Genomic DNA, 144,179 nt, shown 5'->3' on the forward strand with positions numbered 1-144,179 from the left:
TATTGCTATGGTTTTTATTAAATTTTTGGAATATACACAAAATTTCAATATAATTTTATTTAGGGCATCGTATACCTAAACTCCACCATTTTTTAATTATTTCACATTTTAGAAATTTTTGGATACATGCAGTCCTCCACTAAAAAAATTATATTTCTAACTTTAAGTGAGTCAGCTCTAATATGTTTGGGATTTGGACAAATAACACTTACAGCTTTCAAAATCTGTGAAATCCTTGAAAAAAATTTATATAGGGTGTTCAGAAAATTGTGCCGTACCGGAAATTTCAGAAAACTGAAAATATTTTAGCTGAAACGAGCATTTCGCAAAAACCTATGCAAGCAAATTTTCAGAACTTCACTCGCAGAACTTTCCCACATACATATCGATTCAGCTCGTCGTGAAGGACCCTGTATTATGAGTGGCAAATGAGATTTTGTTTTCGTTGAAGAATTTAGAGAGTAGACTAAACAAACAATTGATTTTGGTTTACAAATATTCAATTACAAAATTAAATACCACAATAATGAAAATAAGTCCCTATAAAGTATTTTCAGATATACTTACATGCAAATTTCTTTGTAGTATTTCTTTGAATATAGTTTGTTTGACTTAACAATAAGAAAGTCTGATTTCCAAAAAATTTTATTGCGGGTCAATGAGAACTCATACTAATGTAAGAAATATGCAGAGCATCGACATAAAAAATAATCGTCGAAGAGAGATTTCAAACAATCATCAACGCCATTAAAGTAAAAGCAAAATCTGCTTGCATTTATTGCTTATTCACTTTGTACTGTACCTCGTTTAGAAATTACAATTTATATATTCTGTAATATATTTACATTTTCGTTGTTTGTGAGTTTCTCGACATAATTTTGGGTAGAATTTTGAGGCGATTTGACATCTTTTCAAACTACTACACCATATTAATGTTTTATTTATACATACATGGGTGATTCCGTTCTAACTGTGATATTCAATGTCCTGTATTGTTTTTTTGTACTAGTCATTAATTAATAATCAATTAATAAAAATTTTGTGTTAATTGAATAATTCTTAAGATATTTAAACATTATTTTTATACAATATAACTTGCCACTTAAAGAAAACTTATACTACATCACTTGAATGTCAGTACCGTGTCATGTCCATTCCTAGAATTTACCGATAAATTATTAATTTTTTTTGTCGTAACAAATGATTTAAACTAATTACCTTATAAATTCTAATGTTTATGATCAAACTGAGGAAAATTGATGCACTTGTTGTTTAATATCTTAAGTTACCATGTCAGTACCGTGTCATGTCCATTCCTAGAATTTACCGATAAATTATTAATTTTTTTTGTCGTAACAAATGATTTAAACTAATTACCTTATAAATTCTAATGTTTATGATCAAACTGAGGAAAATTGATGCACTTGTTGTTTAATATCTTAAGTTACCATGTCAGTACCGTGGATAAATGAGTCAGTACCGTGGAACTCAAAATCCGACATTTGTGTCTTGCTCGTGATACTTTGAAGTTGTAGTAAATTCCTCTTAGAGTTTTATTTTTACAGTAAAATAGATGAATAATATGCATAAAAAAGTTAGAAAAGTTAAATTTTAAAATCTTGAAATTTTGAATACAAAAAATCACAGTTAGAACGGAATCACCCACATACTTTTGAGGCTTCTTATTAAGCCTTTCACATTTGCCAAACCATATTTTGTACATATTAAATACAAAATCATCAATAATTTTTCCAACAATGTGAAGCCGAATTTAATTATTTATTCACCTGACGTTTATCATGATGTACAAACGAATTAAGAATCAAATCTAATTTTTATAGTCTACGTCTTCTGTCGCTAGCGGCAAAAAAATGTCAAACAATTTAAATTTTCCACGGTTATGGATCGTATCGACCCAATTTGTATTCATTTATCTTAACAAACAATTTAGAAACAACTGGGTGAATGCACTCACAGAACCGCTACGATCGGTAATTGATAATGAAAACAAAAAGGTGGATAACGTTCCTAAAGTAAAGTTTCGACTCGAAGTAATACATAGTGAATTAGGATGTTACGTGAAAAAACGTTGATTAAAGTAACGTTTATATAAATAGATAAAAACACAAATGAAAAATCTATTTTAAACGTTCTTGCTATTCACTGTTCATCGCGAATCATTGGTTGGTGGAGAACCAAAAGAAGATAAATCCAACTCAATTTCTACCTTTTTTTTTAAATAACCTCATTCATATCCTCTCTCTATCCCAATCTAATTGTCCATTTTTTTCTTTGTGTTAGTGTCAAATTCCAAATTGGGTACAATAAACGATCTTCTTTGATTCATTAACAATGTCCACCACTAGCTTAATAATTCATCTGTAATCGGAAGCTGTATCTTGTTGAAATCTCACCCCACATCTTTAATATTCCATATATGTTACTTTTAGTATTTCTATTTACGAGGTTTGATCAAAAAGTGAAAGTAAAAATTAGTTACCTCATAATCTAAAGTTGAATTTATGACTTGGAGTTCTCAAAAACGGGAATGGTATCAAAACGCCTCACTTTTAATACTTTTTTGATATATGAAAAAGTAAAGAGGTGGATTATAGTGAAGAAGAGAAAGCCGTTAGCCCAATTTGAAAGTCTGTTTCTTCGCAAACATTCCTATACCCCGATCAACTATTTGAATAAACGGTTTGGTTCATTATCTGCACATTTTCAATTACTTTTGAGGTTAAAGAACATTCCGACCTTTTCTTATCCTTCATAGACTCATTTTCACTTTTAAATTACTCGTACCAAGTTACTACATTATGTTTATACATCGATTTCGATATGTAAAAAATGCAAAATATAAATTTCAATTCATAAATTATTTGCTGTTTTTATGTCTTATCTAAATGTGTTGAATATTATCACCTGTACTAGGAAACCAGGCTGTGAATGGGACCCATTTATTTATTTATTCGATAAGACAAACGGAAGTGGAACCTTTCTATTTACAGTCGAATAACTTTACACATCCGGTAGAAGTATGTACTGGCTGTTTAAATGGAATAAACAAACTGTAAAGTTACTACTTTCTGGTGTTATTTTGGAACGGTATTTACCACAACACAAGCTGCATTATTTCTATTAACAAATAGAACAACAGAATTAGCTTACGCAAATGAGTATGACAGTTCTATAACATGGAAAAAGAAGAAGACAGAAGAAGCAACCGGAAGGTAAATTGAAAACGGAAAAACTTGAGAAGAAGACAAAACAACACCAGCAATGATAAAATAGATGGATAAAATTGGAAAGGAAAACAATCAAGTTGAGAAAATAACAGATATGATTCAAACTTTAGATAGAGGTTATACCGGAGTCTCATAAAGTAGATTTTGAGAAAATGTGTGGAGAAGGCTAGGAGAAAAACGAGCTAATCCACCGGAAGATTGGTAGAAGGAAAATCCTAGAAGGAGAAGATAAATAGATACGACGACCGCTTTTGACTTTGATGAAGAGGAAATATAGTAATGCTTAGAAGAAATCGAAATACCAACATAACTAGTGGAAGTAGTACATAAGAAATAGTAGGATGCAAGATACAGTTAGGAAAAAGAAGATTAGATATATTTCTTATGAAAAAATAAAGAGGTAGTTCAAACCCAATGGTTATTTGTTTCAATCATGGGTAAAATAGTAAAAATATTTAAAAGGAAAGGAATAGAAATAGTGGCTATGAATATTCAGAGGCTATATAAGTGAAGTAATTTGTTAAATGTGGATGATGTAGTACGGATCGCAAAAAATAAAATGCAGAAATTGATAAATTTATGGAAATTAGAAGTTGAAATAACAAAAAAGAAATGAAGAAACAGTTTAGAAAGAATATGATCAATTAATGGACAAGAGTGGACTAATACAGTAATAAAAGAAAACTAGTTATTTTGTAATTAAATTTAAAAGGGATAATTTTGATGCTAGACATTTATGTGGACATGGGTGGGTTGGAGAAAAGGTCGAAGAAAGAGAAAGTCGAAAATAGAAGAAAACGAAAGAAACAAAGAGAAGAAAATACAGAAGTTCAATGATTTAAACTAGAAAATAACAGGAACTGCAAGAAAAGAATGAGACAGTAGTGATAAACTTCTTCATTTCAGTAATATTTGGAGAAGTAAATAATAGTCAAAATTACAAATATTATAATGATAAAATCAGTAAGAAGGCGTTCTCAAAGATAAAATGCTATAAAAAAACTCAACTGGGTGAGTCAACCAAGCAATTAAAATGACCAAAAGTAGATTATAAGGAAAGGGAAGGCCTAAAAAAATTGGAGCACTGAAAAGTGGGGAGAAACTAAAGGGAATTGAATAAAAATTATGGAACTGAAAAGAAAAATTTAGAAGAAAGAACTCCATAATTGTATAATTAGATTACTTCCCATACTCACTTTAATTATTCCACGAGTAGAATAGAACTCTCAACGCTGGAAAGTTTGTTAGTGTTTTGTGCCCAAATAAATAGATTTTTGTTGGGAGCTGGGTTACGATCAAATAAATATGGAAATAGAATAATAAATAATATAAAAGTGTACAATATAGAAATGGGTAGGTAATCCAGAGAATCCATGAAACTGAAATTGACTCAACTGAAATGAAATCTTCGATAAAAATATTAAGAAGAATCAAATGAGACAGAATCAGAAGTGTACGCATAAAGGAAAACGCGGAGCAAACATCAATAATCATTAAAATAAAAACAGTACAACAGTATACCAACAAAATATATATACAAAAATGTGAAAGGCAAATATGAAGAACAAAAAAAGAAATCGATTAACTAGATAGAGGAAACAGTTCGAAATGAAGGGAAAACTCAAATGAAAATAAAAGTACTAAAGACAGAAAGTATTGAAAAAATGGGTGTAATAGAACGTGGAATTCCAATCAGACGCCTAAAAAGGCATAAGGATAAGAAACAAACTATATATAATGTACTATCCTACAAAAATATATGCAACAAAGAATTGGGTACTACAGAAACTTATATTGAAGCCATTTAAATCGAGTATTCGAGAAACATATTGGGAAAAACATAATCAGAAATATACTCATAAAGTAAATCACGAAGGAAACATCAATTATCAATAACATAAATACATTAAAAATGGAGTGGTATAAACATAATAAGGATAAGCAGATAATGGCTGGAAACAGGCAAAAAGGAAGACCTAAAACGAATTAGATTGGCCAGATGAAGGAAAGAGAACGAATCGAAAAAAGAAAATCAAAGTACTAGAGACAGAAAGTATAGAAATAATAGGTGGAATTGAATATGGAGTTCCAATTCGACGCCTGATAAGGCATAAGGATAAGATAGAAAGAAAGATTGGTAAAGATATTTATTTTGTAACCACAGTTACTTGTCATGCGAAGCCAATCCCATCTTTATTATCAAGCACAGCATATTTAACTCGTTAAATTGAGAATGAAAAAAAGGGTTTATAGGACAACAACAAACAAAACGTTTGCGTCTTTGAATAAAAACGTTTTATGAATGAAATAGTATTATAAGTTCATACAGTACCTACGGGATATTTCATATATCAAAACACATGTTTTGATAAATGGATTATTTTATCGTTGACTGAATGTTATTGAATCATTTTTTAGAAAAACTAAACGTGTAATATACAGTGGGTAGTCGATTAGTTATAAAATGAACACATACCAATACTGACAATTATCGTAGGTATTTAGAGACAGAAGGTATACTTTATCATTGATTTTAAAATATCTAAGATTAAACCACTGGGATTGGAATTTGCTTTATCCTCCGATACCTATATAAATAAATATTTAGCTAGTTTTTTTGCAAATATTTCTACAAGTTGGAACGAGCGAATAATTAACAAAAAGCCTGAAAAAGGTGTTAATGAAATCTACCAAACTGTCATTAGCGTAAACAGTATAAAAATTTATTTTAATTAATTATAGCCCAATTGTTGAGAAAAAAATGATAACAGTTAAATTAAGATCAATATTAATATTCCAAATAAACAATAAAACAGTTGTAGATGATTCCATGACTACAAAAGGGTAAAAATTTTCTTTTTTATGTTAGAAATAAAATATACAAAGGGATCTGCATATAACAATGATATTGGTTCATTCTATATGGAGGTGAAAGTACTTTAGTTCTATCAATTCTTAGAAGGAAATCTGAACAGCCAATTTTAGTCATCAGAATTTTGAAAAGGATTTTCAATGAATAACACATACGTCTAGTCGATAAAGACACTTCAAATGCAGTTAAAGAAAAACTAACACATGACATATTTGAATAAATACTGTTAAAACGAGTAACGAATTGAAAATAAATCAGCAAAAGCATTTACAATGTCATCCGACTGTTCAAGAGGTTCGTTCTTATAGAACATCCTGTTATCCTGTTATCCTAGAATGTTGTTAACGATTTTTTGAACTTTGGCGCGAGGACCAAGAAAGTGTAATGCATTAAACGGTAACGGGTAATGAAACGATTGTTTTTAACTATGATCAATCGTCCAAAAAAATGGAAATGAGATTCCGTGCCAAAAAAAGCAAGGGTCACGAAAAGCAACAAGAAACTGATAACTACAACATTTTGAGACGGCTAGTGTATCTTTTTGATTGAATTTAAGGAATAAACATCAGCTTGAGGTACTTCATGACTATGATCTAGTCCGCCCTGCTTAGCTTTCCAAGGCTACTCTACACAAATGTGGCTTCACAAAGATTGAACTCCCACCTTATAGCACTGATCTGGATCCGTTCGATTATTTTTTGTTCGTAAAGCTGAAGGCCAAGTTAAAGGGCGACGTATGAATATTTTGACTATAAAGATGCATCATATTTTTATAGTGTGACATAGCTAAGTCATGCGTGAATAAAAATAAAAAAAAATGTAGATAAAACTAAAGTTTAAACTCCAGTTGGATTGCGAAAACAGAGGTCAAATTTCTAAGCACAAACGCAGAATTTTAATCAAATATTTTATGGCGTTTGCTTGATTTATAAATTGAATCTTCAAACTACTTATAATCAAAAGCTTTTTGTACATCTCTTACGAACGTGATGGTTCATTTTTCTCCCAAAAACCTTTTCTGAAGAAATTGAAAACTTACTATATGAGTTTCGTTTTCTTACAATTCACAGTAAAGCTGAACAGATTGATATACATTTGTCTAAAATTGTTCAATAGAAAGTTATTTAGTAAGCGACGAAGTTCGTAGAAAAAGGGTCTACTTTAGTATACTGATGGTGCATTCCACTAAGGACTGACGAGAATAACGTTCATGACCACGGTCTTCCCCGTTCCACTTGGTCTAGAATCCTAAGTATTATGAAGCGTGTTCAGCGTAAAGCTTGAAGAGGTTATGTTATAATTTGTAAGACATTGAACTTTTTAATGAAGGATTTAACTAATTTAAATTAGTAAAAGTAATTCTCCGGCGATAATTAGAAATTTGGTGATCTGTGAATTTTGAAAACTCCGCTAATTTTTCAACGCTTCGACTCACCTCTTGACAAGGGTCGTCGTGAACGTTGGTCATGACGTCATTAGTAACATTGGCCAAAAGAGTATTTCAGGCTAACGCTTAGTGGATAGCACCATAAAGCGTGTAGGTATTCAGGATATAAAAAAAGGCTTGAGAATAACATTGAGCCAAATTTTTTATTAAAAACGATTCATAGATTGTAGTAAATTGAAATTTGTCAATAACTTACTAGATATTTCTTCATAATAACCATATTTTTTACCTTAAATTTGCTACTGATTTTTTAAAGCTGAATTTATTGAATAGATCTACCGACGAATTGAATTCATTTCTAGATATTGCATTGTTGTTGAATCAAATTGCTGGTAACTACTATTTATTTATACAATGCGTAATCATTTTTAATTGTTTCCAATTATTGGATATTTGCATTTGGATATTATTTAAAAGCAAATCATTGTAGGTCTCAAAGTAGGTGTATTTTCAAGTACATCTATTATATGGAAAATATATGTATATTTTATATTAACAGCTACCATAATTGACCATAGTAACAAATTTAAATTGCGAATAAGTTTATAAATATGATTTATTCTAAACTTTGACAAAGTTATATAAAACATATTTAAATAGAAAATAATACCTTCATTTCATTTAATTTATAGCTTACAATGAATAAGAATCTATCTGAAAATATGTTTATTGTAAAAATTATTGTGCCAAAGACAATTCCAAAGCATCTTTTCAAGATGAAGTCGAACATCATCGTCTAAAATGAAGGTAATTGGTTCAATAGAAAAATTACACAAACATATAATAATGTTGTAAATCTGTACAATCATATTTCCATATAGAATTATATGCTCATTGAAGCAAAAGCCTCTCTGAATAGCAACTTTAGAACCTGCCCTCAAAAATCCTTATAGTTTAACAGCCTAAAATCTTCAACGCATTGTTTCATTTGGAATCGAAATACTACTCATGGTTTGAAGATGGTAGCAAATAATCTTCAACTTTTATGTCTTTTTTTCGATATCTGTAACTAGAATCACATCCGCAATTTACAATCTTTCTATTCGAGGAGTGAACTGATAAACACTGTCTCTTACGTTCTTAATTTATTTACACTATAACTACACTATCACTTATTTAATTTATTTGAAATCTTTGACTACTTTGCTAATTAGTTCTGTTCACTACTACTATATATTCAAAACTAACTAACTGCGCTATATTACGTACTTATATATCTATCCCAAAAGAATTCCCTTGATTTAGAACAAAAAAAAAAACAAAACAAATAAATAAATAGACCTTCCTGGAAATTATTTAGAAGAAATGCTGTAAATAAACCACCTACTACTAAAAAAAATATATACAAATAAACATCAAACGAGTTCCACCATTTATAAAAAATGTCAAAGATGCCGCTCGAAAAAGGCCGCGCGAATTCGCCGAATTTTTAAAATTAGCTGGACAGGGCCGACCTTGGAAATTCAACCAGAAGAATTGATACCAAAATTGAAAGAGCTGATAATGATGCTAGTTTTATAAGAAATAGGAATAAAAATTTGTATGTTTGAGAAGAAAACCTGAATTATTAAGTCTGCATGTTTAATTCGGTACCAAGCAAAATGATAAACAAGAGGATGGTTAATGTATATGGAAAACATGGTATTAAGTTATGAGAAAGCAATAAAATGGCAATGTTAATATACTTAAAAAATACACAATGAATTGATGAATTTTAACAAAACATGAAGAAACCTCAACTAAATTTCGCTTTGTAAACAATACGTTTCAAATAATTAACTAATTTTCTATACAGAAACAACTACACATTCAGTATTAACGTCAAATTTTTTTCACACTCAATTTTCGTTATACATACTTGACAACATTGAAATTTTAATCTTTCAACTAACGAAAATTTCAACTGCGGAGAATGCAGTGTATAAATATATAATGTATACAAAGAACAAACAACCGAACAAAAGTAAAAGTGTTTTTCGGGGCCCCAACAGGGTCCACGGGTTATGGCCGTGGATTCGGTACATTAATTTGCTCAAGGCCAATTTTAAGCAATTACGTCATTAACGAAATTATAAAAGTTTATAGTACAATGAAAAATTAAGCAAATGAAACGTTTTATTTGATATGTTCGTTGTTGATTTTCCCAAGAATTTCACGTAAAAAGTTCCTATAAACCATATAGATAGGAAAATAAGATATATGAGAAAATATTCTTAAGGATTTGTATTACAAGATGGGGCATGGCACGAAATCTAATTGTATATCTTAAAAGGGATCATTGGCAGATCTCAAAAGAATTTGGGTCATAAAAATAATCGAAAAACCATTTATTTTTCAAAATTATCTTCCACGAGTTGCATACAATATTTTTTGAGGCGTTGCTTGTAGTACTTCGTATTTGACCGCTGTTGTTTTCAGTGAACCTTTACATTTGCTTCTTCTTTCCTGAACATACCTCCAGTAAATAAACTCTTCAGCTTTACGTCCAATTCGGTAACGGTGTTCATCTAATATTATACTCTATTTCAGAAAGGTATAGAGTAATAAAATGGGGAATTGGGGTCCAGTTCGGCTCAATTTCGGTGTCGGCCATAGGTGTAGGTAGGTCTTGAAATAGTATTGTTTGTAATATTAAAATTTCAAGTAATTGTGTAAGAGAATTAGGAAAAGTATGTTTTCAGGTACCGTTTAACCTTCTATTAGTGCCTCTGCCTAATTCCAACCCTATATCAGATTCGGCTTTCCTTTTTACGAGTATCCCACCGGCACGCCTTTGGCACACTATTTTCAGTGTTTGTGAATGGATAACAATAGGCAAAGCCCATATATTGACCCCAACCCGGGTGGTACTACCTGCACTTGATAAAAAGAAAAAGAATTTTACAATGAAATCAATGTCCCTTTGCATACCTAATGAGGTTTTATTAATCTATACCTTTCTGAAATAAACTATAGTAAAGGTTTTTTTTTAAACTTGAAATCACTTCTATTGTAAGATATTTATTTGAAAAGAAAAATCACAAAACAACAATATCGAAGACGGTAATAAACATTTTAGGCTAAATACAGGGATTGAAGATATCGTGTTTATACCTGCAAAGGTGCGCTTGATGCACCCTCCTATATAATCTGTGCACTCGAACCACCGTGAGCTAGACTCACGTGTACTTGATGGACATATTCAAATATAGAAATCGATATATTTGAAAAACACTTGACGAAGATACTCCCAAAATATTAGCCGTTTTGAAAATAACGTCATCAACAGTCTTGTCATAATGTTTTTGCATTTCATTTTTATAAATATTTATTTTTCGCTAGCGTTAAAATAAAGCTTCTCGGTTCTTTCTTAGGCGGAGTATAGCTAATATCAACAGCTTCATCGTCTGTCTCCGGGTCAGACATATTTAAGAACATTAGGCAACAGACCAATATTAAAAATCTCACTGCAGTATTATAATACGATGCCGTCCCTGTACTACACCTTATCTAACGGTTTCTTCAGCGATGCAACGCTCGCTCCTACCACGCGGCTTTTTTATTTGTGATATATTATGATTTGGACCAATAACGATGCCACGTAGCGTTTCGCCCGCGGTGCTCACGTGCTGATCGCGCTCTTATCATAATTTTGGTTTACTATTTCTCTTTAATAAATAGAGGTCAAATTAATCGCTTAGGAGAAATAATAAAAAGTTCTCGATATCGATATTAAAAGAATTAGACCAAAAAGATATGATTCAAGAATGATTTGCATCTTATTTCGCTCGAAATTTGTATGCGTGGAATTTCAAAAATGCTTGAGCATATAAGCAAGTTTTTATATCCAACCGAATAATTATCAAGTAAGTCAATAGTGAACAATGCCGTTTACTATAAATAAATTGAATTGTTTCCTGTAAATGATTATTTTTTATTTTGGATTCCGTTCCGACCTCTTGGATTTTATAGTGTTTTTTCGTCTGGCGTCTCTTCAAACGTGTATTTATAGTACGAAAATTAAAAATAAGTCTGTATACATGTATGTACGAAACGGGTTCAACTGAAAACGCAGTAGTAGTCCAAAGGTTTCGTGCATAATACCATGTCATGTCATGGTTCGCAATTCTGTTAAAAACAACTGAATTGAATTGAATATATGTGTCGTCGTCGTCGGTGTATATCTACCGAGTGTTTAACTTTTAAGTGGGAAATATATATTAGAAAATATACAAATTATCGGTGAGTATTCATTAATTCTTGTATGCAAAATATAAACGTCTTTAGATACGAAGTTATTATAGTGGCTTTTTATAAACTATAATATGTTATTTAAAGATAAGTCAACAATATAATTGCCTTGGTAGAAAATGGGAAGTACGTTATTCCTCCACGAGGCACTGTTTGATTTCAATTTGTATTTATCTCCTCTTCTTTTCGATAAACCGAACATCGAACGTAATTAGTATTGGTGTCGAATCAATAAATCTATCACAGTTATATTTCATTGGAGATGGAAATAACTGTGAAATATTCAATTATGAATTGTTGTTACATCCAACATATTTCCCACACCTAACGCCCTGCAACTAGTGGCTGGTTTCAAACCCCAAATAAAAGGAGAAACAGGACTATTGGAAAATGTTTGTATTATTTTTGAAGTGATGATTTTTGATGAATAAAACCTAATACACCAGGTGTGTCCCGTACAAAACGAATCAGTCAATGAATTCTGTATGTAGATTAGATCAGATGATCTAGAGCGTGAAGGTGTATAGATACCTATCGGTCTTTTGATTAATAAATTGTAATTAATTAAGTACCGTATCATTTGTCCTTGTGTTTCTTGCACAAACGGCAAGAGCTGTCCGGAGTCAATGTTCTTCATGTGGTTCAGTGTCACAGAACATACCAGTAATTTTCCTCTGCTCCTCTTTTCTTCATGTAAAGAAGTGTACAATGAAAAAGAAATCTCTTCGATTGCTGCAGACCTGGAGTCTTACTCTATCTTCCTGATTTCTTGTTTTCACTCTTTTTGTTTATGACTCGATGGCTCTTTAGGAAACATATGAAAGGTTCGGTTTCTTTACAAGATGGTCAAATTATTCATTGCCTTGCACTCTGGTGTGGTCGGATCCACATTATAACAACTTTGTTGTTTGCTTCCAGTTAATTCACAGATTTTGGGCATTCCTATCCTAGCTTTTATTACTCTTTCATCTAATAGAATAAATATCTGCGGTAGTTTCGTTGTACTGCGTACGAATAGTATAAGTTTCCACCTGGATACTGATACCATTGGAATAGGAACTTGGTTCTTGTCCATTTTCAAGCTATCAGTGTAAAATACCAATTAGGCTTGTGGGAATGCAATTCATGAGTATGCCCATTCCTTTGACTTATCAAATAGTTTTCGATTAAGCAAAATCATATTAATGGATAGTTTACACTTTTTTCGAATGTCTAGATTGCCAGTTATGTCGCCGGGCTTCATGTTCTTCACTATAGAAAATCGATATATATGATATGCTGAATGCCAATTTATCAAAATGTGCGAATTTAGTAGACGCTTTTTGCTACATCCCCAAGATAGAAGCGTAAGTTTTAACAAAAAAATATAATCGAAAATAAACCAAATAGAAACAAGTGTGGCAATGATAGAGGCTTTTCATTCCGTCGTCTCACCAACTATTCTCGGAAGGGAGTTCTGTTGGTTTCTCAACTAGGCCATATGGTACGGGAATTGGTAGAGGTATGCTTAGAAGATTACTGAGGCTAACGAAAAATTATGAAGGACAAAATCAGATCTAATGAATAATAAATGACGTTAACTACAGTACAATTCACAATCTAATGAACCAAGAATATTTTCGAGTTTCGCAATAGATGGAAAATTAAACTGCACTTGAAATGTGATTATAAGTTTTTGGCATTCTTCTATTCTGGAATGAATATTAGTGATAATACGCTGACACGTAGCACTGCTGCCATTTCTTTTTCCAATGCATATCCACAAATGGATTTTCGCGATAACATTTTCCATCGTTTCTCTATTTCTTGCAGTCTGTAGTAAGGATTGTATATCGTGTAGTCCTGTCAACTGCCCAATGTTTCTTCCTTCCGATCTCTGTTTTTCCTTCAATGTTACCTTCGATCAGTAGGTGCAAAAATTAATATTTGGTTTTTCTCTTTTTAATTTATTCAAATAATTCAAGTTGTTTGATGTTTAGTTTATTTAAAATGGAACGAAAAGACGATTTTTTAATGATTAATGCTTGGATTCACTTTCCGAATCGCCTTCATTGTTTTCTAATTGTGAACTGAACAAAGATGACCAGAATTTTGCATCTTTACATCAATACCTACATTTTCGAACACTAGATCCATTTTCTAATCGTAATCGTGAGACAAGCTTTGAGCATTCACTACTTAATCACCGCTAAGCAAAAAGAAAAAAAAATGTTCCTCTGAGACTATAACTTTCTTCTTCTTTCAGTGCCTGCTTCATTCTAATGAAGGTTGGCAATCATTCTTTGGAATTCCTCACGATCTTCAAAACATATTAGATTTACGGCATCACGTACATGGAACCAATCTCGAAGGGTTTTCAACCCTTTTTCTACCCAGGCCGCACCTGCTTTCTATCTTCCCTTCCATGATCAGCTGTAATAAGGCATCTTTTTGATTTCTAAAAATTAGGCCAAGGAAGCTTTCCGTCTCTTTACAATGGTTAATAGCTCTCGTTCTCTGTTCATTCGTCTTAGCACCTCGTCGTTGGTCACCCGATCCGTCCATGGTATTTTCAGGATCTGTCTAAAGAGCCACACTTCAAAAGCTTCCACCTTACGGATGCTGGAGACCTTCAAAGTCCAGCTTTCAACACCATACAAAAAGGCAAACTCCACGATAACCACTCCGCGCTTCTACAATACTCCGAATAAATTTCAACTCTTAAATAAATGCCAAAACGTTAGATATAATATAAAAAAAAAACTGCTCCAAGTGAAATAGTACAGTCGCCATAATCGAAGTGGAACCTTCATTTTTGATTAGATACTTTTCATCTTTCATTTTGTATTCATCACCTCAAACTTTATTGTTTCATTAAGTCAAGAGTGATTCTGATTTGTTGAAACAGTCCTACAGTAAAAATAGATGTATATGTTGACGCGGGAAATTATTGTTTTTCAACTAAATGAAAATAATACATATATACAGTAAATTTCACTGAACGGAACGTGCTTGACGACTCATTTTTCACTATTGTGTTGTGGCTAGGCGTACTTATTTATGGATCATAAATAATTTAATTGTTGTTGGAAAATATCTGGAGTTGCACGTCTTTCTGCCTAAACATTGCGTTCCATTCATCATTTTATCAACAGACAAAATTAATGTTCGATAAACAAATCCAATAAACAATCGAAGTTTAAAGAATAATTATTGTGGAACTATAGTTTACGTGATCAAAGTTTTGCCAATTGAAACTTTATATTTAATTTCCACAAGGTATTGTAATGGAACCTTTCCTGTTCATTTTGTACACGAATGACAAGCTTAAATTAAAAAAAAATAATTGCACACAATAGTATTATATTTCCAATAAGAAATGAAATGAAAAGCAGTAGAAAAAAATATTCAAAAATGTGGAGGATTGGTATAAATGCGCATTAGGCGACTGCGAAGCTCTCACACTACACATTCCGCCATTGTTGACATTCAAGCGTCAGTCGGCGTTGTGCTACAACCACGTAAACATGTTCGCCATTATTGATGCTCCCGCCAAGTGTGTATCACGAAGTGTGATTCGTTTTCTAAAGAATGGAGACCTTAGTGCTGAAGAAATTCATCGGAGAATGAGTAGTGTGTATGGGGAAAACTTCATGAGTGATGGTGTTGTGCGTGTATGGCGTCGAAAGTTTAAAGATGGTCGTAATGATGTGCATGATGAAAGGGGCTAAGGACGCAAATCTGAAATGTCGAGTTGACAACAACAAGTTGACAAAATGGTTAAAGAAAACCGCCGATTAACCATTACTGCTTTATCTACGGAATTATCGGAAGTTTCAAGGTATGTTTTGTACTCTATTGCTACTGAACGGTTAGGCTACATTGGCGGCAACTTTGTTTGAAGAGGGTATTGAAAAGCTTGTCCACAGATCTTTTAGTAATAAAATTATTATTCTATATGAACTTATCTTTTATTTATAGCCTATCGGAAGTTGAGAAAAAACGACGTATATAGACGTAGACGGAGACCTTTGCTGTAGTTTGTATAGGGAAACATTCAAGAAAAAGATTCAAATCAATCCGTCGCCACTCACAGCAACTAGGATTGTGTCTTGTTAATATTGAATTTCCATTCAAAATTTTGTACAAGTCAATCGAAAAACTTCCGAACATCGCCCAGCATAATGTTTGTCGAATTAGCGCGGGTCCACTGTTTTTTAATTTAAATTCAATAATAGCGTGCTAATTTTATACCTGAAAATATAGGTTATGGACAGGTTAAGTGTTCACCATCAATGACGTCGATGCAATTGTTAAAATTGACTTTTTTGAAGGCGAAGTGAATAACTACTTGTGAAATCACCTACCCTAACCTAACCTATTTTTATTTAACAGCATATATGTGTTATATGTTAGCTTTGTGAACATGCAATCCCCCACGGACCATTTAGGAATGTTTAGTTTGATATTCAAATTATCTGGGAAAATAAAATTTATATAATATTCACTATACAAAATAATTATGATTTATTTTCGATATATGTAAGTTCAAAGTTAACTACTAAGATTTTTAATTAATGGCAACGAATGCGCACACGCCGGAGTAAAAATACTCACCTAGGTTTGAGGATGCATTGGACGTATTTTATTCGGACAATTTCAAACAACGCATGAATCTGATGACAAAACATGTTCACGATCTCTACCGCTAACACAGCTATCAATTAAATGGTATAACTGTATATATTCGTTGTAAGAACTGATTTGTTGTTTGAATGAAATATTTCTTGTCAAGATTTGGGCGTGATTCTTAGTGATGGACGTTGGACATTCCTCTCCTTCGTCAAATATCAACCTGGAAGGCTATACGCAATCTTCTCTAAACTGCAGCTGTATGTAATCTCCGCGACAGATAATTTCTTAGGCAACAAGTCGATTACCCCGTCCCCGGGCATGGGTTCATAAGGAGCTACGAAAGCTGCCAGTTGCCCATGGTCACACGGGAATTCTCTCAGTCACAGATCGTAGCTTAGGGAATACAACTACTACAATGTTTATCGTTGCTTCTGGTGTTTTTCATTACGTTTATAAATGTTTTAAAAATATGTTAAAATACGTACTATACAGTACTATCTTATATTTATTTTCCTACCCCGAGGTCTAAATTAATGTCTACTTACCTTAAACTACCTACAAGTTTCTCTTCTGGTGAGATACATTTTCTCATTTATCTATCCGAGTTATATAATATCTTATTAAGTCTAACAGCTCGAAAATTTTGTTATCTGCAGATTGTTTATCAAAAAGTGTGTAGTGTGATCCTTTTCATGGTGTTAAAGAGAGAATTGGATGTATATTCACCCAACGTTCTCGTTTATAATTAACAGCGAACTAAGCTATGCATTGTCCTCTCTTTTTGTCTTCTTTCAAATTTGATGATTTTATGGCTGCTTTGATGGTCGTTTTGCTCGACAGCCACACTAGCTACTGGTTGCTCAACTGGTCAGATAAGAGCCTTGCACTTGCTGCTTTCCAGTTGCCTGGCCGAGTCTAGGTCACTACTCCAGATCAAACACCAACCGTTTAACTAGCAAACTATTCAATACATATTTGTGAAATATTACACCATTGCCATTAGCATATCAATAAAGATAATATTTTTTAAAAATTCTCGCCGAAAGACTTACATTTCATAAAAAAATAATTTGAAATGAATTATACAACCTTAACATCATCATTATACTGTGAATTGATAGCCATAGAGATACTCAAAGGTATCTTAATTATTCGTAGAATTAATCTCTTTACATAGAATTTTGCCAAGTATAAATCAATTACTATGAGGCGCCATCAATCTATATAGTAATCATTATCACAAATTTACACTTATCGATATAATAAATAATTTTCTACAAGTTATCACAAATTCAGTCAGTAATTAATCACTGGAGGTTATTGTTAGTTTACTTCAGATCAAATTTTTCATGTTTTCGACATAATTCAGGAAAAATTTAGGTAAGAAACAATAATAATAAAAATAGTACCGATGGAAGAGATAATAAATTTTGTGTGTTTTTATCATGTGGATGTTAACCCAGAACGGAGCTTCCGAAGGTCTTAGTTTAGTTTTTTGTGTTAATATATAATTTATTTGTTGTTTAAACTTTAATTCAGTTATCAGTTATTTACTTACTAACTAACTAACCGAAACTGCGGCTCTTTTAGAAGGAATCTCTGCAGTTCTGTCGTTTTATCGGTAGAGATGAAACTCAGCTAATTACTTTCTATTTCATCTCACTTAAACCATAACCATCTGAAATCTGTCTGCATTATCATTCGGTATATATCGATCTTTACAATTACTTGTCTATTCCCTTGTTGTTTCAACAACGAATTGTCTATTCAAAGATATAAAATAATCAAAACAGTACCAGAATTGGATAATATATTGCTACCAACCGTTCTGCGAGAACCAGGAAGTTTCTACTTCAGAGTACTCTCACGTTTATAATAAACAAACACAAATATAAATTAGATCAACATTGAGCCATTTGAAACTGATACTGTATCGTTTCTAATGCATTTGCTAGGCTTGAAAACTATTGGAACTTCATCGGGCTCAAGAGCTAGTTGATGCTCAAGAAATACATGCACCAACCTAAAAGAAATTTCCGCGAGTTAAGGTATTCGGTACCTGGAATAGTCCAGAATGTTTTAGTAAGATGAAGAAGTTGGCTTGTAGAGTGTTGAGGATCTCGGGTCCACATATTCGTTCTATCACATGAATAAAATAAAAAGTAGGAAATAACAAAGCCATTGTTGAATCTTACAACAAGTTATAAACCAGATCTAATAAAACTTTCAAAAGACATTGTAAATTCGTATTAAAAGCCGTTCATTTAACATCAAAAATCAAATTTATTATGAGAAAAATAAAATCGTGAATTGTTACTTTCGGCTCTTCGTTTTCGAAAGGTTACAGACCCTCGGTCTATAGCAAAAAGCTTTTTTCACATCACAATCCTGTCAATTACTATAAAGTATTAATACCCTTTAAGGTTCAAATAGCTAGGACTCTATTATTTTGATTAGTTTCCGAACGAAAGTGAACGTGATTAGGATTACTTCCCCAAAATTGGAATCGTGATCTGGTTGACCGGATCGAAGTTTCCGAAAAGCTCTAATATGATTTGAAATCTGCAGAAGCAGCAGCTCTATATTGGTATACCTAAATTCTATTCTTTTAATTTTTTTTATTGGAATAGATGTATAACAATTCAATAACCGTTTTTTAGGTATTTGGTGATTAACTTCTTCATTTTATCCTTTTTCCTACGCGTCCTTATGTGTGATCCAGTCACATTTAAATTCAAAATGAATAAGGCACTTAAGGGAATATTCAAATGATTTTATTTTATATCTTATATAATGGTTGTCTGAAAAGTATAGAGTCTAATAAACAAAACATTTTTATACTTTTTGCAGCGATGGCTCCCACTTTAAGCCATTATCAAGAGTGGTTATTCGTTCAATTGCAAGAACTGATTTCGTTATCTCAATCTGCCTACTCCAGGCAACGAATCACCCGTTTTTTGGTTGATACTAAGGCCTCAAACTGCCTGCTCCTTGGAAGTTCATCAAGAAAATGGGAACCATCAAGAACACCGTAGACATAAACACTATCACTGTTGATCTTGGGCTTCCTCTTCTTCTTTTTCATTGTGATGTTCATTTTAGGAACTGTTTAGATATTCTGTTCTCAGTCAATCTTTGTATATGACCATACCAGATTTATTTAGAGTCATACGCCATGTTTTCTTGTCCTAGGTGTTTATTCAACTGCGAATGAATTCTCAATTGGCTTCAACTATACTGAAATACAGTATTTATCTTATGTATTATTATTTATTCGAATTCAATTCCATTTATTGACATTTTTAAATACGCTACGTTAGATTACTGTATCCACTATTGATAAAATGATCCCAATTACGTCATAACATGCACTATTTTGGAATCCACTGTAATATTTTTTGTTTTATCAATTATAAACACCAGCTGTTTGTACTTTCGAAAATATGAACACAAAGAAAGTCAGAGTCTCTTGTTTTGAATAAGTTTGAACAAAGAAAATTCCATTGATACTAAAGTATATCTTCATACTTTTATCTGGGTAGTTTAAGTATATTATCAAGTTTCCGAGAAAACTGACTTATCATTCAATAAGATAAAGTGTAAATCAGCAGTGCGATAAGCAGTCAATTCTTGTATAAAAATAATCAAATCAAATGTAGAAACTAAATAGTCATTAAGCTTAACGAAAGAATTAGTAAGCTGAATTGAAGACTTTTCGGAAACTACAATCCGGGTTCAGGTAGATCACCCATCAGCTGATTAATCCTAACCCAGAACAATATTGAGATCACAATTTCCGATCTTCGGGTTCAATTTTCGGTAGAAATGTCAAATTTAAAACATGATCTACAAGAACTTTTTATTTTTGTTACTTTTTTTATAATAGTTTCTAGATATTTATTAATTGCTAATGAGCAATTATCAATTTAATACCAACAACCCATTTTTAAGTTGAAACGCCCAAAAGTTTATACTTTATGCGGTTTTAATAAACCGCAAACCTCACTAACCTACAAATTACGCTACTTATGTGAATTAATACTCGATAACCATATAAGGAGAATAAATAATAATAAATGTTCGAAAAACCATAGACAAATGAAAAAACCCATCAATTGATGGTATTTACCCAGTGGTTTACCAGAAAGGATTCTATCATTTGACTACGACGCGATTAACTAAATCAGTTTCAGAACAACAATTAACGTTAACCGGGTTAGTTTCTGAACACTGAACGCTCTGTGGATTGTGTTTCGTAATGAATACGAGTTTAAAGGTTGTTCTTGTCATAAAAAGACTCGGAGTATCTTACTTTTGTAGCCAAGAAGTTTAGGATGTTCGATGAGCCTGAAGATTCACTTTTGGAACAATTATAAAATCACCCAATAGTCATGTGACTGACTGATGGACAGATGACGCTGCCATTGTCAAATAAATATGACGTTTAGGAAGTACCAACTTTGGAAAGACTATGTGTAAAATTTATGACATTTCGATTAGTTAGAAAAAGTGACAGTCATTTATATGAAATTACTTTTTTATTTTTATAGGAAGTTATGGATAGGATTTGTATATTTTAACTTGAAATAAATACTCAGTGATTTTCATATATATATATATATATATATATTGATTCACTATGAATCTTTTATTTTTATAATCACTTTGCGAGAAGAGTCGTCACAGGACAGAGTTTAGTCGCGGACTAACTATTTAAAAATATATTTCATTTCAAAGTCCAACTCTAGACTATACTAAGGAAAACACATGTTTTCTTGAACAAAGACCATAGTGCTTGGTTGTACTTTTGGTATAAGGTTAAACAGTCGTTTTTACAACTCAAGTACCTGAGGTCATAAAATGAAACCTATACCGGCCTTTCATTCAAACTGCACCAATGTGTCTCAAATGTGCTATCTAAAAACTTAAAATAAATATTTCTAAAAACCAAAAATATATAAAATAAATGTTTAAAAACTAGAATTCATTTTTGCTCAGAGTCCAACACGTACAAACACTGATGATGGTGAATGTTCTGTTCGTCCAATAGAGGTGGTTACTCCAGAAAACATCGAAAAAGTCCACAAATTAGTTATATCTAATCGTAAATTGAAATTGCGTGAGACAACTGAGGCCATAAATAAATCAGAAGTCAGTGTATTTATAATTATGCATGAGCATTTGACCATGAGGAAGCTGTTTTCAAAGTAGGTGCCGCGTTTACTCACAGTCGATCAAAAACAACAACATGCTGATGTTTCAGAGAAGTGTTTGACAATAATTGAAAGAACTAAATGAAACAACTATTCTTCAGTGTTAGTTATATATACATACTTCGAAATCATGTGCTTTATTTAACAAAACAGATTTTGAAACACCTCCAAGTGCTAGAAGCACAGTGGGAAGAACTGTTGCAGAATGTAATAGAACGTTAAGAATGTGAGATGCTCCAAAATCTGAAAGACCAGAAATAAACGACGATGCAAAGCTGGATATTTTGTTGTTATTAGGAGACAACCCTCACGCAACTACAACAAAAATTATCTTACAACAAAATGTTATTCGTTTGTAGTAAAGTTTTAAAGAAAGAAAAACTGCACCCATACAAACGAGGTGATGTTTTGTACAAGTGGTACAGTAAAGTTTCGGTAAAAGTCCAACTGGATTCAGATAAAGCACATCTAGCACCTTCGCACAAAGGATCCGGATCCAAATCCTAGTATTTGGTTCTAGCAAGATGGTGCACCACCACATTATGTCCTCAATGTTTGAAGTTTTCTTGATAAACAGTTTGAAAGAAGGTGGATTGAAAGATGTGGATCAATGAAGTGACCACCCAGATCATTTAATCTTACCTCCATCAATGTTTTTCTATGGAGACAGACAGACAGATCATTTAGAACGATTTGAACGAATGCAAAAAACTAAGGCTAGATTTATATTTAGTTTTTGAAAACTAAGAATTTGCTATTAAAGTATAAATTTGCTACAATAATGATCATTTTTAAATCGCCCATTTTGTCTTTAATGTTTGAATGTTTAAACAAAACTGTTTCCTCACACTTCCAATGCCATAATTCTAAAAATTTAACAAATTGGAAAAACATTGAGACCCTTAATTATTACTGTTATAATTTCTATCAATTATTCCTTCAATAAATTGTGTTAATAATTGTACTTTTTTTATGCAGATTATATGTCAGAAATGGCATTAATAAACTTTCAACAACCATACAGAAGTTTTGTTCAAGAAGACAACGGCTCAAAATCAAAAGACCAGTATGTAGAAGAAGCTACTACAATTGAAGATTATAGAAAGGTCGCAAACAGACTGAAAACTTACTCCAATTGGCCCAATGAAGAACTATCAAAAGAATGTTTAGCTAAAGCCGGTTTTATATATACAGGATACGATGACATTGTCGTATGTCCTTTTTGTAAGATAGAAGGTTACCGTTGGACAACTGGAGATGATCCAATGACCGACCATCGTAACTGGAATCCTCATTGTTTATTTTTCAGGAATAATATCGAACGTGATCAAGCTACAAATATAACCAAATCCGTGGATACTTGCGGTTTATACGGAGTTGAAGTTTTACCCAAAACTAGTGAAGAAGACGACAAAACTATCAACTTACAAAGGTTAGGCATACAAACGGGAAAACCTCCAAAATATCCAGATTACATCACTTACGAAAGTAGGTTAGCAACATTCGAAGACTGGCCGAAGTCATTAAAACAGCGACCGGCAGATTTGGCAGAAGCAGGTTTTTACTACTCCGGTCTAGGAGATCAGACGGTATGTTACCATTGCGGTGGTGGTTTGAAAGATTGGGAAGAAGACGACGATCCTTGGGAACAGCACGCTCTTTGGTTCAGCACATGTGTTTTGGTTAATCTGAAGAAAGGAAAAGATTACATCGAACACGTCAAGAGAAAATATGAAGATATGTTATCCATTCCTGAATCTAACGATATTGAAACACGGGAAGATTCGAGTGATACGGAATCTTTAAGTGATAAATTAGAAGAAAATACGTTGGACGCAGAACGAGAAAACGAAAAAACTATTTGCAAAATTTGCTATAAAAATGAATTAGGAGTGGTTTTTTTGCCTTGTGGACATATCGTGGCTTGTGCAGATTGTGCTGCTATTTTAAAAAAATGCGCTGTTTGCAGAAAAACAGTAGAAGCAACAGTCAGGGCATATTTATCATAATTTTTTAATAGCTAGCCATATAATATTGTGTACATTAACCTGAAAATGAACCAAAGGATATCATAGCTTTTGATTATTAACAGAAAGCAAGACAGGATATTCTGAAGCTATCGAGTTTCACTCGGTATTTACCGTCAAGACGAAGAGCGGAAAGGCGCAATCAGTACGTCATATTAACAGAAAAAAAGATATGAGGCTCACAAAGAAGAAGGAACTGATATCAACGGAAAGTTACGAAGAATAGTGACTAGCAAAAGTGAGATATTGGAAATCAAAAGGAAAATACTAAAAAGATTATTGGACTGAAAATTCAAATAACAAGAAACAAAACATATACAGGGTATTTCTAAGTTCAGGGGATAATTAACCATATAGAACTATAATGGATTTTTACTATGATACAATTTTTTCCCAGCCCAATTTTCCCTAGAAATAATTATAGACTATGTATTGTTAATTATCAATCTTTACTTTGTTTCTATTTAATTACACTTGGTAATAACAGGAATTTTAAAATAATATCTCTGCCTCTGCAAACTTTACGTAAATATTACAAAAAAAATAAATCTTCCAACAACTTTTAGGGATATTACCGCCGAAGAGGATGGTCTAAGGAAATCCTCATAATTTTAAGTGGGGAGTACCTTCCTCAATTTTTTCACGTCAATTTAGAACCACACTGAATAGTTTTGTTCAATTATTTTAGATAATAAAGTAGGTACTTACTAAAACTAAAATAAATGTACCTGAGCTAGTTTGCAGGCTTTTATTGGTCTTCTATAATCATAAGCTGTACAGAACAGTGGAAACATGTTAAATTTACGAATGCTTAATCATTTTATTACTCTCTCATAAATAAAAATAGACTATAAGTGGTTTCCGTTCTTGTTGCTAACAAACGATTTCTAGATTTGTTATAAGAATGTTTTTCAACAACTCATTTCAATCCATAAGATTGATATGTGATAATAATTAATCTGTTTCTCTAATATTCTTAACCACACGACACAAGTCCAGGTGATAATTCATTTCATTCAAGTATTTTGAAGCTTGAACCACTGCATCAACTCATCATTAAGATTTTCTATAAACAATGTCCTTTATTTGACCCTAAAGAAAGAGCTAAAAAGAAAAAAATTGAGATGAAAGTACAAGTGAAATGTAATAACTTGGCACTTGAAGAGTTTTTGGTTATTTTCACATATCAACAATACAAAAAAAGTTTTGTATAAATATTGTTTTAAAAAATAAAAGATTCTTTTGTAGTAATCGTAGATTATATCATATATTTTGAGAAAAATTGATAGGGGCCTTACTTATCATTGAAACATCTTTCGGAACAACAACTTATGGGAATCGAGATCTGTTAATTCTCCTAAATTTTACTTTGAACTAAAATTCAATTGATATAACACATTGTTTTTTAAATCTTTAGCTATTTTTAACAAGATGTCCTAATATATGGTTTAGTTTATGTCCAACTGTTTAAATGTACCTTGTATATTTGTCTATAACATTAATATTTTTTAATTAACATTAAATATACATAAAGCTTTCTCTTCCAACTTATTTTCTTATCCCATTCCATTCTTACTTATGTTTCGACTTTAAAATTATAATTATTTCCATATTGTTCTTAATAAATATAAAAAATACGAGGATGTATTGATATCTAGTTAGCCTAGACTAGTTCCATGCATAAACAAAATATTGCGTTACCACAGCAACGAACAATAACTTATTAGAAGTGTAAGTGTAAAGTTTCACGTCAAAAAAGTGAACCAGAGTCCATTGAAGATGATGACCGATCGGGAAGGCCAGTTGCTGTGCCAATATCGATGCAGTTCATGATATGATTTTATCAGACCGTCGAATTGGGCTAAAACGGATATCTGAAGCACTGAATATTTCATACGAACGCGTTCATCATATAGTACACTTCAATTTGGACAAAAATTGCTGCAAAATGGATCCCCAAATGTTTGAATGTTGACCAAAATCGTGCAAGTGTAGATGCATCGCGTTCAATGTGTGCTTGATTTGAAAACTATGTAGACTTCTTAAACCGAATTTATACTATGGATGAGACTTGACTACATTTCTACGATCCAAAAACAAAGGAACAATCGTTGGAATGACGACACTCTGGTTCTCCAAGACATAAGAAGTTTCGTGTCCAAAAACTGCTGGAAAAGTTCGTGCTTCAGTTTTTTGGGATTTCCATGGAGTAATCATGATTTAATTTTTGAATAAGGGTAGAAACATAACTGGATATTACTATTCGACATTATTGACCACTCTACGACAAAAAATTAAACAGAAAAGACGCGGAAAACTATCGAAAAGTGTTTTGTTTTTGCAGTACAACGCCTCTGCACACAAATCTCATGTTGCCATGCAAAAAATTCGTGATTTAGGGTTTGAATTACTAGATAGCCCCCCTTATTCACCAGATTTGGCTCCGTTCGACTATCATCTCTTTCCTCAACTAAAAAAAAGTTTAAAAAGTCATAAATTTTCTTCAAACGTGGAGGTAATAAAAGCTGTGCAGGTCTGGTTTGCAGAGCAAGAAGAAACATTTTTTTGAAAGGTCTAGAGACGTTGCAGATTCGCTGTAATAAATCCAATCCAATTAAGAGGAGAATATGTTGAATAATAAAATATTTTGACATTGAAATTTTGTTTGGTTCTATAGTATGCTAAGAATTTTTCAATATATCCTCGTACAATATAGGAAAGAGAAAAAAATTGTTATTTTCAGTTGTCATATCGCGAAATTCAAATTATTATCAAATACATTTAAAATTTTTAGCATAAAATAATTTTATTTTAACTTTTTCATAATTGATTCCGTTCTGTGTCTATCGTTTTTATGTATGTGAACCATTTATAAAAATTCTATTTTTGTAATTGACTCCAAGAATTTTCAAATTGATATTCCATAGTTTGTTGAATCAGTTTTATTTTTTCGATGACTTCTCAATCTATTTTCTAAATAATGATATGTTGTCTTATGTAACCAGCACCAAAATTATTACTAGGAACCCCATAATACAATATTCTTGTATTTATAAATAGATACATATATATATAAATCAGTAAATAAACAAACAAAAGTAAACAAAAATAAAAATGATGAAGTAATATTCCCATGAAATGAATGCGCCGGTATAGGAATAGCACCCATATCCACCCACTATAGAACTTACGCATGCACCGAGGCGAACCATAATTCTTTCCGACCTATAAAACCGATGCATTCTGCTGCACTCCACACAACCTATCTGTTTCTAAGAAGTAGTCCGCGTGTGTGTCGCCGTTTGAACCGCATTTCACTCGTACTTCCATTCCGAATTTAAGTTTCCCACGGTACTGCGTTCAAAGAAAAAAACATTCTCGTGTGAATTATTTGAGAAAATCTTTGTCAGGAAGTGGTTTACACGTGTGAAAAGGGATTTTTGAAACTGTTTGATTGTAATCATATGTGTTCAGGAAAATGTTTGTGGGAGCGAAAGTGAGTAGAATCCTTGTACTAATTATTATTATTTCGAATTTCACGATATTCTTAATTGTTTATTGGGATTGGATTGAAAATAATTAATTTAACAAAAAATCAATATACACTGGGAAACAAAATAAAGGATGGATTATTTGTGAAAACGGGGAAATCTAGTGGGTCGATTTGAAAGTTTCATATTTACATCTAGAAGATACAAATATGAACTGACATATATTTTACCTTTATTTATACCCATTAAAATAATTATTTGATGACAGAAATAAAAAAAATTTGATTAATTCACTTCAACGTGTTTAAAAGTCATTTTTCATTTATTGATGTGTGGATTTTTGCACTTTTATTTGAGGAAATTGAAGAACGTTTTGGAAAACCTGGAAAAGTCTAGTGGTATAGCCCTCTATCCTGAAATTTTAATTTTTATCTTGGATTTATAAAATTTAAGCTACATTAATCAATATTTTATCATACATTTCTCAATAAAAAAATGAATTTCTGGGAATAGATTAATTTACGTCCATACCTCACTTTTAAGAAGAGGGGTTGGCTGAGTGTCCAAAGAAAAAATATTATTAACTAAGTTTGTAGTTATTTGAAGGGAAAGTCTTTACCAAACACGTTGAGCATATTTTGGTTGCAATTATATACATATAGTTATAAAATTTCAATTATTAACAATATATTTATCAACAATTAATTTTGAAAAACTAATCTATGAGACCTGTTGTTCATTTTTGTTTGTTTGCATTCTTCATTAATATTTTTATAAAATAATCGCATAAATGTGATAAAGTCTTTTGTATGGTTAATATTTTTTATTTTTTTTCTCTAACATCTTTCATAAAATACAGTCAATATCATTATATTTATAATTATAAATTCTAATTGTGAAGGGGTCAAAATTACAACGGGCATGGTAAAATTTTTGATTCTTGAACTAATTAGACCAAAATTTCTGAGACTTCAGTGTTCTTTTAAAACATCATGTCACACTTTTAAAAATTATATATTCAATAAATTATATAAATGTTAATACTACTGCTCTAAATTAATGTTATAGAGTCGATGGCACGTTCTTGAAGGTTAAATTAGGCCTAGATAACAAGTTTAGGTATCAAGAAATAATAAATATAATTGATGTCATTTATTCCGTCGACTGTTATTCTTAATTAAATCCTGAAAATATTTGATATAATTGTGTACCAATTGAATAATTGATTTAAAAGTAATTTTTGTTGATTTGAAATCATGATTCTGTCCTGGAGTTGCTCTGGAACTTTTTTAAAAAGACTTGTACTAACCCTGAAAAACTTTTAAGCACTCTACAGCAAAACCCTCCGCATCATTTCAAACTGTGGGTAATCAAGTAGAAATTTCTGATGAAATAGTGAGAAAAACACCTCAAGTTAAATGAATTTCAATCATATAAAAGAAAATCCATCGATTTGACGATTATATTGTCGAACAAAGACAACTTTTATAAGTTAAAACCAGAATATTTTGTTTTAATGATTTTTTAAGCTACTGAAGCCATGAAAAATCGTAATTCATTTATCAGTAAGCAAAAGAAAGTCAATATTTCTGGAAAATAGTATTATTGAACCTTTTTTTTTAACTAAGTACTGTTCAAGAAATAATACAAATTAGTTTGCAAATCAAATTCTGGCTCGATGAATTGAGCCTCTGTTACTCCACTACGTGGAAAATTTTGTGAAAGGATTTAGGTGTAAAACCTCATAAGATACGGCTGGTGCAAGAATTGAGGCCACACGATCTCCCACAACGTCTAATATTTGGTGAATGGGCGCTGGAAAAGTTGGAGGAAGATCTAAAAATTGTGTTCAGCGACGAAGCTCATTTCTGATTGATTGGATACGTCAACAAGCAAAATTGCCGCATCTGGAGAGAAGCCCAGCCAGAAGCGTTGCAAGAGCTACCAATGCATCCCGAAAAAGTCACTGTTTGGTGTGAATTATGGGACGGAGGCATCATCGGGCCGTACTTCTTCAAAAGCGACGATGGTCGGAACGTTACTGTGAATGGCGAGCGCTACCGTGTGATGATTGACGATTTTTTTGCCCAAAATGGAAGAATTGGACATGCCTGGCATTTGGTTTCAACAAGACGGTGCCATATGCCACACGGTACGCGCAACAATGGCCAAATTGAGAGCCGCCTTCGCTGAACGCCTTTCGACTATTTCTTGTGGGTTCATGTTAAGGCTAATGTCTACAGGGATAAACCAGCAACGATTGACGCACTGGAAACCAATATTGAAGCATTTATTCGTGAAATACCGGCCGATATGTTGGAGAGAGTGTGTCAAAATTGGACCTTGCGCATGGGCTATCTCAACCGCAGCCGCGGCCAACATTTGCATGAAATCATCTTCAAAAATTAAATTATACTGATCGTTCTATCGATTCCAATAAAGATTTCATCAATTTTTTTCAAATTTTTTATGGTATTTCTTATTATATCATTTTGAAACAGTGAAAATCAGAATCTAAATAACTAATGTAATTAACAAAAGACATTAATGTTATTTATAATCTCAAATATAGATATAAACATGACCTAATTGAATAGTCATAATATTATTGATGACATTTTAACGAGGCTCTCAATTTTGTTTATAATACTGGTATGTGTATCAGTTAGTTCCTGTTTAGAACGGTGTTAGTGTAACCACATTCTATTTTGTGAAAGGTACAATTTTTCTCGATGTAAAATTAGGAAATACTTCCTCTATTTTACAGAAGCGTGTTCATTTTCAAAGTAAAAGTGTATTTATAACTATGCACGTTCGATTTTTAGAAATTAAACATGTGACTCATTTGTTTAAGTTTCCATAATTATTCTTTCAACTTTCTGTAACTAAATAAATCTATTTTTAAAACCTTGTTCATCAATGATACTCCAAATCATTGATACTCTTAGAAATATACTATTTTTCTACGACAACAGCTGTGCCTTATTTGCGTTTCCTGTTCTTGATTTCACAATTTGACACGAGGCCCTTTAACCAGCCTTTCATAATACATACTACAATACTAGAGACTAGAAGTACGCATCGAAATACTACTAGAAAAGTTCCAAAAAAAAACACAGGACACAACTGGTCTTCTTTGGACACTATTTTAATAAAAATTATTTCAAACCATACAGAGAGGATTGAAGTTAAACAACAAAGAATGAATATAGTGATGAAAAATCTGAAAACTAGAAATAATTTTTAATATTAGCATGAAATAATTGAGAAAATTAAAGTCACAGTCAATGGCGATTTTCAAATGATGAATTTATCGATTTAACGCCATCTTATAACAGTTACTATCAAGCCGGTATAGTAGATTTCGTTTCTAAGGCCACGTTTCCGGAAGGAGATCGTTAAGCCTGATGATTGGATAAAGAATATAGGACAAAATTATTTAGTATATTGATGAGCTATGGAAGTGATTAAGAACAGTGTCATAAATGCAGCACAGGAAGTTATTAGTTCAAAAGATACAAGAAAAAACAGTTAATGGTTTGATCGGGTTTGTACTATAAAAATTGAAGAGAAAAAAGAAGCTAGGTTAAAATTGCCACGAGCTATGATTATAATGAAATAGAAATGATTATATCAACCCATAGAGGAAAGTTCCAAGGGCCCAAGCTGGGCCCAGTCTTGGCCTAACTATCTAGAACTCTGGGCCAAGTTTGTAAGCCAGGCTTGGCCCAGTCTTGGTAAAACTCTGGAGTGATAACGATGGGCCAAGCTTGGTCGCCAAAACTGGGCCAAGCTTAAATGCCAGGACAGAAATACCAAGTCTTATTAATTACATAACTTTTTCTTCTTTATCGTTATTAATTTTTTATTCAATATGATTTTTTTGATTTTAAAAATAAGCAAACATAAATTTTCATATTTAATCTTACTCTTACTGTACCACTATCGTCAACCTCACTTACAGAGCTGATGTCCACACTTAAATTATTTAAGCTTTGCCCGTTTACAATTGAGTTAGTTTTTTTTTTTCTCTATTCAAAGCACGTTATCTTTGAACTCGAAGATATGCATCAGACATGGTTACTTTTAGTAGTAATAAATAATAAAAAATTTGATAAGAAACACACACACTGAAGGCTGGGTTAACCAGGATTGGCCCAACCTTGGCCCAAGCCTGGATTGTCAATGAATGACCAAGGCTGGGATATCCAGGCTTGGCCCAAGCTTGGATAATCATTGGTATGGCCAAGGCTGGGTCAACCAACCTTGGCCCGAGTCTGGATAATAATTGGTATAGCCAAACTTGACTTCCGAAGACGGGCCCAGGCTTGGCCCCTTTGTCAACTCTGGGGTTTCCTGTATGGGAACATATAAACAAACGAAATAGAAAACGAACATTGAGGAAGATGATATAAACGATGATGAATATGAAAATCAAGAAATTGGAATACAACAGATAAAATGTCAATATCATGGAAACAGTTTGGAAATCAGAAACCTTGCCGAGAGAGTAATGTACTAGATTGATTATTTATTAGTTTTAGAGAAAAAAAATTTAAAATATTAACAACAATAGTAAATGAAAAACTGAAAAAGTTAGTGGAACCAGAAATAGGGGAGTATTAAAAAGGTTTTAGACAAGGAGAATCAACAGCAGATGCCGTTAATACTAAAAAACAAGTGATCGAAATATGCTGTCTGAAAAGGACAATTATAATGTACATAGAAAAACTAAAAGTACTCCAAAAGTTAATACAATTGGTTAGGAGGTATATTTTAAATTTTATAAGAGAGGTAATGACAAAAAAAAGGAATTTGAAATAACTACTGAGGTATGGCAAGGTATTAGTAATTAATATGGCAGTATCCAGTTCAATGTGTCTTTGGATTACCATTTTTTTATGTGAAAAACAAGCACTAGAGGGTAAACCCTATTACACTCGATTAGTTCGAGTGGTGCCTGACATGTGGAACTGCCTGTGGATATTGATCTTGAACTTCTTTAAGCTGTAGTGTTCGAGAAAGACATGCCTTCTTCACTTCACTTCTATGTTCTGAGCTCATTAAGTTTCTGGTCAACTCTGGATCGCATATAAGTCGAATTGCTCTCTTCTGTATAACCTAACCAAACACTCCAAAGATGGACGAATCTGGGTAGAGGATTAGATGCTGTTGCGGAGTATATAGCTTTTCAGTCTTAAAGAGGGCTTCCTAGTTTTTGCCTGCCTTAGCTAACTCGATCATGTGACTATGACAGGACACCAGGCTCAACACCCACCAAACGAATTTGCGATGATGGTGATAATTTATGTACTATCGTCGGCGAAGCTATATGGGGGTTTGTAGTTTTGTCGAGTAGATTGTTGCTGTACAGGAGAAAAAAGGTTAGGCAAGATGCTTCCCTGGGGAACACCAGCGTTTACTTCAAACCTATCTGAGGTGTATCCATCGATAATGACCTAGATGGATCGGTGTTTGAGAAAGCTACTAAGCCAGTCGATAAGTGAGGACGACAAACAGCACGATCTTAACTTATTTAGAAGTTTGGCATCCCAAACCCTGTCAGTATACTTATATTTGGGTATTTAGATCTAATATATTTCAGTTTTTCAAGACTGTTAATTCCTTCCATCGATCGTTTTTAATAGTTATAATACCACATTATTATAGAAAATGACAATTAATTTCTAATAGTCTTTGGTGACTGATTTTAATCATAAATACATGTTTTATTTTATTAATTTTCTTTATAATTGAGTATTACTTTTCTTGAAATCACTATCCATTGTGAATAATATGTTTTTAGGAGATGTAATAGATAATAATTCGATTATGAAATAATTCTTGAACAACAAAATATTTACGACTTACAATAATTAAATAAATAATTATATTCTCATGGAATATTTGTTATTAAGAAATCCATCTTAATGAAACTTATTTCAAAAACAAATTTGCAATATTTGTCTCGTTGAAGTCGATAAAAAAGTTTAAACGTGTATCTATGACTTCATATTCGTGGAACATGATGATCTGACCTCGATTTATTAATCTCTGTTATATTTATTTATCTTAAAATGGAATGAGACTGCTTCGGAAAGATGTGAAAACATTTGTAATGATCTGTTACAGTCCAGTCGATCCCTTCACCACATTTAACAACAAATTTTCCAAAATTTAGTGCCTCAAAGTATGGAAATAAATCTTAATATTTATAGAACATTTTTAAATATGTATATTTCAATTTTCTAAAAGATTCCATGAAAAAATAGAGTTTTGAAAGAGGGAACACTTTAGAGATAATTTCAATCAACTTTCCTAACAAAAAAACTTCTCTGTGGTGGGCCAAATACTACGGGCTCCTAGCTAGAAGGGGCTTCCGGTCAAAGGAGCTCCAAGAAAGAATAACACTAGCTAGGGAAAACAAACCAGAAATCACGTTTATTAATTTACTGAGACTAAATCTGCAATTGGAGCTAATATTAATAATTTATTTTTGGATTTATATTTTTTTAAAGAGAAATATATAAACTTGCTTGGACAATCCGTGTCCCGGGGTCAGACATGGCGGGACACGGGATAAGCGAATAGAAATCGGGACTGTCCCGGGAAATCCGGGACGGTGTGCAACCGTACTCGGCATGTCTCGGAATGTCATTTTCAAAACTGCAAATGATAAAAACTTATTCAAGAAATTCTTTGGATCAAGAAATGTTTGGTTAATCTATCTATCGAAAATATGTTGGCTGGAAATTTAAGCTTTGCTGATGTCATAACACTTTTACCGAACAAAGGTCCGAAAGAAAGAATTTTAATCATTTAAATTGTATACTTAAAGTATAATTGTGAATTTTGATTTATCTAATTCAAATAGTGATTTATCATTAAATTCTTACAAGTGTATAAACAAAATAAAAATACTAACCTAACCTGTATATTTAGAACTAATAGAAGTAAAACTCATAATTACAAAAAATCAAATACATTCAAGGTGGCAATATATTAAGAGGAACTTTTCTTTTTGTAGAATTTTTATTGTAGTTAAAAATGATTTGGGTAGAAATCTATTGATGATATGGAAGGTTGACATGGCCAACTAAAAAGATCGTTTCTCGGAACTCTGAGCGAAGACCTTTTTCAAAATTTCGTCAATTCCGTTCCCAAGCTTTAATGTTCTATAAAACATTTTGAGTTTCTCAGAACTCGTAATCAACTTGAAGACCTTTATCAAAACGTTGTAGTTCGATGAAATATTAAGAGTTTTTGATAAGAAATTCGACGAAAACGATAATGACATAAAAATTAGTCAGTGAGTAAAGAATTATAGGCACAAATTGCAACAGAAAAATAAAATTTTGATATATTCCGAAAAATGTGAGAAATTTGAAGCCACTGTACAATAGCAATGACGATACTTTTTTTGCGAGAACGCTCTGTGGATTGGATCCTTTATTTTTTAGTCCCTCGAAAAGTTTTTTAAAACATTTTGTTACGCCCAGGACCAAATAAATTCTTCAAAAAATTATAAAATTGCACCCTAGAGTGGCGTTCAAGCAACTAACCTATAAACCTTTAAGCAGAAAAAGGGGCTGAAAAAAATATTGGGCCTAGGGGTGCCAAACTGCTAAATCCGGCCCTGGGGATAATGAACCGAACACCTATATCATTGGAAGTATTTTTAATTATTCAGAAATTGCTAATTCGTAAATTGCATCCTTATTTACAAAATCTAGAAAGTTCCAGTTTATTAAGTATCTAGTGGGAGTTGTCTTGAAATATCAAAATTATCGTTAAAGACCTAAAACTATAATCTAACTTGAATAGAATGACCAAGAATAGAATAAATATTTAAATGAATATAACCAAAAATAAAAAATACATTCTCTATCACACCTGTATATAAAGTCCAAACCCTGTTGAGGTTAACAAGATTTTTATTTGTATCGTTTAGAGCTATTCATATTTCCAAACTTCATTCGGTTAATATAAAAGAACAACTTAAAAATAAATTGTTTTAACTTGAGAAATAATTATAACAGTTTTTTACTCCATTCAAACTGTTCCTAGGATAGAAATGTTTTGTGGTTCGCTGGTTATTAAGGCCGTTTTGCAGCGGCAGTTCAACGCGCTTAGGAATTTCATAGCTTACGCACAAAAACTATAAAAAGTCATCAAAAAACGCGCCCAAGAGTCAAGCCGCTTGATGAATGTCTTGGGTCTGGGTTGGGCCTCCGCCAAGGACCTTAAAATGTGAAATAAAAGTCCGCCGTCTGCCAGCTATCCCTTTCTAACGTACAGTAATACTTGTGTGGTATTTCGTTTTCGGAATCTATATTCCTTTAGGCCAGTCACTACAGTTTCTGCCTGAAAGACCCAAATTCCTAAAATTAGCAGCTATTACGCAACGGGATTCAATGAAATATATATACATTTGTGAATGTGAATGAAACCTATTATTTTCATACATACATTTGTGTCAAAAATTTGTCTATATATATATATATATATATATATATATATATATATATATATATATCACTGTGTAATTTGTTCTTGTACGTGGATTTGATCATTTACAGAGCCCTGAGAAGATTATTGAAAATATTATTCAAGTGTAGTAATTATTTAATATGTTAACTAAATTCTATTTTGTGAGTTCAATTTAATCATGAATTGTAGTCTTAAGTAATAACAAATTTGTGGCAAAAAATTAACAAATCCAATCGAGCAACTACCAACATCGCCTTGTTTGTTCTTATTATCATGTCAAAACGCCAATTATCAAATTATCACTTTAGGCACTTGATAAAAGATATAAAAAAATTAGTTCCGAAATCGACTTATCAGTTTATTCGTAGTATGTATACACATTGAAATATTGCGACAAATATATTTTAATCAATGACTTTATGAACTGGTCTAAAATTTGCTACGTGGACTCGATTTGGGGACGAGACTGCGCCAGAAGAATGTGGAATAGCAGTAGCGGCAACTGCGCTTCGAGTTGGCAGCGGTGTGTGAAAACTGTGTAGAGAAACGAAGAGAAATCAGTCGGGTCTGTGAATGTGAGTTTGGTTGTTTTCGGTTATGTAAAAATCATTAATATTATCAAAAAAAAATGGCAAAATTACGATGAAATCAACAATTCTGATTAACACTAAGGTTAGTACTATTTGTTGATGTTATTGTGTTGTTTGTGTCGTGGCGTTTAACGTTAACGTTGTGCACAAAGGAGCCATATGTCGCGAATGTAGCCTTGTATATTTATTCAGAACAATACTGATTTTTAATGTGACTTTTATTCATCTTTTCGTTTATTCATTAATAGTTTATTGATTTTTGTACTATTTAATCGATTATAAAGTTGTACCGGTGTTTTTCTGAGAAACGTCTGGGTGCCAGCGTAGGTCTATAGTTCTATCTCTCTCCTGTGGGTACTTTTTTTCTTGTTTCCGGTTCTCGGTCATTGATGTGATCTCTGAGGAATGTGGTAGGGCTGGCTACATAGATACCTTCGGAGGCTGAGAGGCAGGGTAATTAGGAATGCTGGAAATCGTGAATGGTCTCTGAATTCCAACAACGTTGCCGTCTATATTGCTCAATCTCGAGTGCAGTTGTACTCATTTTATACGAGCACTGCGGTATTGGAAAGTTGCGACTGATAAACTTTTATACTACATTTGATACTATTTCGATAAACTGTCTATCATTAACATTTATTATATTTAGTATTGACATGGATTGCGAAAAACAATACGTTGTTATCAGTAAAATAATTTTTATATTATAATATCCAAGTATGTTATTATTATAACTAAAAGTACTATCTACAAGTATGTAGCTACAATACCATTCGAATATCCAGTGAATAACAATAACAAATTTTACGACTTTTTTTATATTTATAAATTATTAAATATATTACCTATAAGGTAGGCAACCTACCTTCAAACAACTACGTTCAATATTGCTCTCTAAATTTTCGGTTATTATAGAATATTGAATGCTGTTTTTTCTTGAAGATTTAGACTTGTTCTGGTTTTTCTTCTGTCTTTTTTTTGCGTTTGGAGTTGGTCACATAAATGCATGAGGAATTTTATTTGAATTTTCTCGCCCTGTAAATTCGGTTCACTATAGATGAATTTATTGATATAATGATAAATAACATAACAATAGTATATGATAAGCTTTTATCTAAATGAGAACAAATCAACATGAAACAATTAACTTGACACACACATACGAGGTTTATCTCAAAAGTGTTCATCCTAGTTTTCGGAATTGCCTTCAGTTCATTATGGCTTTGTGTAAAATCAGCTAAATAATAATAGAGAAAACACTAAAAAAATGTAGATAGGGGTAAAACCAGTAACTGGAACAATCTACAGGGGATGAAACACAAATATACTCCTGGGACACTATAACCAGGGTGTTGAATGTATCAACCTAGGTAAGAACAATCATAATAATAGTAACAAGAATCTTGTCGGGACACTGCCGTCTCAACGGACACCTAAAGACGATAGGTTTAGCAGATTCTGTTATGTAGAGGATGACACCTCTATCCACATTCTCTCGAAGTCTGTAGAACTCCAGAGGTTCACACCTGAAAGCGTATAAAATAGAAGACGAAGATCTCTGGCAGTTAGAGTCATCTCCCATTCTGAATTTTCTAAGAAGAGTGGAGATAAAAGATCAGATCAAACATTGAGAATCCTCAGTACCACAGCAAAAATAAAGGGGACGCAAAAGATCATTTGGATCCTAGTGTACATGACATCCTAAACTACATACACACAACTCTTGATTTTATCATTGAATCGATGTTTTTTCAGCGGTATTTTGAATAAAGGAATGCACTTTTCATGTAAAATCTAATTGTTTCCATTGTGATGATGTATCCTCACGGAAGTTGATTCTTCTAGCGTTTATTACTGAATAGTAATCTTAAATTTATGGTTCATCAATTGAAATAATCTTCCTGAGTACATTTACATCATTAGCAACTGTTTTTTAAGTTGATCTGAGCTATTTCAAGGCGAAAATCATTTCACTGTTCTGTTCGAAAAGTTACGATGAGCTTCTCAAAATATATTTAAAAATACTAGTATTGTAAACTTCTGATAGTGATCTTGTGACTATTTTGGCTTCTTCAATATACCGTATAATCAAATTTGGCTGACCAAAAACATTTTTATACTTTTAATGGACTCATAGCGCTCCCCCGAAACGGATTTTTGAGTTTCGGAAAGAGGAAAAGTCACAGGGATTCAGGTCTAGTAAATTTGGTATCTGAGCTATAAAAGAAAATCCGTCAGTCCTGTTGTATCGAATGTATCGACGTATTATCGTGACGAATTTTCTGCCCACAGAAATGATGGTTACCATTAGCCTAAGTTTAAAGCCTTGCTATGTCTCTAATGGTGATTTTCGAACACCATTGAAGCTGTTAAAGGCTGGTACATCCTTCCGATTCGACTACGTTCATACAGAAGGACGAATGTCTGAGAGGGAAATGAAACTAGAGTTAGAACAGCGTAGTTCACATCTTTCCGACACGTGTCCGATCCTACTCCTACACGCTTCTAACCGGAAGAGGTTATTGAAGGAGTGAGGAAGTATCCGGTACTGTATGACTAGACAAACGAGCAGTACCGAAACAAAGACATGATCTAGGCGAAAGTTGAATTGAATGTCAAAGATACAGTACAGATTAAAATATTATCCTTATTATTACATACAAAGAAAAGGCATAAACACAATTAATGAAATGTCTCTGTCCCTTCCGATCCGTTTTTTGGAACAAAATCGGAGTGGCGTGTGTCCCGGCCTTTACAGAGGGGAAATGGGTGACTTACGTGAAGCCAGTTTTCACATGGGTATCAAAAGAGGTGGTAACAATTTATGGAAAAAAAATTTTGCGCGTCAAATGTACGTTTGATTAAGAAACCTTAAAGAAAGATTGTGTGTGTATCATTAGCATTATGTTTTGTAGGAAAAACACCAAGGAATTTATTTTATCAAGTAGGGCTGAACTCTTTATTCCTATCGCGTATTTTGAAAGTAGCTTAACGAGTTTGATAATTGAGTTATTGAGTTCTATAATCTTTCAGCCGGTTGGCGCCCACGTATTAATTTTTAATAGCTAATAACAAATTTTTACTCATTAGTGTTTTGAAAAGGGTTTCGTGTAGTAACGATTTCTTACTTATAAATTATTTTCGTAATAGAAAAAATGCGATTAGTGAACAGGTAATAGTTTCAATCGTATTAAACCTAATATATATTACGCAACATTTGACAATTTGTCTAGTGGGTTTTTTACGTACGTAAAAATGCGACGCAAAAAATGACACAGTCGATTTTTAAATAAACAATCATTAAATGCAAAATATGCCATTGCATAATTATCTAATTTTAGCTTGTTATTTCATGTGAAGGTCACTTAAAATCTTCTGGAATTTTATTGGCCTAGATTTGTATATGTGGTAAACATTATCATAAACGAATGTTATATCATTAACACCGCATTAGGTAAATAGTTTTCAGTATAACACAGACATTTTGTGTCTGCTAGTGTACTGTTCTCGTTAATTTTGAGATGCAGAATTTAAAATAGCGCTTCATTTTCAACATAGTGTTTATTTCACATCAACTTTGTTTATAAACAATCAGGATTCTACGAAAACCATTTCTTCGTCTTATTACTAAACTTTTTGATTGAAAACAATTGGACTGATGGTTTGTCATCCGTCAAAAGGATTCGTGAATCATTTACTGGTTAATTGTCAGTATCGTTCGAATTTGATTTAACTTTTTTCACCTCTGTATACAATACAAATAATCTACAGGGTGTTTATTCGATTCAGTTTGATTAACTAAAAATAATCAGGCAATTTAAAACAAAATTAAAAAAATTGCTCCTGTGGCGTACCAAATAGGGGGATAAAAGTGTCGACTATAATATAACCCTGACAGCGCGTCATTGGTTACATTTTTTCCAAAGTATGTTTATGTCAAAATATTACTTTATTAAGGAGCATATTGGTCGTCAAATTTGAAAAAAAAATTTGGGGGCGTTCTTGATTTATGGCCAATTTTTGATTTTGACTGAAAATTTTGAACTAGGCCCCGTAAGAGTTCGTATTCCTATATCAAATTGCATCATTTATAGATATCTCTAGGGTTCACACCAGCAATGAAAATTTAGTGGTCCAAAAGGACCACCTAAGTTATGACTTAGTGGTCCAAAAATATAACGTGGTAGACAAAAGTAAAAAAAATTAACATATGCAAGCTACACACACTTTTATACATATTTTTACGGCATATATAAATTCTTTTATGCAAAAACAGCACAGTATATGTATGTGTATGATTTTGGCGACATTTCTTGATGATTTGGCGACAATTGTCGCTATGTCGCCATGCTGGCGTGAACCCTAGATATCTCTTTGTGGTAGAACGTTGTCGGTCGAATATAGAAACACCCTGTATATGGCGTGATATACATTAAGATTAAAAAATTTAAGAAATGAATACCGTAAATGTAAGACATTTATTTTCTGTCATAAAAAGATTTATCCTGATTTCCCAAATGAATAATATAATAGGGTCTCTTCAGAAACTCAGTTTTTTTCACTTTTTTTTTAAGTATATGCTTCACGTACTTAAAAAATATCACTATACGTGTAAAAGAAATCATTTTAGTTCATTGTTTTGATACTTAACGATAAAATAACAAAAATTTACATAAAATTAATTTGCAATAGCTCAATAATATGCTGAACCAAGTACTAATTTAAATTAGAATGAGCTGATAAGACGGGATCATATATAATTTCACGAATATTAGGCATTAGTTTCACTCGAATACATTCAATAATAATGCATGGATGTTGAAAGTTTTTGTCGAATCTGATTGGTACACCAGCGTTTGTTTGCCAGAAGAAAAAGTCAGGAACACCAATTCTAGAAGACGAATTATTCTCCACCACGAAAATGCGATTTCTCACCCATAAATTCAAACAAAAACTTTTTTGAACAGCCAAAACATCGAATTGATGGGTCATAAACCGTATGGTTTATGGCCCAATGGAGAATTTGTTTAAAAACAATAAAGCCATACCCAATTAAAAATATTTGTTTTTTTTGTCTATATCATAATTTAAGTAGCATCCCTCGTATATTTCAAATTTTCAACTTTCATTCTTGTTAGGTTTTGTTATAGGAGTGGATCAGCTGTAGTCACTGGGTTCTCCAGTAACGCAAAAAGGTCACAATAGATTTTTTGGGTAGCAGTGTATAAGATACCCCAAATCTATATATACATACATACATATATAGGTTTCACCTGATCTAACCTTTTCTTTTTTGCTCTTTCTTATTCATTCGCTCCAGATGTCCGATTTCTTCGTATTTTTATAACCTTTACTACGTCTTTGTCTCTGTAGAACTCATTAACTCTAAATATCTACATCAAAGACATACTTATTTCTTTATTGTTGATTATTATCGGAATTAAAACAAATCGCCCTGTATCTTGAAAACTGGAACTAATAAAAAAAAGTTGATAATTTTTTTAACCCGAACTAAAATTATTTAAAATCAGTATTTGGTTTTTACGGAATTTTTTTTTTAATTTGGTTGGCCTTGGCTTCCAAATCCTATAGTTTTTATTCTCATAATTTTTTCATCCTATAACTTGTAATATTACACACCGAGAATTTCATTACTGTCGAGAGATTAGATATAGTTAACCAAGACGCGTCGAGGTTAGCTATGATCTCGAGATAGATATAAAATATTACATTTAACAAAAAATTTCCAGACATTTTTCTCAGAATAATCAATCAGATACCTATAGCGTTACAGTTGCTATGTGGTAAACAACTGTCACCAATATAAATAAATAGTTTGTTGTATTTTAGTTCAAATTATTCATCTAGAACAGATGAGAAAACATTTAACGATCACAATATTTTAAAGGGCGGGAAGTTGAGGTGTGTAATATGACACTTTCTAACCTTCAATGACGTTAGTAATGACATATATGTGATTACTCCTATATGGACAGTTCTTAAGGGAAAAAACGTCTCTACGTAACGGTGCCGCCAATATTCATTTTCTCTCTCGTTCGAAACACTATCTACTGCGCATGCTTGAAAATTCTCTAAAATATCAGTAGTGGGAAAATAATAACTAATTGAATCGCTCGAAGGAGAGAGAACGATACACTATTTGTTTCACTTAGTCGAAACACCTCCCACTTAAAGAAACTGTCCATATAGGAGTATTACATATATGAGTAATGACAGCATTGCATATATGGTTGTAAATAAACACATCTATCATTTTTTTAACGATTCTAATGTAACTTCAAATATTCAATTTACTTCTCTGATCTCAAGAATGATTTAAATTGTTAGATTTTATCTCCGTTGATGACAGGAATGTAATAAATAGTACAATCAAATAAGCAAATTTCGAAGTGATTCCTCTCTATTTTTTCTTTTTGTCTAAATATTTTTTTATATGAAAGAAAATATTCTAATGTTAACACTTGTGAATATGTCCTAGACTAGAATATTCAAAGTTGAATCGATCCTCAATATTTTTCCATTTATATTTGACGTCAAGACATAATTGACACTATTGACATTTTAAATGTGTAATTAGCTAAATTGGCTTCTACTAGTTAGTAGTCAAGGCATTTATTATTGAATTAATTTTAAACCAATCACAAAAGTAAATGGAATTAATGTGGTGAAAGGTAAAATTGAATTGTGATTACCAATGAGAATCCAATAAATATATTACTAATATTTAATGCCTTGTTTGTATTGTTTTATAAAAGCGACTACAACTAATGTGAAAAATAACTGTAAAATTGTTGAACGTAAACAGTGGGGCGTTTGACGAAGACCTTATTCTGTATGAGCGCTTTAATGTAGCCATTATCCTCAGGTGCAATAATTGATTTTTTTTTGACATTGACAAAACCTTTTAGAGGATTTCGAATAATAAAAAAATCCCATTCCATATATTCATGAAACAACAAATTTTCGTCATGTGTATGGTAGTTACCAGTATGTTTGTGAAATTGTACAAATACTAATTGTTATTTTGTTTGTTTCAGATCAAAAGGTCTTGATGCAATGGCGCTGTTAGACATCCAGCAACATTTTCAATACAGAAGTTTCGGAGATCAAACAGATAACGGCTCAAAATCATCAGATACGTTACTTCAAACAAGTGCACCAAGAACTGAGTATTTATCATTAGAAAGCAGACTAGAAACTTTCACCAATTGGCCAAACGTTGAAGTATCAAAAGAATTACTTGCAAAAGCTGGTTTTATCTATACTGGTCAAGATGACATCGTTATCTGTCCTTTATGTAAGATAGAAGGATACCGTTGGGTATCTGGAGATGATCCAATGGCTGATCATCGTCACTGGAATCCTCAATGTCCATTTATGAGAGGTAATATAGAACACGATCACGCCGAGAGTAATACAAGAACCGTCGATACTTGCGGTTTATTTGGCGTTGAAGTTTTACCCAATTCTCTCCCAGAAGACGACAAAACAATTAATTTTCAAAGGTTGGGCATCCAAGCGGGAAAAGGCCCACAAAATCAAGATAAAATCACTTACGATAGTAGGTTAGCAACATTCCAAGAGTGGCCCAGATCCATAAAACAGCGACCCGCCAATTTGGCAGAAGCCGGATTTTACTACACAGGCGCCGGAGATCAAACTTTGTGTTTCTATTGCGGCGGAGGCTTGAAAGACTGGGAAGAAAACGACGATCCTTGGGAGCAACACGCTCTTTGGTTCAGCAAGTGCGTTTACGTCAATCTAAAGAAAGGCAAAGATTACATTGATGAAGTGAAGAGAAAGTACGAACCAAAATTATCCATCCCGGGACCCAGTGGCCTTCAAACCAAAGAGGAACCCACTAATACCGAATCCCCGGAAAGTAAATGTGACGAAAATAAAGTGAAGAAATCAGAACGAGAAAACGAGGCAATCGAAAAAACACTTTGCAAAATTTGTTACAAAAATGAATTAGGTGTCGTATTTTTGCCTTGTGGACATATTGTTGCTTGTGTAGATTGTGCTGCTGCTTTGAAAAACTGTGCGGTCTGCAGGAAACCTCTAGAAGCGACAGTGAGAGCGTTCCTATCATAATTTCTTTTTCATTGTGTTGTTTATACATTTCATTTTCACATAATAAAACATCTTCGTAGTTCTAGTCAGCTTTGAATTCAACAAAAAAATTGTTTGTTTTTATAAAAATAAGAATCGGAAATAATTTAAAAAATAAAGACGATTCCTTTAATCCTAGAGAGAAAAACTATATTTTTATACCTAGTACAAATCATTTTAAGTTACTATGATACGCTTTTATAGGTTTAAAAATACCCAAGCGCTTAAATATCTTGAATCTCATACAACAGTTGTTCTAATGACTGCAGATCATATCTTGAATCAACTAACTGTTCAAATATTAATTTTTATCCGTCAGTTGCTTTTAATGAACACTCTGTTCTATAAACATCAATTTTGTATTATAAATCTGACACAGAAAATTACATGTATGTTTGAGTGTATGGCACGTAATCAATATAATATAATAATTTATAATATAAATAATACTTTTATTTCCCTTTCCTTTATACACTTACACACAATATTGTCCGTTAAATTTAGATATTCGAAGTTCATAAATTCCCACCAAGTTGAAAATCAGTAAAATTGTTTGAAATTTAAATAAAAATAAAATTTGAACGTTTCCTCATCTTTCCCGTGTTTGGAGAAAATTTTATTCAAGGTCAAAGGTCAAAACAGTGAGTTTTTCGAAATTTTCAGCAAATCTGTGAGTTTTATCATAAAAATATCTCAGACAAAAATTGTAGATCATAAAATTATCTACAAAAAACGTATCAATACTTTTTTTCCTACGAGCCACTGTTTCTGAGATATAATGATTTAAAAAAATTTTAATCGTCATAATATGTTTACGTTTTTATTGCAGGCAATTTATATTTTATGAGGAATATACCCATTCTAATATACGTGAATATAGAGAGGATTATGCAAAACTTTTATTTTGAAAAATATGTTCCTTCAAAAAAGGCGTTCATAACTCTTAGTCATTAGGCAAACTTTGAACCTTACTCAAATATTTCACCCTCGTAACTGTGAATGATACTTTTAATTCCAAGAGTTACAAATTTGGACACGAGAGCTGGAATAATTGCCTTCTGTTACGAGTGTTTTATATTTTTCCTGCTTCAGCTTGTATTCATACTATTTATTTATAGAAAAATTGTTAAAAATATACATTAGGGAAATTACACCGTAACGTAGGTGGTCGGTTGGTAGCACTGATTTGACAGTTACTTTGGGAATATTAGCTGATTTTCATTTACAGTGAATTGTGACACTCAGTTATGTGAGTATAAGATACTCACATAATAACGTCACTGCTCAGTAAATAAAAGAAACAGTGGACTATAATCACTGTTTTCGTCATCAATTGGATTCAACGAAATGGGATATATCTGAATTTAAATAAAAGTAAACGACATTATCAACCTAAATTGATCAATATAAACACAAAAGTAGAAGAAAACAGGACACTTTGAGTTAGAGCCCTTTGCTGTAGCCGAGGGAGAAATATCCGCTATTAAAATGACATTACTTTGCCGTAAAACCTAATAAAAATAATGGATAGGATTTAAAAAAAAATGTGTTTTCTTGTTTTTCTTTTATTTTGTTAACAACTAGAAATTATTCATTGTGGTAGATTTTGTGTAAATAACTTATGAATTAACAAATTCTTACCTTAAATTAAAAAGACCAAATCTGTGTTTCCAGTTTTTTTTGCTATTCAGTGTTTTTATCTGTTCTATGAATTTTTTTCGCTCCTATTCATCTGCACTTACACAAGAACTTGAAAATTTCAACTTGATCAGTACAAAATACAAAGAATTAGACATAACATCTACACATCATGTTTATACATATTATGTAGGTCTATACCCCAATAGGAAAAGTAAACATATAAAGCTTCCATGTTTCCTTGATTTTGAACCAAAGAATTTGTTAATATCCAACAAGATTATCAACCTATCCTCGTATATGGGACCGTAGATACTATTTACATGAGATAATCGACTCCTCTTAATATTAATCCTGAATATTTTTTACTTGATAGCCTGTAACCTTTAAAAAACAGTGGGTGGCCTTCAAGGTGATAATATTTAAATCATGGATGTCATATGATGTACCTAATATTTTTTAATCAAACAATGCAGTATATTTCTGAAATATGCATAGATGGTTTTTTATTTTACGTTAAACACATTTCCAATGACCAAGGACTAAATTTGTAGATTTGAAGTAAACGTATTATTCAATAAGTAGAAACATTTGTTCCAGAAATACTTAAGAAAATATTATATTTGGTAAAAATTACACTCAAAACATCCGTGAATGAAGTAGCTGTCGTGGGAATCATATCGATTGTTTCTTAAAATTAAAAACAGAGATCAATACTTGCTTATAGATTTGTTTATGAAACTTAAAAAAAGGTTTCATAATTTATCAAAATATTTAACTAACTGAGATTGTTTGTACTATCTGGAGCACAATAGCTTAAGTAGATAGTAATAAATATAGAAATCTTATATTTCTAAGCTTCACGGACTCTCTACCAGATGGCATTAGTTATTTTTAAAAAGTAATATTTCATTCATTATTATATAAAAGTTAGCAATATTGTATATATCATACTGCCTTAGAAAAAAAGAATCTCAAACTTTGAGGAGAGTAATATTAAAAACATTTTTAAGGTTTTTAAACGATTCATTTATTGCATTTTGAATAACTTTCAAACTATCTATCTTCTAGACATTTCACACAGATGGCCCAAGGTTGAATCATTTTTGTAATTGAAATTCAGAGCTTTAAATCTTGGAAATATTCCATTTTGAGAAATATAAACAAAAACATAAATTTGAAAAATGATTAGTTCTGAGTTGATCTTTAAATAATTCAAATTACGCTCCATGATTAAAATTGCCAGTATTTTATGAAGGATATCGTAGTCGATTAGTAGTTAAAGTTCAAACCACAGTCGACGTCAATTTCGTTAGAACAAATAACATCTAAATACAATCTGTGAGGTATCTGGTATAAACGTAAATTATTTTCTTTAAATCAGAATGTTGCATCAATGATAAAAAAATGGCGGGTTTTTAATTGTATTTTTACAATTAGTTTATGATTTTTATTTTCATATGCAAACTGGTAAATAGAAAGTTTTCTGTAAGAAAAACCTCGTAATATATCAAAATAAATACGAAAATAAACATAAAAAGAGGTATTTATTACAATAGATAGAATAAATTGAAAACTATAAGTTTGACAATTACCTTTTAAATATCTCAATAAAATTTCAGTCTTGTAATTTGTTATTTTCATATGCAAACTGGTAAATAAAAAGTTTTCTGTAAGAAAAACCTCGTAATATATCAAAATAAATAAGAAAATAAACATAAAAAGAGGTATTTATTACAATAGATAGAATAAATTGAAAACTATAAGTTTGACAATTACCTTTTAAATATCTCAATAAAATTTCAGTCTTGTAATTTGTTATGAGCCAGATTTACAGAAGATAATATAATTATATCAGATACAAATTTAGAAAATCAAATGTTTTTTGCGTATAAATCAAGTTTAATTATACCCCAATATTTGCAGTAAATATGTATGGTATTTGAAACCCTTAAGAAGTCCGGGAAAAATTTTTTTTAACGAATTCTTGAAAACGCGTCTCATTTCAGCTAAAATGGAGACTTATTCATGCCAAATGTGTGTTTTAGCTTACACCACTTCATCCTCAAGCAGTAGCCAGTTACTGTACCAAGATTTACATTGAGATACTGAGAAATATGAGTAAAATGTTTCCTGTTATACAAAATTTCTTGAATTTTCCACTTAATTACTTATCTGGTACCCAATTGTAAATAATTATCATTATTTCAATTGAACTACTTCAAACAAAAACTCTGTTATTGATTCTACATCAAGATACTTATTCTACAATGTTGGATTGCATGTAATTTAATGATAATCTAGTAGGTAAATTACTAACGACATCTGTAGTCTTTTTTTGTATATTATCAAATACAGTATTGCCTATTTTAACTGTATTATTCACAGCACCTAAAATACGTTTCATAAGTCTCTTTCCAGACCTTTCAGCTTTTCGACTAATTTCACGTTTTTGAAACATGTATTTTAACAAAATTCCATTGAAGTTTCTGGGGTTTTCCTGATGTGGAAAATGTCCAGCGTTTTCTATAATTTTTATATGAAATTTTTCGCAGTATTCAGAAGATTTTACTATACTTTCTAGTGATATCATTTCATCTTTGTCTCCAATTACAAGAATAACTGTGGAAGTTATGTTTTTCGATTCATTTTTAATTTTACGAAACCGTAAGTCTCTATAGTAATTTATGGGTCCTGTCCAATCTTCTTTCCTTGAAAATGAATATTTATAAGCCTCTAGATAAACATCATTTGCACTTAGATGACTATGATATTGATTAATAATTTTAACATTTTCTTTGAGTGCATCTATTTCTGGTAAGTAGGGCACTTGGACAAAATTCAACCATTGGTAAGTATTACTGGTATTCTTCAAACTTCCCCAATAAATATTAGGATGTGGACACGATATAACAAAAAATTTCTTCACTAAATTAGGATATTGGTAGATAAAGTACCAACCTACTAACGCTCCAAGATCATGACCTATTATAATACAATCTGTAACACCTAAACTACGAATAAAATCTTTGATTTCTTCTAAAATTTTAAAGATTTTATAATGTTTTCTCCATAATGGTTTGTCTGAATCGCCAAATCCTTTGAAATCTAAAGATACAACTCTGAAATGTTCCTTGAGAATGGGAATTTGATATCTCCAACCGAGCCAAAAGTCTGGGAAACCGTGAAGAAGAAGTACTAAAGGTTGTGTGTTGGTACCAGCTTCTACATAGTGGAATTTGACACCCTAAAATAACAATCATAACAACGTTAAAGACAATGGAATCTAGATAATGTATTATTAACAAGATTGTAATGAGGATACTAATGTTTATATTGTTAATAGCAAAAAAACATCTAATAAATGATATAATATGAATTACATAATAATCCTCAGTAGAAACGGTCTTGTTGAGAAATCAAATTATTGCTTTTATAAGAAATGCAGTTGTAACAATTTGAATGAAATTGAAACCAAATTTCAATAAAATATTTGTTCATTATTCTTTATATTATTATGATATTGGTGGCTTGTAGAAAAAGGAGTCATCCATAAATTTCATGATTTTTTTGTCCCCCGTCCTAGTCACATTCATGAGACTCATGTCCTTCCTAGTGTAACATCACATATTTTGCAAATCATATTTAGAGATTATTGTATTAAAACAGCGGTTCCAAAATCAGTTTTATTACAATTTAAATTATTTTTCAATAAATCAAAGAAATAAACAAAACAAAACATATATTATTCAAAGATATACTTAATAATCCGTAGATTTTGAATCCACTCCTTTAAATTATTCATAACTGGCACAGTAGGCACTTTTTTCTCGTTTAGGTTATTAATGTCAGGAGCATTAATTGTATCAACAACTTTTCCATCCAATAATATAGCACCATCGTCATCATTCACACATAGGAGTTTTCTGGCACGTCTAGCAGCACAGGACGAAACTTCGCGATAGGTAAAAATTCTTGTTTAATCTTATTTAATGGCTTGTGTAGATCAGTGGCTTTGTATGATTCAAAATATAGTGAATACGGTGAAGATTACCTAAATTACTTTTTTTCTTCATTTTAAACTTAGCAGAACTAAGAACGATGTTGTTTCATCCGCAAAAGTCAAATGAAACAGAAATAAAGAAATTACTGCTAGGCGTAATGATATCGTATATTTAGTCAGATATAGTTGTATTTATTATTGAGGTTTGAGGAGTAATAGTTCAAAGTTCTTGTTTCAACGTTTAGATAATGATTTTGAAATATGACGTCACGAAATTTAGGATAACTCCCACCCTCTTGTCACACTTCGTCGACCCTCTCTCTCTTCATTACCGCTTGACGTAATTTAAGGATGACTCCAAACAAGTTACACAAGCTTTCAAAATTTAACGAGAAAAGGAGATCAGCTAGCAATATAAATTTGTGTAAACTTTTATACTCTTTGTTTAATAAAAATGAATGCATGCAATAACGCCTTGGTTTCAAAAAATATTACTTTCGTCATTTAATATTCAAAACATTATTATTGCCCCTTTAGAATTGGTGAATTGTTTACATATTAATTAATTATCTACCAATGTATGCAATATATGTAATCATTCTTTAATGATATAAGAGATATTTTTTTTCTCAAAGGAAGATATGTAGCAATAAACATCTCACTATCTGATACTAAAATTTTATTTGGGGGTGGATCTTTTCAAATTGTCCCAATGTAAATAATAGAAAACTAACCTTTAATTTAACATAATTGTGTTGCCCTAATGAGGAGTCTAAAAGACAAGAAGGTGGCGTATCACGTATCTGTAAGTTATGAAGTCTCTTGGGATCCCAAATTCTCATAGAGAATCTCTTTACAATCACCCACACACCAAAAAGAAACGAAAACACGTGTATTTTTAATGTATCTATCACTGAGATTGATTGAATGCATATAGCCATCTTAAGAACAGACAGTATTTGATCAAACATTGAAATTGATTCAGTTTGCTATCCATTTTTGATATTCTTTTCAGGTCTGTATTCACTCTTTTGAGAAAAATTCATTTAATGGTTGGGAGTTCAAATGAAATTCATCAACCATTTTCTTTCTAGTCATGTTTGAAGTTGGATAAATTTGACAATGATATTTATATATTTAATAAACAAAAGCACAATAATCAGAAGTCATCTAATAACTTTTCAGACCATTAAATATTTTATATATTAAAATGTGGATTACAAATTAAAAAAGAAGCAGTTACACCTTGAATTACTGCTTGTTGTCCCATTTTTCTATTGCTTATTATCACCATAAGACTATAATAAGCACTGTAATTTTTTTTTGTATTCCCTTTGTACTTCTTTAAATTTATTGTATAATATGTATATTAATCAATGGTTCACATGTAGTAAGTGTATTTTTTAATCAAATTAAAATATGTATAAGAAGCACCGGCTGAGTACAATACTGTAGTTTAAACAAAAAGTATTAAAGGTCATCACTATTTATCAGGAAGTTTTTTTCAGTTGTATATAGGTTGATTATGTGAAATATTTATTATTTATAGTATTAGTCAGATTACTTAGAATTTTTTCCAATATAAAAGAAAACCCAGATTCTAGTTAATCTAGTATATCATGCAATTATTATAAATAGGACAAATATATAGTTGTATAACTTTTATTCAAGCAAGCTATTGTTACTTTTCTACTATTCTGAAACAAAATTAATCCAAACATTTAGGTATATAAGATTTCAATGTATATAATTAAAATATTGATACTTAATGTGCTTTAAATCTTATATCTTTATAAATAATAAAAATGTCATAATTGGAAGAAATATTCGAGCCAATCTAAGTAGAAATAAGCTGAGCTGAACAAGAAATTTTATATAACAACTGAAATGTCATGTAGGCAAAGTAAACTTTTTAAAAAATAATAACTTACATTTCAATTAAGGAGACTGGCCCTTCATTTTTTTGGAATAGTATAGTTGTGGGTAAAATTACAAACATAAATTTATATTTGATTATTTTTACAACTGCATATCTTATTGCATAGGTTTTTTTTTAAATAAAAGTCTCTCCTATTTATTCAAAGTTAATGCATTCACTTGTATTAATTACAAGTAAAAAAATATTTGATTTCTTCTTCTTTACCTTATCTCTATCAAAATTATATTAGTCTTGCCATCTAGCGTTCGAAATCATTTCTTTTGTTTGAAGATACAGATTCCTTTATAAATCGACTGACTTAACATGACTATGTTAAGTCAATAAATGATGAGTTTTCACGACAGCCATATTAGCTCTGACATCTAGCGTATTCAATATATACTGGGTACTTGAAATTACAGAGTTCTATATGTCATAATACTTTATATTATATTTTATTTATGCTACCCTTGAGTAGATGGCCAATAAATAAAAACTAAATAATTTGTAGTAGTTTTATTCACATACAAATATTTGTTGTTACAAAAATAAAATTCAAATGTACAGCAAAATGTTTTAGTTGATTACTTTTTTTATTGCTTCAAAGAAATATTATGTTTCTATACAGAGGAATGCCAAATGATAGAGGACGATTGCGTAGGAAGAATTATCGGTATTTTTTAAAATGTTAATGGCTAATTTGTAATTATTGACGATTAAACGTATGAAAAGATAGAAGAATATAAGATTACAATAAATATTCGTGTAATATAAGAAGCATTCGATTCTCGTATAGCAATCTCTCGTTTTTTTTAAAGTTTTCGAACTATAGACGAACTAAAAATTGAATTTCATTTGCATTTTAGGACCATCAACAACTAAAACTCGTTTGTGTCAATTTCCCTCCCGCTTAGTCATCAGCAAATTGAAATTGTCCGGAATTTTATCATTCGTTCTAACAATGAGGGTGTAATATCATTTATCGACCATTCACAAACTTTATTGGATACCAGTGCTAAAATGAATTGCTTTATGTATGACTGCATAATGGTTACAATGTTAACATCAGTGGCGTAACAAGTAGAACGCGAGGGGGCTTCTGGCGTAATCTATTTTTTAATTTAGTCGTTTTAACGAATTTGATTTTATAAATTATACATTAAATCAAAAACTATCATCCAATTGTTTTTTGTGAAAGTGTGATCTGTATTTTAGAAACTACTTCAAGATACAGAAATATTTGTTATGCCAAATCATCATTGAAAGACTGCTTGACACGAAGAAAGATACAATATATCTTGATCAAAATCATGTGCAGATTGGTGATGAATAAATGCAGGACCAAGACCAAGGTCAGGTTATTCTTTGTCTTGGCCTGGCATTATGTGGTCTTGGGCTTACAGTGTAATAAGTGGTTTTTATTTTGCAGTATCCAGTTTTGCTCTTAATCCTGCAAGTTTTGAATTATTTTGGTAGATTTTCATATTTTTGGAAGTAGTAGTCGTAAATTACCAATAGTTGGGCGAACATATGATGATCTTGATACCGCGCTATCGCTCAAATAGAGTCAAAAGTTAAAAAAAAAAACTATCGAGTAATAAGAGTTTGTAACGAATTTTAACTTCGTTGTTCACTTTTTGGATGATAACTAAAATGATCAAATTACGGCAATAATAACTATTTAAATTATTTGATTTACTAACTTTTCAGTACCATTGGTACCTACAATAGAAGAGATTTTCTAATTTTTTTGACTTTCTAGTGCTTCATTTGAACAGGATGTTCTCGATTAACAATATAAACTTTTCATGTTTCTCGAACTCGTCTTTCAATAATAAAAAATATTTATCTGTAAGGAACCACGCGATTAGCGAACCTCTACCAATATTCTTCCATAAAATTTCATTTAATTACTAGAAAAATTGAATTAAAATTGTCAAATTTAGGTATAAATTCAGAGCCAATTCATAACAAAGTTTTATGAAAAATTACGGAATGGATGGACATTTTCAAATCAACTGTGGTTACCCCTAACTAATCCCCCAGAATGGTTGGATCGCTGTCTAGATTTTCGGGCCCTGCAGGACACCCCGTGTAATAATTTTTTGTGTTTTTTAACTATGTTTCATGCAGAATAATACCAGCTAACAATCGCTAGGTGCACCGTACGACAAAAATAATAAAAAATATCAATTATTTTCGTTATAAGAGACCCGTCGTAAATAAATGCAAAATACTTGTTTAACATTGATATGAATCTAATAAGTTTACCTGTTATTATACATAAAGATGTATAAACAACCATTAAATTGATAATAATCACGAAATGTATCTTTTAGAGGCTTTAAGAAGACGAATCTGACAGCCACATGGTGATTATAGATGGATAGGAAAACCACACCTTATTAGAGTGCATTAAAATTCACCTGGTTAATCCTAATGGATCAATGGTGATAAATTCGAAAGATGTGAGGGTGGTGATTGGAGGATATTGTAAATATGGCATAATTTTGAAGTTATTAATCGAAATCAAAAGCTCCAAAGGACTAGGTACTTCTATTTCTGTCTTTTGTATATTGAGTGAAAATGTCGAAGTGCTTAATTACCATAAAAAACGCAAGACTGCATTTTCCAGTATAGATTGAGGATTATAGAGAATAGATCATGATCAGAAACTAATCCCAAACAATTCAAATATCTCAAAATAGTGGGAACATGTAAGGAAAAAGTCCAAACAAAAAATGTATCGTCTCGAATCACTTTTGGCAAATTTCCAACTTATATATTTGCAATTAACGTGGGGCACACTGAAAACATGTACAAATTCTAATATATGATCTCAGTGATGTGATTTCTTTAAAACTCAAATATTACTGATTTTTTAGCGTGTTCTTTAAATTAAAATTCTCCAAATAACGTATTTATAACTTTAAAAGTATACATTTACCTGAAATTTCACCTTTTTAGTTCGAAATACATCTTTGAGATAAAGTTAAAAAATTTAAACTCACTGCGCAATAAATTTTGATGATTTATTGCAAATATATTGCTTTCTATTGCAAAAACGTCAATAGTCAAAATTATTTTACATAAAATTTCATTTTTAATTTTTGTTTTTTTTAATATTCAGATATTTTCAAAAAAGTTTCAAATTTATGCTAAAATCTAGTTTTATTGAATAATGTAAGCTCGACTTCTCATTTTATTGAACTAATTTCAAACCATCAGTTATACATGAACACGTTGACTGCCGCGTTTATCATAAATGGATACAGTTGACTCAATTCCAGTGCCATTATCTTCACTTTAAATCATTTTTTGGTAATAGTCACTGACTATTTTGATTTTTGCAGAGATTTTTCAAACAATAAACTTTTAATTCTATGTTTAACGTTAATTCAACATATTATTATTCAAATTTTATTACTTAAAAGTAGTGGAAAACAATCGAAAACTAAAACTTTTCACATAAATTTTTTTGAAAACGTTGCTTTTTAGAAAAACATTTCAAGAAAATATATGTTTTCCTCATAACCTAAAAAAACATCAGTGAACTAAAAACGTTCACTGATGGCTGTCTTTATATTAAAAATACAATTATCAAATGTGCATTGTATGAATGACACGTTCCTTAAATTATTTTTATTTTCTTTCTTATCATTAATTTCTTATGAAGGATTTCCATTGTATATTGTTTGCTAATGGGAAACGTATAATGTTTCTAATGTTGTGTGTCCTTTTTAATTGTTGTTTTTTGTTGTTTGTACCCTTAAACTTAAGCCCAAGGTTTTCCTCACAATGTATGCAAATCCTTACAGAGCTGTATTTTCTATTTAATGAAATGGGAAGTTTGTACTTATGGTTTCTACAGAACTTCTCCAAGTTTGATTATTTCTGCACTGAGATGTTTATATTTCAGGATTGTTTTAACATCTATCCTAGTAAATAGTCGCTTTTTGTTCTTTACTATATCGGATCTATTAGTATTTATAGTGCTGTGTATTTGGTTGTCGTCAATATTTTTATATAACAATAAATATAACGAATCGCATCATCCCTTATTCTCGTTATATCGTTAATCCGATATCATTATAACAAATCTTTCTAATCTAAAACACCATCGGAGGGAAGATTATTTATTGTATTGCTTCTGAACGTCATGGCGGTGGTGCGGCCAATCAGAAGCTACGAAGTTTTACCTATTGTTGCGACTACGAAATCCTCCCTACGGTATTGTGTACTACGCTTTTGTTAAGGTCGATTCAGATTATTTAGATCAGTAGCGTACGAAGACAAACTGTTTTCAATTAATAAACAGAAGATTTTTAAAAAAGTTGTACGCAAAAAGTGTAAATTTTCGTTCATCCCCAATATTGGGGTGATCCAGCTTCTTACTGCAGGAATAGCGTAAAGACTTCTTCTTGTCTGCAGTGCAATGCTCTGTTTTTTCGTTTCTACTTCCATTCGCTTCCATATGCACCTTTAATTTAGTCGTTTTGTTGTTGTCATTAACCATATTTCTACCCCATATAATTTGATATTCTTTATTACGCTATGGAAGATTCTCTTTTTGGTTTTTTTAGTCAGAATATTATTCAATATCAGTAGATAGACTGCTTCCTTCGCTTGTTTTCCTCATGCTATTTTGTCTTGGTGTATTGTCGATCCTGAATAATTAAAAGTTAGGTTTTCATCTCCAAAATTGAATCTGCAGCCTATTGATATTCGGACTCAATTTTATTCATATTTATTGTTAAGGCTCGTTCAGACGGTGACATTCATATCGTGGCATCAAATGCTGTGACAGCGTTTGACATTCGACGTTGACACTACATATTCACACGTACCAACACTTGTGTTGCGACAGACTAGTATCAGAAATGGCGGAACTCCTAACTCCAGTAGCGGACTAACTAATTCGAAGTTGAGGCAAAAAGTAAAAGGCGAGTGTGGGTAATAAAGTGGATTAGACGTAGGTGCATCAGGAATACTGATGAGGGAATTGCAATTGGAGGACCCCAAGTCTTTTTGCAATTTGCAGTTCAAATTCTTCGTTTTTGGAAAGGGAGGCGTGAGTAAAATTATATCAGTGGGATTTGTCAGTTGTCATTGATGTCATTTTCTAATTTAAAAATGTTCAAAAGCGCTTCTTCCGCCTGATCCCGTTTATTTCTATCCTTAAATGCTGCTATCCCGTAGACAAGGTATTGCTGGTAACATTCCAGAAATGTAAGTCTATCAAACGAAGACATAATCGAATGACAAACAGCAGATTCGCGCTAAAAAATACGTATTGTAGTATCGTACTCTCAGTACTGTCACCGTCGCCGATGTTGAAACGATGAAACAAGCGAGACATTTAATGTCACTGCCACGACATCGTCGGTGTCGCGATGTCGTATATCAAAAATTTTGGATATGCGGCACTAGCGTCACGACACCATGACATCGAGACATTCAACTACTCAGACAATGTATTGTTCCGGCATTCACGTCACGGCTAGGGGTGGGCAAAATAATCGATTAATCGAAAAATATCGATTAATAGGAAAATATCGATTAATGGATGTGGACAACATCCTGTGAGAATTTGGTTTTATAAAATACAATGTTTCTTGCCTATTTTCATTCTCAAAAATGCATAAAGGTTTTGGTACAGTTTAATTGAATTTAAAAGAGAGGTTTTAAGTGGCTTTATGACAAAGTGAAAGACTGAAATAGTTATTTCTATGCTTAGGCCGCGAAATACCTTTTTAACGTACCGAAAGAACAGTTATCGCCGAGACCGCTTGCGGCCGAGGCAAGATAATCTTGAGGTCGTTAAAAAGTTTCGCGGCTATGACATACACACTATTTTTCGTACAATCGTTAAAATAATCAAATAATATAATAATCTATTTAACCATTAAAAAATTTATTTTCTAAATAATTATTTCGACATAATTCAATATTAGAATCTTACTTCCAAATATCTTCTGTGGGCTCATTATTTGGTTTGTTTTTATTGGGAATCAAACCATAATGTATGTTCCTAGTGGTATACTCGCTCTTTATCTTGTTTTTTGTAGAAATCAAACCACAATCGTTCTTTTGAAGCTTTATTTCCCATTTTCGAATAATAGAAAATTGATTATTTTCGAGTAATCGATTATTTCCGATTTATCGAATATTTTGGATTGATCGAGTATTTTCGATTGTTCGATTATTTTGGATTAATCGATTATTTTATATAATCGATTATATTTTTTGATAATTGCCACGGCATTAGAGGACACGTCATTGTCTGAACGATAAATGCATTGCACCTTGTAAACCATCATATCAAGCGGCTTTTAAACATTCAACTTTTAAATTATATAAAAAATTCATTTTTTCAAAAGTCATTCCCAAGAAACTTCACTCACTCAGTAGACGCGCCACTGCCGTTTAATTTCTTTATTACTATTGTGAAGAAGCACTTCACTGATTGGAGAGGGCATTATGAGAAGAGATTCTGGAATACTAAATGAAAAAAAAAAATTTTTGTAATGAGCATTCATGTACCGTGATGCTGGACTTTTCGACTTTTCAGTTCGAAACGAACTTCATTTAAATTCAGTTGGAGTGTTTTTATCAAATTGTGCAGTAATTGTTTATGCATATTCAAGCTAGAAGTTTCCCATGCAGGAAATTTTTTGAATTTTACGATAAAATTACGTGGATAAATATTAATTAAAGCAACGGGAACGGGAATTGAATTTTCGCTGTTTGAAACGGGCAAGTGCAAAAACATCTCATTTTTTTAATTAGTAATGATATGAATAGAAAAAACCAACGACATGTCATCTCAATTTCTTGATTTCTTCACAAATAGATTTTTTAACACCTTTTTCATTTGCAATCAGTAAAATTTACAATGAGCAATGGTTAATAATAGCAATATCTTGTAGGAATATTGGCTAGGGACAAATTCCTTTCACTTAAAACAAATATATTATGACATATGACATTAGTGTCATAATGACACGTCATTATGACACTAATATATATCAGGCAGACACAGATGATGCCTTCTAAATCTTCGCTGAGTGTGAGGAGAGACATACCATGGAGCATTTATAAGAATTCCAAGTACTTTTCACGGAAATCGTCCAAGAATTGCTATTTTTGAGTTAGATACAGTTGAATACCTCAACTCCAGATGTGTTTCAGAGTAAATTTGTGTATTAACAGCAACCAACAGTTGATTATTAGTTGAAATCTTCGACGTATTAACTTGTATAGTGTTAGTTATTGCTTAGTCTTGGTTATATGGGCGCTAGTGTCGAGGGTGGTGGACATGTAACACAATAAACAAAGTTCGATACTTACTACATTATATCAACAAAACTATATACAGAAAAATATATAAAACGGCTCAGCTTTGTGGTCTCGAGACAGAATGAATCTCTCCACGATTCCAGATGCCTCGCCAGGGTTCGTGTAAGTATGGAACAAAGAGCAGGTAGAAGGTTCTGGTTTTCCCAAAGTCAGGTATATCGGGGAGGATTGATTTAATTGTATTTAATTGTATGCTACGCTAGTTTTTTCGAAGGATTGTCTACCTGTATTGAGTATTTTTAAACGCAAGGTCACAGTTCGTATTTGTGTTCCTCAGGTTAGTCCTTAGCCAAGATGTTTCCAAGGTATTTTGCATTTTATTTTTACTGCAGAAGATACTCATAACATCACAGTTAGACATCACACTATCCATTGCGTGTGGGTAATATAAACAGAATTATTTCTATTTACTAGCATTAGAGTTTGCTGCAATATGTGAGGATTTTAGGATTAGGAAAAGGTTGTGCGGGAGGTTTTTTCTAATTCTGTATGGTAGTAGACCAGACCTTGTCGAAAGCTTGAGCGAAATCTAAAAAGGCAGCCGAACAGTATCCTTCATCTCCAAAATATTGGTACACTGTTTATATGATTTGATGTATTTGTTTTATATCCAAATTTTGCTGTTTAAAATGAGCAAATGCAATACAAGTAAAATTCTTCCTAATAGAAAGAGATAAAATTAGAAAAAAAATAACATTTTTCATTTCAGTGATGCTAAACAAAATTAGGTACTATTTGCAACAAAAACCATTGTCATGTAATCTCATTTTTAAAATGTCTTAATCATTCCAATGATAAATGGAAAATGAATGGTAATCAGTAATAGTCGCAGATTTTATAAATTTTTAGGTGGAAAACTTCTTCTTCTTCTTTTTTCTTCGCCTTATCCGTTGCGAACGTTGGCTATTGACAAGGCTATTCTCATCTTGTTTACTGAATTTCTAAACAGATCAATAGATGATACTTGAAATCACTGGCTTATGTTGTGCAACCATGAATGCCGTCTTCTCCCTGGTCCCCTCTTACTATCCACTTTACCTTGGACATAACTGCAAAAGACGGTATTTGTCGTGTCTTAGTATGTGGTCAAAATGCTTTTTACTGTAAAGACGACGTCTTTCTCTTTCCATAGTCTCTGCATAACTTCCTTGTTGGTGATGTGATGCGTTCAAGATATTTTCAAAATATGCCGACATATCCACATTTCGAAAAATTCTAGTCCATGTCTTGACCGTTTATCGTTAGAGGTCAGGAATGATAACTTTTATTAATATCATATAATTTGTTTTTGATATATTCAAGCAGTCCATATACTTTACTTGCTATGTATAATTTTTGTAGTTCTTCTTTGTTATTTGCTATAATTACTGTCTCGTGACCATATCTAATGCTGTTGATTGCTTTTCCGCTATATTATCTTCTGCCATATTAACTATACTCGGGAGTTATTATGGGGTGGTTTCCCCTTGCCTTCCTCATCGCAGGGTATTTTATTTTCCCAGTACCACCTATACCTATGTGGCGTTCCTCTATCCGCTACCTGGAGGAGCTCTCGATGGACTATCCAGCCCACACAAGGCAAAACTTCAGACATACCAAACAGAATGAATACAACAAGACCAAGATCAACGTGCTGGTTTTAGTCTTGCTATAAAGGCTTTTCTTGGTCTTTATTTTGAAATTTCGAGAAGTAAGTTCTTTTTATTAATTTCCTGGCAACTCTAGTCAAATGGAGCAGAACAATTTATGTGAACGTAGATGGCATTTATAATATGACAACAAAATACATGCGACTTGTGAAAACCTTGCTTTGAATAAATAAACTGCTTTAATTTACACATTCTAAAAACAACTAGAACCAAGAATTTTAAACTTATATTTAATTAAAATAACAATTAAGTAACACCACTGTCTTGCAAATCTTACACGTCTCTTTAGCAATACCAATTCTGGTACCAAGATCAAGCTCAATTTCGGGCTATATCTTAGATCAAACTATTATGTCCAAAACTTTATTCCTCAATCGAACTATCACTTATTTTTATGCTACATCTTGAAATATAGTTATTAACTTTTCGTTGACATACAGGTTTTAATTAAAGAATTTTGTTGCGCCACTGAAAATAACCCTCTTGATTTTGAGCCCCCGAGAGTTTTACACGTGATGATGACAGCGAACAAAAGAAAAGCGGATATATTTGTTAGACATACGACAGCAGCCATTTTGGCACATGTGACGACGTATAATGGAAAATTAATAAACATATCGCTTGCTGCGAACACAAGTGACCGAATATTCTACTTGGAGAAATTTGAGTTGGAGCTTTACGCGTTATAATAAATCCCTATCGCGTTTCTTCTTTTGTCATAAATTTCCAATCGATATCATTTTTGTTGTATAATATAAAACGAGAAATGCTTTTGTCAAACTGGCTCTGGAATAACATTCATCTTGTAAGAGCTGGTCTTTACCCAACATTATTGCTGTACATATTATGTTTGAATAAGTTGATTTTCGTTTCAGTAGCCTTCTCTCGGATCCTTGTTTCAAAATTGTATTAGAAAAAATGTAAGATTTTATACTACGCAATCTTCCAAAGATACGATACGATTCTGTGGGGCATTACCGCTACAGTTTTGTCTTCAAACGGATGTATTCCTGACTTTTGTTCAGGAGGTACGATATTATAACATTTCGAAAACTTATATAACAAAATATATTCATAAGAATTCAGGTTTTGTTGACAATTGCAATTTGCGATACACGAAATTACCTCGTTCAGCACTGATCTAGATTAAATGCATCAAACAGTTTGGAGTTTCCAGGCTAATAAAATAGCAGAATCAAACATTTTTTTCTATTCCTTTCCTCGAGTAATATTTTATTTACGTATTCATATCCTATAGCTATTTATATTGCGGAATTCACGGGCCGTGACTAATTCCTTTTCTCACTTATTGTTCGTGAACTGATTTTACTATTCTTCTCCAAATATTACGATTTTATAATTCTCTTCTGCTTCTCTAATATCTTTTAGCAAAGCTTCCAATAATTTTTTCTTTCGTCTACTTTCTTTTTTCCTTAATTCCACTTCTTCAATGGTTCTGTCTATTTTATTTCTATATGCTCAATCCCTCTCCATCCACTCTGGAACTTTCTCTGTCAAAGCTTATAATTAATTATTTTTTTTTAGAATTTTTTTCTCACAAATTTTCATTTTGTTACTTCCGACCTTTCTAAAACACATATTTCAGATCTACATGTCAATGTTGGTTGGAATATTGTTCTGTAGATTCCAATTTTGGATTCTGTAGACCAGAGGTGTCAAACTCAATTTTGCAGAGGACCAGATAAATTTTGAATTCGTAGGTGGGCCAGATTGAAAATAAAAAAAATGAACTGAATTATTATAACAATAAAAAATCATTTCAAAGTTATAAAAGATGGTAGGTAATTATGTTAAGCTCGAGGATCCAGATACCTGACTTCTCTAGTTTTTGACAAGCTTATTGATGTCGGTTATCACATTCGTGGTAGTTATTTTAAGAATTAATTGGAGATGTTCATTCGTAAGTCTTGTACGATGTTTGTTCTTATTTATTTTCATGACGAAAAACATCTGTTTACATAAATGCAGATGCATAGTATGCTTTTTTAATTCCGGGTAATTATCCAAACTTTTGAGCGTTAATTTCATTAAATCTTTCAAAATACTGTCCGATTGAAGATCTATCAACTCCATTTGCAAATGAACTGGAGCCTGTGAAGCTTTAAAATTGAATGGATTGTTGAAAATTGATTGAATGGCATTTCATTCATTTTGTGAAAGTATTCAAAAAGATTGTTGACTTTCATAATCAAATTTTGCAGAAGTTGAGAATATTCATCCAATATTTGTTGGTTCATGAATTTAAATGAGAAAAACGATTCAAAGCTTGATTTTTTACCTGATTTTCACACAGCCCTATCTTTGTTTCAAACGCTTGAATATATGAATACATTAAAGTGACAATCAGATTTTTACCCTGTAACTTCATATCTTTCTAATCTTCTTCCTGATTCCTGATAATTTATACAGTGAAATCCCACAAAGTTCATTGATGTTTTCTGTTTTAATTTAGTTACAACGCCCGAATGTTTGCCAACCTTGCCAGGAGCGCCATCCGTGATTGTGCTACTAAATACATTCCAGTCGAGTTCATATTTTGCTATCGAATGCTTAATTGCAGAATAAATATTGTTTGCCGTTGTAGTACCTATCAATGGAACGCATTTTAATAGTTCTTCAGTTATTTCAAAGTTACTGTTAATGCCTCGTATAAAGTTCAGCAGTATCGACAGTATCAGTGTTCTGGTCAACAGCCAGTGAAAAGTTTGCAAATTCCTTAATAAGTTGATGAACCAAATTTTGAGATAAATCATTTATTCTTGAAGCAAAAGTGATTCTTGAGGGCGAAATATTTTGAATGATTGACTTTTGAGATGGAAATGAAACATCGGCAACTTTCAGCATACAGTCTTTAATACAATCACTAGGTATCAGTGAAAGGATTTGATAAACATCGATTATTGACCTTGAAGTTTAAATTTCAAAGATGACTAAGATGACGAATTTCGACGAATAAACTCCTTACAAACAGCAATTGCTCGATTACAAATCAAACACAGTGGTTTACCTTCCGTAGAGGAATCGAATAAAGTTTAAAAGCTCTAAAAAACATGATTCTACTTGTGTGTGACAAATTGCGATCGCGGGCCATATTGATTCGGCCCAGAGGCTGAAAGCGGCCCGCGGGCCGTATCTTTGACATGATTGCTGTAGACATTTTTTCTGATCCTAGGAAGGTTAATATTCCATTGGCCTTCTTGTTTAATAATGTTGGTAATTTTTATTCAGAAGTTACCACTTTTAAGTTATGGAACGCTCTGTTCGTATTCTGCTTAATTCTAGTCAGATCTCATTTTAGAACCTACAGTTTTCTGCCAAGATTTCATCGTTAACTACAGGATCTTTCTGAACTAGTAGTGCTCAGTTTTTTTACAACATTTATTCATGAAAAAGTAACACCCTTTCGCATCTACACTTTGCTGCCAAACCAACGCCTAGAAAACTGTTCAGCTTCTGCGTCACGGCCTGTTAGACCGTCTCTACGGAGCAGTGATGCTTTCCCTTAAGTGATAATAAAAATGTCTGGTAGGAACAAGCAGCCCCTATGATAATACTCACGGCACCAACTTCATGTACACTTTCCTTATGGGTTTTTTGTCACGATCTGAAGAACTTGGGTTTGAGGAATGCTTAATTTATCATCGTTCAATATATTTTTCACTAGCTAAACATTTTCGTTGGTCTTGCTGGTCGAAGGGCGTCCAGCGTGATCGTCGTCTTCCACTCTTTCCCTGGGACCTTCTCGGAAAAGTTTGTACAGCTCAAAAACACAGATCTAGTTATGACAACATCACCGTAGACCACCTTAATCCTGTCATGAGTTTCTTTGCCTGTTTTACCAAGCTTCACACAAAATTTTATCACAAATAGTTGCTTTAGTAAACGCTCCATAGTACTCTGTGACTTTCCCAACTTTCTGTGACTTTCCTAACTGTTCGTTGTCTAACAGTTAGTTTTTAGATTATTTATTGTGTTATATACAATAATTTTTGCTTATCTTATCTATAATTTCTTTTTCTGTTGTTTGCAACCGGTTCCTAATTCCCATAAATTCTTTTTTACTTTTACTTTTATCTGTTATTTCTTTTGATTTTTTGTCTACTTCATGGAAATTGCTTAATTCTTAGCGTGTTTCACAATAAGATATAAAATATTTTGCCTGTTTTTATTTGGGTAAGTTTTCTTTTTGACTTCGGAGTATTTTCTCCTAATTTCTGGAGATTATTTCTTTCTGTATTTGTAAACCTCATAATGAAATTTTGACTTTTTATGAAACAATCCACTATTGAGCCAAAGGAAAAACATAATTTTCTCTCCGTTCAATAATCATTAACAGACATTAAAATAAATCACTCTATATAAATCACCCCTCGATTACATAAAATGTAAATGAGAAGAAGTTTCAGAGTCGAGAGCATGGCTGCCAACTGCCATAAAACAATTTCCTTTAGGATTTCATTCATAGTTGAGTCACGTTCTTCGATGACATACACAAAATTGAGCCAGGAGAATAGAGAACGAAATGTGGAGTCCCCTGGCGGATCCCCTCGAGCTAACTCAGCGATACGCGCCCTTATGCTTAAGGGAAAAACGGGTGCCATTGTTATATACTGACGATACGGACTAGATGTGGGAATTATTGTATGATATAGCAGAGGCGGAGAAGAGTATTCTGCATTAATAATGTTTTATTTGAAAAAATTGGGGCTAAATATAAAATTATCATTTATAGAAGTAGTTTATACAGTCCTTGAAGTAAGTAAAGTAATACTTTTTCCAGATACTTTCAGTTTTTAGTACCGTTATTTAGACAAAATGTAGAATTTCTCTGTAGAGCTGTTTTTCGTTTTAAATTTCTCATAATATTCCAACCTCTAGAACTTCATATTCCCTTGACAAATGGGCAAAGACACAACTAAGAGTTTTTGAAGCAAAATGCAGAGAACGGAAAAGCATTTGCCACTTGGTCACAATATTCCAAACAAATAAACTGCTGCGATAAACGAAAAGCTCTAGATTCACACGTGGTGGTAGTTATCAACTGAGGCTAATCATCGTATTGATACTGGCCAGTGGTATATGACAAAGAAACTCGAAATGTTTGTCATCGTGCAAGTTTCTCGATATCCAAGATACAAAGGTTGAGAGGAAGCTCCACTCCACGTATTGTTTAATTGTACTCCTATCCGAGGTGTTAGAGATGAATTTCTTAGAAGGAACGTGAGAAATCTTTGAAGACAGATATGAATAATAAAAAGCAACACTACCAATCACAAAACTGACTAAAACTAAATTAAGCTTGAGTTCGAAGTTATGTTTTTCATATATATCAATGTGTTATTTGAGAAAGTTAAGCCCAAAGATTATATACTCGATAGATCTGCCACTCTGTATAAAAATTTGACGACAAAGTTCGATCCTACTGGCTCAGTCGGATCGTCAACTTGGGTTTAAGAATCGGTCTAGAAATGACGAAAATTGAAGTAACTTTTTTTAAGATCATATTGGAGTACATTGATCGCATGACGGAAGAACGAATTGTGAAAATATCAAGGGACAAATCACCAGCAGGACAAAGAAGCATTGGAAGACCTAGGAAAAGATGGAGTGACAACCTCCCAGGCGACTGAGCAGAGGCAATGACGTGAAGAAAAACAGGCAATGATGCCTATACACAGCAGGAAGAAGAAGAATATTGGAGTCACAAGCAGACCACTAAACGATGGTTAAGCGGTTTTTCAAGCAGAACAAATAGTGGCCTAGAAGGAACAAATTCAAAAACCATTAATAGTTTGTGTCTATAGACGTGAGGTCTAACTAACCAGCCTCATGAGATAACACTTAATCTGAGTGATGTAGTTAGAAATAGGAAATGCATTTGTTCATGAAAGTACGGAAGGAAGAGACTGAAACTACAAAAACGTGTACAAGAGTTTTATTGACCACTAGAAAAGGATTTTAACACGTTTTTATTGTTTTCGGAGTGCACTTTACGGATGTGTGGTTGTTTTTATCTCAGAAAGGCACTTTAAACATATATTATTTTACTATTTAGACTGAAATTTCAAATAACATTTTGTATTGTTTATAAAACAACAAAATTAGTTCGAATTCTGGATTTGTTGTTCACCTCTATTGAAGTTTGAAAGAAAATAAACAGATGTCGCCAACTTCGTAAGACATGTTTATAGAATAGCTTAACTGGTAAACATGAGACTCGATGTCAACGAGTTAGTTTAGAAATGTCATAGAAAGTTTTTATGATAGTGAATAATCAGATAATTTGATCAAATTATTGCATTTCCTTTTTCAAAGGAGTGCATAGTTGAAATTGAATCTTATAGTTCATAAGTGAAAGTCGACGCTGTATAATTTTGTGTATGAGCTATCAAATATTTTCTCATCAATATCCGATAGAAAGTATGGAAATATCTAATAGAAGAATATTTGTTATATAAAGAGTGTGAAAGAGGAAAACGATACGTCACATATTTTGTTTTTCCAAGTATAAATTTGTACCTATTATAAATGTTTTTGAGCTTCCAACAAAAGATCGAAACATTTCTTCAATATATAATCCGTATCATATCTCTCATCTCCATCGTCGACCGCAACATATAATAAAAGCGTTAAACGACCAAAGAATTTCATTTTGAAATCGTAACTCGATATACTGGGCGTACAGGTATTCGGGATACAACACGCAATCCTATTATGTAATTTAAATGTAATTCCCAGCTGCCCTTTCAGGCGATTGTTAGAAAATGAGATGTAATTTGATTCTGTGACAAATATAACGTTGTTACTGTTTCACAAAAACTTCCTCGCACCTATTTTAGTAACTACATTGAAAGGGATCTTTGTTGGAATTATATACACTACGAACAATGGCTGGAATATCGAGAAATAAATAGGGATTAACATCTTTCGAAATTTTCGATAATGCTTGCAAACGCATTAGAATATCAAAGAAATTTGGAAATAAAATGATTGAAAAATACTAACTAGTCGATGAGATATTGAAATAACTACAGTAATGACTGTTGAATTTGCTAAATGAAGGAGGAAACACGTAATTCAAACGAATAATATACTAAAATCACGAAGAAGTTTCTTTCAAAAGTAATAATGAAAATTGAGCAATAAACATATACAGTATCTGAAAATAGAATCACTCCTTAATAATACCCATTAATCACGGCATATTTTAATGAATCATTAACTCCTGCTTTCTTGATTTAACTATATTATATCGTTTTTCTGCAAAAAATCTGTTGTTATAACTTTATCATGTAAAACACTACCTAATATTTTCAATTTAATTGTGTACACATGAAATAATTTAAAAAGTAAATTTTCTTAGACCAGATTCGAACCCGGGACCTGCAATTTTAATGCACGGAGCATTAACACAGTTGTCAGAGACATTTAATGTGTTTGTAGTATATGTGGTTTTGGAAACACTTTATAAATTGAAATAAAAAAAATTTGATTCGAATCTATCAGCATTACTCCAGTGTTTTAATGTTTTATGTAAAATTATGTTGAAGAATCAAATGAAAATGGTATAGGAAATGAAAGGAGCTTCTCTTTAAACCACATGGAATTATAGAAGCTGCTCTCTTTCAGAACTCTACAAACTAGAACTCTGTTACGTATGAGTGAAGATGTTGGTGGCCTTAACACGTTGACCGCCGTAATGTCAATCATTTTTAACATTTCTAGGGCCGGAGATTTTTTTTGTTTTAAAACTTCCTAAACCTAATTACCAGGCTATGGAATTCCATAATAGGATTTTATTTGGTCTGTAAGTATATTTTTTAAGTGCGAAGCAAGTGTGCAAAGACAAAATTTCCATGCAGGAATAGATCTGCAAGACTAAAATGCATGTTATAAAATTTACGTCGTCTAGTTGCTCAGTTTATCTTGGTCATTCGCGAAGATAACTTCGATTGTGTAAAAAAGTAAATAGATGGTGATATTAGTGAGATGGGTGTTTATGAGAATGAACAGTTCCGTTTACAAACAATGATGGACGATATTTTATTAGATGAAGAACCGTTTGAATACTCGTCGGAAAGTTGCAAGGCAAGCACAAGTTATTCTGAGTCTTCTTATTCTCCTGTACAGACAACAAGTGTCAAGAAACATCAAGTGCTAATCCTGTTGGCATACCTAGTACATCGTCCGATCAACTTCTACCGAAAATGTACCAGAAAGTGAAAGCTTAGTTCACATATGGGTAGCGTTACACGTGTTGAAGAAACAATCGAATCTGTTATACGACGCTTTCAGTGGAGTAGCGATTCCTCGTCTGACGAAATTCTAGTACAGCCTACTGATCTTCAATGGAACGAATCTGAAAGATTTTCCTGTTTATGCACAAGTTTTTTGAATATAAATATCGATATTCAAAATCTACAAAACAAAAACTCTATTGATTTTTATTCATTGTTTGTAGACGATTGTAGATTTTCTAAATCTGGATAGGTTTAGTTCAGATGCCTAAGCTTGTTAGCTATTTGTCGAATGAAGTAAAATCAGTAATGTCTCGTAACCGATTTGAACTTCTTTTGAGCAATTCGCATTTCTCTAACAATGAAAATACGGATACTTCGGATAGACTTTACAAAATCAAACCACTTTTGGATTACATAAGCCAAAAATTTCAAGATGCCGTGTCTCCCTCATGTAATGTGTGCGTGGATGAAACTTTAGTGCCCTTTCGAGGACGACTCGCTTTTTTACGTTAAAATTTTTAAAGTTTGTAAGGCTATACATATGACTTCAAAATTTATTGCGGAACAGAAAAAAATAATGCTTCTGGCAGTGTGCCCACGTCTATTGTGATGGAGCTTACTCATAAGTTATTAGATTAGGCAGAATCATTTAGTTGGAACCCTAAGAAGAAACCGACAAGGAAATCAGAAACAAATTGTAGACAAAAAACTGAAAAAGGGAGAAAGTATTGCCAAGGAAAGTGACTCTGAGGTAGTAATAATAAAATGGTGTTATAAACGCGAAGTTCTGATGTTGACAACTAAGCATGGCTCTGAAAAACAAAAGCCCGAAGCCATCAAAGACTACAATGAGCATAAGAGTTTCATAGATCTACCCGACCAAATAAAAGCATATGCTTCTTGTCTTAGACGCAGTATCAAATGGTACCGTAAAATGGCCATCGAAATTCTCTTGGGCTCAACAATCGTAAATGCATTTATTTTGTACAAACGGGTTACTGGCAAAAATATTAGTATAACAGAGTTTAGGGAAGAAATTGCCAAAGATTTGCTTTAAATTAGAGCCTCACCAACAGAAAGACATTTCATTGAAAAAGTAGGTACAAGTAATCGTCGTAGATGTGTGGTTTGTTACAAAAACTAATCTGAACTGCATGGTAGAATATATGCAACTTCAAAGGCTCCTCCGTCTCGTTATAAGTGTGATAAGTTTTATTGCATACCTTGTTTGGAACTCAACTTTTTCTGCTATTGGGTTATTAAAGAAATAACTAAATTAATGAACTAACAACAATATTGAACAAATCGATGACACAGAAACCATAGTCGTTGTTATGTTTGTTATATTGTCTGTTAGGAGTTGGAGAAGTGAAAAAGAAGCGAAGAACCGTCTATATCGTATAAATGTGTCCCCTTCAGAACATGATTCAGTATCCCCTTAATATATCATAAATACTACTAAAAAGACCATGTTTAATTGAACTGTTTCGCATGACATTTATTTTGTTTTATTCCGATTCCATTAGGATAATTCACTCTCCTGATAAAATTTACAAATAAGTTAAAGAAACGATGTTGTATATCCTTCTACAAAGCAATGTTCTAGTAATTTTAAAGAAAAATGTCAACGTCCATGTCTTTATAAGGATTAGTGAACCTCAAGAAGAGTTGTTAGCGTTGAAAAGTCAACGGTGGTGGAGATTCATCAAACAAATGATCGGCACGTTTCAAGAGTCTCTTCATGTAGTCAAGAGAGAACGTTAAGGGCTCGCGAAACAACTTGAACAGAAAACGGGGATGAAACAACGGTCGCGATGCTAGAGTTTGGCTTTTGGGTGGTGTTTTATGTTCACTGATTTACGATGAGATGAGAGATATGAGAGAGACACTAATATATATACAAGCGGATTTTCCGACCGAATATTGAAAATGTTTAGATGAGAAACGTGCGCTTGTTAACAGCGGAAATACTGGAAACAATATGTTGTGCCATGAAATTTATTATTTCGCAAAATTGAAATGAAAAATATTTTGATAAAGGTTAAAAATAATTTTTCTCTCGAAGAAACAGAAGTAACAGTTTAGATACTTAACGAATAGAAAGCATCAAGGTGACAAAATACAAAACCAGTAGAGATAGATATAAAAACCAAACCTAATTCGGAAAGACTACGATGGTAGGTACAGAAATATGGAAAGAAGCCATCGCACGTATGTATGTCCCCTTTTATTGCTGCGGCAATGTTAATGCAATCAGTGTTCACAGCTAATCAATTTATTCCTTATGGAAAGTTCACGTAGAGGACTGGCTTTACCTACCAAAGATCTATGAGCGCTAGTCTTAGGGTTGAGGATGGTGATGAGGTAGAACAATAAACAAAGTTCGATAATTAGGTACTTGAACTTACTACATTAAATCACCAAAACTTAAAACTAAACTAAGTCGCGAGTGTCGAATCTCTAGAAGCAATATAGCTTCGCTGTCCCGTTAGAGAATGAGTTTCTCTTATCGCCTGGGTTCATGTAAATGTGTTGGTTTTTCCTAAAACGTATACCAGGTACATCGGAGAAAATTAAGTTAGAGATTATAAATGAAAGGTGACTTGGAGTTTCCAAAAGAAGATTGTTTGAAATTGAAAGGATTATTGTTTTATTGCGAAAGTACATGGCGTGGTCGCCATAGATTTTCATCTTTTCTGAACAGTTTTTTCGCCACGCTTCTACATAAGTAATATATGGAGAGTCGTTCGGCATATTTGCATGGACATATGCAATCCACACTTAGTACCTTAGTATCTAGATTGATTCTCATGGTATTTCGACCAGTTTAGACCATTGCCTCAAACGTGATGATGGATCTTTTTATCTTCGTGTACATCCATAGCAGGATCTACGAGTTACAACCCCAATTTTTTTCTGTGAAGTTACTGCACATCGGAGCTTTTGTAGCTTCACTGGTTATCTCTTTTTCTCAACTCAATGGCATTTGTTCGTTCACATTATCGAGCTTGAGATGAGTATTTTCTTCATAGCGAAGGTCCTTGTTCGTTTTGACATTAAGTTTAACCGATCTACACCGTATAGATGAGTTCTCTTTGAACTATGTCACAGAGTTTATTCTCAATAGTCCCAATCGTGAAAATAACTATGTCACCCCTGACATGGTATGCCGAGATCAGTGACTTTGCAGTAATGAATTGTAAATAAATATCAAGGAAACAAATTATGTAGTATTTAAAAGAAAAATTCCATTTTCTTCACAATTATTCTAAATAAAATTTTAAAACCATTGTTTCATAGTAGATACAGATAGTCTAAACATCACGGAAAATTTGTATAGAAATCTACAGGTTCCAAAACTGGACACAATACTTCAGCATCAATTTATATATCAATTTATGTCAAAAAACTTCTTACTCATTCAATCGCAACCTCTTTTACAATTAGTATAGTGGTGACACTTCTTAGCACTTACCTCCTGTTTTACCCATATCCAGTTCAGTTCTCTTATTTCTCGGTTGTTCGCTATTTCTGTATTCCATTTCCTTTTGAGTTTGTTTTTTATATTTTTGTTGTTTGTTTTGTCAATTCGCGTCTAAATGTATTATTTTATCTAGTCGTTTCACCCTCGCTGTTTTTCTCTATTTTTTCATTTCACATGTTGTTAATCTCTTCCTCAATTTGTTAGTTCACTCCCAGGATTCGCAACCCTAGATCAGCAAAGGGTAATTTGTAAACAATAAGTGAATGATATGACTTTACAAATTTTGATTTATAAAAGATATTTTCTTTTTGATTAAATGGATAAATACTAAATTAGACCTAGTCACAAAGGTCTATGGGTTTAAAAACATTTGGATGTGATTAAATCCCGTCTATATCCCTCACTATAGCGTTCCACTTCACTTTGATAATGAGATTTGTGATTTTTTACCAATTACCAAGTAAATCTCTGGGACTCAATGCCTCAGTTACTTTATCTTGTTGATTTAATGTATTTTCCACGTTAGTTTTTTGTCTAAATGTAAGCCCAGGTATTTTACACTCTCTATTTGTGTGAACTGGCAGTTATTCTGTATAATTGAAGGGCCCGATTAATTGGCTTTTGTTTGTTATTTCTTCAGCAATGTTTCTATTTCAAATTATTTTGTTAAATTCTAGTGACTCGCTAGTATTACTGTGTTGTCGTTGAAGGTAGAGACTTGCAGTTTGCTTCATACCAGTATCGATACGCTTCCTTGGGGTACTCCAGACTTTGTTTGTTGTATATATGAATATTCTGAATGATATTTCACTAGAGAGAATCTGTTATGAAAATAGGAGTGTAATATTTCATGAAAATGGTACGGTTTTCATACCTTTTTCAATTTATACAGTAAATCTGGGTACTATACCTCATTCAAAGCTTGACTGAGTTCTTTTTAGTTCATCGCTTATCTGGTTGAAAATTCGATTTCACTGTGCCATGTTTTTTGCGAAAGCCTAATTGTGATTAAGAATAATGCTTTTGATAACTGGTTCCATTTGTTTCAGATTAACGCCTATATGAGCTCCTCAACTTTCCATTGTCGAGGAAAATATCCTGGTGCCTTTTTGAAGTTAATTTCTTCTAGAATCATTCTTTCCATGCTTTGGTAACTTGGAGGTTTCTTGGTAATTATTTATTTCCTTCATGTCGTCTTTGTTGGAGCAAATAAAGGCTCGAATAGTGTATTTTATACAAGCTAGTGAAGCATTTAATGAATTGTCTGACAATATCAGGTATAAAAAATATTTGAACTTGTTCATAAAAACACTAAAGATACATTTTATTAGATAGAGAAGTGTATGTATTTGTTGTAATAAAAATATTGAGTATTTTGTTTTCCTCGCCGTCTTTTAGTGCTGGATCTGATCCTTTAAACAGATTTCTGATTAAAATCTATTCATTATCTCTACACGTTTCATATTTCTCCACCAGCATGATAACACTAGAAATGAATCATAAATTTCTAATTTACCGAACATAAAAATTCTGATATTGATAACTCGCATTCAGAATTCAGAATCAAAAGGGTCGATCTAGTATTATCTAGTAATATTTTTTCACTTCTGACTTCAGTTATTCTAGACAGAAAATTAAAATGATTTGATCCTCTATATATAAATCCCCTGCAAGTTTTCACGATTATTCTCGTTTAGAATAAAAAAAAAACCACCCTATCACCCATTATACTGAAAAATAATAACATTATTCTAATGGATCTCTCCCGCTAGCAAGCAGAGGAAATAACAATGGCGATGGCTGAGTTCAATTCCAATTACTGAATGGCAGAGGAACAAATTGAAAGTATAACATGTGGAATTAACAAGGGGTAACGTAACAAGAAGGGCCCGTTATGCAACGACACCCTTCTTCTTGGGGCCAATCAGTCGAGGGTAGACACGCCCTTGACTTTAGAAGGGTCCTTTTGGGACTCCCGCGGCTGATGGTTTTCGTTAAAGCATTGACGGTACGCAGTAGGTCACTCATAGTGGGATTTTAATAAAATTATTTATTTCTCATAAACTGATTAACTCATAATTATATCTACTATATCGTTAAACTTGCACGGGTGACTTGTTAATTGTGGAGTATTTTCAGAACAAAATTTATTCCATTAAATGAAGAATTTAAAAAAAAAACAGTTTTTTCGGCTGCATGTTAACATAAAACAATGAAAATAACAAGTTTTTAGTTTGGTTTTAATAGAAATATTTGACTTAGTAATCAACTTACAAGGTTTGTTATATTTTATCGTAACGTTTGGAATAGTATGTGTTTGTTGGTGGAATAAAATTGCACGTTTTTGATTTATCGTCATTTTTTAACGACCTTCCGGTTCATCACAGAGTATTCTAGGTGGAAATACCACACAAAACAATTTTTTTTGTGGCGATAAAAAAATTTTGTACATTGATTCAAAACCATATTTTTTCAAATATTTTTACAATTTAAGCCTAACCATAAAAAATAGTATTTCAACTTGCAAAATGTCAATGATTCATTCACTTACAAAGAAATCAGTTCCTCTATAATCTATCAGTGTTGAAGTAGCTAATAAATAAATAAAATTTCATTTTAGTGTGCAAAAAAGTGAATTGCTGTCGGTATAAAACGGTGGTGTGTTCTCAAATTCAACAATCTACTAGGTTCCCTTCTCTTCAATTCATTATATCATATATAATTATTTTTTGAAACACGTTGTACCCAACAATAATTAGGACCACCTCAAAATACACGAATTTGTCGACGAAGACCTATAATTATAGTAAAACATCAGATAAATAAGAGCTGAAAAACTATCATCGACAAGGCCAGTGATTGGACAGTAGCTGAATCTTCTATAATACATAAAACGTGACTATTGTCTACTTAATGATATAATGACTTGACAACCTGTCTCAAGTGGTTTCAGACGCCATTTAGGTACCTGTCTGTGTGGCTTCCAACACTTTTATACATCTAATAATTTGTAAGTTTGGATAAACACCATGAAGATGTTTAATCTCCAATGAAAGGTTTTTATATTATCTTATTTTCGATCGACATTTGATTATGATTTACTCATTTTATTTGTAAATACGATTATATAAGCAAATTTTAATGAACATTATTCAACATAAATAACGTATAATAGAATCGCTGATATCTAGATATAATTTTTAAAAATAAACTTTCCTTCTAATGTTTTTTCCTTTTTATTTGATTGATTTGAATTATGGCTTTTGTCGTTGTGATGAAGTAGTTTCTGGTACTCATCTTTAGAATTTTAGTGTCATTCATCCTTTAGTTGATAAACTAGAATTGTCTCATACTATAATACCAAAAAGAACAAAAATTTAATTCAAAATTTGCTTTGATATTTATGATACCGTAGTTTATGATTCTCATGTTTCGAATTTTAGTGTCATTTATCCTTCATTTTATAAACCTTTATCGTTTCTCACTATACTACCAAATAGAGAAATGTTGATGAATTTTCTACTTTTTTCTTCCAAATTCCAGTGTCACCTGCCATTTTGTTGAATATTAATATCGGATGGTGTCTCGCATAAAATTGTCGAAGAATTTAATCATTTCTAATTAAACAAACCTATAGAAATTGTAAACAACATGGAAGTGAATTAAATTTGTCACGTAATTAGTAGATTGTAGTGCTGATGATTTTCCAAGCTTTCCAATTATATAAGTACTTATAAAAGAGTTTTCTTTAGATTTAGTGTACAAGCATGTTTCATTTTCTCCTAGTTTGAAAGTGGGAAAACTTTTATATTTAAAAATAAACATCCAGCCTTAATAAAAAACTACATACCTGTGAATGTTCCTTCTGTCTTTTCTAAAATTTTTGAATACCTCTCATAAATAGGCTTTAATCTTGTTTAATATCGATTTCATATTAATTCATAGAAATTCAACGTGAGTTTTGTACGAATAAATCCACAAGCACTGTACTGAACTCTTTTTATATTTAATTTATCATTAAAAATTGATGAATGTCCTGTTGGGATAGTTTCTGATCTAAGTAAAGCATTTGATTGCGTCAAGAATAATACGTAACACATGTTTGGAAACCTTTGGTATTCGCAGTCTGACACTAAGCAGTATATAATATACACCCCACAAAAATTATCGCATCAATCATTATTTTTTAAATATTTCAAATGTGTGGCCTGTTTTTCGAATTTTATTATTATTACTAATTAAAACACCAATAGATACGCCTTTTGCAACATTTATTTATTTATATCATTTTAATCTACAGAGGACCTAAAGTTTGAGTTACCAAAATATAGAAAATATTAAAAAAATTGTAGAAAACATCTATAAAAAACATGAACGGTGTTTAAAATAAAACCAGCCAATGAATTTTTAATAGCGTGTGTTGTCGCCCCTCGCTCTAATTACAGCTTCGTCTTGGAAGGCTTCTAAACAGGTTGTGGACGTATCCTTGCGGCATGTTTTCCTAGAAGTTAAAAAGAACATTTTGAAGATCATCTAGTGTTCTTATTGGTGCCGGATGTTGCTGGATTTGCCATCTTAGATGGTCCCACATATGCTCTATTAGGTTAAGGCTCGGGATACCTGCAAGCCAATTCAGGGTGGGTATCTCGACCTCTTCTAAGTACTCCTGAACCACTCTAGTAGCGTGTGCACAAGTATTATCGTGCATCGTGATCGATTTGAAAACTATGTAAACTTCTTAAACCGAATTGTTACTATGGATGAGACTTGGGTATATTTTCTACAATTCAAAAACAAAGCAACAATCGATGGAATGGCGACACTCCGGTTCTCCGAAAATCTGTTGGAAAAGTTCATGCTCCAGTTTGTTGGGATTACCATGGAGTAATCATGATTGATTTTTTAGATAAGGGTAGAACAATAACTAGAGATTACTATTCGATATTACTGATCACTTTACGGGAAAAAATTAAAGGGAAAAGACACGGAAAACTATCCAAAGGTGTTTTGTTTTTGCAGGGCAACGCCCCTGTACACAAATCTCATGTTGACGTGATTTAGGGTTTGAATTACTAGAAAACCTCCCTTATTTACCAGATTTGGCTCCTTCCCACTATCATCTCTTTCCTCAACTGAAAACAAGTTTGCAAGGTCGTAAATTTTCTTCCAACTAGGAGGTAATAAAAGCTATGAAGGTCTGATTTGCAGAACCTTTTTTTAAAAGGTTCGCTGTAATAAATGTATACAATTAAAAGGAGAATATGTTGAGTAATAAAATATTTTGACATTGAAATTTTGTTTGGTTCTATAGTAGGCTAAGAATTTTTCAATATATCCTCGTAAACAGAAATGAAATGATGGCTAAGAACTAGTAGTGAAAAAAATTTATAATGCAGTTTCATAAACCTGTTTATTGACAAACTCTAAAAAATAAAAATTGCGTGTTCTTTAAGTATTAACTTGATTATCAAATCCATTCAAAACAGTTGAATCAAAGCTTGCACTACCCTCTCTTGCACGTGGAGAATATTATTTGAAAAGAGTTATCTCTTATCATATTTTTGTACTTTCACATATTTCAGTTGTATCATCTCCTTCACTGCCATTTGTTCACAGACCAAAAAAGTCACCAGCCGACCACTTCGACGTTCATCCACTGCTTATAACATTAAACACCACATTACTCTAATCACGTACAATGCATCGGACAACATTTGAATTGTTAGTATCAAAATTTAAATCACGTGCTTGGTTGAAAGCACCGAAATTATAGAATTGTCGTGGCAATTGGTTCAACTGCATTTGCGAATCGTGGAATTGTGTAAAGACGAAACTATACGGTACCTATTAAAGTTATAAGGAGGGTTTTATTTGTGTAGTATACTAACTATACAATAATCATCTCTCTTTCAAATAAAAAGATATCTTTTAACCTGTATAATAACTAAATTCCAAATAGTATATTGATCATGCATCATATCAAAATTAAATTCTCTCCGACTAAGCTAGTATAAATGAATCTGAATAAACTGGTTTTGAAAATTTATGTGAATTGAAAAGAAAAAAACATAAAATATATAAACAGAATATTTACGTCTATTTTACTTGAACATGTACGTTATAAACAGTTATAAAAATAGCTAGTACAAGCTTTTACCATAGACAAATCCATAAAATGAAATAGAAGGATACAAATACAAATAACTTTTTAGTACTTGAAAGGAAACATCAAGCAGAGCTGACAAAAATACCGAAAGTAACCAATAAACGGGCAGGAAGTAGGATAAAAGTGGGATCAGTGGTACAATGGTACAATTTACAATATACGAGGGCCGTTTTTCTTCCACCTCCGATCGCTCCGTGCTCTACGAGGGCAGAAGAAAGCGGGCATGCGCCCTAGGCGACTGCGAAGCTCCCGCACTACACACTTCGATATTGTAGACATCCAGGCGTCAGTCGGCGTTGTGCTACTGCCACGTAAACATGTCCGCCATTATTGATGCTCCCGCCAAGAGTAAATCGCGAAGTTTGATTCGTTTTCTACAGGCTGAAGGCCATGGTGTTGAAGAAATCCATCAGAGAATGAATCGTGTGTATGGGAAAAACTTGTGATGAGTGATGGTGTTGTGCGTGAATAGTATCGAAAGTTTAAAGATGGCCGTGCATGATGAAGGGGGCAATGGACGCAAATCTAGAACGACAGATTTGCGTCGAGTTGACAGAATGGTTAAGGAAAACCGCAGATTCACCATTACTGCTTTGTCAACGGAATTTCCAGAAGTTTCAAGGTCTGTTTTGTACTCTATTGCTACTGAACGGTTAGGCTACAATGGCGGCATCTTTCTTTGAAGAGGATATTGAAAAGATTGACCACAGTTATGACAAATGTCTCAATCTCTTCGGTGATTATGTCGAATCGGAAGTGTATCAATCTTTTGGTAATAAAATTATTGTTCTATATGAATTTATAAATTATATAGGATGTTCCAGGAGTTAATGCTAAAAATTCGGGAGTAGATAAAGTGAAAATAATGCTGTGACATGAAAAAAAATTTCTCATCCCCCATTTCTGAGTTATAGGCTTTAAAGATTGCGATATCAGAACTTGTATTTATGTACATTTTTTAAATTATATATTCGAAAATTATAAATTTTTAATGGATGATTACGTGTGTCCATGTACACTGTTTGAGACTGTAGCTCAACGCCGATTGACGCCTGAATGTCAACAATGGTGGAGTGTGAAGTGCGAGAGCTTCACAGTAGCCTTTCTTCTGGCCGCACGGAGCGATCGGAGGTTGAAAAAATCAGCTCTTGTATATATTGTACGATAATTCAATAATAGGATTTGTCTGTTCCTAAAACTTGCTTCTAGTGGTCTCTCTTTCAGAAAGCAGAATCGTTACATCTTATATAACCATCTTAACATAGGCTTCCGGCCTTTTCTTCTTCAGCTGTTTCTACACCGAAGATCCTCTTCAGAATTAACTCTTTATCCATTGAATCGACGTGATCCATAAACTATAACCTCGTAAGACTTGTTTACTTTCTTTCCACTTGTTATTTTCATTTATTGGTTCATATATTTTCCTCAGAAATACTTATTTCAAATAATTCTCCAAATATCCGCAGTGGAAGCTCAAAATAATTCTAAATATGCGTGTATGCGTCAATATCAAGCTCTAAACATGACATATTACTCAAAAAGTCATATAATATTTTCTTAGGCCACAGCATTATTTTCACATCCCCAATACACTCCCGAATTTTTTGCATCAAGTCACACACGTATCCAGGTGAGATATTTCCCATAATTTTTCCATAAATCCGCCGTAAAAACGAAGATTTAATAAAATCTGAATCATCGAAATCGGAAGATTTTTTGTTTTTCTATAGCCAAAAAAACGAGAGGACCGCGAAAGTATAAAATCACCTGCATTTTATCCAATTAAGGGTGTGATTAATTGGAAGTAGTTTTCTTGAAATCAAACCTGGAAACTGATAATATTATTTTCTAAAAATGTTTGTATCCATAATAGTTCCTGCTTCTTGGTAACGTGGCGTTAACATTTCTACCTCTCAAATAGAATAATTAATCATTACCATGGGATAGGTTTGATATGAATCTTTTCTTGTGAAATAATTGTCGATTAATTGGGTTCCGACTACGTCCTACAAAATAAATTGATTCTACCTTGTACAGTTGTTAATTGTGCTTGTGTTTTCATCAATTATTTCGACAGAAAGAAAAACAAGACTGACAGAATTTTGAACGATAACACATATCTTTAAGCGAATTTTTCATTTTGAATTATCCGCATAATCATTAACCGACTATTTGTAGATAACCTTGAATAAATTCAGCAAAATACCAAAACGCTTTCGGTGCCATCGTAATATCATACGCTTCCCCATCGTTAGGAGGAGTGAGTCAGCGATTTTGAAAATGCCATTTTAAATATGAGAATACCAGCGATTTAATAATATTTAGACGTTCAAAAGTTATTTTTTATTTCGAGTAGAGTTTTGATAATTAGATAAGGTTGGTCAATGGAAGTGTGTGAAGACAAATAAGAATGAAATAATTTTATGATGTGCAATTTTGTAGTCCAGACTGTTGCTCTAGTATTTAATTCATTGGGAATCTCTCATAATACCTCTAATTTTTGGTTTCTTCCATTATTTTCCATAATATTTCAAGGGAAGTTGTTCATGGACATTTGTTGAAAACTATGGTGAAGTTGCTGTAGCTCACTCGCCATAATATTGTATATTTTCACCTGATTTTCAAAAATGAGTAAAATGATGACATTATTCAAATTCAAAAACGTATAGTTATCTATAAATCTAAATATGAATCTAAATAATAAATAAGGGACAAAAGCAAAGGAAAGTAAGTTGACAAAATGCATTAATTTAAAGTGATAATACTTAAAACCTTGACGGAACTTGAAAATTTACGAAAGATGAATTCGTTTCAAATAATATTTGCTTTGGAGAAAAATAAGGACAAATATAGAAAGCAGTATAAGCCAGAAAAATGGTCGATAGCGAAGCGATAAAGAAAACTGAATGGAAAGAAGGAATAGAAACAGAAAGCAGAGGAGATGAAAATAGGAAAATGATAAAAAATAATGAAGAATGTTTCGGAAGATGCAAATTAACTAGGATTACCAGCTAAATAGAATGAAAATGAAGATAATAATAAAAGAATCAATAAATAAAATGATGCTCGAAATGAAATATATTAGGAACAAACAAAGAGAATATATACAGCGAATTGAGAAAGAAAAATGAGATATAACGTGGATGGTTCCAGAAGTAACTAGCCCTAAAAAGGAAACACAAAAATTTTGGAAAGGAAACATAAAAATATTTATTTTTCAACGTAATTTTCTTCTAGCTCCATACACTTTTCCTACCAATGTTTAATGATTTCGATACACTTTTCATAATAAGAATCGTCAAGCTCCTCAGCATAGCCATTAACTGCCGACATCATCTCTTCATTGTTGGAAAAACTACATCTGGTGAAAAGGGTGCAATTAAAACCTTAATTCGATAATTTTAGTCATCGGAATAACGGATGTCTGAGCTGGTGGATTGTCTTGATGAAACATCACTTTCTTCTTAACCAAATGCGGTCATTTTTGTTTGATTTCTTCATTCGAATATTGCATTAAGTTGTTTAATACTCGCCGTTGATAGTTTTTCCTTTTTCAAGATAGTCAATGAAAAATTGTCCCTCGCGCATCCGGGAAAACCAACGTCACAACCCTGCCTGCAGTGGGAACGGTCTTTACCTTCTTTGGAGCCGGAGGCAAAGCAACAGAAGAAAGAGATAATGGGCAGCAAGTAAGAGTCGGATTTATAAAGATAAATATAGTAGGAAACGATTGGAAATAAAATATAAAGCAAAGCAAATTAGTTAGGAAAAAAACTAATAATGGCAGAACAAATATCAGGAAGATTGTGGCTGACGAAACAGGCAATGGACAAGAACAAGAACAAAACATGAAAAATTAACAAAAACAAACAGGATAAACTATTAAGAAGGGGAGAAACAGAAATTTCACAAAAAGCATGAGATCAGAAGGTAAATTAAAGGACTAGAGCAGTCAAAGGAAAGAAAATATTTCGACTCTTAGCTATTTATGTTTTTCATTTAAATTTAGTGACTAGGGCTTTAATTCGGCTTTCTGTAAGGTAAATTTTTATTAACATGGTCGCTAGAGATCCAAAGTCTTCAACTATTTCCAAGGAAGAGCCAAGAGTATTTTCAAACAGATCTACTATTTATTCGTAGCTCAACTGTCGGTAGCCCTTCAGAGTTGTTTGATATACAAGCTTTTCCTGGTTCAAATAAAGTCTTCACGGGAATTCCTGATGACTCTGTTGAAACTCTCGTAATTGTTTTGATTGTCTTTTTGGAAATTTTAACTTCCTGGAAAATTGGCGATGGAAAGAAATGGGCAATGTTGTCATCCCAAATTTACGGTGGTTTTTTTTCAACATAAATTTCTTGTTTTGGATGTTTTCTTTACCTAAAATAGCAACAATATACAATATTATTAATAACAATGATCATATTATAGTAATAATTAAAATTCTAAAAACACGTGTTTCATATTTTTTGCAGCAGATGTGGCACGTGGTAACAGAAGAAAGTTGGGGGCGCAGCATTACAAAAATTACACAGAAGAAACACTGTTACAAGTTGTTAATGCTGTGAAGACTGGAGCTATGAGCTCTAGGGATGCCCAAAGTCAACTTAACATTCCCCACAAAACCATTCTTAACAACGTTAACGAAAAACACTGCAAACATGTTGGCCATCCAACGCCACGTTGTAGATCTTCTTATAGCATGTGCAGAATATGGTTCTCCATTGACGATGATAGAGATTAGGATGCTAATTAAAAACTATTTGGATAGTAAATGCCTAAGAAACCAAATCTTTACAGATAATATTCCTGCAAGAGTTCGACAGTTTTATTCGCAGATACAAACACCTTCTGACTAAAAGACACTGCCAAAATTTAAAACGCTCTAGGGCTGAAAAGACTGAAGAAGAAATGGAAGATTACTTCAACCGCCTCGGAATAACAGTAAATGGTGTTAAACCTGAACAATATCATCAACTACGATGACACAAACTTAAGCGACAATCCTGGTACTCAGAAATGCATTTTTCGTAGAGGAACCAAGTATCCTGAGGTGAGGTATATGAATCCCACCAAAAGTGCCGTTTCTCTTATGTTTGCTGCAACAGCCACCGGTGAACTTTCACCTTTATACGTTGTATATAAGGCAGAGCGTCTTTACGATAGATGGGTATCTGGAGGACCACCACAAACAATTTACAATAGAAGCAAGTCAGGGTGATTTGACTCAGGCACTTTTAAAGACTGGTTCCAGAAAATAATTTTTCCTTGCACAAAAAAAGACAATAATTGTCCAAAAGTGGTAATTGGAGACAATTTATTTCCACACATAAATGTGGATATTCTTCGAGCCTGTCAAGGACTTAACATCAGATTTTTATTTCTGCCGCCGAATTCGACGCAAATAACCCAGTCGTTGGATGTTAGTCTATTCAGGCCCGTGAAACAAGCTTGGAGGTCCTTATTGACAGTGTTGAGAAAAGCATTTTCCCGCAACATCCATCGAAATTAATGGAAAAAATAAAAACTAATATACAAAGCGGTTTCCGGGCGACAGGAATTTGTCCATTCAATCCTCACGAAGTTTTAAAAAGATTTGATCAACACGTTACGGGAGAGATCGACAATGCCTTATTGGGTTATCTCAAAGAAGGGACAAGTAATCAGGGTGAAACTTTGAGAACAACATTAAAAATTAAACCTGGGGAAACGGTCAGATTTGAGGATATACTAAATAATAAAGAAAATGAAACAGACCAAAATGGAATTGAAGAAGAAAACATTGAAATGTTTGAAGAGGAGTCAGAAGCGCATACATCAACCAAAGCCAATATTCAAGACGATGATGAAGAAGACACTATGGAAGTAATCGAAGAATAGGCAGAAGCAGGCAAATGTGTACCTGAACCTAATAACGAATTTAGCCCATATGATCTAGAAGACGGAGCATATGTTGTTGTTCGTTTTGTAACAAAAAAGACCATAAAGCAAAATTTTGTCGGTGTCTGATGCTGACGACAATTACACCATAAAATTTTTAAGAAATATCTCTGATATAACTTTTTTAGATATAGAAATGATACTTAACGAGCCTGAGATAAAAAGAGGTCGACATTTTTTTTATGAAAACCTCGAAAGATTCAAACTTTAGACTATTTATTACCTAAGAAAAATATTTTTATTTTGTATTTTTTTTTATAAGTAAGAAATCTACTTTTGATTATTTTTTACAGTGAAACTGTAACCTAGTTTTAAGTTTTTCTATGAACAAATGTTTTATTTCACCAAGTTTTCGTGATATTTTTTAATTTTTGTAATAGAAAAAAATATTTTAAAACATATTAGTTTGATTTTTCAACTCCCATACATGCACAAACCTTTTTAAAAACATAATTGTGGGCAAAGTTGGTTATTAACGCGGTTAACATTGCTTTTCGGCAATTTTAAGTCGGTGGGCAAAGTTGAAATATTTCCTTACAACTTCGCCCACCCCGGGATTTAGTCAAACAACACTGTAGCTAACGATTTGTGAAGCCAAAACAAAACTTTTGGCATAATTGCAATTTGCAAATAAAAATCTCCCTAAACGATATTAGTCAAAATCAATATATTCCTGGGCAAAATTGCAAGGTTTTACGGTATTACAATTCCAAAATATGATAAATTGGTGTTTACCAATAGTCTTAAATTATGTGTCATGTCCATTTTCATCCATTTTCATCCATTTTCATCCATTTTCATCCATTTTCATCCATTTTCCAAATTTGAAGTTAACGTGAGAAATTTCATTTAGACTATTATAAAGGTGTTAATTAACACACATAACTGACTTTAAGTAACCAATTGAATTTAAATAATCTTTCAATTAGGTACCACAAGGTTTGTCTAACAACATAGATTTATAAGGAAAAACACAATTTTTTAATATAATTCGTGAAGAAAAAACATCTAATAACCACCCCAACAGCTTAATTTTATCCCGTTGACAATGTCCTTTCAAATTACACAAATATTTCTAGTCGACTCTTACGTCATTTTCTAAAATCTAATGAGCAAAATTCAGTTGGTAGAATGATTGCTCTAACGGATTATTCGCCAGAAACTCCCGTGGGATCAAATTAGAAGCATTACTGCACCCAGAAGTTGGAGTATAATAAGATATCTCCTATTATCTGTCTCAATATCTCACAGAGTTTGGCAGCCATTACACTACCCCTACTGCTTCAATTTTGAAATTATTCTCCTCCCATATTATCGAGTGTGTAGGGGAATAAGGGAGGAGACTAAAAAAGTTACGCCCTCGTAAATCGGAGGTTCGGCTTTCCGGAACTAGATGGCGGAACGAGGATCGTTTTGAATCAAAAGATAATATAATTTTACATATTTTCACTAAATATAATTATATTTATTAAAAAATACACTTTTGAAATCCCTTTATTGGTTGAAGAAACGGTTTTTACTTTCTTAGAAGCACGTTCTTCAAACGAAGTTTATTGTTTTGACCGTACTTATTTTAATTAATGGATTGTCGACGGGAAAAACAATAACCTCGCAACTTTTTAAATAAGTCAAAGACACAGATTTTTTAAAAAATTGGTAAAAATAACAACAAATGATGGTTCACGAAAACCCTTGTTCGTATGACTACTTTCTAAAGTAGAGAACCGCTCACAAATCATTCCATAGTACTGAGGACTTTCAGGAATAATATTTACGTAAATTTTCGTCGGTTTTTTAAATTGTGTCTCTACGTACAAAGCTAGAAATTCTATTAATTCCATATTTGCCTAAAATAACGAAAAGCAGATTAGCGTAAAATAGAAACAAATCAAATTGAGTGACTGTGTGAAACTTTTGTAAGAATGTGTGAGAAAATTGGGGCGCGATTCGCAACATCCTACGTTTATTACACAACCAAGGGTCTGCAAAAGTTTAAGTTTATTTTAATTGCTTTTAGTTCGATTAAACTGTATGTGAATATTAATTTTGAGTGATTGTCTATGATAGAAAATTGTTATACTAAAACGAAAATTTTTCACAGACTCTTAAAACGTTTTTAAAGCCGAAAGAAGTATCTCTAACATCAAGTAGCAGAATTATATATCAAAAGGAGTAATATAGAAAGAAAATAGAAAGTTATAATTAGTATAAACTGCAATTCTTCACTTTTAATTTCCTCTTTACGACAAATCAAACAAATTATAGCTTTCGAAATATTATTAATATGAAAATATACGATTCCGCATCTCTAATAATTATTTTAAAACTTTGTGGAACCCCTCGTAAAGTTAACGAATCAATATTTATTCATTTTATTAGCCGTATTAATATACCCTTTCCTTTATTTCCCTAACCTTATTTGTTCTCATTAAGAAACAATACTTGAACGAAGAATAGCAGCAAAGTTTACAGAAACATCATGCAGTCCATTAACACTTCGACATATGCAGTTTTGAAAAAACAAGGGTGGCTCCCTCTGGTGCTCGTCCCCGCGTACATTCTAAGCCCACACAGACAAAAAATAACGAGCGGCACAAACATCATTCCGCGTTTTACAAGTAGACTAAATGATAATTCCATTACTGTACAATGCATCAGAGCATCTCAAAATGTTTGATATTATAACATTTTTATTGAAAACGTAATTCATATACCATATATGTCATTATTAAAATGCATATCTAGAAAGTAAAATATAATGATATACAGTGCTTGTCCGTATTTTGAGCTTTTGAACACATGAAAATACGAGGACGGTTCCAGATGTACCTGGCCTGACCTAGAGATGGCGGTAGCTTTCTAGGTTAGAAAGTACACAATATATGCAACATATTATTCAAATCTTAACTAGATTTTATTCTGAGTGAGACTACTCCTTCGGTATTAACAGTATAATATTATGTAGCAGAGTTTAAACGAGGTCGTAGGACCAGCATTGCAGTTGTCGACCAATGAGGTGACGACTTCAGAAATGTTAAAGAAAAGCGACTAAACGGTACTGGACGATCGTCGACTGGAAATTCAAGAGTTAACAGACTTTGTAGACATTTCAAAAAGTGCGGTACATCGCATATTAACTGAAAATTTGAGATGAGGAAGCTAGGTCCAAGATGGGTGCCGAAAACCGGCTCCAAAAAAAGGCAAAGACCGTTCCCTACGCAGGTAAGGTCATGACGACGGTTTTTTGGGATGTACGTGGGTTAATTTTCATCGAATATCTTGAACTATCAACGGCTAGTATTATGCGAACCTATTGAAACGTTTGAACGAAGAAATCAAGCAAAAGCATCCGAATTTGGCTAAGAAAAGAGTTTTTTTCATCAAAACAATGCACCAGTTCACATATCTGTTATTGCAATGGCAAAAATTATTGAGTTAAAGGTTGAATTACTACCTCATGCACCCTATTCGCCAGATTTAGCCCTCAAGGATTATTTTTTGTTCCCAGACTTGAAAATAATGAAGATATGATGTCGGTAGTTAATAGCTATTTTGAGGAGCTTATTGAATATCGCTGTTAAAATTGTATGGAGATTAAATAAATATATTTTTTTCCAAAATTTTTTTGTTGGGTCAGGTACTTCTGGGACCATCCGCCTGATTTAAATGTGTACCAAGAACGTTTTGAGTTGCACGAGGATAAACAAAGTGTTAATCTATCACAACCGAAACATTTACAAGCTATAAATTAGTGATATCACATTCAGAAGACTATATAAACCGAATTTTAAATCATAACTGAAATAATTGACAATTTGCTGATCAGATTTCTCTGATCTGATTTATCTGAATGAGTTAGGAAGAAAACCAAGGATTCTATTTTGGAAAAAATGATGCGTTTCATTTTAAAAATTCTCAATCACTCATTCATGACCTTCTGATCCATGAAACTTTCGATTGGAATTATTAAAATCACCTTTCCCCTAAGCCAGTCGGCAGGAAACGTCCTTTAGTGCGAAATCAAACTATAGTCCATGGAGTGTGGGTGTGCAATTGAAAATTGTTTGCTAACCATATCATCAAGGTACATTATGCATATACGAAAGTTGCTACTTTGTTTTTGGATAAACAAACATGTTTGAACCAATTGTCGAAGCATTTTTCCCATTCTGATTGGGGTACCTCCAAAACATGTGATTTGAATGCATCACTTCTTCAGGTGTAGAAAAATCTTGATCTGCAAGAATAAGAAGAAATCACTAGGCTCCAAATGAATAAGAACAACCCATCAATTCGATGTTTTGAGTTTCCAAAAACGTTTTTTTTTGAGCTGATGTAGGGCCGTAGTGGATTTCCAAAAAACAGGCCATCAACTTTCGTCAGATTTAGCTTGAAAGACTCATACAGTCGATTGTTGTTTAGTTTGCGGTTCAATGTGCATGTCGAATAATATGACATATTAATATCAGTATTGTGAACGTACTTACGTACTAACCCTTGTATAACTACGATGATAAACCGAAAAATGTTTATAAGCAACTGAATAGGAGTTTATACTATTATTTGAACAACCATACAATTTCAAAAATTAACAAAATATTATAATTCCTTTTAGATTTGTAAACTTTTAAACATTTTGATAACCCCTGGTTTTATGTATTTCGCTTTGGGAAACGAGAGAAAATTCACCGACCACGGGATTAAATTACAACAATTAGTTGAATCAAGATTAATTTCGCATAAGCATGGTTAAAAATTGCCACCACTTCTTTCTGTTCTATTTTTCCAATTTATAAATTCACATTTTGTGTTATTGAGTGAAATTGGTAAGAAACCAAAAGAAAATAATACAAAAATAGAAATTTTTACTATTGTTGGTTATAATCGTAATCAACAAACTTTTTACTACTTCTACACCAACACTCACAATTATAATGTCAGACGTACGTTTCGATAACCAAGTTATCGTCTTCAGCGATAAACTGTGTTTTGAAGAGTAATAACCAAAATATTATGAATTGTCTGAATGAATAGTTATAGTCTTAGTTACCCTATGTATGGGCTCTGGATGTACAGGTTTTCTTATTGTTTCGGAAAAGACAGATTCTATTTATTAGGGATGTTTGAAAAAACAGATAATGTTGATAACATCTCGATATACTATACTCAAAAAAGAATTGATGTTTTCGTTTCAATTTAATTTATGAACACGACGTTACACACTTCCTTACCCCTCTTTGTACACGAAGATAACTTATAAAGTATGTCAAATATTCAAGCCTTGTTAGGAATTTATTTAGATATTAGATAAAAATATTTCAAACTGATGTTGTTATCAAGTGAGATTTCTTTGAACTAACCGTTGCATTATTTTGCAAATAAAAACATCTACAAAATAGTGTGTGTTATAGAAATATAAAATCTACGAGGTTATGAACTAATGAAATTACAAATAGTAGTTGATTGAACAGAGTAAATTCTAAAGAAGCCCCGTGGTATCAAAAAATATAACGCAACAAAAAAAATAACATATTTATATCAGAATTGCTCGGAACTAACGTACATAATCATTATTATCACATTACGTAGATATCACTTCTTTCAATTTTTTGTTCGGCAGCCTGCAGGTGTTCGAAACGTCGTGTCTTGATCGCCCGGTGGCCGACAAAGGTTTCATTCGATACGGTAGAAAGAGGTGCAAACGAAATTTATGTATTTGATTAACCGGGCATAATGCCCAAAACTATCTATAAAACAAGACAAAAACAACACTAATTCAGGACCGGATCTAATTGAGAAAGTTCGATGGATATGTTTAAAACTATTGTCGAATAACCTTCGTTTTGTTTTTCAAATGTATTGGATAGAGACCTCTGTATTGAATTTAAAAACTTATTATCCTTAAAGCTTTTAATCATCGTTTAATATACAGAAGAAAATTATACAAAAATATGATACATACTTTCCATATTTTGAAATGCACTTGACATTCTTGAAGCGTCAGTATATTACTTAAATTTGTTTATCAACAAGAAATGACTTTTCTTGGAAAAAATTTAATATTTCAATCGAGATTTAACATTAACAACAGATTTAACAACACGATGGACAGACTTGAAAAGGGTATCTTCCAATTGGATCCAAGATGCACAAGATCGAAGAAAATGGTCTAGGCTAAGAGAGGCTTATGTCCAGCAGTGGACGAGACAGGCTGCGAAATGATAATGATTGTTAAACTTCAGATAGATGTTATGAAGAAACATATTTGGTTCAGATGACTATAACTTGAACCTGTACTGAATGAGGAACGTTTCAATCGATTAAAAACATTGTCCAGTTGAAAAACCAAGTTTAAATGATGTTGAGTTAAGATCAAATACAAGGTTTAAACTATTAGAGGAATTCGATAAGGTACAATCAGAAAATGAATCTTTGTGCGAAGAAGAAGATTTAGAAGCCCATTATAAGGATCGGGAAGATTCTCAAAATAGATTCTATTTCGTTGAAGACTTTTTGTCCCACTATATAAATAATGAACGCAAATCTATTGTTATTATTGAACAGCAAAGTTCACAATCTTTGGATGTTAATCCTTCTCAATCACATGCTGCAGCTTCATCCACAATTATTGATTCTCTACAAAATGTTTTGCTACCTAAAATAAAATTTTCTGGAGATTATGAGCAGTAACTCAACTTTAAACTAAATTTCACTTCCATCATTATGAGTAATGTAAGACAGATTTACAAAAATTCCAATTTTTTAGAAGCTTCAGGTTTTCCATCAAAGTACATTGAGGGTTTAGAAGCCTCAGGGAAAGAGCATGGGCCATTTTGTGCGATAAAAGTTTAAATTCAGATGATAAAACTTTGTTAGATAGTCTCATTATTCATTTAATGTCAAATAAATTGGATAAAACTAGTCTAAGAGATTGGAAGAAGATTGAACATAATTCAGAACTACCTACCTTAGAGGAGTTTATAGATTTTATTAAAAACAAAGTTGATCTTCTTCAATCTTTAGAACCCAAATTAACCCAGTCATATCTGCCACCTATTCTAGAAAACCTGAAAGGCCTTATAATGGTCCCAGCCAATCTCAGATACATCTGAGTTTAGATGATTCAAATCATAATTTTAGACATAATTCTTGGTCCCACGAGCTTGGATAAATCGAATAAAGAAGAAATTATATGGTAAATTGTTAAAAGAACCAACAAATCTCCAGACAGATGGCGTCAAAGCGGTCGACCAGCTATTCAACTACGGTGTGATCTACCTATTCAATCAACTCCAACGACCAGTAAGGATTTGGGTCATTGTACAAAAAAGTTGCAATCCGTTATTATATTTATATACAATTTTCCTATTTATACATTGGCATAACGTCCTATTAAGGTCTGTTTGACATTATTTGCTCAAATATTATTATAGTTTTAAACCAATTACATTTATTAGTTTTGAGTATTTGTAATAAACAGCCTATTCTGTTTATTTTAATCCAGTCAAGTTGGATTTTCCTGGTATTATCCAAGCAAATATCAACTTATTTCCTAGTTAAATAATATTCCTATTTGAATAATAGTTGATAATATTTGTTTGATATTCTATTAGAGCGGTAAGATGAAGTTGTATTCTGTAAGTTTTATAATTTATCCTAAATTATTACTATGCCTGAAACCGCCGGTAGTTTTGATAATCCAGCAATAAGCTTAAGAGATGAGTTTAAAAAATTGATAAGATATAGAGGGAGCAATAAACAAAAATTACTTAGAACGAGAAGCAAGTTTAGAAATACAGTATTTTCTTCCACCTATTAACTATTTGAGTCAGCAATACAAACATAATTCTTGGATCGGAGGTTTATTTTGCTTTTCGGCAATATATCTTCCAGGGTGTTATATAAGAAGCTGCAATCAAGTAAAAAAGACGTACTTAGAGAAGGAACGAATAAGTATTTGAGGAAGGCAACAGAAATTTGGAAAAACATTATCTGTACTTAATTAAATTCAGCAATAATTGCAGTCATCTACTTCATTCTTATTGACTACTGTTAATGTACTCTCTCTAATGTACTCTATCACCAAATAGAGAAGAGACGTTTTTACTAGCTCTACAGAGCTCTATTTTCGTTTTTTTCTGGCCAATGATCGTTCATTTTTCATTTTTTCCAGCATGGAAAGCAAGTACAACCCTACGCAACCTTCACAACCCTGAACCTGGAGAGGAGCAGCGAGCAACTCCTATATTAGGACCAACTTCACCGCATTTTCTTCCTATAAAATATTTTCTCTTATAATCTCTCCCAGTAGTATATTTGCATCTCCAATATTCAAATATTTTCATTACTCGAAAAGATTTTGGGCCTCAAAAATGTGTTTGCTAGTTTGTCAGCCATTTCCTCATAAACCTTTGTATCCAAGTAACCGCAACAAGGCAATTATATTATTTCTACTTTAAGCTTTCACCATTCTGGAAAGTTCATTGTTTTAATAGCCTCCTTGCATCCTAGCATTATTACCTTGAATATTTTTTGATTGACCTTGAGAGGAGCGTAACTTCCAATGGTGTAAATTTTCTTGTAGTTGAGATTTTTTGCAAGCTTTCGGAGTGTTTTGCTCCAGTTCCAACTTAATGTCTTGCTGCTTTGGAGTCCACCAATTTCCAAATTTCGAAATAAGTCCATAGAATATAAATTAATCAAAACTAGCCAACACATTTTGATATTTCCATCAAACAATTTTTGGTTAAAATTTCTTCAAGAAATTGGTAAGAATTGGTCGAAGTATAATGTTTTTGTTCACAATTTTGTAAGGATGGATCGGAGAGGTTTTGATTATACGTTTATTTTAATTTTGATAAATTTCGAGTAGAAATTATTGCTTAACTTTGAAATTATTGTTTACATTAATTATAATTCGTGAATTGAAAAACTAAAACAGTTTATTGTAGAAAAAAACTAACTCAATTATTATTTGAAATACAGTGAATTTTTGAATATTTTCTAGGTACTTTTTTGTTTGAATCCATCCCTGATGAAAAGAGAAGGTGCATATATCAGAATTTTCTGTGTTATGGATAATTATCGATTATTACAAGTTATCGATGTGGACTCGCTGCGCTGGCTTGATTGCTTCTTCAGTAATTTGATAGTCTAATATTTCGAGAATTTAACATACGTGTTTGAAATCTAGAACCAAGTTTCTATGTGGAATAGAATAATGGACATGTTTATCAACTAGATGAATGATAAACTATGATAGTCAGTAATTTACAAAAATAATTCATTAGAATATCCAAAGAAATAGGTTATAGGAATGAAAAACAATTCATCACATTATATGCTTTTATAACTTTACTCGATTGCATATTTTCGATGTAATTATTGTAAAGAAAAAGAAAAACTTCACTACAAGTCTATCACTATTCATAATATTCATAGACGAGATCCAAAGAGATGCACTGATTTAAGTGGAAAAAAATGCGTGGAACATTTGCAACTACTAAGAGTTGATACTATCAGTAAAGGAGCATTTGTAGACGATTTTATACTAATAGCAAAGAATGAAAAAGTTACAAGAAAACATTGAAGCGTGGAACACAGCAGTGATAGACTTAGGAATGAAATAATCAAGAACAAAACAAAAGTAATGGTATTTGGAGAAGAAGAGACGACGAAAAATATAAGAATCGTTGCAGAAATAGCGTAACAAGTTAAAATCTACGAATACCTAAATAAGGGTTTTCCAATAAAAGGTGTTATTTTGATATTCAAAGAAAAATGCCATTTTTTGAGATAAATGATCGGATGTTTATTTCATTATAAAGAGGAAGGTATGCCGTTAATAATGGAACACAACATCAGCCAAATGGCTGCCACGACTGCGCTTACAGGACCATATCCTTTTCATGAAATTTTCCGTAACCAAATTGCAAAGCGGCTGCCCTATGTCCTCGATAGCCTCACGAATTCCATCTTTGAGGTCTTGAATCGATGCTGGACTGTTGGCGTAGTCCTTATCTTCGACGTGGCCCCAAAGGAAAAAGTCGCAAGGTGTTAAATCACAAGATCTCGGTGGCTAATTGTGATCACCTCTTCGAGAGATAACTCGGTAAGGAATTTTTTCCCGTAAAAGATCGAGATGGTTTCGTTGCTTGTGTGGCACGTAGCGCCGTCTTATTGAAAGTAAACGTTGTCCAAATCAATACCATCCAATTCCGGCCATAAAAAATCATTAATCATCTCTCGATAGCGCAATCCATTCACCGTAACTGTTGCTCCAGCCTCATTTTCGAAAAAGTAAGGTCCAATGACACCGCCAGACCATAAACCGCAACAAACAGTCACGCGTTGAGGATGGAGAGGATTTTCAACAATAACTCTTCCGGATCATTTTCATGCATTTCAAGGACCCAATCAGCAAAGACACGACGTTGTTGATGATAGGCCGGCTTGAGTTCTTGTGTTAACTGAACTTTATAGGCCTTAAGACCCAAGTCTTTATGCAAAATAAGGTGAAATGAAAATTTGTGGAACGGCTAATTCCAAAGAACGACGAGGAATGGACAAACCTGGATTTTCTTCAACACTTTGGGCTACAGCAGCAATATTCTCACTTGTTCTTGAGCGACGTGCACGGGTTTTATTCTTCACATCACTAACTTGTCCCAACAGCTCAAATTTTTCCATCAATTTCTGTATTGCGGTCCGAGAAGGTGCTTCACGTCGACCCAAAAATGTTTTAGTTTTACGAACCGTCTCTGCCAAACTTTTACGATTTTTATAGTGAATTTTAATAATTTCAATGCGTTGTTGAAGCGTGTATCGTTCCATTTTCATCAATGGCGTAGTTTCTACTTGTCAGATGTCAAAAAATGACAGCTTCAAAAGTGACATTTACCGAAATAGCGGGCTGTTCAAAATAACACCTCTTATTGGAAAACCCTTTAATAGCCGAAAACGGGACACGAGATGCAGATATAAATAATAGAATTGCAACAACTAATAAACAATATGAACTGCAAATTCGTAAATAAAGAGATACCAAACTAAGAATATTCAAAATAATATACAGATAATTCATTTTGATATGGATCTTGTGTAAAAAGTTAAAATCAGGACACACAGATAAAATATTTAACAAGGAGGTAACAAATAAACATAAAATGTAAAACATAGATATAACATACAACCTACTTTAGATAGTTGAAGATTAAATATACTTTTTTCCAAAATTTTTGTGTTTTCTTCGTTGGGCCAGGTACTTCTGGGACTATCCTCGTATAGAGATCAAAAGCAATTAAAATGGTGGGAACACATACAACGGATGTAGCAAGAACGAGTTTTTAAAATAATATGGGAAACGAAAATTGAAAAAAAAAATAGAAAAAGAGGTAAACAAAGAAAATCGTGGGATAAGGAATACTGATTGAACGAGGAATGAACTGGAAAGAAGCAAATGATCTTGTTTAGAATAGAAGGAACGTAAACAGATTATAACCAACTTTTCTTTACATCTCTGTACGAATATTTGTTCACATAATATTTTTTCATCTTGAATATCATCAGCATCTATTATTTAAATCATTCTTAAAGTCCATTTGTACCAAGATTCATAGGAAAAAAATATTTTCTATTTTTTATTGCGTTCTAAATAAAGTACGGCTTAAAAAAAGATGTTTTTTACTACCTTTTTTGAAGATATCAAACATAGGACTTCAGCTATTTTACGTTTAAAAACTAATTTGAATCATTGCTCAAATACAAGTTCTATTTTACTAAAAATTGTTATGTAATCATGATATTGGAGTTGCACATTTTCAAGCAAGACTTTAACCCGCGACCATTTCACTACAAGACGACTACTTAACCACGCGACCGTCAATACATTTCCGTTAGAAATTATAGAAAGAAAACATTCATACATGAAAAGATAGTTATTTAAATTGATTATATTCCGCAGTCATTGGAAATTCTAATATAATTGTTTTTCATCCTTTCCATTTTTCCAGATGAATATCAGTTTGAAATGAGTATATTGGTGCAATTATAAATCTTCTTGTATAGCGTCATCTATTAGTTAAATGATTAATTGATTGAAAATATTTTACTTCATATGAAAAAAAGTTGATTAATTCATGCTATATTATTAAACATTTCACCAGGTACACCAAATACGGTGCAATAAACCGACTACAATGAAGAATTAACAGTTTTCTAATAGTAACAAATAAATTTCCCAGATATGGAAAATAACAAATATCTCAAGTATAAGATTAAAGTACATTCCGTATCATCGAAGCATTTTTTTTACCATTAAATGATTGTTAATTAGATTGCCATCGAATGAATTGATGTTGTTGCTAAATTAACTTTAATATCTATGAAAGCTGAATACCTTTCACTGATCAAACAACTTTTTCTTCGTTATTTTATTCACAAAAACGAATATTTTATTAATTATTTTTATTTACATCATGTTTAATACGCAATATGATATATTTGAAATTGCAAAAACTTTTGTTGTTGTTAAACATAAAAAAACGTTTTGTTGTTAAAGTTTTGTGACGTATAGATTTAACATATTCTTTTTTATTCACAAACCAAAGCTGTTTTCAATCTCACAAAACCGGATAGGAGGCAAATTAACCAGTCGCTTTTATTTGTTTTTCTATTTTTCCCACAGCAGAAGCGAGTGAATTTATTTGAATTTTACTCGGTGAAAAATCCGAGAAAAAGCATAAGAAAAATCGGAAGTAAATCTGAGGAGCTATTGGAGCCTCTTGATTGGATTACTAGCAGATCTGGCGCCTCTATAATCTGACTCTGCAACATTAATATTATTATCCCGGTAGAGACGAGAGGAATCGAATTATACAACGAATTCAAGCGTAGTTGTCAAGTTTCCGAATCCTTACTTGACACAAAGCAATCGTGTTTATAACAAAAAAAATATTTTATATAAATAACAAGAAAATGTATGTGGACACACCACATATTATAACTGTCATTCAGTTAGATTTGTGCCCTATATACAAAAATGCAATTTCCGGTATTTTTTCGATTAAATTTTCTAAAATGTTTAAGATACTATTATTGTTACCTGTATTAGTGGCTGTTTTGTTTTCTTCCGTGGAATAGTTATTTTCCTAACGCGATTACAGTTGTCCCGAACGACGCGGAGCGGAGTTCGGGCAAGCGATCAAGTGCGAGAAAGTATCACTTTACGCATGACTTAGTAACATTATTTTTTCTACGACCGCATATACAAAAAAGTATACCAACCCATTTTTTAAAAATTATTTTATTCCAACAAACATAATAATATACAAAATTTTAACTAAAAACTACTAATTGTAGTGTGAAAACACAATTTGTTGCATTCTGTAGACTTAGAAGAAGAATTGACGGCCCAGTGGAGTTATGGAGCAGAAACGTGGACATTAAAAGTGGATACCATGAACAGACTCGATGCTTTTGATATGTGGATCTTCCGTAGACTGCTAAAAATATCGTTGACTCAACATGTACCTAACGATTAAGTGCTTGGATGTATGGAAAAGAAAAGAAATAATAGATGGAAAACGTGGACCTGGTCGAAAATAACATTATGGTTAAAAAACATACGCGATTGGACTGGTATGAACACATTATCGTTAATTCGCATCACTCAGAACCGAAAAAAGTATACGGAAATTGTCGCCAATCTTCATTAAATGGAGATGGCACCTGAAGAAGAAGAATAAAATATATTATGATATCAAGAAGACCTATGACAAAATTCGGATTATTAATCGATAATGCATAGTTACCACGTTTGGATAATACATATATTCTCTGGTTTTCATTTAGCTTAGTGTTAAAATTAATTGTCTGAGCTACAGTTTTTTAAATATGCGTTCTTGTCTTCGATATAACTGAGTAAAACTCACCATATCGATTTACAACTAACATATAAAAGTTCCCCTTTATTCAATGACACTCCAAAATATGAATAGTCATTTCCTTATCAAATTTAGTAACATATCGCATTCTCTTATCAAGTTAATTACCACAGATAGAGATCGTGTCGTGTTGGTAATTCTTCTGAAAACATCTCACTGACTGGTATACTCGAATGAAAGGTAACGTCAGTTAAATATCAGCAAAATGATATTAAAACTGTCGATTTTTTCTTTTTAATTATTACTACGTTTAAATCAGGTCGGTTAATAGATATTTTCAACACGAACAAATTTGGTCTGTAGACCCTTCCATTGCCCATTGAAAAGACTACAGTAGACAACAAACAGCGTAATTGTTAACGCAGGTCAGGGATTACTTTCCAAACAAAGTTTTAACTGCAATGACGATCGTATATATGTTTAGTGATAAAAAAAATACCTTCTCATACAACAGTGAACTAATCACTTTGAAGAACATCCACTACCTCACAAACTTTGTTTTGAAAATGAACTATAACAATATAACAGCCCTTACCGTCAGGCGCTTACAATGGGCATTTTTTCGCCCTCAAAAATATCTTCCATACACCTTACCCAATGTGAAAAAAGATATATATCATAATTCACCTCTCATGAATCCCCAATAAAAACAAAATCCAACATTTGATTGGTACCTAAGTCAAACCAAAGTAACTGCTCCATTACAACAATTTCCGAATAAATGAAGACGAATTCCGGTTCCTCTTGTATGCAATATTTCAATTCTTTCTTGTCTACTGCTAATATTTTCGTTTTAATATGATCCATCCACTTTCTTCTCGATATAGAGCAATGGATCTTCATATTTTATCTTAATAAAATGATTCATTGACCCAGAATTCGAAACGGGGAGGATGGGATAATAAAAATTAATAATCTGCTTGACACACAGGTATTGGATTCGATAGAGAGACTTCAACAAATGAAGAATCACAAAATATTAAGAATCTAATAAGAAGGCCTGTTCATCGCTTTATACTACTTTGTGCTTTCATCAGTTTTCTTTCAAGATTATCTGATTATCCATTCCCACCAATATAACTGTTTTTTCTTTATTCTTCTTAGTATTGGCTCTTGTTTTGTTATTGTTGTTTTATCTCTGAAATTCTTTATTTCTCCCACTTAGATTTATCTGATTTTCTTCTTATGGGTTTCATTTGAATCATGTTTATCTTAGCTTTGTCCTCATATCTCAATGTCCAATCTTTGTTTCTCTATGCCTCAGTGTGCTTTTGTTTAGTCTGTGGTACAGTCTCGTTGATTTATTATTTCTGTCTTTATTCATTCATCTTTTTTTATATTCATATGATGATACTGTTTGCAGTGTCTTGTCCTGTTGTTTACAATTTACGATAATCATTTTGGTTTTACGAGTGTTCACTTTCATTTTCATTGTTTTCTATTTCTTTAGTTCATAAATTTACCATGCATCACAACTTCTGCATCACATTTTTCGCAAGTTATATAACCCGCTGCCCAAACAATAACCTAACATTTTTTAGGTCATTTTCTCTCATGTTTGCAAAGACTATCTGTTGGTGAAAACTTTCACTTCTACAATTTTCCCATTTTTGAGAGGATCGAGTGTGTTTTTGTCAGTGGTGCTTAAGAGTGCATTGGAGGACCTCACTGCCTTACACTTACTAAATGTTGAGGCTTAACTTTGACTAAGGAACAGAACGATTGTGGGTGAAGAAAAAGGCAATCTAGTTGAGTACTGGTCAAATATGTTGCAAATATGTAAATATATTAAGCTGTTTAAATGTAACTACTAATTAACAGTAAAAAAACATTTAAATAGTTAAAATGTATGTTGAACAAAAAATTGTATTAGTCCAGCAAAAACCTGTGACTTTATAAGCATTTTATAATAGAATATTTTAGTAAATCGTTACCTCCATTAATTAATACTCATGATTACGATACCAGAAAAAAAAACATTGTGGTGTAATATTGAGAAAAGGAGCGCGAGGATTGAAATCAAAAGGAGGGGAAATGTAATAATTTGCTGAAACTTACTGTGGGGAATGTATAGAGGTGATCCATTATAAACGCGTTCGTGTCTGTCACTTCGAGGCACACCGAGCGACATTGACTGATGCTCCTATCTGGACAACGACCACCTCGAAATCAACAAATATTTCTACATTTGACGTATATCAACTAAATCATATCGTGAGTCTAGACATTATTTAGAAATATAAGTTGTTTTTTCTTGATTAAAGCAAAAAATGCATCAAGAGCAGCTTTAAGCTTTAATATTTTATGCCTTAAAAACTTGTAAAAGAAGATTGGAGTAGAATAATACTCCAGTCGTTTTGGGCATTTTAAACAGCAATCTGCGAAAAAATTCATAGTGAGTTTAATTTTTGTATACACCTTTATCGTGATGTTTTAATGAAGATGTGAAAAATTGACATCAATATCGCAAATATCTCGCGATTTATTGCTCTTAAGTCAATAGCGGTTAGTATAAAAATTGTTTCTAGTAAAATTATGTACAAAACATGTCTCTTACATTTTTCTGTAAAACCAACCATTTTCGGAGTAGAGCACTGACATACTATGTTCTATACCAAAGATTCCCAAACCATGTTAGGCAAGAGACCCCATTTTCTAACTAAACTTATATCTCAGACCCCCGTAATGACTTTACAATTAATTAAAAAATTCTATCTCTATTTTTTTTCTATTTACCCAGAAGAATTACCAATTAAGAAACTTTGCGGTTGGTTAAGTGAGTTGACAATCTTTAGTCATCAAAATTTATCAAAATAAATACAATAAAACTCAGTAAATATCAAGTGTGAATAATAATTATTACTAAAAGTTACTTAAGAATACTTGAGTACGAATTTAAATCGCAAAGTGAAGATAACAAAATGAAAAATTCAGTGCGATGGATGAATCTGGTGACTTTCTTTCAATCTAGCTAAATTCGGTTCAATATTGGTTTGCCAAAATGTTTGTAACCACACTGAAACCTTTTTCGACGAGGTAAGTTGATGGAAAAGCGATAAGGTATTTTTCAGCAATGTTCCACAATGTAGGATACTGTGTTTTAATATTGCGCTGCAACCAGAATTTCTGATAGCCTTGGTTGAACTTCTCCTTAAGCTCCTCGTCTGTGCTGATGGTAATCATATCGTTTTTTTGCACGTTAAATGGAAAAAAGGCAGAAGTTCGAAAGATTTTTGCGATTTCAGAGTAGAGCACAGCGAGGCTGATTTTTTTTTTTGGAAAAATCGCGGCGACAGTTTCGAAGAACATACATTATGTATATTGCCCTTTCGATTCGCTTTTTTAGAAGCTCTGTACGACTTTTTTTGCCCGAGAAACCTACAGTATCATCATTCAAGTTCCGACGAAATTCAAAACGCAAATAATGCACTTTTAACGATTTTTAGACGTCGTCGACCCCCAAAAACAATTTTCGTTTATGTCGACCCCTTGGAAACCGATATCGACCCCAATGGGTCAATATCGACCACTTTGGGAATCTTTGTTCTATACCATACATCAAGGCGTAAGCTGTATTGCTTTTAATATACTTATGGTATAGAGGTTTAGGAAAAACTACTATAACTTATCCAAATGACCTTCACTGGCAGATGTTCCGAATTTTATTGTTGCGAGACCAGTCCCTTTATACCTGCTACTGCTTGTCGAACTGTGTTTAGTTCAGTTGAAAATTATTTCTTAAGCAGTTTTCACAATGATAGTTATACATGCAATAGTTGTACATGCATACAAATACTTAATTAAACTACTTAAATTTTTTTAAAAAACAATGTTCAAACAAAAATATACTCGAAAGAATAAAATTGGAAGTGATCAAGATGTTTGAGGAAAGAAAATTGCTTTCGGGGTGTCATTGTAAATGTTGGAATACATTTTCTACTGGCAATATACGTTGCTCCCAATTCAGATAGATAATAGAATTTTGAAATTTTCTTAATTTCCACTTACTTCTTCTCTAATTGATCTAGAACAGTGGGCTGGGAGTTAAAAAATAATATGCTACAGCCAATAACAAATTTATTACCACAAGCACTCGATGATCAAAACTGAACACCATATTTTGTAATTGTACGAAAGGTTGTAGCGGCAAATGTGGATCCAAAAAAATTGGATAGAGGTGTTCAAAAGTTTGTGAAGATTACCGTGGCCAGTTATGCTTACACGAAGGGGTCAACAAATGATGTAAATTTATATGTAAATCTCGAAATGAGTCCACTCAACGTTTTATCAGCAACTATTAATGATAGAGAAGATATCGATAATGAATGAAAAAATTATAATCTAAAGTTTATTTTTTTGTATTTTACTGAATTCGAATAAAAAATTATTTCTTCTTGAATAAAAACTTTTATTTAATGGATTATATTTACGGGGAAGACCATGTAAAAGAAAACGTTGCATTATACCTCGTGTGCATCATCAGCGCTCTACTCCGAAACAGGTTCATTTTACAGAAAAATGCAACCGAAATTTTTTGTAAATAATTTTTTTATCAAAATCTTTATATAACCGCTATTGACCTCCGAGCGATGGATAGATCGAGAGATATTTGCGAAAAACTAATTTTCGTGACCTTTATAAATTTTTAGCCGGGACGATATCCATGTCGATTTTTCACATCTTCATTAAAACACCGTAATAAAGGTGTATACAAAATTTCAGCTTACTAGGAATTTTTCCGCGTATAAAACCTAAAATGACTGGACTATCAAGTTTGATAACGAATACATTTATGACTTACCGGGTGGGCAACTAAAAACGACAGTTTACCATATCTCGGGAACCGATTATACTACAACTTCAGGGAAAAAAATAATAACCAAAATGGCTGCGTCAAACACGTGGCAATTATTTTTTGTATTTTAGGTCCATGACTAAAGGGCGTATTTGAGAATATAGAATTGAAAAAGGGAAATTTTTTCACATTTTTTGGCACATTTTATACGATAATTGAATTTTTCTGTGCATATTAAATTTCATAAGTTCTTGTCATAAAAAAATGCTTGTAAGTCCGGTTCTGTCTAGCAGAATTTTATAAACATGATGTTGTTTGAAAGAGCTTTTGTTTAACAATACAAAATATATAAATTCTAAGCAATTTAATTAGCAACGTGAATACTAGAGGGCACTGTTTCATATATTTTAGATACTGAGAGTCGAGAAATTTTCTTCAAAAGACTTTCTTCAAACACACTGTATTTGTTCAGTATGAATATCATCGACGATTCCAAAACCTCTAACTTAGTCTAGTAAGTCGATGATGTGAGTCGTTTTAAATTTTTTCAATATTTAAAAATGTTTACCAGTGAATCAAAAATCGACGATTCTAAACTACTTTCACGAATTTTGTAGAGAGATAAGGCTAAGTTTCGTAGTAATGGTAGAGTTAATAATCATAATATGCACTACTGGTCCGAGGCGAGTCCCCGTTGGATGGAAATCCAACATCAGAGTAGTTGGTCTGTAAATGTGTGCTGTGGGATTCTAGGTGGACCAATAATTGGGTCATCGGAAATTGAAGAGATTTAAACAATTTTATTTTCCACTAAAATGGTCTAAAAACTTTGGATCCTCTGTATAAAGAATATTTCAATTAAACCTGGTTTTAAACAGGTACATGTTATTAGAACCATAAATTGAGTCTAATATTAAGATGAACCTTAAGATATATTTGATATTTCACAAAATATTAGTATTTATATTTACGGTCCGACATATAATTGATCAAGAAGTCGAATGAGGATGCTAGACGGGTTAAAGTAGCTGGAGCATCGTTTGATCAAGTGTATCGAACTAAAAATAAACTATTTTAAACAATATATCACAACTTTTTCTAAATTTTTATTAGAAACAATGAGATTTATAAATTATTCACTATAGTTATCATTATTACCTGAAATATATCAATTGCATCGGTTCATTAACATATAAACTATCCGGCTATCAATTCTGAGCAAATTTAGATTCCCGACTTTCTACTTTGGATTTCAGACTGGATCGTCGGGTCAGCTTTCAATTCGGTCTTTGCAATTAACTCTGGGAAATGAAAGGGTATAGTTGAAGTCGAGGCGTACATTTTGTACCAGTTCGTTATCCGCGATCTGATGGATTAAAGGGCAAAGTACACGTGACCTACCGATAATGTATCTCCCGTTTCGTTTGTTTCCGATCTCAAATTTCGCAGCTTACAGCTTTGTAACAGATCGTTCAAAATAATTTATCCACAATACGTATTTACAGTGTCTAACTGAAACATGTATATTTGAAACAATCCAAGTAAGATTATAAAGCGCTACGAATACGAATATAAAAGGTCCAAAAGAGTTATTCAAAATACCTTGTATATGATGTAACAGTAAATTCGTATCGCTTGGCAGCTCATACTTCTGTACGGTAATTATCTCAAATACATAATTTGAAAGCGCAGTAGAAGTTTCGATGGCATCATCGGCGGCATCCAATCTCGAGATGGGATCACATAAAACTCATCCTGGTTCTTTCTAGCATTACCATAACTCAACATGTCACTCCGGGTTTATCGCTTCTTAATTTACTGTCTCTAATTGGTGGGATCAGAAGAGTTGGCACCCCGGAGGTGCGAACTAAACACCACGATGCCAGTGATACATCGAATTTTTAGGATAATTATTTCAGTCACACCCATTTAACACTCGATTTCTCAGATTTTTAAGATAAAATTGTACATAGGCGTCGATGGGACATGCCAGACTTTGCTTTCTAAGTGAGTAACGTTTTGAAATTGAAAAGGGAACAAGTGTGGAACGTAATCAACACAATTTTTGGTAATATTAGATATTCGTAATATCTGCAATCAGCTTTTGGAGTCTTTAAAGGACACTGTCACTTGACTTGATAACCATTCGATAACTGCTGTTTACACATCGTCATTGTAAGGAGTTGTTTCTAACTAAATGCTGTGATGAGATCTCGAGTTCGATTAGTTTCTTGTGGCAAGGAAAATAATGCATTTACTCAGAATAATTTTTGAGTTCAATAGTACATTGTTGAATTTATTCTGTCCAAGAATACGGTACATGTGATTTTTTAAACTGAAAATATATTTTAAGGTTAAATTTTCTAAGCAACGTCCGATGTTGCCATTCAATAGACAATTTTAGGATTTTGATATGACGTATGACATCTATGTTTCATCGCTCGTCACTATCTGGTTTAAATAAACATCACCCACTGCGTAATCAAAATGAAAGTATAGTCCAAACGTGTGATTTTGTGTACCAACTTAGCTTTTTTGATTCCGTAACAGTTCCTAATAAAAAAGAATTTTTGGTCAACTTTTTCCTCCAAATCGTCAGTAACGACTGCGTGCCTTAATGTGCCTGTTGATGCGACCAATTTTAAATGCAATAACCATTCGATTACTAATAATATTTTCCCTGTACACTCCATAGATTTCAAGGCGAACATCGCTCGCTTTAAGGCCTGTAGCACAAATACAAAGGACAACAGACCGTACTTCACAGTCGGCGGGAAATAATCGCAAAACTGTACGCATTGCTCAAAATTGCAGTGCGTTGCTGTCAAATGTAGGTAACTCATCACTTACACAAACTCAAACTGTTTAGTTTTTTTCAGATGGTTCACGAGTTGCAGTTTGAGATGATAGTAGGACCTCCCGTCATGTTTAGGACTTCATCACTTACACAAACTCAAACTGTTCAGTTCTTTTCAGGTGGTTCACGAGTTGCAGTTTGAGATGATAGTAGGACCTCCCGTCATGTTTAGGACTTCATCACTTACACAAACTCAAACTGTTTAGTTCTTTTCAGGTGGTTCACGAGTTGCAGTTTGAGATGATAGTAGGACCTCCCGTCATGTTTAGGACTTCATCACTTACACAAACTCAAACTGTTCAGTTCTTTTCAGGTGGTTCACGAGTTGCAGTTTGAGGTGATAGTAGGACCTCCCGTCATGTTTAGGACTTCATCACTTACACAAACTCAAACTGTTCAGTTCTTTTCAGGTGGTTCACGAGTTGCAGTTTGAGATGATAGTAGGACCTCCCGTCATGTTTAGGACTTCATCACTTACACAAACTCAAACTGTTTAGTTCTTTTCAGATGGTTCACGAGTTGCAGTTTGAGATGATAGTAGGACCTCCCGTCATGTTTAGGACTTCATCACTTACACAAACTTAAACTGTTCAGTTCTTTTCAGGTGGTTCACGAGTTGCAGTTTGAGATGATAGTAGGACCTCCCGTCATGTTTAGGACTTCATCACTTACACAAACTCAAACTGTTCAGTTCTTTTCAGGTGGTTCACGAGTTGCAGTTTGAGATGATAGTAGGACCTCCCGTCATGTTTAGGACTTCATCACTTACACAAACTCAGCTCTTTTCAGGTGGTTCAGGAGTAGCAGTTTGACGTGATAGTAGGACCTCCCGTCATGTTTAGGACTTCATCACTTACACAAACTCAGCTCTTTTCAGGTGGCTCACGAGTTGCAGTTTGAGATGATAGTAGGACCTCCCGTCATGTTTAGGACTTCATCACTTACACAAACTCAAACTGTTTAGTTCTTTTCAGATGGTTCACGAGTTGCAGTTTGAGATGATAGTAGGACCTCCCGTCATGTTTAGGACTTCATCACTTACACAAACTTAAACTGTTCAGTTCTTTTCAGGTGGTTCACGAGTTGCAGTTTGAGATGATAGTAGGACCTCCCGTCATGTTTAGGACTTCATCACTTACACAAACTCAAACTGTTCAGTTCTTTTCAGGTGGTTCACGAGTTGCAGTTTGAGATGATAGTAGGACCTCCCGTCATGTTTAGGACTTCATCACTTACACAAACTCAGCTCTTTTCAGGTGGTTCAGGAGTAGCAGTTTGACGTGATAGTAGGACCTCCCGTCATGTTTAGGACTTCATCACTTACACAAACTCAGCTCTTTTCAGGTGGCTCACGAGTTGCAGTTTGAGATGATAGTAGGACCTCCCGTCATGTTTAGGACTTTATCATTTATACAAACTCAAACTGTTCAGTTCTTTTCAGGTGGTTCACGAGTTGCAGTTTGAGATGATAGTAGGACCTCCCGTCATGTTTAGGACTTCATCACTTACACAAACTCAAACTGTTTAGTTCTTTTCAGATGGTTCACGAGTTGCAGTTTGAGATGATAGTAGGACCTCCCGTCATGTTTAGGACTTCATCACTTACACAAACTCAAACTGTTTAGTTCTTTTCAGATGGTTCACGAGTTGCAGTTTGAGATGATAGTAGGACCTCCCGTCATGTTTAGGACTTCATCACTTACACAAACTCAAATTGTTCAATTCTTTTCAGGTGGTTCACGAGTTGCAGTTTGACGTGATAGTAGGACCTCCCGTCATGTTTAGGACTTCATCACTTACACAAACTCAAATTGTTCAATTCTTTTCAGGTGGTTCACGAGTTGCAGTTTGAGGTGATAGTAGGACCTCCCGTCATGTTTAGGACTTCATCACTTACACAAACTCAGCTCTTTTCAGGTGGTTCACGAGTTGCAGTTTGAGGTGATAGTAGGACCTCCCATCATGTTTAGGACTTCATTGATTTCATCTTGAATAAATTAGACGGCTCTGAATTGTATTTCCAAAAGGCACCTGCATTATCGATTTATTCTAATCTAAATATATTATCCTGGGAAACAAGATTTGTTTAAAAAAATTTTAATGAAATTTGAAACAGCACGCCGCTGTATATTACACGATGTTTTGAGATTTTTAGATACGGTGTTTAATGAATGGCGTAAAGAAACATTGTAATATGCCGCATATCGCCTGCATCCACAATTCTTTTTATTAAAATGCACATTTTAATTATTAGATTCATTTGCATGTGCTTCTTCTTCGATAAGAAATATATCTACTTCTGGTTTCTAATTGTTGGTGTGAGATATCCCAAGGCTAGAATTTATTATCGAATTTTTTCCTTCGCATACAGTTGCACTTTTCTGTACGAACCATGTCATGTCGCAAAGAGAGAAAGAGATTCGTTGCTTCAAGTTTAGTAGGATAAGGAGGATTTTGTCAGGAGGGGAGTTTGTTGGAATAGGCCCTGATATAGGAATAGCTCCTGCAGGGCTTCATGTAGCAAAATTTTTCCTGATCTTCGGCTAGTCTCTGAAAAACAACAACGGGAAATCACCAGTTAATAATTTGGTCTGTGTTTTTCGTCTTTCAAATCCTGTTTCTTCTATTCTTTTCGCAGGCCCCTCCTTTTTTTTGTTTCTTCAATCTCACAATCTGTGACAATAAATGTTTCTATTGATTAGATGTTAACTAATTTAAGTTAAATATGTGATTTTTAGGGAGTATTCCTAAGAAAACTCCCAATTAAAACCTGGTAATATGGTTTAAACATTTCTGGCGGTGCATTCATAAGGTTTCTTACTATTTTCTTTGGATGTAATGACAGTTTTTTTATGATTCACAGTGAAAGTGTCGCTAACAAGCGGAAATTTTAGATCTTTGTGGATTTCACTACAATGGAGCGTTCAATATTATGCGTAGTATCTTGCTTTGAGACCTCGGAATGATATCAATATTGGAGTAAGTAGCGATGCCCCAGAGTTGTATACCATAACACCAAATTGGTTTAAAGATGACTTCATTTATAAATAATTTGTTTACGGGATTAAGCTGTGATTTCCCTTCAAGCCAATAGTGTTTTAGTATTAATAAATTAGTAAGAGTACTTGTGTAAATTGTCTGAAGTTAAGGGCGTGAAATAGTTTCGTATCATTGTGTTTTGGTTTTTTGAATTGTTTTAAGGGGTCCGAGGACATCTAATTGAGAAGTAAACGTATAAATCGTTGCCTACCCAGTAGGTTTGATTCGCAGGTAGACATTTTTGGGAAAGAATTTGGTTATTGGAATTTTTGTTTGAGAGTTAAAGAGTATCGCTCTTCATATCGGCATCCTTCTAGATAGAAGTTTTCTCAAATTCTTTGCTCTCTTATTCCTGTAAGATTTCCGCCATTAAAAATGTGCATGCATAAACTAATTTATGCATCTGGAAAATATGATTTACTTATCTCGTTTAGTTTCCGTGGTTTTGATAATTTGTACGAATGGAATTTAAATTCCTTCTTTGGGTACTGTGCTGTATAAAATAAATGTATTATTGTTAAAGCGATAAACTCGAGTATGAACTTAGCTAAACGCCCCTACTTGGAAAGGTGCCGGTATTGTAGATAATGACATTACCGATCGATCCTTGAAACGTGTTTTGTTTGAGACCCTAAAGGCCATTTGCAAAAATATTTCCCCTATTCAGATTGGAAATTTAAATTCTTATATCCTGCTGTTTTACGAAGGGTTGATGAAATGATTATGAACCAGAAATTAGAAAAAAAATTATGTGTAATTATATAATTAAATAGAAAAGGAATTTTTTACAAAGATTCTGAATTCGTCGTTAAAAATAAAAATGATGATCTCTCTGATGCTCAAACAGATAGACAGATCCGGCGAAGTATGTCAAGCTGTCCGCAAAGTTTCAAATTCTTCTTCAATTGCAGTTCGAAGGTCAGGAAGAAATCACATGGTGTCAGATCACATAACCGTGCGGTCCACTCACCGAATCTTCGTCTGCCTACCCATTCTCCAAAATGAACATTAAGGTACTCCCGCACACATAACGCATAGTGCTATGAAGCTCAATTCTGCATGAAATGACTAATGTTTGCAAGTGCTAGATCGTTATCCATTTGCCCACATAAATCTTCATAATTTCCAGATAATTTTGGCCCGTAACGTGACCCTCAAAAAAGTACTGATCCCACGAGACCTCCCGCAAGAATACCTGCTTACTCACACATCCCAGGCAGATTTAATTCTTCTTCAATGAAGACGTGAGGATTCTGGTCGTTTCAGAACACTTCAGCTTGAAGGTTGTTTTATCTGACCACAAAATGGAATGCCGGAGCTGCATCCGAGGTACCACACAAAATTCCAATCTGCGATCGAAATCATCCTCGCGAATTACGTGGAGGAAACGCGGATGGTAAACACGATGGTGCAAGCTTTTAGCATTCTTTGAAAAGAACGCTCGGGATGTGATTGGAAATGCGGTACTAGTTATAAAAAGATTATGACGTGAAGATCCAAGGTGACTCTTGATCATAATCCATGTCTTAGCAGAGTCGGGATTCACCACTGAATATAATAGTGTTCCGTTTCTAATTCGATGTTAGTAGTTAAGATAATACAAACTGTGGTAAGGTTCAAATCTTTTTATCCTTCCATTAACACTGAGATTTGTGAGGACCTTTCAATGTTCTGTAAATCATTTTTCGATACCATGTCTTAAAGCTTATAATTTTAACCGACCCTTTGTGGTCATGTTCTCTAATCCTGCGACTCTGGCTCTTCGTGGTCTGCTTTCTTGATACCAGTTTCCTGAGAATAAGAGACATAATGATCTTTGTGAATTCTTGTGAATCAACAACATTGACATACTACAAACTCTTTCTAAATAGTTTGGCTTTACGTAATTTCTGCCTAATTCCAAAAAACTTTTTCTAATTTGTATCTATTCTAATATTGACGTGATCTTTCCATTATCTAAACCTTTTATTTTGTCAGTGTATTTGCACTTATCTTAAATTGATTTCTCCACTTGTATGATCTCTCGAAAATCTGTTGGAAGGTTGGAGGTGTCGCCTTTAATAAAACGGACAGATACGTCCGTCTGTCTGTGTGTAGCTCGACAGGTCCACTCCAGGGCAAAATCCATCAAAATATTTATAGAGGTGGAAACAGCCACGGAAACACTATGTTTTAACAGATAACATTCAAATTACTCTAAATTGATCTCAATATTGATTCCAATAAGTAAAATTACGAAATTAGTCGTACAGTTGAGTTATTTGTCAGAATGAGCATAATAAGAAATAAAAAAATATCTCTAATCTCTGTTGGTGACAAACTACGAATAGCTTTTTGTATTTCGTGTCATTTCCCGTTGTTGGTAGAAATTTGTAAACAAATAACATTCAACCAACCCCATAGATAAAAGTCCAAACAGATGAGAAATTTTGATTTGTGAGAATTTTGCAGAATGGTCGGTAATATGGTCAGACCTTTCCTTACAAATATAATAAATATTGTTATTTTAAATGAATCACCCAGTTGTTTCATTGTTTATGGTGTTCTTAAGGAATGCTGGGTGTTTTTCTTTCTTTTCGATTCTTGTAATCCTAGAAGATTGACAAGTTTTGTTTTATAAACAATATTTCTTAAGTAATTCACAGGAAATAGTCTAAAGGATGTTGTTGTTGTTATCATAATTTGGAATAATGAAATGTTTTAATTAAATGACATAAACATCTGAAGATTTCTTATCATTTTAGGTAGCTTTTTATCCAGTAATTTGGGTGTATAGATTATGAAAGATATCACTATTTCTTCTCGAGTACAATCTCAATTCGTTCTTTTCCTGATAAACGATTCCTTGTCATTTTTAATAAACATCCAAATTAATATTCCATTGAAAGATTAATGTTATTTTTTTGCAGCCTTCTTTATGTATTTTTTTAATTATAACAAAAAATCTTCAGTATTTCCAAATTATTAAAAAAAATCGGAATGATCAATGTTGAATAACAAAGATTATAATGTGTTTGACACTAATGGAAATATCGATACTAAAAATCATTCTGCATTATAAGAAAGATACAATAAAAAGTAAATTACGAACATTCCGTATACTGTACAGGGATGGGAACAGGTCTACTGATAACGTTACCAGCCATCTCTGATATCCATGGAAAGGGAAGATGGAAGTGAATTGAGGACTTCCGGTAAATTAAGTTAGAATGGAGAGAATCACTTGACTACCCGGACTTGTCCGAGGCGCAAATCCGGGATTCTGTAAGTGAGTCAGCTACTCCTTGGAATATTGACGTTTTTAGAATGAGAATGAAATGAGATTTTCTCAAGAAATTTTCAATACAAATATTGTAAGCGAAATTTTAGGTTTTCATCGGATATTGGAACTAGAACATTGATGTACCAAATGGATTTTAAATTTATACAAACAACGACATATTTAATGTAATTAAAGAATATATGGAATGAGATCAGATTTTATTAGATTCAATACTGAGCTAGCATATATGTAGTTTTCAAATCAGGAAAAAGTTTTTAACAAAATATAGATCTGGACTTTTTAACAACCACTATTTTCCATTCAAGCTACTCTACAACTTACACTTGTGGGTCTAGTTCTCGATTAAATCTTTCTACTTCATCTGAGATCTTATTTGTATCTCTCATTTTCTTTCCCTTTCCATCCTTAGCTAAAATTTTTCCAAGATTTCTTTTTGTTTTTAACACCGCTGGAACTTTGTATTTTCTTTCATAGTTTGTAATACTTTCATGTTATCCGTTCTTAGAAGATCCATGACGTTGGTTCTTTAGTCGATTTCTTTTGCTACTAAATTATATCGTCTTCTGCTCTTTTATGAAAACACTGGATACTTGGTAACGATAGCGATATGGATAAGGATAAAAGAATTAGGTTTGCACACTATTCATGCCCAAAATGAATATTTTACTTTACAATTGTTACAGTCATTGAAATGAATAGAAGCTGGATTTGATTATTTTTCAATGTTCTAGAACAACAAATCCATAAATGATTAGGAAACATGTAATCATTTTTGTTGTTCTAAAGGGTGTTCCAAAATTAACGCAAGACTTTGCCGCCATTTATGCCATAAAATGTTGGCAACCCTAAAGAAATCAAATCGACAGCTGACAGTTTGGGGTTAGTAAAAATGGAATGCTACACGATAGAACAACGTGTCATCATTATTGAACAATATTTCAAAAATAATGAAAGTTTGGCGGGCGCAGTGTTTTAACTCCGTCAACTGTGAAGGGATAAATTAAAAAATTGGTCGTCCAGATGTTAATACCTCATTAAATATTTGCCTCTCCATGCTCACAAAATACAATTAACAAAACAGCCGAAGCCTTATGACCATGCACAGCGATTATTGAGCAAAATCATCCTAAGCGTCGAAGCACATTTTCAAAATGGCTGCTTTTGGGGTTCTAAGAACCCACATGTGACCGTCAAAAAGAACGTGTCACTGTTTGGTGTCCATTTTGGGCTGGAATTTGATCAAACTTTTTTCTAAAATGAGGATTAGATTGATGTGGCCAATATGTGATTTCCCAAAACGGTGCCACATGGCATACAGCTCATGAAACACTTGAATTACTGCATGGGATATTTCCATGTCTTGTACTTTCTGGTTTAGTTGAGCTTTTTCATCCAAACTTCTTCAAAACTTATTATATTTTTGTAGATCTAGTTCTCAATGAAACCTTTCTATTTCGACAGCTATCTTTACGTTCGTAGCTTTGTTATCTTTCTCCAAATTTTATATTGATTTCTGTCTTTTTTTGTCTTTATTCAAACTTTGATTGTAATCTCTTTCGTATTTTATATTATTAATTCTTGTGAGATCCATACTGTACGTGTTTGTGAACGTACTACAATAATTTTCTTATAAAATGATTGATATTTCGTTAGTCTTTCTGTTCATAAACCAACACCTGTCGAGGTGAGACTGTAAGGTAATGAAAAAGTAATTTAATTAATATTAAGGGCTATTAACGACGGGAAGTGACATACAATCAAGAACTGTTTATGTGGGGGCCACTATTCCAAGTCTCTCAACCCACAGATGGTAAAGATTATAAACAAAATAAATGATATAACTTAATCGCCTGTCTCGTTTATTACTTGTACCGACTTTTGTGAAACGAGTTGCATTTTTTAAAGAAAAATAACTGTAATATAATAATAATAAGTTCAATAGGAGAATTTTGTAGATGTTTCAGACTAGAATTCTTACATTTGTAAAACTTTTTCCCGTAATAGACTTTCGTGGCAAGTCTCGTTGTGCAATCAGAGTCAGCTAAAAAGTAATAACGAATAAATCTCATATGAGAACAAACTATAAAAAGAGACATAAAACCAGGTACAGAGCAATTATATTATACAATGTAAAACATTGTAGGGAATTGCCGTTGTCATGTTCAATATACACTAAACAATTGATTTGTGTATAATTTACAGCCTGTTAGTTCTCGAAGAATAATATTAATTTACTCAATTCTCTTGTTGCGCTGTTGAAAAAATAACTTTTTGAGATCGAGAAACTTACAAGAAGAGACCACTAATTATTTTTACATGATTTGAGACGGTTGTTTAAAAATAAAAAGCGAATACGCTTTGAGCGACCAAAACAATTTCAATTTGATGATGAACTACGACTACCACACCATCGAACTATATGGTGTTAAGTTTTGATGGTGTGTCAAGGCGCAAACGGAGTACGCGCGTTTGTGATATACGATTGAGAACAAATTTCAACCACATTCAATTCAAAAGTAAAAAATCGTAACTAATTTCTGAATAAACGACCATTATACTTAGGAAAGCATTTTTGATCCGTAAGTGAGCAAAAATTTGTGAAAAAATGAAACTTCCTCATTTTGGTTTATTACTACAGACAATTTCGCTGTAACTTCAGCTGCTTCCTGAATATTACTTGTGTTTCAAGTTATTATTCTATGTTCTGATTTCTACTTTTGCTGTGCACTATCTATTACCACCCTAGAAGTTTTTAAAGGTTTCTATATAAATTTTAAGTTCAATCAATCAATAGGAAACTATAGGAATACGTCAACAAGTGTGGTTAAGTTAGCGAGTTAAGCAAAGCCTTAGGTACCATTGATTATAATATGCTGTTAGCTTTCCTACTGACTTTTTTAGATCATGTCCCCAAAACAACTGTCAGTGCGTTTTAAGAAAAAACTATGAGGTGGTATGAACCATTCGGCCCATATGATATCTTCAGTCACTTCTTTTACCTCCAACTCATCTGAAAACATCTTCTTTTTCGAAAATTTGTCTCATATTGCTGTTCTTCTGATAGTTTTAATTCTTATTTTGCCCTTAATTGACACGCTCATTCTTCCAGATGATATTCGACAAAAAGCCTTAAGGTTTATGAATGTTGAGAATTGATCAAATTGACAGCTGACCCGATCTATCCCAACCTTGACCCTATCCTTACCTCACACTATTTTGTTTTATATAGAGTCAAAGTTGGTAACCATGTTCATGTTAATTTTTAATTTAGTTAAGTTTGCAGGCGATAAGCACCTTTTGATATGTTCAAGTGACAGTAAAACAAAATGAAATCAAATGGCGACAGGCAAACGCGCTCTAATTTGTAATCCCAAGAGCTGTTAAGTATAGAGCAACAATCCGACGATTGTTTAATCAAAACAAGTATTGTCAAACGATTCAAAAGGTACCTTTTGAACTCTGTTTAACAAACTGAACAGTTTGTCAACTTTGGACACCATTTCTCAACAAAGAACCCAAACCCACTGAAAATAACAACAATAACTTTCACGCTCGCGCTCGCGTTGGGGTCCTGGTTCGTGAAGTCGAACGTAACGCCAACGAGAGCGTCAGGGCGGGCACGAACGTAGAGTTTATATCGTAAATGCTTTTGACATATGTTAGGTTTTTTTTCATTAATTTTCATAGTAGATCGTCCACATTTTCATATGTAAGAGATAATTTTTGATTTGTCGTTAAGAAAGTAATCAATTTTGTCGTACATATGACAGCTTTAACTATTGAATAATTTTCAACAGAAATGTTTATTTTGATGGAAGATCAACACTTGTTCGCTTTCACTTTCTCATTATATTTAGCATATTTTTTTCTCTTGTTGATTAGTTTGGGTTACTCTCCATCGACAATATTTCCATGAAAGTACCATGGGGCACTTCTTAATGAGGTAATAAAATAATTAATTATGTTCAAAAGCAGATGTTTCCTGAAAAAATGGATTTGCTAATTTAAACTTCGTTTAGAAGGCGACGCTTTGAGGAAATTGAAGCAAGATATTGTTTTTTTTTTCTAGTTAATTAGGTTACTTTTGTTTCTATATACAGAGGGTGACAATAAATTTCAAGCGCACGAACATTATTGATTTGGAAAAAATATAAATTTATTGTTCGAACGTGAAAAAGTTCGTAGCTTGCATCCAAATTGAGATATCAAACCTAAGATATCAAACAAGTGAATGCATGTGCATAAGAAAAATAAATTCTCACATCAAAATATTTTTCATTTTACTAAAAAAACGGTAAATTTGCATCACTTCAGCTGAATCTTCTTTTGATTAAGGATAATAACATATTTTGTTAAAATTGTCCCTTAAGATTCATATACGAGGGTAAGTTCCAAAAGTATTCTATCGCATATCACATTTTTACAAATTCAGGAAACTGTAAATTGTAGAAACATGATTTTGAAAGTTTTTAACAGCTTTTTGATGTGATAGAAATCATTGCATACCTTTTGTTTGATAGAGGGGAAGAAGAAAATGTCATTAGGCAATAAATCGGCTGAAAAAATTCAGTTGTTTGACGTGCTTTATACGGAATCCATGTGGAACAAATCTTTCACACATCTAAATGTTCATGCATAATCGATGGTATTACTGACTGCAATATCTTAAAAAACGACTCTACCGTCTGTAAGTTACATGCCGATTTTTTCAATCGAACAGCATCGATGTCTCTCGGAATGACAATCGATTTTGCTTCTTGACATGCATTATTGACAGACGCACGATCATGATGAAATTCTGCGGACCAATTACAAACAATCTTTTCTGATGGTGCTTCATTACCAAAAGTTGCAATAAACGATTCTTCGCATTGTTATTGAATAAGGGATTTTCTAAAATCATAGAAAATCATCTGTCGGAAGCTTTCACGGGTGATTTCAATTTGTGAATCAACTTGTTTCTTTTAAACGTTCACTATCAACAACTTAATCAGTCAATGTCTTAATTGTCATTGGTTTCTCAATAACAAACGTCAATGGTATCACAACTCATTAACGCCACCTATTGGTTGATTGGTTCATTATTATTGGCATATACGTAAATGTTTTTTGGGATTGTACTGGTCGATAAATTTATTTTTACTGGATTCATTCATTCATTTAAAAGAAATATATGTGAGGCGTGATTTTGTTGATCTTGTTTCAATTAAGTAACGATTTAATATAATTGATTTTGTCTTTAAATCAATATTATTTATATTGAATTCCATGTCACACTTTAATTTACCAATAATTGAATAGTTGGTCAGCCGTATTATATTTTAAGTTTCCAACAGCAGATTGTTGCTGTTGAATTGAGCGGGTTAGATATTTATTTATAACAATCATACTTCCTAAAAATATTGATCAATAGATAAGTTAAGAATGATAGCGCCGTCTAGAATGTGCTGTGTCGATATTACATTCGAGGTCGAGCGATTTCGAATGTAATTTTTTGCATAGAAAGTGAATTTTAACAGCTTTTAAGAAAGTGTAAGTTATATATAGACGTCTCTGAATAGCCAGACGAGAGAAATCAAGAATGAGATTAAAGAATAACAAGTCAGTGTATATTTTGTTTAAAACTGCGGATGTTAATTGTTAAATGTTATTCTAAATGGGTATGATCTTACTGAAACCAAACACTCTTTCACTAATATGAAATACATCAGTGGAAATAATTCCTTCCTCCTTATACGGGGGTTGTTACTTAATTTTTGAGATATCGTAACACTGATATCAATATGTCAAATCTGACAAATGTCTTCATAGTTCTTCTTCTTTAAGTTTGACATTTTTAATGGTACTCAGAACATGTTGTCATACGAGCGCTAATTAAAATGCTTCTAGATACTTAAAACATTCATTTTGGTTAAAAAACTGTATGGGTTTTTCAAGACGATCCAAATCCAATAAAAGTTGTTTGAGCACGGAGCACTTTGGAGCAAATGGACGCATGTTTATTCATAATAACTGGATATGTCTCCACCATAACGGTCAATTCTGAATGGACACTAGCATTTGTTTGGCAGAAGTGTTCGAAAAAATCAGGGAAACCAATCACAGAAGACGAAACATTCTCTACCACGACAATGCGAGCTCTCACAAATCAGTTCGAACAAAAACGTTTTTGAACAGTCAAAAATAAATTGCCGTGCTCTGCTTCTAATATTATATCTATCGTGTCTCTCAGCAATTTGATCGGTGGTAGTGGCAAGCCCATCGCTTCGTCTCTCCTGGTCGTTCCCAATTTGGTTAGTTTGTCTGATTCCCTTCCACAATGCTGTGTCCAGGTATCCAGTAGAGTCTAACTTTTCGGTCACGAATCCATGACAGGGCTTACCACTGACCTGGATCTCACTGGCGTAGACGATAGTGATCTCAGAGCCGCTTGGCTATCCTTGTAGATTGCGATGTCACCCACCGTTTTATCTCTACCTCGGATTAGTTCCGCGGCTCGTTTTATTGCTCGCAGCTCGGCCTGCAGTATGTTGCAGCTATTTCTAAGCCTCAAGGATTCTCTTATTCCCAGAACTTCAGAGTATACTCCCGTTCCCGTCCGTTCGTCCTTTATGGACCCGTTCGTGAAGATCGAGTTACTTACTGTTCCTGGGTTCTCTTCCCAGTTGGTATGAGGATGTTCAGGTCTATATCAGTCGGTGGTGTAGTCGGTGCGTTGTTTCAACACATCTTTGTCTACTGTATCCGCCATATTCTCTGTCTCCCTTGGTATCCTGGTGTGCCTATAGTTGGATTGTTTCCACAGCCCAGTTTCCCTTAGTCTGGGGGCACTTTTAGCTGCTAATCCTTTTATGTGCAGATCCAGTGGTTTCAGATTCAGCAGCACATCCAGGGTGGCCTGGGGTGTGTTTCTTTGTGCTCCCGTTATGCCTATGGCTGCTAGTTTTTGCACCTTGGCGAGTTGTTGATTATTTTGATGTATCAATCAGGAGATCAACTAATGCATATTTTGGAATGAAATGTACTTATTCGTAATCGTTTTTCTCTAATTTCTCGTGATACTTAAATTTTAATCAGACAATTATCTATTTCTTCTAAACTACCTGTCCGGTAAGAAATAATTAGCGACATAAACAGATCACGTGAATACCAATAAAAGTTAATGAAAAACGTGGTTTTATCGCTGTTAACAATAAACAATATACATATAATTAGATCGTAAGAATTAATGTATAGTAAAACATGTGAAATATTCTGGTTAATTTAGTTACCCTACTATGTTTACGGATTAGGCCGGGTTTCAGCCATCTAAAACTACAATAACAACTAGAATAAGAAGAAGATTCTAATCCAGATCAGATTGACTCTATTTGGGAGTGCGATTCATTCAAACTCTCAACTGAACGACTGATCTGAAAGATTCTTTGAGCAGAGTTGATATATGTTAAGTTTAATCAAGTTGTTTTTCAGAAGTGTATGCTGATAAACAATTATCGTACTTTGAAATTAATCTTGAATTTCAACAAGTACAAGAAGAAATAGAAATTATTATAGATGCCGATCAGGAATAATTCGCGGAACGAAAAAATTTTTAAAAGCAATATTTTAAGAGCTGCGCGATTGCAAAAGAATTTTTAGGTGACCTTTATAAACAAAAAAATGAAAAAGATTCAAATGTGTCTAAAAATAGTGTTGATAGTGTGAAATCTTTTAGACATTCATCTACTCGCAATGAAAACATTAAATTACCACAAATTTTACTAACAAAATTTGCGGGAAACTACGAAAATCCGAACTCGAAGGACCACAATGTTGAATTGTTTATAGTTGTCCCGTCCGGGATTAATACTTTCGCTGTTCTATGATCATAGTTTTCGAAAAAATCTCTACTTTTAGACTCTACACAATTATAATTTATAGTAGAATAGTTTAAAGAAGCCCCATTTTGAATCACACATAGCTTTAAGTTTTACGGGAAAATTTTAATGACATATTTAATGTACAGATACCGGTCTAAAATGTTTCGTCTGTTTATGGTTAATTAACATACTGTCGATCAAAGTACCATCCATAAAAAATTGTGGTATATAATATTTGAGATTTTATATTTGAAACATCACTCCAGATCTTTCAGGCAATAGTTCAGGTGAGTTGTTAATACATATGACTACAATTTTTAATACTGTATACGAGTGCATATGAAATCTTCGGTTTTGTATAATAAATAAAGGGTGCATATTTGTTTGAACAAAAAAAAATCATTCCTCCTTTATTATTTATTCTACTTTTAATACTCCTTTAGCTGGCAAAATATTAACCAATGATTTTGCCTCTTGCTTTCATGATTTTCCATCATTTAGATCTCACGTTTTGTTTCAATCTTCGAACTATATGATTGTACTGAAATTTATAGTTAGGTAACTAGAAATTTAGCTGTATGAAATTAATATGGGTCTTTCCTATAATAAAATTTCCTCAGCCCGCTTCTTTCCGATAGGATTACTTTTAAAAGATGATGACTGAAATTGAGTTTTAATTTATTTTTCTAAAATTTCAGTGAAGTTAGAAACTTTAAATTCTTTTTCATGTACTCGTAAAGGATTAACCATGGCTAATTTCCAACTTGAAAGTTGCGTTTTGAGTGTTCAATGTAGTGAAAATGACAGTTCCGTACTGCAAAACACTTTCGGGACGCTCTGAAGTAGACAAGTGACTTCAATGTTGACAGTTGACAGTTTCACTTCGATGTTTCTGCATAACCTTAAATCTCTCTCCTTGTCATACAAATAACTATAAAACAAAGGTTGCTAGTTTAACCCCAATATAACAGGATTATTGAAAAAATACGCGTAGTTAGTTCTTTGCGAGTGCAGCATTACTATAATGTTATAAAAAAAAAGATTAAGACTCATTCTAGTTACCACCTTTTGAAGGGGTTATATCTCGAAATAGAGTGAGCTATAACTTTTGTTATAGGAAAGCATATTTTAATTTCATATCAACAAGTACAAGTCCTTGTTTGGCACCCAACGATTTCTTCATATTCATTCATATTTATTTGTTTATCACAACACTTAGTAGCAACCTTCGTAATAGAGATGATTGCTTTGATATTTGGTAATTGTTTTGTTCCATTCCAGACATACAATGAAATACTTACAAATTCTCTGTCTTCTAATCGTATCTCTCCTCGTAATAACTCCAGCATTTGGTGAACTGCCTCATATATTCAAGAAGTCATCGCTTATGTTTCACCCATGGTTTGAAAAAAGTGAAGATGGTAACATCAAAGGTACCCTCGATTTAGAGCATAAAGGACCTCATCATAATTTCGAAGCATATTGGAATAAGGTGCTCAAAGGACCAAATAAAGGTAATTCCACCTGGCATATTGGTGGTACTTGGAAGTTAAAGAGATCTCTTAAACAGCCTTGGGAACAAATTGAAAGAAACAGTGACTATACTAACCAATAATATGATATATCTGTATTACAGCATATACTTCAGCTTGTCATTAAATGAATTACTTAGTGTATTTCCTTGTAGTGTAAAAATAATAAATGTTGTAACTGCATGAAATTTTGAGTTTCAATTCAATCAAATTCAGAATATGGATAACCTCGAGCAATCTGATGGATATTGCGAAGGATCTGGAATACCAACTTTCTACATAAATTGAGACCATACGGTTAGCCTTCCTCACTCATTGATTGGCTTGGTAATTTGCTCTGATCCCCAGAGCTGCATGTGTCACAGGATAGCACACTGGTGTCGTATTATAAATTAAGCTAACATATAATGACGTAGACAACAGAATATTACTTTAAATGCCGATCAACAGACACCCAGGCTACTATTCTTACAAAAAATACGTAAGCTGCGGCTCCGTACTTGATCCAGTCTGAAGATGAAAGCTTCACAAAAATTTTGGAGCCTTCTTTGACATCAAAATATACTTCGCAACAGCTTCTAATTCTCGACAAAGCCTAGATTCGTCCACCTTGGAGTATTGCTCGCGCATTTGGAGCAACTTAGAGCTCAGGAAAAGGTAGCTGAGCTGAATTTATTTTACTGATACTACCAACAACATTAACACCGAGTTCAAGAATCTTACTTTTGGAGAAGTCCAAGCCTGTGGAATCAACTACCAAGGCATGTCTTACCGAAACACTACAGCCTACAGAAGCTTAAGACCAATGTGTATAGGCATCTATTCACTGCAGGAATCACACGAGCTACTCAATAAACAAAAGGATAAATCCTATGGTTTATCCTCTAGAGTCTAGAACGTGTTTTTCAAATGGAAAAGTTTTCCTTTATTATAGTTGAAAGACTGAGAGATTCTCACTTAAATTTCAGCCATTTTGAACAACTGTATAAGTGATTTTCCTAAAAATTGAGTGCGGCGTTTGCTTACTCTGGACCTAAAGCTCATTCGAATGGACATTTCCACGGCCTTTTTGACGTGGTTTGAGTGAAATGAGTTGTTTTTTATATCAGGTTATAGCTTTAAATGGAACCTTGAACCACCACTATACACCTGAGTCGAAAAAACAGTCGAGACAGTGGATTGCAAGGGGCAAACCTGTTGCAAAAAAGTGTTTTCTATCAGGACAAGGCATCTTCTCACACTTCGGTGATCCTAAACTTAGAGGAGACTATTATGGGAACTAAAAATGATTGTGAAAAAAAATATTTCTTTGTTAGGTCGGAAATCTTTCAGATAACCCTCGTAAGTTGCATATAGATGTTTATTTTTTATTTCTTATCCTGCAATAAGCTCTGCTACACCCTATATTATATTCAGTTCTAATTCTGTGTTTTACGTTACAAAATTAAATTAAATCTTTCAACGTTACTGTTAATTATGTTATTAAAAGCGTAGTTATCCAACATTATTATCCTGTTCATAATAGACAGACATGTGGGGTTCGAATTTTGTTCAATAGCTATTTAAATTGATTGAGTAAACACCTGTATCTACCTGTTAACCGATAAAGCATTCGCTCTCGACTTGAATTTCAGGAAATAACAATAAAACCAGAAAAATTATGTTTATTTTCGAAAATTACAACGACGCATATGTTACAATTCATTGTGTAATCTTTTTTAGCTCCATACACTTTTTCCATTGATGTTCAATAATTTTTTTTATAATAAGTTCCTCAAAATAGCCATTAACCGCCGATATTACCTTTTCATTGTTGGAAAATCTTTAACCACCGAGCTATTTCAAGTCTGGGAACAGAAAATAATCCGAGGGGGCTAAATTTGGTGTCAATATTGAACATTTAGCTGTCAAAAAGATTTGGTAATGTAGAAAAAATTCAATTGCGGTTTTTCAAAAGACGTTTATGAGATTATGCAAATAAATTTAGAAAAAATTCAATTGCGGTGTTTCAAAAGACGTTTATAAGATTGTGACTGGAGCCAAAACCGAATCTAAACAACAATTGATAGTACAGGTCTTTGCAGATGAGATAAATCCAACAAAAGTTGTTCATACACGAAGCATTGAATTAGCATTTGTTTGCTAGAAGAATTAGGAATTAGAATTAGGAAAAAGACGAATCACTCCTCGCCACGATAACGAGTGTTCTCACACATCAGTTCAATCAAAACCGTTTTTGAACAGTCAAAACATCGAAATAATCATCTTCCGTACAGTCTTCATTTGGAACTCAATGATTTCTTCTTATTCTTGCAGATTGAAAATAAATTGTTGGTTGATGCATCTAAATCACATATTTCGGAGAAAGTGTATTGATCTTAATGGAGAAAATTTTGAAAATCAATAAAGCAATACCCTAATTATAAAAGTTTAAATAGCAACCCTTGTTCCAGTAATGGAATGTTCGGTTACAGATTAATTAGCTTTATCTTGTTATCTCTTCAGCGTGTCTATTATTTCCTCTTAAAGTATCTCAGTATTTAGTATATTTCGAACCTATTAATGTTTTGGTGTCTTTAATATATAGTATAACAGTTATTTTTCATTATTCATCCATTTTTTGTCCGGTTTCTATTAAAAAAGTTCTATAACGAAATATCCTAATCTAAACTAAACTAGACTATAGATAAGCGTTTTATTTAGAACGAGGATTTGGCTGGATATATGTCTAGCTAGACAGGTGTAGTATTAATTAATCTCAAGTAATCAAATACAAGCATCTCCGTAGCTTCCTTCACTTTTACATTCTATGCCCTAAACATTTGTAACCTCAGGGACAATAGCTCGAACGATCCAACAGGACTATATTGACTAATACTTGAGTTAACAGTGATTGTTTTCAAGGTTTAGTTTGGTTGCTGCAGTTTGGTTGGGATATCACTGCAATTGTACAGACGTGGACATCGCAAAATTATAACTTTTGAACTTTTAACTCATAAAAAATCACTGGTGAAAACCGGGGGTGTATCTAATGCTATTTACATCCCTTGTAATATAAATAATTCAGGTTCAACTATCAAATAATGGATTATTAAGAGGATAATGACATGTAATTACTAGATTATTTATTGATTTGTCGAAATTAAAATCGAAATTCAAATCGAAATATTACCTTGATGATTTTTGGATTTATTTGGTTTAATTTCGATAAATGTAATATAATAAAGCGGCATATTAAATAATCTATTAATGAAACTAAAATATTTTTTGATTTCCGACACTTTTTATTCGTCCCATACGAACTGGTTACATAAAAAGAAGTCATTTATCTTTCCTAGGTTATAAAATATGACAAGTGAGGCGGATTCTGTAATGTGATTCTTGAAATGTACCTGTTTTAAAAAAAAAGCGGCAGCTGACCAGTTTGACGCAGGTAAATAACCGGAGAACGCTGGTTGTGAATGTTTTCATAAAGAAAATTAGAGTCATATGATACGTATTTGAATAATCCAATCTTAAGCTTCCTTAACAAGATTTTCCAAATTTGATATCATTTTTCAACCGAATTTATTCTTTTACTTCAAAATATCAAAATTTTATTTCTATAAAAGAACCAATTAAAAGTTGCGTATCAACATTTGGCGGATAGTTGTACTTTGAGCGTTAGAGTGATTTCCATTATAAATTTAACCCAAAAAACATGCAATAACTTTTCTACAAGTAAAATTCTATAATGAAGACTACTGTTATTCTGATTTGTTTACATTAGCGCGAGAAACTTCGTAACAGCGAGAGACAGACACGGAGAGACTACAAGGAAAAATACTTGTAGAAATCTGTAAGTCGAGTGTAAATCAAGTTATGAGCTGATGCATATTAGCTAAACATAAACACGCGATAAACATTCAGTGTCACAAATTTATTATAATGCATATTGCGAGGAAAATTACTTGTAAAGCTCTCGACAACTATAAAATTTCAAGTCATCATTCATTTCTTGAAAAACAACAAAATTTCAATACTGAAATTGCCGGCAGCTGATTAGGAATACTTTTGACTGTTTCAAAATGAGTTACCTTGAAGATGTTTCATAATTAATTTTAAATCGACTGTCTTCTGAAGATGCCTTACTTTACCAATAAACCTTGAATAAAACCTTGCATAGATTAGATTAGATTTCATTAGATTTTCCTCTAATTTGAAGTAAAATATTTAAAACTCGCTAGAAACAACTGTTTTATACGAAAAAAAAAAAAAAATAGAAACGGAGAGTCAAAGTGACTTAAAATTTGACGTATCCCTTACGAGATCTCAAGTTATGTTGCCAGTCTTAATTTCCACATATCGTATAAAATCCACTAGTCCTATAACTGAAGCATTTATTTTTAATATGGAATCAGATATAGCTTTTCCAGTTTCTGTGTTTTAATTAGATATATGATTATTAGGGAACTACTAAGCTGTGATTACTGTAGGCTGTTTTATGTATAGTTTTTTTTAATATTGATCCTTAATTGAAAATTTCCCATCCATATCGTTAGTTACTTAGGTTCTCGAGAATTTGAGTCCTATCAAATGCTGACATACCTATCAATTTTTTGTTTGTTTATTGAAGACATTGGTTATTTGAATTTCTACGTCAAGATATTTGTATATACTGTACGTGTAGGTCCATTTTAATGGATACTAAACAATTTATTAAATAACCATAGTTTAAAAATATATAATTATTCAACAAAAATAACAATTACATAATTATAAAGAAGCTTTACAACGTTCTGTTGGTCCTTTCATAATAAAAATTGAGTCGAATGTTTGAAAACAAACACAATTGATTATTATGACTTATGATTTTTGAAACAATACCCTATTATTTGTAATTACCTTGCAATAATGGAATCTGTGCGTTTTGTAGTTAATACTGAACAGACGGTGTTTGTTAATCAACCTCACGACCTATTTTCTTTAAGTGAATCATATATAATGTGCTGGAAAAACGTCATCTTATTGAGCTTTCCACATGTGTAAAAACTACTTTAATAAAAGCAAAAAAAGCAAAGACAGGCTCATACTTGATAATATTTTTTCAATCTACCCCAAATTAGTTTCTTTCCATAAAAATGATGTAATTTATGATGAAGTATTCGTAGTAAATCGATGAGGATATTCAATTTGATAGTCCTGATGTTCAATAGACAGATCCACTTCATACATTAACTAAGCTGTAGAATAAGTTCGTGAAAGTAGTAATAGTACATCCAAGTATTTGTTTTTGATATAAACATGAATACAGATTACTTAGAGATATATAAACATCGTACAGTAATATACTCTACTTCTAACATCTTGGATAATTCTGTACAACTCATAATACCAGAAGCCTATCACAATTTTCTGCAGAAATGTCTCTATAAATCAGCTTTCAGCTTTTCATAGTTAACTTCACTTAAGTAAAATCTGTTCTAGTTAACTGATATTATTCCAGTTTTATATTTATTGAACGCTGATTTCATACAACTCACGACTAAATGTATCCAAATGAAATAGATTTTAGTGATTCAACAGTTAACTTTAGTTATCTCCATGAAAATTAATTTCATCGTGGTTAACCCTAGCTAACTCTATTCATCCAAAGCCAATAGTCAATTATAGCCAACTTTAGGTTACTAATGCTAATTTTAGTTGATCATTGTTGTCTCATAAACTTTTATTATTTTTCGTTAACTCTATTTTTAGAGTTCACTCTGGCTGGTTAACTTTACTTAACCGAACTCTAGTTCTGTTAACTTCAATCTGTTCTAGTTAACTGTTCTTATTTCAATTATAGAATTATTGAACGCTAATTTCATAAAACTTCAGTTATAACTAACTCACGACTAAATGTATCCAAATGAAATAGATTTTAGTGATTCAACAGTTAACTTTAGTTATCTCCAAAAAAATTAAATTCATTCTGGTTAACTCTAGATAACTGTATTCAACCACAGTCAACTTCAGGTTGATAAACTTTCATTAAACCTCGTTAACTGTACTTTCAAAGTTCACTTTGACTGGTTAACCTCAACTAACTGGTTAACTCTTATTAACTGCAGTACAACTCAAGTTAACAATGGATTATTATGATTGTTAACTGTATGTCATTCAAGTTAGTTCTAGTTTATTCTAGACAACCATAACCCAATTATGGTTCATTCAATTCTAGGTGATACGCCTTAACTTTAGGCTAGTATATAAATACTATATAAAGCTCTAGTTTAATCTAGTTAAGTTTATTAGCTTTCAATTAACTCTATTTATAAATTTAGTTTAACTAACCTCGACAATTATACTTGGGAAACCTGAATTTAGAAACACGTCAATATTTTACAGTATAGAGAAATGTCTGTTTCATTATACTGTTTGTAGGACCTAAATTTTTTCCTTATGCTATGTTGAAGCATATTTATTCATCTGAGCTATTTTTAATCGTTTGATTTTTGAATGAGCCTTGTATTTTTTTTATCTCTTTTTTTTTAGACGGTCGGCAATGTAACGATCGCTTAAAAAATTCGCCTTTAGTGGCAAATACGATTGATGCTTTAGTAGGGTAATTTGTCAGAAAAAGTTTGACACGATGGTTCTTTGGAGCATCTGCCGACCGATTCGTTCCGGACATTAGTCCGGGAAAAGGAATCAAGCTGTCATTGTCTAGGAGTGTGGAGCATCACCACCACAAATGAGACATGAAGATGAGATATTGACGAAAAGAATAACAAATGACTCAATACAGAGCAACTTGTGTTCGTTCGTCGAGGTGAGGGTCAATGGAATTTGATAAACAGGATGGGTATTAAATAAAACTACAACTCATTTTTCGGACAAACTCAAGTTATTTATTTATATATTTCTTAGAATTTTGTTATATATCTTATAAAGTAGTTTTTTCAACTCATTATTACACATGAATTGATTGATTCAATAAAATAAATAATTGTTGTATCACTTATTAATTAATATATTTCCAAAACGAAGCCTCGATGCCGGTTGTATTTCATTCTGGTTCGAAAATAATAGCGACTTTCAATAATATGCTATAATCTACGTTAGTAATCAATCAAAGAGACGCTAATGAATAGATACTTAGAGCCATCAAGTTTTCACCTTCACATTGCCAGAGGGCAAGCTCCGACAACCAGAGACGGGCTCATAAATTATGTGGCAAGAATGATAAACATTTTTACAAGTAATGTGAAGAAATTGAAGTACATTAATGTTCATAATTCATTTCCTTTTTACCCTATAAGGTGTAGAGGTGTTAAACTCACTATATAACTAAATGCTTATAAGAAGTTTCCAGACTGTTCTAACTTGTGCAAAATTTTTCGTCTTTCCCTTAATTTTTAAGATATTTTTCCCATGATCTTCTACGATGTTGCTCACGGTTTTCCTTTTTCTTTGCATTTTAATACTACTATGCTATCCATTCTTTGCAGGTGGCTCCACCATCCTAGTTGATTCCTAGCTGAAATCTTGTATGGGTTCAGCTCGTTCTTGTTCATTTCAATTCCGTTTTATGTCAACATTTTCTTCTAGATACTTCTGATTGTCTGTTAATATCAATATACCATCTGCAACTGCATACTAGGATAGTTCCATAAGTACCTGGCCTGACTTAGAGATGGGGGTAACTGCTTGAAAAAAAAAACCACTGCCACGTTGTTAAGTATTTGTTTAGCAGTCATCAATAGCTTTTAGTGAATTCGTAAACATGGAAAAAACTGGTCATCATTATGTGATTCAATAATTTTATTTGAAAGGCCTTAGCCCAACCAATGTAAAAGATGAAATAGATTCTATTCTTGGTGAGACTGCTCCTTCTTTACAACAGTAAAATATTGAGTTTAAACCTGCGAATTTTTATTTATTCGGTTGTCTGATTATAACATTAGTCTCTGGCTAACTTACAATGAAGACGGGTTGCATCTATTTGTTATAAACTCTATGAAGACGACTCACTGATATATCAGAAGATCTATTGTTGTTTTCCTTCACTCAGTACTCTATGTGAATCCAGTAGTTTTTTATTCTTATTCTTTCAATAAATTTTTTTAACCTAATTCGGGCGATTCGAGTCCTTTTGCTCTATCCATTTTGCTGGTCTGAAGCTCTGTGATTTTCTACTATTATGCATCTAGCCATCACGTGAATAGATATTTTCTCTTATCAACCACAGAATCTCCAATCTTCTCTCATAACCAATTTTATTATCTTTGCCTTTTGCGTTGAGAATCGTTATATATATTTGAAATTTATTACTTTTTTACTGTTTATTTGCACATTTTAGTTGTAGTGAAGTAAGAGACTGAGTCCGGTCGTGCTTTAAAAATAGAACTAAATAATTACGTACAAAAAACAAGTTACCAAAAGAATAAGGTAATTCAACTTGCACATAGCTACCAGATAATTGCTTGTCTCGCTAATAGCTAAGTCACGACAATGTTTTCATTTTATTTCGTTTTTTTATTAAATTCAGTAAATACATTCGGTATTGGCGTTTATTTTAATAATTTTTATCGAAAATTACCCGCCACGTTCTTAATGAGTATGTATTTACGTGTATATATATATGAGAAATCATATTTCTTTGTGAAAATTAATTAATTAGAATACTTTATAATAAAAATTATAATAAACAAGTTAAACTCAAATCCATGACGGTATTTTAGAGTTGATATATATTCAAGCGTTTTATAACAAAAAGTCCCCTTGTGCAGCATTGTGTTAACATTCTTTGACCTTAAGATCTACCAGCAAATTACATCTGGCTCAAATTACTACTTAGGTCTTACTCAACAGCACTCTTACTATTCTTATACATTATGAATACTAACTTTTAAAAATTTTCTCACCAGTAAATATTGTAAACAGCGGATTTTGACACTGTTTTGAAAGAAGTAAGTAACAATTACCAAAAATATATCGATTGCCCTTGACGCAGGTTGTAAGTCGACTTACCACTCTTGGGTGTTGATAGTTGATGTCATTCAATCAACAGCAATGTTCCGATCAACTCGCTTCGAATTATGGTGATGAAGCACCATCTCGAGCCACCTTTTTTTGCTAGTTTTCCGAATTCGTCTTTTGCTACATTATAAATTACGTGAAGGTCGTCAAAAATCGGCGTAAACCGATATTGCGAGACCGTCATCTGACATACCGTGAGATTGAGGCATACTTTGGAATTAGTTCCACTCGTATACATTCAACATGCATGAAAAAAGATTTGCTCGCATTGGATACTGCGTAAAATGATAACCGCTCAAAAAAAAGTTGGCGTCGATTGGTGTAGAGAAAAGCTGAAAAAATTAAATCGCGGTGCTTCAAAAGACGTCTATAAGATCGTGATAAACGATGAATCATGTACCGTTCCATTGTAGGAACGTAGAACGTTCAATTCTGAATGGTACTCCGGCATTTGTTTGCCAGAAAAAATCAGGGAAAGCAATCGCAGAAGACGAATCGTTCTTCACCACGACAATAACAGCTCTCACATATCAGTTAAAAAAATAACGTTTTAGAAAAGTCAAAACATCAAATTGCTGGGTGATAACTCGTACGGTCCTTGTTTCGCGCCCAATGATATCTTCTTATTTCCTCAGATCAAAAATAAATTGTGAGGTCAACGTTTTTCTACAACTGGAGAAGCGGTTGATGTGTTCAAATCACATGTTTTGGAAGTACCTTAATCGGTATGAAATGCCTCGACAATTGGTTCGAATGCATTAATAGAGAAGATTTCCAAAAACAAAAGACTAATACAGCAGATTTTTCGTGAATGTACGCCACAAGCACGATTTCCGACATCAAGCCATACTTACTAATACTTCTTTTTCAATTTCTCTCAATTTTTGATATTAAATAGTCAGCTTGATGTTGATTCTATGTTAATTTTTGTTGTCAATTTTTTGCATTTTTCTAATTGATTGAATTTTGCAATTCTTCAGAAAATGTTTGTATTTTAATACGACTTAGTACGGTCTAGTTTGCGCCCGGTTCAGACTTAACCGGGTAGAATATTCCAGGAAGGCAATTAGGGATTTTCAAATATTTTCATCAATGTGAACGTTCAGTTATTCAGCCTGGATCAGAAGCTTGCTTACATCCATGGAAAAATATTCTGTAAATCTAGTAAAATGGTAATTACATTGATAAGGTTGGGAAAACAACTTTATAATATAATGTATCCAAATTTAGTTCACGTAATTTGTTTAGCTCATGTATCCAATAGAGTAGCCGAACAAATTAGATGTGAATTTTCTTATGTGAGTGTTCTAATTAATAGCGTTGAAAAAATATTTGTCAAAAGTCATTTACGGATTAAAATCTACAGGGAAAAATTGCCGAATGTAGCTTTACCTCTCTAACCAGTGTTAACTTGGTTGGAAGCGATTATGTTTTATACTGAACATTTCGTAGCCATTGAGGAATTGCTTTAGAGTTTGATGCTGAAGACAGTACTGCTATTACAAAGGTTCAAAATATTGTAGCAAAAGTTTTATTGACAAAACAACTAACCTTTATACATTACAGTTTTATTATAAAAACCATAAACAATTAAGGAAAATATCTCAATAGATTCCGTTAAAACTGGTGAAGAATTTGTGAAGAATATTTCAAAAATTTCAGGAAAAATTGATAATTCAGAGAATAAAAAATGTTAAACCGTCTTGGAAAAAATCGAAGCTAACAAATTTACGAAATTAAGAATGGAAACTTTAGACTTGATTTAGGTATAGAATTTTCAGATTCAATTCACTTTAAATATACTCCAGATACCTCCATAGATGTTGAAAAGAGCTTTTCGAATAAAAAAAATATATTGTCAGACAAAAGGCAAAATTTCCGGATATATAACTTGGAAAAACACTTTGTCATAAATTTTAATCAACGATATTTTGAGTTGTTTTTAGAATAGACAGATTTTTCATTTATATGTATATGAAACTTTGTAAATAAATTGTATATTCTTAGAAAAAAATATACAAAATGTGTATTTCATGAATTTATGTACTTATTTTGGGCATATTTTGCCATTTTTACTGCATACGCATATAATAAATTCTTCTGACGGGTCTGGAAACCGAACCCAATTTCTGTAAAGTGGATTGAAATAGCCTTAGCGCGGCGCTGCTATCTAGAGATGCTAGAGATAGACATCGGATAGGGCAGAGATAAAAATTTTGACAACATTTCTACAAATATTGTTATTCGTATTCATCAACTTCTTTTTTTTTCTAACAATTCATTACTTATAGAAATAATAATAACTATTATTATTAGGTTAGCACAATTTGACAACATTACTGGATTACAACCCCGATCTGGCCACAGAGTGGTTAGGTTTCCAGACCTGTATGTAAAGACCGCTTGACATGATGTAAGACAACGTGCAATGCAGTGCAATACGCAATATTTCTTGATCGAAACCATACGCAGATGAAGTTATGTTTCATGCAAGATCTCTCACTTGCAACATTATCGGTTTGGTGTCATTTTTATTGCTTACAAGCTGAAATTCTAGTGAAAAATCTAGTTACTTTTGCCTTAACACCCAGTTTGTCCATTAGGCTCCAAAAGTAAGACAGCATGCAATTTCTTGCACGTTGTCTTGCACCATCCCAAGCGGCATAATACCGTGGTCAAGGATTGACAATAAAGCTCGCGGCATGTAGTATAGCTAACTATTGGTCGAAATTAGAAAACTTTGATACGTGAATTCGATACGCATAAAACAGATTAAAGTTGGTGGCAGCCAAGTTCAAATTAACAGCAATCGACGTGAAAATCTTGCAATAAATTACTATTTTCATTGGGACCAATTGGAGGTGTTATTTTAAGAATAATTCAACCATATCTCAATTAATTCTACTTATTCAGCCACTTCCGTTTTAAGGTAGGTAAACGGAAGTTTATATCTTATAATTTTGATAGTTGAATAAAGACAAATTCCAACAGTTAGGAAATGACTAATGATTATTCGTCATTGTTAACTATTATAAATAATATTTACGGTTGCCAACTGTCTATCAGTGACCGAACAAATTCACTTATCATTCACAAGAATCAGTAAGCACGAATTACAGTTTTCCAAGTTGATATATAAAAGTAAAAGTTATTGCAAGAGCAAGAAATAATAAAAGAAGTAATAAGATAACGAAACTTTAACTAACAATTAACGAAAGTAGAGCCCAATAAATCAAAATTGAACAGACACAACAAGTAAATCATTTGATATTGATGGCAAGTCATAATAGATCGAAAATATTGAAATTTAAACTAAAATAGCGAAAGGCATTGAAAAATTTGAAAAATATTGATGAGATTTAATACAATTTTATGCAACAGATGAAATGAACAGAAATGATAATTCTGACAACATATGCGACGGAGTCAACATATAAAGGCCGGGTCACACTTGTCATACACCACTCCGATCCGATTTCGCTCCAAAGAACGGATTGGTGCGGTATCGGAAGGGATAAGCACACATGTCTTTCACGTTTTCCAATTTCATGGTGGCACTTTGTTTGGAATGGAAAGAAAGCCAGTGGCATTCATGAAGATGAGAGGAAAATGCAGATTTTGGATTAACAGGCAGTTTGGTTTGTCTTCGGGGAGCTAATTTTAGAAACCTAAAATGTTTTTGAATTGATATTTTTTTCTGATTCCACCACAAATGGTTTAAAGTCTGTTAAAACAAACAGATTATTAAGAACTCGTTCCGAATTATCGTAAAATATTGAATATCAGTACAACTCGGTTGATTCGATCAATTACTAGAGAACAAGACATCATTTAGATAATTGCAAAAATGCGCAGATATAGTGTAATTAGTTGAATCTACCATTTGGTAAATGGGCCTAAATTATTCTAAGCAACATTTCCCAAAATGTACACTACAGAAAAATAGTTTTCTCGGAATATTTCTGAGGCATACTTGATTTTTAAAAACTTTAATTTTGTTAGGTTTCAGTTTTTTCTCAAACATCAAAAAATAAAAATTTGATTCAAAAATATTCTCACTGGTTTTTAAAGAGTTTCGTAGCGAATATTACAAATATTGTTTAAGAGGAGCATATTATGTGAACATGTAAATAAAAACTACTACGACCCACGGTTAGGTCTCTAATTAAGTCTCAGTTTATTTATACATTGTACATTTCGATTTGTAATGTAATAAATACACTTTTTTGTATAAGGAAAAACACGTTCATTAACCCAAGACGTGTTTTAGACGATGTTGATGGCCATTTAGTTTAATAGACAAAAAATAAGCTATATACAAGAGGTAACTGTTTATGAATACGCAGCGTATTCAACGTTAATTCATCGTACCATCAAGTCCATCACTAACTGCTACCGGATACCATCGGATTCCATCCATTGGAAGAAGAATATAATATAAGAGATATAAATATCCCAACAGGATTAACGTTTGTTGTTGGAGCTGTCTTCGTACCGTTGAAAAAATAGCTTTGAGAGTTAACGAGCGTATAGTGAGGACGATTGTTCTCTAACCAAGTCGTTAACAATTACAGAACTTTATTTAAGTGGGAAAAGCACAATTATAAAACTGATTTCAGTGTGAGATACCTCCTTCATGTTTTAAATTTATTTATATTGAACGCTAGTATACTATTGAAGATTTTTTTTCGTAGTTTTCGAAAAATTATTGACGTACCATCATGTAACTAGCTAAGTACATAAATCTTCTGTTTTTGTTACAGACTTTGCTTTTAGGATTCTCTTTGGCATTTGGAAGTCATGAGATATCTTGTATATTACCTCTTCATCTAAATTTTCGTCTTTTCATATGATCCAACGTATGTTCAAAATGGGTAAAGTATCATCTTAACAATCAATTTGACAGCGTAAAGGGAAGCAAAATGAACACAAAAGTTCTTGTCTATTCTGCGTTAGGAAAGTGAAGCAACACGTCGTTGCTAAAAAAAGAAAACTTGGATAAACATGAAACCAAAGCAATTCTCCGAAACTACATAAGAATGAAACTACTAGATTCCAATTTACCTAGACCTGCCAAAAGATTTTATCGAAATATTTACAAATATCTCGTGACGAGTCTACCGGTAGAAGTTCATCTTCAACTAAAAAACGTAGTGTAGAAGAAGAACAGCAAGCGAAGCTCATGGCTTTTGTTGAGATAGCAAATCAAATTAATGCTAATTTGAAGTCTTTGCGAAATGCCTTAATTTAGCAAAGTTTGAAGATTGAAGATGTAGCACTTCGCACCATAGTTTCCACTACACTAAGTGATGATAGGCAGATGGCGTGCGGCTGTCTACCCGTCATGATATGTTTCAGGTGTTAAAGTGTAGGTCATAGAATTTCATTAGAAACAATACGATACCAAAAGTTACTAAAGTGATGTCCTGGTTTTTGAATTGCATCAATTTTTCGTTGTTTTCGACAGTCACTGTTTTCCATTGAATCGTTGAATCACATTGAGAAGGAATTTCCTTTATTTTTTAAACCATACGTTGTCAGAATTCTAAGTGCTTCTAGATTAGATCTTGATGTTGATTTATGGTTTGTATTGGCTATTTTTCGTTACTCTATGAATACTTGAATAACTTTCAGGTACACATGATACTGAAGAAGCCATACTTGAAATAAATTATATTCATACAATGTAGCTTTCTTGTTTTAACATAAACTTTTGCTTACCTGAAGATGTCAGCATACTCAAAAGCTTTGACAACCAGTCATATTATCGAAAAAGTTCACCAAATAGTACTAGACTATCGGACTGAATAATTATGTATGCGTTTGTTGCCGCGTTTGCTTGTTTTGGACCAAAAACGCATTCAAATGAACATTTCCAAGACCTAACCAGTCCACACCCAAGCTGTTCGCATGTGGGTCGAGTTGTGCTGTCAACAGTCTGTTTACTGTCTGAACATTTTGTATTTTTATTTAATGAAGTTCAATATTTTCATTTCGTTTATAAACTTGTACAATTGTCTTCTGTAAATATTTCAACACACAATCTAGAAATTCACTGATAACTTGAACTCTCTTTTTTGTAATTACTGCTTGGTTTCACTTTATTTTCTTTTTTTGCTGATTACTTACCACATGATATATTTTTCTTGATACTCAGTTTTAGATTCTAAATCGAGAAGAAGTTACTGGTTTGCTGCCATCTTTTATACATGGGTTGAGTTTTGGTCATACTTGGATTACGTATGGGATGTACATGGGCTGGGTTTTGGTCATACGTGGATTACGCATGGGATGTACATGGGCTGAGTTTTGGTCATACTTGGATTACGTATGGGATGTACATGGGTTGAGTTTTGGTCATACTTGGATTACGTATGGGATGTACATGGGCTGAGTTTTGGTCATACTTGGATTACGTATGGGAGGTACATGGGCTGAGTTTTGGTCATACGTGGATTACGCATGGGATGTGCATGGACTGTGTTCAATTTGCTGCGAGCCTCAAGACAAATTTGTCAGATTTTTGAGTCAATACATAACTGTAGAAGAGACCTAGATCAACCCTTACGCTTGTAAACCGATTATGGAAACAATGTCTTGTTTCTTTACTACGTCATTACGTAAAGTAGTTGTTTGATTAATTACAGCCTACGACATGAGTATTGACTTGCAGAAGGTGCTTAAAATTGGAAGCCCTTAAGTTCTCATAATTAAAAGGTGTATTTAATATATTGCTAATTTTGTTTATTGATAATTTTTAGGACATCTGGTGCGTTATTTATAATGTCTTGACTCCAAAACAAATTATATTAATTCAATGTATATATACAAGGGCAGATAAACTATGAGGTTACAAACAAAACTACAGAAAACCAACGAGCTGGTTTATAGTAGGAAAATCATTGTAAAGATTTTCTGTTGTTTTTATACTGTTAGCCACTAATAAAAGCTGTGATTATTCGGTCTTTTATTAATATTTGTCATTACTGAAAACTCTGCGCCTTAAACGAAAAGAAAAAGTTGATGTAGTATGAAAAAAAATCTGTTTCTCAAATATAGAAGTCTCTGTCTCCACCACTATAGTGACTCTCAAACAAATTAAATAAAATTGAACAAAGATGGATGTGTTTTTTGTATGAAAGACCATATAATAGCTGAACAATAGTCAGAGTCCGTCAGACTGGCTACTGACTAAGTAGCAGGTTGAAGCCATTTGCTGACATGACCAGCACTTTTGTAATGACACCTTTACAGTCGTATCATGATCAATCCCACCTTCACCACACAACAGACGTCATTCAATTTAATTTCGTATTCATTTGTAACACAGGTTGTCCCAATCCACTGATTTTTATCAGTTATAATTTTTCAAGAAATCACATATATTCACTAGAAAAATCCCATGGAAAATTGCATCTAGTAAAGTTCCAATTTCATAGGAAATTGGAAAAATCTTATAATAGTTGTAATTCTTCAGTTTATTATAATTTGCGAATGATATATTCAACTTAACTCTTGAAATTGATGAGGCAACTTAGCATTAACAGAAAAAATCCGTGCGTCAAAATTTGAAACTTTTTTATATCCTATAATTAAAAAAAAAATTTCAAATTCTTATTTTTTATGCAACTTCATTAATTTTGAAATATCACATCCTACAAATAAACCATTTTTAAGGTAATTTTTAGGGCTACAAGCTTATGTATGTTAGAAGGGCTTGAGAGCCTCCACATTTTATTAATAAAGGATCAAAGGATTGTGGATAAGCAATCCTCGCACTATAGTGACAGATTAATTTGGTTATAACTCCGTCAATTTTTATGCTACCAAAAAAATAAAAAAAGCAAAATAATTGTCATAAAAAATGATTAAATTTGACTGTTTATTTGTTTTCGTATCTCTTATAGTTATGGAGAAAAAAAATGAGAAAAAAAATTTTCTGCAAAATAAAAGAAAAGTATTATTTAATGCTCATTTTTTTCAAAATTATGCATTTCTAATCAGCCAAACTTTCAGATGTCGTAAATAACATCCTAATAATGTATTTGCTACAAGGAAAGAGTTTAATTTTGATTTTCAATGAATTAGTATTAGTTTTAGTGCAATTTTTTCTAGCTTTGACTATTTTACATCATATTTCATTGAAATTTCAGTCGAAACGACTTTTATCAGTGGTCATTTGAAAAGTCTTTTTAAGCTCTTTAAAAAGTATTCCATGACTTTTTGTTGAAAAATGTTTCTTTGTTTTTTATAAGCTTTATTTTTGTTTATTACACTTTTTTCGATAAAAAGCATCATTACGGAGTTATACGTAAAAAACTATTGAAAAATGCGGTTTTGTTGATGAAAAATCGGCACCATTTAGATCTCGCTTTTTGGCCAGCAGCAATATTAGAAAATGCATTTATCATTAAACATGGTGTGAATAATATTTATGCAACTTTTCCTGCTTTTAGAAGCACGCATTTGTTCATCTAGTCCTAGAAAAACAGTTTGAAATGAATCATTTGCAGTATAACTAACATCTGTATAACAATTGACACATTTTTGGATTTTAAAAAACATCTGGAATTGAAACGTGGCATAGAGGTTGGTAAAATCTTGATGAGTACGGAATAGATTCAAGAAAGGATGGAAAAAACTAATAGAAATAATATCAGGAAACGAAACGATCGTGGTAGCAAAAATAAAACCATTTTTAATATTTATCAAACACAGTTGATAGCATACTGAGTAGTTTTGTTTCATCGTTATTACAAAATCATCCAGTACATAGCATTAGAAATGGAGTCTACAAAAAATCAATATCATTAACAAATATCCAAAATCGTAGTATAACGCTAAACTAATAATGAGATTACCCTAGTCAAAATGTAAGTTTGGGTTTATTTTACATAAAGCTGAAGACAGTACAAACACCATTATTTTCTATCCAATTTATCCTATCGTTAAAATAGTCGAAACAAAAGTTATAGATCTTGAAATCCATAAAAAATGTTGCCTACACATTTTGTGTTGGAAAAAACCGATTCTGGGATATAACAAATATTTAATAAAGAATGTTAGATGTTGTAAATCAACTCAAACTGGGACAATCTGTATAAAAGACTAGAGTGACGATATTATTTCAATTCAAAGAAAAATAAATGATCGTTTCGTCGTATCCGAGATGACAAAAAAAATATCATCGATAAAATCCAAACATTAGTATTCATGGACACTCTTAAAATATTTTTCGAAGTTGTTTGGTAAATCACGCCTTTTTGTCTTCCAAGTCAAGTATTGGGATACCTTTAGAACTAAGTGTTAGATAAATATGAAGAAGAATCTTTACGTATTGTATTTTGACGTTGACTACTCGAGATTAATATATTATATAATTATTTGATACACACTTGTCGAGTTTAGAGAATAACTTAATGTCTAAAAAATTTGGACTAGATAGAAACTCGACATTGTTGGTCTCTTTTCGAAAAAGTTAAATTACAATCCTTCAATATGGCATTCGAATAATAGAAAGTGTACAATATGTTGAGTAGACATATACAAGGTGAATGAATTGAAAATAAAGTAAAAATAAGTTTAAAAAAACTAAAAAAAAAAACATACGTACGTGCAGAGAAATCGGCCCACTGTGATCTTTTGACTTTAACTATACAGACCACAAAAATTATCGCATCACTGGTATTTTAGGATATTTTTAGTTTTTTGAGACAATCTGTATTACTAAATTACTAAAGGCGGAACGAGTAGGTAGAGCAGATTTGAATAAATAGGAGCTCATGCTCTAACAAATAAAAAAACTGTATATTTTTTTAAAATATAAACAAGTAATCTGTTCTATTCTATTCTTTCTGTTTTATCAAAAATTTGATTAGAACAAAAGGTAATTAATAAATATAACTGGAATTTTGTGAGCACTTAGATATAGAAAGCAAAGTTCGAAAGATATTTAAAAAACTAGGGAATAGAAAGGATAATATCAGGACAAATTTTACTTATATTTGTTGTAAATATAGAGAGATAGAGGACGATTTAGAATACATATCGAGGTTTTATTTAATTCTTCGAATGCAGTGCGTGGTCGATATCAAATTAACGTAAAAACGTTCTTTTTAATCTCATGTAAACAATACAAACAGAAACTTTTGAATTCTGGCGAATTTAATCGGAGTAATTAGATATTTTAATAGAATTATTGTATTGTCGACAGTCTTTGACAAGTGTGCAAAGTTTAAATGGAATAGAAGCAAAATCGAGACCAAAAAGTTAGTTAAAAATATACAGTTGAATAAAAACGTGTTGAAAAGGTAAAATAAAATACGATTCAATTCAAAAACTCGGTCAGTTGTGGCGACTAAAGGTCGCATCTTCATTTGATTGAAAAAATTGATGAATGTATGAAACACAATTTATTATGAGCCACAAGACTAAAAAAGTACTTAATTAAACTCTGTAATATTTTACAATCGTCTAGAATTTATTCCAAATGCATTCAATTGATTCTACAAACATCTGAGTATCATTTCGAGAAAGTCTTCATATTTAATATTGATGTTTCCGGTGTAATTAGGATCTCTACGTTTAAATTCGTCGGTAAACTTTTGTATTTGAATGCAAGTGATGATGTATTGATCTAAAGAAATTTTCTTAGCGTTTGGATTGCTTCTGGTTACTAAAAAATGTATAAAATCAGAAGAGAAATGAATATCTAGAAGTCTCAACGCATAATCCAATTCGTTTTCGTCTAAAAATCCAGAGCTGGCTTTATCGTAAGTATTGAAAGCGTTTATCCACAGTTTTATATGGTAGTATAGTGTTTCGAATTCTTTAATATCCAATCCACCGTTTTTATCAAGATCGAATATTCTAACGACGAATTTACAAGCTGCGTCAGAAAATCGTTTCCCTTGAAAAATTTCGAAGGCTTGTTGAAGTTCTTTCGACGAAATTCTACCTTCGTTTTTAGTGTCCATAGCGGTGAACCATTTTTCTACAGCTGGATGTATTGCTTGGTTTCTGGATATGTTTGTCGTTATGTTTCCCAGTTTCTTTCCTCGGCTATCTGAAATAAAGTAAAAATGATCGTCCCATATCGAAATTTCATATCTAATTATGATACTTCCGGACCCAGTGACCTTTTGAAGATTTTGCGCTAGAGTTATTTATTCAATATTCGATATCAATAGTCATACCAAATACTCTACAAACAAATGGAAAAACGTTTTTTCATCCTCCAAATATAATTTAAGAATATTGATAAAGACGTCATTCTTATTTATAGCTTGTCCAAATATTCGCCCATTTTGTATACAGTCAAACCATTTCTGGAAACATGTTTTCCACTCTGAACATGATATCGTGAAAATATGGTTTTGAAAGTCTTCAACAACTGTCCGCGCGTAACAAATCAGGTAAATACGAGCAATGAGAAATCAATTTGATGTTTTTGCTCTTCAAATATTCACTTAGAGGCGCCTCTATCTGTCTGCAAATCGTTTGCGATGGTGCTTCTTTACAAAAAGTTGGATGAAGCGTCAATTTTCACAATACAGTGTTGCCACAACTCATTAATGCCATCTATTATTCGAGTGCAAAACCCAACCCTTATGTAATCTACATATTTATCTCAAAATTTTAATCTAACTAGAGCAATATAGGATTACCTCCTATCAATCCGGAAAATAAGGATTTTTTTTGGACTTCCATCAAATCTCTTCTATTCATACTCCGGGTAATGCTCAAAGCGCGTTTTTGATCTTCTATGTACTGCTGTTGCTCTTCCAGAAACCTTCTTTTTTCCATTAGTTTATGCTGCTCTAACAATTCCTGCTGTTCCATTAATTCGCGTTGTTCCAATAATTCTCGTGGATCCATTAATTCACGTTTGTGAAATAATTCACCACTCGGCGATCGAGACGGTACTGGAATCAATTAAAATATTATATAGGGCTCACACGATATGCTTCATCTCCATTTCCGAAAAATCGAGACATTAGAAATAGTTTATTGTACGTGCACCTTTTTTCAATGAAATCATGTAAAAAAATTATGAACTCGAAGAAAATTTAGAGCAATTCCTTCGTGTCAAATGATATACATACTTACTAAATGATGGAATAGATGTTATTAACTTAAGTCTTTCTTCAGTTGTTGGACCATCACAATTATCATCTGAAAAGATAGATACGTTTGAATATTCAATAACCAAACTATATACTATCGATAAATAAGTCTCTTCACTCAAATAGTTTTTTCGTTAGAATTTACTTTCGAGGCTGGATCCATAAGTATTTGGCTCAAGAACTTTCTTCTCATCCAAATGCGGCCGTTTTTGTTTAATTTCTTTGCTCAAACGACGCATAATACTCGCCATTGATAGTATTTTGCTTTTTCAAGATAGTCAATGAAAATTATACCTGCAGATGGAACGGTCTTTGTCTTCTTTGGAACTGGTTCGCCTTTTTCAGGCCATTGTTTTGATTGATCTTTTGTTGGACCCCCGTTGCATCTCTGGTTATCAAAAGGTGCAATATTCGGCTTCTTTTTTATGAAACATTGCCAAACACTCGATGGAAACATCTTCACGACGCTGTTTTTGTTCTCTTGTGACAAAACGCGACACCCATTTTGCGTATAGCTTTCTCATGTCCAAATTTTTAGTTATTATGTGATTCACCACACTTTTTTTGAAATGCCTACTACGTCTGTTAGCTTTGTGAATTTTCTTCTGGAATCGTCACTTCATTTGGTCGACCACTCTGCGATGCTGCCAAATATTTTACTGTTGACCAACGAAGGAGCAGTTTCATCTAGAGTTGGATCTAGTTCAGCTTTTATATTGGTTGAGCTAATGCCTTTTAGATAAAAGTATTGTATCACATAACGATGAACAATTTTTTTCTCATTTTTACAAATTCACTAAAAACGTTCACTATTGATGGCTGCCAAACAAATACTGATCATATGAATATTTTTCAAGTAACTACCGCCATCTCTAGGTCAGGCCGAGATCGAAAGATTAGGTTACATCACAAAATATAAGATAAAAACTAAAATAATTATTTTTATAGTGAATTTAAACGATTTTAGATTTT

The 144,179-nt window shown here is 32.6% G+C and overlaps 3 protein-coding genes and 1 long non-coding RNA gene across 5 annotated transcripts in view; 2 read left to right on the plus strand and 2 right to left on the minus strand.

Annotated features, from left to right (window-relative positions):
* The first annotated feature begins 17,649 nt into the window (after positions 1-17,649).
* On the plus strand, positions 17,650-44,337 carry LOC130904272 (death-associated inhibitor of apoptosis 1-like). The gene is made up of 4 exons (XM_057816937.1): positions 17,650-17,791; positions 22,603-23,630; positions 23,717-23,796; positions 43,281-44,337. Exons 2-4 carry the CDS (start codon positions 22,608-22,610, stop codon positions 44,335-44,337), a joined length of 2,160 nt encoding a protein of 719 aa, XP_057672920.1. The 5' UTR covers positions 17,650-17,791; positions 22,603-22,607.
* A 2,661-nt stretch (positions 44,338-46,998) lies between these two features.
* On the minus strand, positions 46,999-50,951 carry LOC130904191 (epoxide hydrolase 4-like). Its single transcript, XM_057816814.1, has 2 exons — positions 50,731-50,951; positions 46,999-49,240 (listed from the first exon to the last, which is right to left on the minus strand). The coding sequence occupies exons 1-2, from the start codon at positions 50,935-50,937 to the stop codon at positions 48,254-48,256; spliced, it is 1,194 nt and encodes a 397-aa protein (XP_057672797.1). The 5' UTR covers positions 50,938-50,951; the 3' UTR covers positions 46,999-48,253.
* Positions 50,952-120,803: 69,852 nt separating this feature from the next.
* LOC130903945 (uncharacterized) lies at positions 120,804-122,267 on the plus strand. The gene is made up of 2 exons (XR_009060793.1): positions 120,804-120,834; positions 121,829-122,267. It is a non-coding gene; the product is annotated as an uncharacterized LOC130903945 (long non-coding RNA).
* Positions 122,268-141,481: 19,214 nt separating this feature from the next.
* The window catches only part of LOC130903782 (peflin-like), a 3,917-nt gene continuing 1,219 nt past the window's right edge, over positions 141,482-144,179 (minus strand). The window contains exons 2-4 of one of the 2 annotated variants that reach the window (XM_057816108.1): positions 143,191-143,256; positions 142,749-143,006; positions 141,482-142,147 (exon numbers count right to left, since the gene is read on the minus strand). In XM_057816108.1, the coding sequence (XP_057672091.1) occupies positions 141,588-142,147; positions 142,749-143,006; positions 143,191-143,256 (884 nt within the window). In that variant the 3' untranslated portion in view covers positions 141,482-141,587. Of the gene's footprint in view, positions 142,148-142,748; positions 143,007-143,186; positions 143,257-144,179 lie in introns of both variants that reach the window. The other variant, XM_057816109.1, reaches the window with a different exon arrangement.

Source organism: Diorhabda carinulata, chromosome 2, assembly GCF_026250575.1.
Source record: "Diorhabda carinulata isolate Delta chromosome 2, icDioCari1.1, whole genome shotgun sequence".
Classification (NCBI taxonomy): Eukaryota; Metazoa; Arthropoda; class Insecta; order Coleoptera; family Chrysomelidae; genus Diorhabda; species Diorhabda carinulata.

Coding starts and splice junctions, on each gene's coding strand:
- LOC130904272 (XM_057816937.1), top strand. CDS start 22,608: ATGTCAGAAATGGCATTAATAAACTTTCAACAACCATACAGAAGTTTT. Junction 23,631..23,716: donor CAGTCAGGGCATATTTATCA/TAATTTTTTAAT, acceptor GATTATTAACAG/AAAGCAAGACAGGATATTCT. Junction 23,797..43,280: donor AGAGCGGAAAGGCGCAATCA/GTACGTCATATT, acceptor TGTTTGTTTCAG/ATCAAAAGGTCTTGATGCAA.
- LOC130904191 (XM_057816814.1), bottom strand. CDS start 50,937: ATGGCTATATGCATTCAATCAATCTCAGTGATAGATACATTAAAAATA. Junction 49,241..50,730: donor ACAATTATGTTAAATTAAAG/GTTAGTTTTCTA, acceptor TTGTTATTTTAG/GGTGTCAAATTCCACTATGT.